This window comes from Jaculus jaculus, chromosome 15 (genome assembly GCF_020740685.1).
Source record: "Jaculus jaculus isolate mJacJac1 chromosome 15, mJacJac1.mat.Y.cur, whole genome shotgun sequence".
Classification (NCBI taxonomy): Eukaryota; Metazoa; Chordata; class Mammalia; order Rodentia; family Dipodidae; genus Jaculus; species Jaculus jaculus.
This window is the reverse complement of record NC_059116.1, coordinates 57,830,038-57,974,216: the sequence shown is the minus strand read 5'-3', so window position 1 is coordinate 57,974,216 and position 144,179 is coordinate 57,830,038. Positions and strand designations below refer to the sequence as shown.

The 144,179-nt window shown below is 43.2% G+C and overlaps 2 protein-coding genes and 2 pseudogenes across 3 annotated transcripts in view; 3 read left to right on the top strand and 1 right to left on the bottom strand.

The window, feature by feature from the left end:
• Nebl (nebulette) overlaps nucleotides 1–3,748 on the bottom strand; it is a 443,662-nt gene extending 439,914 nt beyond the window's left edge. Inside the window, exons 1-2 of one of the 2 annotated variants that reach the window (XM_045134970.1) lie at nucleotides 3,616–3,748; nucleotides 1,502–1,596 (exon numbers count right to left, since the gene is read on the bottom strand). In XM_045134970.1, the coding sequence (XP_044990905.1) occupies nucleotides 1,502–1,596; nucleotides 3,616–3,660 (140 nt within the window). In that variant the 5' untranslated portion in view covers nucleotides 3,661–3,748. Of the gene's footprint in view, nucleotides 1–1,501; nucleotides 1,597–2,824; nucleotides 2,953–3,615 lie in introns of those variants that run through there. The other variant, XM_045134969.1, reaches the window with a different exon arrangement.
• Nucleotides 3,749–34,884: 31,136 nt separating this feature from the next.
• On the top strand, nucleotides 34,885–37,377 carry LOC123455067 (adhesive plaque matrix protein-like). The gene has a single exon (XM_045134761.1). It carries the CDS (start codon nucleotides 34,885–34,887, stop codon nucleotides 37,375–37,377), a length of 2,493 nt encoding a protein of 830 aa, XP_044990696.1.
• A 10,039-nt stretch (nucleotides 37,378–47,416) lies between these two features.
• LOC123455066 lies at nucleotides 47,417–90,417 on the top strand (annotated as a pseudogene).
• Nucleotides 90,418–120,284: 29,867 nt separating this feature from the next.
• LOC101596956 lies at nucleotides 120,285–121,267 on the top strand (annotated as a pseudogene).
• Nucleotides 121,268–144,179: the final 22,912 nt, after the last annotated feature.

Here is a 144,179-nt window from a genome sequence, read left to right as displayed (position 1 = left end):
TTCTCCTCACTGCCCCTTTCAAACTCTCCAGGGCACCCAGAAGCCCTGTTGTCGCTGGGCTGCCTCCAGGCTGCAGAGTGGTAAAGAATGCTGATGTCACCCATAAATCTGAAACATAGACATGAAGACCAGTTCACTCTCCTTTAACCCAAGAACTGTGTTCCTTATGGGTGGTGGGCTCCTCCTCCTCTCCTTACAGCACCTGCCTTTGATCTGGAGCTATCATTTCTACCACTCCTTAAGGAAACAGGACAGCACACACTCAAGCTTCCCTTTTACTTCAGATTTTCCCAGTAAGAGATGGGGGTCTGAGAAGGTTGAAAACAACTTTGAGCAAAATCTGTGGACTTCACTTATCCCAGGAAGTCCTGAATTCTAGTCAAGCCCAAAAACTGTGATGTCTTGTCACATTTCTGGTCTTGTCTGTGTGCACTAAACTTGACCTACAAGAAGCACAGGGAGATAAGGAAAAGTTTGAATTCTCCACCAGACAACTTTTTTAAAGTTCTGCACAAAACAATCTGAGCACCTTGCATCTGTTTACCAAAACCCTGCTGTTTACCGAGAAGATAACCCAACCCTCAATCTCCCTACGACCCAAGCCACACTGCTTCAAACATGCTCAGGAGGAGGAACTTCTGACATTCTTCGGCCAAAAGGTCAGAGGTTCCTGCCACATCCACTGGGAAAGTGGGAAGAAGGCCCGGCAGTCTAGACCAGAGCCCACACTGAATCGGCTGCGTGGCACATGGACATTCATGGGCATGGAGAAGCACAGGCCCCCAAGGCAACAAAGCTAGACAGTGCCAGACAGAGCGTCCAGAAGTGATCCAACCACTATCCTGAGGTTTACACTCTCAATGCCTGTTTCTTTGTCGGATAAATGGGGTAATAAAGTGCTCTTCTCACTCACAGTCTTGGTAAAGATTTAAAAAGTCAGTGTGTATACAGTACTAAGAACATGACCTGACCACGTAAGCTATACAAATGCTAGCTATAGTAGGCTAGACCATGCCTGCCAGCGAAGGTTGATGTTTTCAATTCGCCACCCACTACAAGGCAGCTCCTGTCAATACGGAAGGTCTACAACAACAGCTCTAACACTAACCAGCCAGGATGCCTGATGTGGTCTCAGCCAAGACCAAGCAAATGAGGCTCCTTTCCCTTGTAACCAGGTTCAACTCTAAAACTGCAAGATGGAAACATCCTATGATTCAAATGGAAATTGGCATATTGACACATTCTTGGTGGTAAATTCTGCAGCTTCCAATAAATGTCCCTAACTCTGGTTATGCTATGAAGCTCAAAAGGGAACTTGGCAAAGAGTCAAACAAATTATCCTACACATCAGCAAGACATAAATGCAGTGAGCGTCAACAGAGTGTGCGGACCTGCACTGTGCGGCCACCTGCACACCTGGGTGACACTGAGTCAGTCCCCCCCGCCCCCCCCCCCCGCCCCGGCCGCGCCCTGCTGGCCACCGCAGACAGACAGTACTCACGCATTACAATAGGGCTTCTTCTCGTAGCCCTTGTAGTTGTTCATGTTGAGAGCCATCTTGCAGACCTCACAATGGAAGCATCCTTTATGCCAATACTGAAAAACAGGCAAAGATTTAACATTTTAGTACACTGCCAGTTCTGGGCAAGACGGATGAGAAAGCAGGTTTTGCAGTGCACCGTGGCCTCCCTTCCTGAAAGCCACAGCAATGAAATGATTGCGGGCAGCAGCACACGTGTTTATCTACTTTCAGGTCGGTGATAACGCAGACATCTATTAAAGCCGGGTTTTAAATTAATCCCCCCAGGCCTGCAGACTCCCCACAGAGCTGCCAAGCTCCATCCACACTGCACTTGCGGCCGAAATGTTTAAGCTACGAATTGTGTCACTTATTAACAAATCAGTCACCTACCACAGTGACTGACACATAGTAGGTAGTAATGAAACTAAGAATAAGACTAATGTACATATTAAAACTAGAATTAGGGAAAAGGAGCTCTGAGCTCTGCTAATGGAGAAATGGGGCCCATGAAAAGGTTTGAAAATGAAAAGCACTCTCCCTTTTAAGTGCCTAAACGCAGTGTTCCTAGGGTTTCCCCACACTTGTGCCTGACGGAGGGAAGTCAGGCAGCCCGGGGTGGCAGACGTGGACATGTGAGTCCCCCATCCTTGCCCAGTTTTCCCCAAATGCAGAACGCAGCCTCTGTCCGGGAAGGCAAATCCTTGCTCTACCCAAGCGTTTGTAACATCAGACGCGCATTTCGGTGGTAGGTAACGCGTACGGCTGGTTTCAGTTGACAGCCTCCCGGGCGGTTCAACTCTACCCACGCCAAGGAGCAGCAGGGACCCGACTGGGGCCACGTCCCCACCGGGGGAGTCGGCACTGGTGGGTCGCGGCGCGGCGCGGAGCCGGGTCTCTCCAGGGGATATTCTTAGCACTGCGGCAGCGGTCGCCCCACGGCAGAGTGACTGCTGCTCGCCTCCCCCGGGCCGCCATCACCTGAGCCGCCAGGGCCGGGGGAGAGGGGAGCCCGGGGAGGCCCGGCGGGGGGTGCAGGCTGGCCGCACGGCGCCCCGCGCCCGGCCCGAGCCCTCGTGCCCGGGCGGCGCGGGGCCCCCAAGGCTGCGGTGCGGACGTCGCGCAGCCCCGCAGGCAGACGAAAGCCGCTCCCCGTCCCAACAGCCTCGGCTCCCGGGCCGGGCCAGCCGCTCCGGCGGGGTCTCGGGACGCGCTCGCCCCTCGCCCGCCGAGACGCGCGAACACCGCGACCCATCCCGGGTGCCGAAACTTCTGGGCGCAGGTGCCGCCCGCGCCCCGGCTCACCTTGTCCAGGCAGTTGACTTTCTCCGTGGGATACACCACTTTCCCGCAGCGGGCGCACTGGGGGTTCATGGTCGCGGGTCCCGCGGGCGGCGGCGGCGGCGGCTGGGGCTCCGGGGAGCCGCTGGAACATCCCCGGGCAGGCGGCGGCTTCGGGCGCGGCCCGGGCGGGGCGGCTGCGCTCCGGGACTCGCGCGGCGCGGGCTCGGGCTCCGCGGGCTCTGCGTCCCCGCGCCGGGTACCCGTGACTCACCGACACTCGCGCCCGCCCCGCGCGCTCGCCCGGCCCCCGCCCCCGCCGCCGCCGCCCTGCAGGCAGAGCTCCCCGGCGCGCTGACCCGAGAGCGGGGAACGAGCACGTCTGGCACCGGGCGGGGCGGGACCGCGAGCGCCGCAGCCCGCCCCCGAGCGCGCGTGGGGAGCGAGCGCCGCGCGGCCGCCGCAGCCCCGGTCGCCCAGGTGGGCGGCGACGGCGGGGGCGCGACGAGGGAACGGGCTCCAGCCGCGCACTTGCCGCCGCCCTCCGCGGTCCTTGGGCCGCGGGGCCCTCGCGCTCGGCCCGGCGAAGTGCCTGGCCCCGCGAGGTCGTGAGGACGCGGGGCCAGCGAAGCGCCCACGCGCCCTCCCGCCCAGAGGACCAGCGCCCGGCCCCGCCAGCCACGGGCCTCCCTGCCGCCCGCTCTGGCCCGGGGACCACCGCGGCCGCGGGGCTCCTCCGCCCGGGCCGGGAGAGGCGTCACCGCGAGCCCGCGGGAGCCCTCGGTCAGTGCCCCCTGCGCGCCGCCCCTCTGCACCTGTCCTTGCGGAACGACCGGCTCTTCCAGGCCCCGGCCAAGCATCTCTGGAGAAGTAAACCGCGATGCACACACTACATTGTCTTCAGTCAAGCACCTCAGAGATTCGCGGAGTTCTTCCCCTGCGCTAGAACACTCACGGTCCAAACAGAAGGGCCAGAAAATCAAGCAGAAGAGTAGGCTGAATGCTTTCTGTTCTAAAGAGATGTCAGGTTACCCTGACTGTTTTATAAGAGGCAGCAAAATGGAGCTATACTCTCTATATTCAGCACCCGATCCTACTTTTCATTCGTTTTGTGGCCTTGTGCCAATGCTTAGCCTCTCTCTGCCTCAGTTTCCTCATAGGTAGAGTGGGGCTACCGAGACCTGGGGGTTGGGTCAGCAGTTAGCAAGTGTTTAGACCTCCCTGGCTGTAAATCAGCCAGGATTATCTAATATTTGTTGTAACAAAGAAGCGAACACATTCCATTGCTGGCAGGAGTTTATTAAGACGCAGGAATGCCACATAGCAACTTCTATGAAAAATATTTCTGACATTTCAAAAAAAAATCACAGCTGCATTTTTTCAGAGAAAATTATTGATTTCTGAACCCCTTGGACAAGCTGCACCATGAGCATATTTAGAGTAATACATGAATTACTGTTTAACTTTTTGAAGAAGAGAACTTCTTTAAAAGTCACCAAATCCGTGCTGGAGGGATGGCTTAGCGGTTAAGGCGCTTGCCTGCAAAGCCAAAGGACCCAGGTTTGATTCAGCAGGACCCATGTAAGCCAGACACACAAGGTAGTGCACGCATCTGAAGTTTGTTGGCAGTGGCTGGAGGCCCTGGTGGCTCATTCTCTCTTCCCCCCCACTCCCTTTTTCTCTGTCAAATAAATAAATAAATAATATATATATATATTTTTAAAGTCACCAAATTCAACAGCTCTGTGTTCACAAACCAACTTTCAAAGCAAAAAGAAAGATAATTTGCTGCCACTTTTAAACACACCTTAGCTCTCATTAAAAATCCCTGATCTCCTGAAAGGCAACAAATTTTTAAAAATTTATATTTTCATGATTGTAGATCATAAAGTATAGTTTAAAGATTTCATTTATTTTAAATAATAAGCATAGGATACGAGGTAGAATGGTAGTAGCATTTACAGCAGATTATATTCGATGTTTTCATTATAGATTGTATAATATCTTAAACCAGTACCTATTATAATGATTGATGCATAGTACTTATGAAATGTTGGCTAAAAGTATGAATAAAACAATGCACGTTTTAAATAATTATTCTTGTTTATTTTATTTGTTTGAGAGAGGAGGGAGGGAGAGTGGAAGAGGCAGAGAAAGAGAGAGAATGGGTGCATCAGGGCCTCTAGCCACTGCAAATGAACTACAGACGCTTGTGCCACCTTGTTCAGCTGGCTTATGTGGGTCCTAGGGAGTTGAACCTAGATCCTTTGACCTTGCCAGCAAGCGCCTTAACCACTAAGCCTTCTCTCCAGCCCAAAACAAATGCACATTTAAAACTAGAATTAATTGTGATGTGTTATCCTCTGAAAAATAAGCAATTAATACATCACACTGTATTTCCCTCTCATATCTGCTTCTCTTCATTTTCTTCATTGAGCAAACCTCTTGATTTCATAACGCCATTTTACTGCTGTAAGGGAATTTTAATACCATCTATCTTTAAAAGAACTTCTTTATTTCCAAAGTCAAAGTGCTATAAACAGAGCATGGGCAGGAACCTGTCCTCTGGCCCAGACCCCTTCAAGCAAATAAATGATTTAATTGTTCCACTAGGGAGACCTTTTGCCCTCACATGTCTTTTTCACTTGACCAGTCAAGAATTCTGCCTTATGTAACTATACTCCAAGATGTCCACTTTAATTTAAATTCATCTATTTAATATGTACTTGTTGGTAGCCAAGGGGTCAGGCACCATAGGCTGCCTGGAGATGTGTGTTCATAACAAAATAAAGTAAGCAGAGAATTTGCACTGCAGTGTTACCACTGCTGTTTTAAAAACTAAAAAAATTTTAAAAATAAAATAAAGGCTGCACTCTAGAAACAAAGGAAGAGCACTGAAAGTGGGGGAATCAAGAAGGGTTACCTCAAAGAAGTAGTCATTACAGCCCTCCTGAGTAAGAACTCCACGTTGCCCCCAAAACAGAAAGTGAAGCATTTCAAGTGATTACCCTATTTGCCCCTGCTTTGTGTATTATTCTGCTTTTACATACATTCTGATAATATAGTTACATGACTTTAATGTCCCCTCCCAACATAGTATAGCAACAAACATCAAATAATGCTGAAACATTTCTTGACAGAGGACAGCTCCAAATTCCCAAGTTATCAAAAACCTCTTTTTTTTCCTGGGTTTTTTTTTTTTTTTTTTTTTTTGTTTTTTGGGTTTTTTTTTTTTTTTTTTTTTTTTTTGCTATTTTTATTTATTTATTTGAGAGTGACAGACAGAGAGAGGAAGAGGCAGATAGAGACAGAGAGAATGGGCGCACCAGGGCTTCCAGCCACTGCAAACGAACTCCAGACGCGTGCGCCCCCTTGTGCATCTGGCTAACATGGGTCCTGGGGAATTGAGCCTCAAACCAGGGTCCTTAGGCTTCACAGGCAAGCACTTAACCGCTAAGCCATCTCTCCAGCCCTTTTTCTGGTTTTTTGAGGTAGGGTCTTACTCTAGCTCAAGCTCACCTGGAAATCACTATGTAGTGTCAGGGTGGCCTTGAACTCATGGCGATCCTCCTACCTCTGCCTCCCGAGTGCTGGGATTAAAGGCGTGCACCACCACGCCCAGCTATCTGAAGCATTTTTAATAATTGAATCATGATTTGACTCTCACTCAAAACCTTTCAGGCTCTGGAGAGAAAAGAAAGATGAATAGCAACCCCTCATTTTAGCCCTTCTAGAGTGGTGGCCCCTAGGGTGAAGAACAAGGAAGTCCCTCTACGGTAAACAAAATAACACCCACACACCCCCAAGAAAAATCCCCTCCTGACCTCCTGGGAATGCGTTACTTCACATGGTACTAGACATGAAATGTCTCCAAAAAGCCAGTAGGCTAAAGGCTTTGTCTCCAGCCTGTGTTCTACTGGGAAGAGGAACCCTGAAAAAGTATAGCCAAGTGCACTAACATAGAACCAAATATGAAAAGTAGTTGCCAAAGGCAAGATGCTTTGTTGCAAATCTCCCTTGATGTTTTCCTCTCCTGCATAGAGTATCCTCCTCTTTTCAACAAGAAACCTGAAAATTAACCCAAAGTTCTCTACTCCCATCCTTATCCCATTCTGTCCAGTTGCTAAATCTTGTCAAATCTCCAAAAGTGTCCTTGAATTCGTCTCCATGACTCTGCCTGAGAAACTTGCATCTTTTTTTTGTTTGTTTGTTTCAGAGGCAGGCTCTCACTCTGGCCCAGGCTGACCTGGAATTCACTATGTGGTCTCAGGGTAACCTCGAACTCATGGTGATCCTCCTACCTCTGCCTCCCAAGTGCTGGGATCAACTGTTATAGGGTGACTCTCTAAATGTCTTGTCTTCCCACAGGACACAGGAAGAAGTAAGATTTCAGTCTCCCAGGCCAGATGTAGATATGTTGCACATAAATAATCCCTAACTCCCAGCTGGGAAATCCTCCTAACACAATGTGATTTTCTTTAATTAAAGTATGTTTATATAAAGCACTAAACACAGCGCCTAATGCCCAGTAAGCACAATTCCACTCTCCATCATATCCCCTCCCCCTCTCAATCATCTTTCTTCCTCTTATGATGGTCTTGTGTAGGTAGTGTTAGGCACTAGGAGGTCATGGATATCCAGGCCATTTTGTGTCTGGAGGAGCACTTTGTAAGGAGTCCTACCCCTCCTTTGGCTCTTACATTCTTTCCACCTCCTCTTCCACAATGGACCCCAAGCCTTGGAAGATGTGGTAGAGATGTTTCAAGGCTGGGCACTCTGTCACTTCTCAGCACCATGGTGCCTTCTGAGTCATCCATGCATGGTCACTGCCACCTGAAAATAGAAGCTTCTCTAACTCAATATATTTTTATAACAAAAAATTGAGGTGTGTAAGGAATTATTAACCCAGCTGAGATCACTGCACAGAAACAGGAGTAAGCTAGGAGTTTCCAGCAACCACCCAGTCAGCTAGGATCAACACCCACCAGGTGGCCTTTGGACAGACCTTCTACTATCCCAGCCCTGCCTGAACCAGCAAGAGCAGAACTACAGGAAGGGAGTTTCTACTCATGTTGGCCTTGCAAAATCAAAAATCCCGAAGGAGGGCTGGAGAAATGGCTTAGTAGTTAAAGTTTCCTGAAAAAGCCAAAGAACCAAGGTTCAATTCCCCAGGACCCATGTAAGCGTGTAATGCACAAGGTGGTGCATGTGTCTGGAGTTCATTTGCAATGGCTGGAGGCCCTGTCTTACCCATTTTCTCCCTCTCCCTCGCTCTCTCTCTCTCTACCTCTTCTCTCCTTTATAAATAAAATAAAAATTCTGAAGGAGAAGACAGCAGAGTCCAGCTAACAGTTTGGAATTATGTATTCCTAGTTCTTAATGACAACTGCCAACCAAGACTACTATATGCAGCTAAGCTATCAGTCATAAGTGAAAGAGAAACAAGAACTTTCCATGATAAGACACAAGCTAAAGGAATACATGAAAATCAAGTCAGCTCTACAGAAAATCCTGGAAGGGATCATTCAGTCTGCAGAGACCTGAGACAAGAAAGAATAAACAATGCTCAAATAAAAGTTAATGCAAGAGAGTTAACAGTAAACAGAAAGCACTACAAAGTCAAGAAGAATGGCATGAATAAATATACACCTCTCAATAGTAATTCTTTTTTTAAATATTTTCTTTTATTTTTTTCTCAATGTTTATTAACATTTTCCATGCTTATAAAAAATATCCCATGGTAATACCCTCCCTTCCCCCACTTTCCCCTTTGAAATTCCATTCTCCATCATATCCCCTCCCCATCTCAATCAGTCTCTCTTTTATTTTGATGTCATGATCTTTTCCTCCTCTTACAATGGTCTTGTGTAGGTAGTTTCAGGCACTGTGAGGTCATGGATATCCAGGCCATTTTATGTCTGGAGGGAGCACGTTGTAAGGAGTCCTGCCCTTCCTTTGGCTCTTACATTCTTTCCATCACCTCTTCTGCATTAGACCCTGAGCCTTGGAAGGTGTGATTGAGGTGTTACTCAGTACTCCAGTCACTTCTTTCCAGCACTATAATACCTTCTGAGTCATCCCAAGGTCACTGCCATCTGAAAAGAGAAGATTCTCTACCCAAAATCAGAGTAGCATTAACTTAAGGGTATAAATATTAAGAGAAGTGCTTACTGGGCAGTTTGATAAGCATAGTATATACATTTAGTCAGACAGCAGCACACATTACACCCCTAGGGCTCATGACTACCCCTGTTTTAAGTTTTCAGTAACAGGGATGTATTCCCCACCATGGAGCGGGCCTCCAGTCCAATTGGAGGGCAGTTCGTTTCCACTATGACAGACCTGCCACTATTGCACCCGTTGGCTCATTTGACCTGGCTGGCCAATTATAAGGCTTGCAGTGTCCACTGTTGAGTATCTTCACTGGTGGTATCTCTTTCTTCCATTGAACTACATATAGAATGGCTTCTTCCAGCTTTCTGTCAGCTGGTCTACATGGAGGAGGTTATCAGCTCAGTACCACCAGGATTTCTCAGTGGCCTTGCAGCCCAAGTATGTGGAGTCTTCAGCAATAGGGTCTTACCATTTATTCCTGGTGGGAAACCAGGGGCTTTGGCAATGGCCTATAATGTTTGGGGGGCATCAGGGACCTCCCTGGTCAACAACTCACTGGAGGTATCCCATCCCTGGCACTGAAAACTCTCTAACAATGATCTATGACTCCTAAGTATTCCATTGTCCAAAACTGGAGGATTCCATATGATTTATTTGAATCCTCTTATGCCCCGGCCAGCGGGGAATCAAACAAAGAAGCAAGGTGAAAATCAACCTGAATGAAAGTAGGCAAACAGACACAAGAAGGAGACCATGCTAGACATTTGTCACGGCCTCGAGAGTTTATTCTTACATGTAGGTTTATATAGGGTTGTAGGGGGAAGGGGACGTGGTCAGGGCAAGGAGTTGTAGGGGGAAGGGGACGTGGCCAGGGCAAGGACTTGTCAGGAAACCTAGAGGGGTTGTAATTAGGTGTTCATCTAATCTTGCCCAACTGGCTTAACATCCTGACTGCACCAGGTTTCACATCCTGACCATAAACTGGCTTTTTGCAAAAGATAAGATTCTGTAAGTAGTCTGCTAACCAGTTCCAGAAGTACCTAGCAGAAAGCTGGATGGACCAGCTTTCTGAGTAATGAGTCAGTTTATGAGCAGGCCCAGGCAAAATGGAGAGGCTTTTGCTCTATGGCTCCCAACACTCTTAGATTTTGATTAGCCCTCCCTCCAACTTTCCTTTACTCAATCTCTTCCCCTGACCTCACTGGGCCTTTCATCTCCGTTAATCTATTCTTCTACTTTCATATATATAATACCAACTTATTAAGTACCCTCCTCCCTTCCTTTCTCTTCCCTCTATATCTCCTTTTTCACTTACTGGCCTCTGCTACTGAGTTTTTTCCTTATCACACAGAAACCCAATCATCTGTAGCTAGGATCCACATATGAGGGAGAGCATGCGGGGCTTGGCTTTCTGGGCCTGGGTTACCTCACTTAGTATAATCCTTTCCAGGTCCATCCATTTTTCTGCAAATTTCATGACTTCATTTTTCTTTACCACTGAGTAGAACTCCATTGTATAAATGTGCCAAATCTTCATTATCCACTCATCAGTTGAGGGACATCTAGGCTGGTTCCATTTCTTAGCTATTATGAATTGAGCAGCAATAAACACGATTGAGCATGTACTTCTAAGGAAATGAGATGAGTTCTTAGGATACATGCCTAGGAGTGCTATAGCTGGTCATATGGTAGATCAATTTTTAGCTGTCTTAGGAACCTCCACACTGATTTCCACAATGGCTGGACCAGATTGCATTCCCACCAACAGTGTAGAAGGGTTCCTCTTTTTCCACATCCCCGCCAGCATTTATGATCATTTGTTTTCATGATGGTAGCCAATCTGACAGAAGTGAGATGGAATCACTGGAATATGACAGGAGAGAGAGAAAAATCTATTTTCATCCTTCTACAGATATATATCCAGTTTTCCCAGCACCATTTGCTGAAGAGGCTGTCTTTTCTCCAGTGAGTAATTTTGGCATTTTTATCAAATATCAGGTGGCTTTAGCTACCTGGACTTATATCTGGGTCCTCTATTATTATTATTAATTAGAAACTGCTGTATGAACAAATCATGTGTTGGTCCCATTCCCCTCATATTATTAGCGTATTAAATCCACTCCTCCCCACCCCCACTCACTGAGGGTCCTTCTCCATGGGGTTACTAGTATTCACCATGGATTATTATTATGGGTTATGAATACAGCAGTCAGTCACTGTAGAGGCTGGGGAGGCAATGCTTCTAGATACTCCTTCCCACCCTGTGACTCTTAACATCTTTCAAGCCATCTGCAATGTTCCTTGAGCCATGGTGGGTGTGTTATAACTCCACTTCAGTGTTGAGCTATCAACAACTTTTGGATTTCTACTTTAATATATTTTGAGTGTGCTCAGTGTCTATTGGCATCTCCCTGGCCCAGGTTGTCAGGCTCGCTGTAAGAGCAACACTCATATTTAACTCACCATTTTCTCTGTGGTGTCACTTTGTCCCTGGCTGATATACAAAAGGTTTTCATCTTATGATAGGGAGTCATCTATCTTTTCTTGTCATGTCGATGGATTTTGGTTCTCTTTGGTTTTCACTGCCTTCTATAAAAAGGAAAACAGATCTCTAATAGAGAGTGAGAAAAGCATGGCTTAAAGGGGATACACATAGTTAATTAAGAGAGATTTTAATGGGTGTAGCCTCTCCTTTGGCCAAAGATACTAGTAGCTTTCCACTGTAATCCATGACCCTTGTCTCCATAGGAATCTGACCTGGCTCCCAGTACCAGTTCTGAGTTCCTTCGCTTTGAGCTGGTCTCTCATCCAATCAGAGAGCCATTGGTTATCTGCCTAGGCTGAGTGCCACTATTACATAGGAGTGTACATCTTGTCCAGCTGGTTGATTTCATCTCTAGCAGGATCCTCTGTTTGTTCACAATGTTGGTGGCGTTTTTCTTTCAGCAGCATATTAAAAAAACAAACTCTTGTGTAGCAAAGGACACTGTGAATAGAACAAAGAGGCAGCCTATACAATCGGAGAAAATCTTTGCCAGCTACATATCTAACAAAGTATTGATATCTAAGATTTACCAAAAAAAAAAAAAAATACAAAAAGCTAAAAAATAAAAAATATGATAACCAAAACAAAAAAAATGGCTATAGAACTAAATAGAGAGTTCTCAAAAGAATACAGACACATCTACACACACATTGTACTTGTTCTTCATCATAATTCAAGATATTGTAAATAATCACGACACACCTAAGTGCCAAGGAGAAGTGATGGCAAAGTGCTCAGCACTGAGTGGGACATCTCTATCATACCCTCCAAGTCCCAGGGACTACTGTGGAAGAGGTGGCAGACAGAATGTAAGAGCCAAAGGAAGAGAAGGGCTGCACAAGACAGAGCTACTGTTAGAAATGTTTGCGTCCTCGTCTTTAAAATATATTGTCCAGCCGGGCATGATGGCACCTGCCTTTAATCCCAGCACTTGGGAGATAGAGGTAGGAGGATCACCATGAATTTGAGGCCTCCCTGAGACTACAGGAAGTTCCAGGTCAGCCTGGGCTAGAGGGCAAGGCCTTACCTCAAAAAACACAAAAACGGCAGGCGTGGTGGCGCCCGCCTTTAATCCCAGCACTTGGGAGGCAGAGGTAGGAGGATCACGATGAGCTCGAGGCCACCCTGAGACTACATAGTTAATTCCAGGTCAGCCTTGACCAAAGTGAAACCCTACCTCAAAAAACCAAAAAAAAAAAAAAAAAAAATATGGGGTCCATGTTTCTAAGATGCAAAAGGAAATAAGAACAGGATATCATGACCTCAGAAAAAACTCCCCAGTTCTTTGTAAGTGGAAAACTGACAGTTCAGAAGTCTGCACACATGATGCCAGCAGATCCCGCCAGGGCTTCCTGTGGGCCACAGGTGTCATTCTCAGCCTTCCCAGAATGCTCACAGGGCACTATGGAAGCACCCCAAGCAGAGAGAGGGGACCCTGAACTTGAAGAGGCCTCTGCAAGAGCTTAACTCAAGATACAAAGGACAACAGCTGAAGTCAGCCAAGGCCCAGAAATGAATTTCATTTTTAAAGAAAAATGCCTAGACAAATCAATGGAGCCAAATCAAGGACAAATGTCAGTTTTGACATTTTATCATGACAAGAGTATGTTTTGTTTCATAGTAACAAATTAATTCAGTTGCTTAATCTACTGTTTGGGGTGGAGGTGCTAGGGATAGAACCTGGACCTTGAGCATGTCAAACTTGCTCTTTACAACTGAGGCCCACCGCCAGGCCTTTAAATATGCTTTTGAGCTCGATTTTAATGGGTTGAGTCCTAGGCGATAAGACCTGTTTGCACGATTCACATAAAGCAAAAACAATTGTTTGACAAGATTTATTTATTTAACATATTTTAAAATATTTATTTATTTATGAGAGAGGAGGTAGACGAGGTACGGATGAGCCACAACCTCCTGGCACTACAAAGGTACTCCAGATGCATGCAGCACTTTGTGCATCTTGCTTGACATAGGCACTGGGGAATTCAACCCAGGCTGTCAAGCTTTGCAAGCAAGCACCTTTAGCTGCTGAGTCATCTCTCTTAACACTATTTTTATTTATTTATTTATATTCAAATTTTTATTAACAACTTCCATGATTATAAAAAATATCCCCTGATAATACCCTCCCTCCCCCGACTTTCCCCTTTATTTTTTAAGATAGTATCTCAGGCTGACCTTGAACTCATGATGTTCTTGCTTTAGCCACCCAAAGTGCGGAGATTACAAATAGGTAAGGCAGGGACAAATTTTCTGTGGGCGAATTCAACAGTAAATCAGATTTCTAACTTGCCTGCCAAGGCTCGGGGAACATTTGGGAAGAGGTGGAAAGACTGTGACAGCGTCGCATGATGGGATTAGACCTTCATGATCCCGCAGTGAGTACCAGCAACCCCCGAGGAGGACCTCCGGAGAGACAGGGTATGAGACAGGCAGCATAAGAATGTAACCTTTTTTTAAATTTATTTATTTATTTATTTGACAGCGACAGACACAGAGAGAAAGACAGATAGAGGGAGAGAGAGGGAATGGGCGCGCCAGGGCTTCCAGCCTCTGCAAACGAACTCCAGACGCGTGCGCCCCCTTGTGCATCTGGCTAACGTGGGACCTGGGGAACCGAGCCTGGAACAGGGGTACTTAGGCTTCACAGGCAAGCGCTTAACCACTAAGCCATCTCTCCAGCCCGTTTTTTAAAATATAAATTAAAAAAAAATTTCTGTGGGTTAAGACAAGAGGACCAAAATGGAAACCAAGCTAATAGAGCAACATTTTCTTTTATTATTATTTTTTTCATAGTTCTCTCATCATACTTTTCAATGGACTATGGGTTCAAACTTTTCAAATGGTATTTTCCCATTTCAAATAGTGCAGGAAAAAAAATGTGTTTATGCAAAACATCAGAAACAGCCTATACTAGAGTAAGGGCCGTTCCTTATTACAAAGGGCTGAGATCACTGACAGACCTGGAAGGTGATTTTTCTGTTTGTTTGTTTTTCTTTTGTTCTTCTTTTTAAACTTGTTACTGACAACTCCCATAAGTAGACAATGCACCGTGGCCGTAACCTCCTCTCAGCAAGCCCTGTGTCACTCTCCCCATCCCCTCCTCACTGTCTCTCTTCTAGTTTGCTATCACCATTTTCCCTCCTATTATTGCAGGTCTTGTGTAGGTTGGAAGGTGACTTTCTTGCTCTGACAGTGATTCATCAAACAGGGGAAGTGCGGAGCCTGCTCTTTACCAACATGTTTCAAATGCATGCTGTACAGAATGTGCCCATTAGCAGCGGCTCCAGAACAAGGAAGTGTTTTTCAGCATGAGTAACAGGAATTAAGTGAGCTGAATGAAGCTGGCTTCACAAAGAGGGAGGGAAAAAGAGCCTTCATTATGCAAAAGGAAATCTGCACCCCTACTGCTGCCTTTACAGCCTTGACAGTGCTTCATCCAATAAAAACAGGTATCAACACTCAAATAAAACAGGAGATGTGAAGTAATAGTGTACTGCTTAAAACTTAAAGCCAAAAAGTAAAAACATGATGTTAAATAGTGTATAATGACATGAAAAAAAGGTTTCTGATATTTTCTAAGTCAAAGAGACATGCTATAATATTTGTTCAGTATAATCTCATTTTTTGTTCATGTCAACATGCAGAGAGAACATTGGACCGAAAGCAGCACAGTGTTAACAAAGGATGGAAGGAATGTGTGGTTTCCTTTCCGTCTACTCTTCCTCAGTTTCCTACAATAAACTTACTTATCTATTTATTTAAGGTGGGGTCTCACCATGTAGCCCATGAGAGCCTCAGACTTGATCTTTCGGCCTCAGCCTTTCAAGTGCTGGAATTACCACCACATCCAGCTCAATAAACATTGTTTTAACAAGCAAACTATTCTGTAAAACAAGAAGTCTTTGTTTTTGAGACTTCTATGTGACATTATCCGTCCTAGGAAGCTCTACCTGGCTGGATTGATTTTAAAACTGGCGGGCTGGCCTGCCTCCTGCTCCTTTAGTGAAAAGGGTGTGTTGTGGTTTAAATGTAAAATGTCCCCCACAGAGTCATGCATTTGAACACTTAATCCCCAGGATGTGGAGCCTTGCTAGAGGAAGTGGGCCAATGAGGGGGAGATCCTTGAGGTGGCACAGCCCAGCCTTGCTTCCTGTTCTCTCTCTGCTTCCTGACCGCTGGATGAAATGTGAACAGCTGGTCTCCTGCTCTCACCACCATGCCTCCCCACCATGATGGGTTCCCCTGAACTGAAAACCAGAATAAGCCCATTTCTTCCAGAAGCTGCTTCTTGTCAGATATTTGATCACAGCAAAGAGTAAAGTAACTAATACAGGGTGGGGCTAAAAGGAAGTAGTGGCCACTTTCGGACATATTTTAGGGTGGGGAGTTCTGCTTTGTTTTGTTCATATTTTAGGAATGTGCTTGGTAACACCCCAACTTTGCACACCATGCTGCTTTAATAAATGTGAAAGGACACAGAGAGGTCCTGTCCCTGGGCAAAGACACATGAGAAAGGTCCCACCCATTCCTGGGACTCCTGATAGCTAGGGAATATGGACAATGGTGTGGTTCCCCAAAACTCACCTCTCTCTTGGGGAGCAGTAACCACCAAGCTGAGCACACAGAATTTCAAGTTCCCTTTCTGGTCCCTTTTCCACAAACCCTGTTATGCGTACACACAGCCTTCATGAAGTTCTCACAATTTGTGTGAGAGATTTTGCCATTTGGAAAGTCCTTGTATGTGGCCTCTGTAGACCTTCCCTTTTGCTTTTCTTTGATGTTTCAGCATGACTGGAAATGGGGTTTTCAGTCGCATCACTCCAGCTGCTTGATTATGGCAAAGCTCACTAAAGGATCAGAGACCCTCGCTGTGGCTGTTTAATTCCCACTCACGTCTTTAAGTTCCTGTCATCTAATCAAGCAACATAGCCAAAAGTTACTTTGAAATTTTAAACCTTCAGCTAAAATTATTGCATACTTTGAAACATTTTAAAATATATCTATCTAGAAATCTTAGATTTATTGAGTATATCAGAACACATATGTAAATACAATATACACAATCACTCCTTTTAAAGGCATATATGTGTATACATGTTAAAATTCTCTACATTGTATGTACACATAACTGTACATACACATAACTGCACTAAAAGGTCTGAAAAAGTATTGATCAAGGTATTGACAGAAGTCATTGTTAAATGGTGGGAGTCAGTCATTTAGGCTATTATAAAAAATACCACAAACTGGTAAAAGAAAAAAACAACAATTTAATCTTTATATTCTGGAAGCTGGACACTCAAAATTCAGGCATATTCATTGTCTGGTAATGGCTCACTTTCTGGCTCACAGACAAGTTGCTGTGTCCTCACATGGTGGGAAGGAGGAGGCGTCATTTGAGTCCTTTTTATAGGGCAGTTCTCTCTCATACGGGTCCCCTCTCATGGTCTCATCACCTGTCTGAGGACTTGCCTTCTGAAACTGTCCTTTTAAGAGGTAGGATTTCAACACAAATATACAAGCATTCTGGAGTTCATTTGCAATGGCAGCAGCCCTAACATGCCTATTCTCCCTCTGTATCCCTCAAATAAATAAGTAAATATTTTGCCAGGCATGGTGGCACTTGCCTTTAATCCCAGCATTTGGAAGGCAGAGACAGGAGGATCACCATAAATTTGAAGCCAGCCTGGTACTATAAAGTAAGTTCCAGGCACCCCATCCCCTCAAAAACCCAAACACTATTGAAATTATCTGCACATCACTATAATATTACCTAAGACAAATAGGTACTTAATGACTATTTCTTCCATTTCTCTCAGATAATAATAGTAAGGAGCATTTACTGTATGTTTAGTCTGCACCACATGCTGTAGTAAATATTTTATGTTAATATATTATCCAATTTAAATCTTCAACAGACATCCCCCTTTAAAAGATGAGGAAATTAAGACAGACTAATGTGGGGGTACCTACAGGTAGATTAATTTGGCTGGACGAGGGCGGCCCTTAAAGGGAGGTGCCTTAGGACATCACACCCTCCAATGCCTATCTCACCTTGCCACTCACGGGATTTAGTGTTTGCCCAGCTCACCCAGTTAGATTTCTGTCAAGTGTGCATCCTGCCCAGGTATGGGTGGATTTCTCCTCCTCTAAGTCCAGGCCGATTGGCTGGGACACCTGGTGTAGGTATGCCCAGGTGGGGTGGTGCAAATCCTATATCCCCCTGGATCCACGGAGAGAGTGCGCCATTTTTCCTCTCTCTCTGGAGCTGGCAGCAACCTCTTTTGGGTCTTAAGATGGGAAGAGACATTTTATTACTTTTTTTTACTGTCTTCACTTTTGATCTTTCTTGGAAGCGCTTTTTTTTTGGGGGGGGGGTAGGGGGCTTCAAAGTAGGGTAGTAGTCTCAGGGTGGCCTTGACCTCATGATGATCCTCCTACCTCTGGCTAACAAGTACTGGGATCCAAGGCGTGTGTCACTATGCCCAGTTTGAAGCTATGTTTTTAAAAGCCTTCTCATTTTCTTTTTTTTTCTAAAATCCATGTTTGGTTACTTGGCCTCCTGAGCTCCACGTGCCCTATATGGTCTTTCAGGCTCCACGTGGTGTACTTCTCTTCTCCCCACTTTATCTTCCCTTGCCTCCCAGTTTTTTCCCTTCCCACTCCTTCCTAAGATCTGAATAAAATGTGGTATTTAAAAATCATTTTCTTAGCCGGGCGTGGTGGCGCATGCCTTTAATCCCAGCACTCAGGAGGCAGAGGTAGGAGGATCGCCGTGAGTTCGAGGCCACCCTGAGACTCCATGGTGAATTCCAGGTCAGCCTGGGCCAGAGTGAGACCCTATCTCGAAAAAAAAAAAAAATCATTTTCTTGAATCTGGAATTGCCAATTCTTTGATTAGTTTGCAAATAGGAGGACAGGGCTTGGGGTTCCAGAAAGCACTCCAGAACGCCAATCCCTCCCCAGGTTTAGTAAAAAGAAATAGGAGGACTGGCAGAGCCAGCAGAAACCAGAGCCCTCTAACAGGCAGCGCTGGCAGTCCTCACCCACTGGAAAAGTGGTGTGAGCAATTTCAAAACCAGACCTAAACTTCCTCAGAATTGAATTAACAGCTATCAGATTTATCACTATTTCCCATTCATTTCCTTTGTTCTCAATTTCTATTTGTCTTCCACTGTTTTTCCTTTTTTAAAACAATTTATATTATTTAATTTTGATTCTTCTCTATTGTATCAAGTACAGTTTTTCTTATTTTTAGTGGCTGCCCTTGAAGTCTTGCATTGTGTAACGAAAAGGAGTCCCACCATATCACTTTGGAATCACTGCAGCAGCCTGGAATATTCCCAACCATCTGTTGCAACACTGTCAACCCTCATTTTGCTTTCTGCATACAAACTACAAACTACTTTGTTACTGTTATTCTGAATAAACCGTTAACTGTTAGATCAGTGAAAAATACCAACTTTCTGACATAGGTGATTATCGTCATCCTGAAAAATTTAACAGTCCCTATACTGTCATCCATTGGCAATAAATTCCCTCTGTGAAAAGTTTTTATTTTGACTTCTCTTTTGAAGAATAATTGCACTGCATACAGAAAGGAGGGTTTTCTCTCTTCAACAGTTTAAATATTTTACTCCGTTCTTTCTTGCTTTCATGGTTTCTGAAGAGAAGTCCAGTTGATTTTTACCTTTGCTCCTGACTTGGTAAGGTGTATTTTTCTCTGGTTTCTTTCAAGTTTTTCTAAAGTTTGAGTCTGACATGCCCATGTATAGATTTCCTTTTTATCCTACTTACTTAGTGTTCACTGAGTTCTTCAAACCTGGGATTTGGTGTCAACCATTAATTTTAAGATATTCTTGGTCATGAATTCAAATTTTCTTCTGTTCCTTTTTCTCCTTTTCCTTTGGTATTCCCACCATGCATATGCTGCATCTTCTGCAATTGTTCTGCAGTACTTGGACATTCTGTTTTGGTTTTCTGAGGTAGGATCTCACTCTAGCTCAGGCTGGCCTAGAATTTACTATGTAGTCTCAGGGTGGCCTCGAACTCACAGCATTCCTCCTACCTCTGTCTCCTGACTACTATTAAAGGCGTGAACCACCACGCTTGGCTAGTACTTACATATTCTGTTTGTCTCTTTTTCTCTTTGAATTTTAATTCTGGAAGATTCTTTTGACATTTCTTGAAGCTCACTGATCCCTGCTGTGTCTAATCTCCTAATAAGCTCACCAAAGGCATTCCTCATTTCTGAAACACTGGTTTTGATTATGAGCTGTTGTAGTTTCTTTCTTGTTGGGGCAAAACACCCACCTAGAAGTTTATGGAAGGAAAGGGTTTATTTCAGCTTTCAGTTTCAAGGGGAAGTTTCATCATGGTGAGGGAAGCATGTCATGAGCAGACAGACAGCCAGGCATCAAATTTTCACAGCAGCAGCAAGACGTGTATATACTGGACTGGGAGCTGGGCTGTACTACCCAAAGCCCGTCCACAGTGATGCACCTCCTCCCTCAAGGCACTTCCTTGCTGGGGAGCAAGTAATGCCTTGAGGACCAAGTAGTCAGAGCACATGAGCCAGCATTTCATTCAAACTGCCACATTAGAACTTCCTTTTGATTCTTTCTTAGAGTTTCTCCCTTTCTGCACACATCAACCATCTGTTCTGACATGCTGTCCAGTTTTCCATTACACCTTCAGCATGTTAATTTATACTTGTTTTGAATATAGTTACTATAGTTGTTTTAAGTCTCCAGCTTGGTAACTCCAACATTTCTGTCATGTCTGGGTTTTGCTCCAATGCTTGTCCTGTTATTTATTTTTTTAGTACTCCTTGTGAGGTATATATATATATATATATATATATATATATATATATATATATATATATATATATATATTTTAAGTTGAACATGATGAACTGGGCAAAGAGACTTCATCTTGAGGTTTTGTTTGTTGATGTGGACAGGGTTACATTGTGTTTATCTTTGCAGCTACAATTGTCCTCGTTTTGTCTTTTCTATTACTTTGGGTCTCCCTAGGGACTTCCTGAAACTGAGTGTGAATGGTGCCGCTGCGTCAGTTGTTATTATCAGTTGTATTAGCACCTGGGCAGTAAGAAGAGCATTCCATTCGCCTGTCCCATTACAGGCTCTGTCTTTTAGTGAGCCTGTGGCTCTTGGCTGTGGCCTTCAGAAGTGCTTCTCAGGTCTCTCCCTGTCTTCTCATCAGATGAGACAAGAAGGAGGGTAGAGTTCGAAGTTTACCTTTTCCCCAGGAGGATCAGGCGCAGTAAAACACCATCTGTAAGTCTTTGATTAAAGCGCTCCTTTTTCACAATAGAATGTTCTGACTACTTCAAATGGTTCCATTGCTCCTCCCCTGCCAGAAGCATAGGGGATTTTTCTCAGGTCTTCACCTTGAGAGCCTGGTAAGTCTCCTGGAAGTACAAAGCATGGGTGGCTGTGAGACTAGATGCCCCTGGGGCCTTCTTCCTCTCAGATCTGTCCCTCTGTGCTTCGGAAGTCACCAGTTAAACTTAGTCTCTCCTGCCATGGCGCTGGGTGGCGGGCAGGCTTCTGCTTCCACACATCATGACTCGGTATCCACCCTTCTCTGCAACTGCGGCCATGGCTCACTGTGACTGACCTCCATTCGCTGACGGGGTCTGAGAAGAGCTGGTGACTCGAGTTTTTTCATTGTTGTGTGGATGGGAGTGGCAATCTAGTTAGGATCTTTCTTATACCAAATCAGAACCTAGAATTTTCTCTGGCATTCCTAATGTCTTCTCTCATCTTTCCCCACGATCTGATAGCACATATGTGATCTGGTACACTAACTGAACCACTATGCCACCACATCATTTTCACAAGTGTGCTACAGAAACAGTTGTCATTGCTAGCCAAGGTTGAGCATTTATATTCCTTATACTAGACTTAAATCTGATCTCTTTTGACTCAAAGTTTAACACACTATGACAGCAATATATACAAATGTAATAGTTTCAACGAGTGAAAATCCAAAATGAAATTAAAGCGCAATGATTGGTGAATATGGTCTAAATTCTTAATTATTCATACAAGGATAGGAGAGAAGTAACAAAACAGTTGACATTACTATTGTTTTAGGGGACATATTTTGGCACCTACATTTTCATACAGTATGTAAGATTTTCCTGAGGATATTTTAATGAAAATATTTAAAATATAATAAATAGGTATTATAAAGGATTATGGTGAACTAGATGGTACCCAGCCCCAAATTTATTTGTGTCCTAATCCTCAGTACCAATCAATGTTACCTTCCTGGGAACTGGGGAGTCTCATCAGGTATTATTAGGTTAAAAATTTTGAGATGAGGGACTGGAGAAATGGCTCAGTGGTTAAGGTGTTTGCCTGCAAAACCTAAGAACCTGAGTTCAGTTCCCCAGTACCCACTTAAAGTCAGATCACAAGGTGGTGAATGCTTCTGGAGTCCATTTGCAGTGGCTGGAAGCCCTGGTGTGCGCCCATTCTGTCTCTCTCTCATAAATAAATAAATTCTCAGAATCCCAGACCTTACACAGAATTGATGTTTTTGATCAGAGCAGAAAGAAAGCAATCTCCTTGCATAAATTATAAACTATGTGTATGATGTGCGGGTACATACCTGTGGAAACCTGTTGGATGTCTTCCTCAGTTGTTGGACATCTTTCTCAGTTGCTCCCCAACCTATTTACTTAGACAAGGTCTCTCACTTGAACCCAGGGCTCTCCAGTTCAGCTAGGCAGGCAGCTTGCCTCCAAGGATCCTTTGTCTCCAGCTCCCAAACTCAGGGATTAAAGGAGTGGGTGCTGGGAATCAGAATTCCAGGCCTCACATTTGTGTAGCAAGCACTTTATTCAATGAACCATCCCCCCAACCCCTAAAATTATGCATTTTTGACTGCTAGGATATCATACCCCTGACCATTTTAGATGTCCCTATTTGATTATTAACTGATGGAAGAGACAGCCTAACATTCTTGAAAGAGTAACACTCTTTGATTAGTTCATGAGAAATTGGCAAGAAGGATTATATGAAGCTAATTTAAAGTAGATGATTCAGTTGTTGAGTATTGGAGATGAATTGCACTACATAATTAATGTCTTAATGAATCTTGGGTGCTATAATGTGCTTGTACCAAACATTTCAAGAGCTTTGTGAACAAAAGATCTAAGGCTGTAAACCTATCTTGACATAGAAACATCCTCATAGAACACAGAATAAGCATTATGATGCTTATGGAACAAGACACAATGCTAAGGAAATCAATAAGTGATAAAGTTGTGTGGCAGGCGTGTCTTTTCTAGAAGCAGCTGCATTTCAGTGTCTCAAGAAAATGGCATCAGATGCTTCCAATTTGCTTTCTCAGAATTTAACTTTATGCTAAACTCAGAGGCACTGGGGAGGCTGAGACCAGAGGAAGCTGAGTTCAAGGCTATGGTTGTAGTGCACTGCTGAAATGCCTGTGCCAGACCGTGGGTTCTATTCCTGACACTGCATAAGAAAGGAAAGAGAATGGGGAGTGAGGCAGTAGGGTGACTGGTCCCCCAACAGAAAAGGCAGCAATGTCCTTAAGTCTTCCCTAGTAATCTCCACTTTGCTAGAGATGAGAGAAGCTGGCTTTACCCTGTCTCTTGACTAAAGGAGTTCCCTAGACCTGCTTTTCTACAAACGACCTGAGCCCCTCCTGGTAGGAAGATCCCCTTTCCTAGTATTGAAATCTAATAATGACATTGTGGTTGGTCAAGTTTAGCCCCCAGAGCTTGGTATCATGGCTGGCCTCTTCCTGAGCTAGTCTCTAGAGCTTTTTTTTAAGAGCAACAGAGAGACAGAAGGAGGCAGAGAGAGAGAGAGAGAGAGAGAGAGAGAGAGAGAGAGAGAGAGAGAGAGAGAGAGAGAGAGAATGGGCACACCAGGACCTCCAGCCACTGCAGACAAACTCCAGACATGTGCGCCCCCTTGTGCATCTGGCTAACATGGGTCCTGGGGAATTGAGCCTCAAACTGGGGTCCTTAGACTTCCCCACCAAGCCACCTCTCCAGCCCCTGAGCTAGCCTCTAACGCAGAGGGATCAGCTGTCTCTCATGCTCACCTAAGCCCCTAGCCTGAAGGTGAAGAATTTAACTTTTAGCTAAACTCAGGTTTATAACCACAGTAGATGTGTCCCAGAAACAAGCTCTCTGGGCTGGCTCCTGAACTTTGAGATTTTGGTTAGCTTCCCTCTTCTTACATGGGCTCCCTACAAAAATAAAAAAAAAAAGAAAGAAAAAAAAAGGAAATTTAATTTTCTCCTGTTTCTAAAGACTAAAAATAAATTTATTTATTTCCAAAAGAAGAGGCTATTTTCCATTTCATTTTTCCTTATAAGTAAACCTCTTTATAATGATAATGTTTGTAAGTATTGTCAAATTATGAAAGAAACTTTCAAAAAAAGCCCCTTAAAATAGGAGATGCAGTTTTAAATGTACTCAGCACTTGGTTCCCACTTAACCCCAGTCATGCTTAAATCTCCCATGGCACGAGTCAACACTTCAAGGCTGTTTATTATGTGCCAGGTACAGGCTTAAGCATGCTGGATACATTGACTAATTTACTCCTTGTTATGGTTAAGGTCTTGTCAACTTTATCTATTTAGGAATCCACAGATATTCCTGTTGGGTGGGTCTCTGAAGTTGCTTCCAAGAAGGATTGACTGAAGGAGGAAGTCCTTATCCCAGAGTGAGCCCTTCTCCAATAGTGGTGGCCCTCCCAGAGAGGGGCTTTATGAAAGGAAGCTCTGGGAGAAAAGAGCCTTTCTTCCCACCTGGCTGCCCTTGCTGCTTGTTGGTGAGTGCCTTCATTTATACACACATCTTTCCTATATGGCCATCCTTCCCGGCATTGCAACCAGATTTCCTAGCAGTGCTGGGTTGGGACTACTGAGGCATCTAGCCGTGTGGTCTGAGCACTTGACTCTCAGGTCTGCAGACTGCTATTGTTGGACTGTTGTAAGCTAAACTAATAAATTCCCTTTTAATGCAATTCATTCTATTGGTTCTGTTCCTCTAAAGAACCCTGATCAATACACTCCTCAAAATACCCTGACAGTAATACAATTAAACTCATTATACAGATGAGGAAAATGAGATACATGGAGGGTAAGTAACTTGCTATATAAGTTACTTCTTTCATTTCTGTGACAAAACGCCTTACAAAAGCAATTCAAGAACTGTTTTGGGAGCTGGAGAGATGGATTAGTGGTGAAGGTGTTTGCCTGCAAAGCTGAAGGACACAGGTTTGATCCCCCAGGACTCTGAGGTGGCACATGTATCTGGAGTTTGTTTGCAGTGGCTGGAGGCCCTCTCTCTGTCTCTGTCTAAATAAGTAAAAATAATAAAAATTTTAAACAATGAACTTGTTTTGGCTTATAATTTGAAGAGATACACTCCATCATGGTATGAAACATGACTGCAGAAGCATGAGGCAGCCGGCCATGCAGCCTCCGCAGTCAGGAAGCAGAGAGAGGAATGCTGGCTCTCAGCTCCCTTTCTCCTTTGTACCCAGCCCAGGATTCCAGCCTGCAGGAGGATGTCACCCAGACTTAGGGTGCCTCTTCCAACCGCAGTCAATCTAACTTAGTAACCCCCTCACAGTCATGTACAGATGTTTATTGCCATGGTTATTCCAAATCCTGTCAGGTTATTAACCATCACACTTGTCCTAGACCACACAACTAACAAAACAAGAACGCAACCTTAATCCAAGCCACTGAACTTTGGAGTTTGACTTCTCACCCACTGGTCAATCCTGAACTGTGCAGAAACTCCTTTACAGGACCTGAACACCCAGAGATGTCAGACCCAGGATCTTTCCCATCAATAACAGCTCTTATTTTACCTGTCCTGGTGCCAGAACAACACCCGAGCTTACTGATAATTTTGATGCTATCTTGGCATATTCAACAAGAAGTCTATTCAGCAAAGGAAGCATGAACTCCACATATATTGCTATGAATCCATTAGGTAATTATTTGACCACACCCAAAGCCTTTAACAATAGAAACATTTTTAAAATATTGTTGTTTTTACCCTAAGACATTCTACATGGTGAGTCAATTCATATTAAAATAACAAATCCCATTGGCTTTAAGATAATTTTCCCAGCCCTTCTTTCTGTGGGCCTAACATATTTTCCCATGGAACATTTGATGACAGAAAGATTTCCCAACTTGTAAAACTGGAAATGACACAGGAGTTCTGGGGCTGCAGGAGATGAAAGAGTGACGGCCAAAGGTCTACAAAGCCCAATCTAGCATTTTTCTTTCAGGGGTATAGTGGGAGCATTACCTGGAAGAGGGTTATCAATTGCTCTTCTCAAAGACACATCAAGCCCTTCATTTCTTTAATGACTTGCACAAATAGAAAGTGCATTTGTGAATCGCCTATCATTCCCAAGTCTCAAGAGACAGGTGAATTCTTCCACATAATACAATGTCTAGATGCTTCATTCATTCCTCCAATTTGACAACTTGTGCACCTGTCTTCAGTGGGATCTGAAGAGCCAAACATGGGTCCTTAGGCTTCCAACATGGATCCTTAGGCTTAGACTGCTAAGCCATTTCTCTAGCCCTAGAATTTTTTAAAATAGTAAACAACTTATTAAATTCAATATTGATTCCAAAAACAAGCTGTATAAATATTTTATAACAGGGCTTGAGGGATGGCTTAGCAGTTAAGCACTTGCCTCTGAATCCTAAGGACCCCGGTTTGAGGCTTAATTCCCCAGGACCCATGTTATCCAGATGCACAAGGGGGCACATGTGTCTGGAGTTTGTTTGCAGTGGCTAGAGGCCCTGGCGCACCCATTCTTTCTCTCTCTGCCTCTTTCTTTCTCTGTCACTGTCAAAATAAATAAATAAAAATAAAAAAAATTTAAAAAGTATTTTATAACAAATTATTAAGCTACAGATTTTGAGTATTTCAGAATAAGAGGGAAAGTAGACTCCTTGAGGAGAAGAGGGTTTTCAGGAGATTTTGACTTTTCAAACTAATTTGGAACTAATTACTAATTTTTTTATGTCAACAATTGATCTGGATAACTTTGCAGAACGGTTTTGTCATTGCAGCTAGTAGAGATATAAAGCATACTAAACTAAACACTATTTACTTAAGGAAAGCACTTTTTTTCCCCTAAGTTTCATGAAGCCATTATAGTTGGAGGTGAGTATCCATGAGTTCCACATCCATGGATTACACCAACCACAGATTTTAAGTGTTCTGAGAAAAAAAAAAAATGCATCTGTACTGAACACATACAGACCTTCTGTTCCTGTCATTATTCTCTGAACTATAACAACCATTTGTGTAGCACTTACATTGTATTAGGTTTCATAATAATCCCAAGATATTGACTGTGCACAGCAGGCTGTGTATAGGCTCTAGGCAAATGCTATGCCATTTTATGTAAGAGGCTGAGCATCTGCTACAGTCAGGTTCGCATTGCTGCTAGAAATCACCCAGCCAAGAGCAGCTTCTGGGAAAAAGAGGTTTATTTTGGCTTACAGGCTCAAGGGGAAGCTCCACAATGGCAGGGAAAACAATGGCATGAGCAGAGGGTGGACATCACCCCCTGGCCAACATAAGGTGGACACAGCAACAGGAGGGTGTGCCAAACACAAGCATGGGGATACCAGCTTTAATACCCATAAGCCCGCCCCCAACAATACACTCCCTCCAGAAGGCGTTAATTCCCAAATCTCCATCAGCTGGGAACTTAGCATTCAGAACACCTAAGTTTATGGGGGACACCTGAATCAAACCACCACAGCATCCAGGAATTTTGCCATCCAAGGGGGTCCTGAAGCCAATCACCCATGGCTACTGAGGGACAACTCTATGAGAGTCAATAGCAGCCCAGACGTGGAGCCAAGAAATGAAGAAATTAAGCCCCGTGTCTATCCTTTGGGTCCACATAAAGCCTTTCCCAACACAATCTGCCCTACACAACTAGTGGTGTTTATAAGCTCCTTTGGCTCAAGTGTTCAATCATGTGCTACAGAAAGAACCCTGTTACAAAGCAGCACAGTCAATGCAGGACTCACTTGAGAGAGGTCAGACAGAGAACTAATGACCGAGCCAGGGAGAGACTGAGCGAGATACTCTGCATGAGGCTGCCAGAGTGGATGGATTCCAGCAATGACCAACACTGGGCTGGGCAGGCAAGTCCAAGAAGCCAGCAAGACCTGGAAAGGAAGACAAAGGACACTGTAGTAAACTGACTTCTATTTCTGAACTCACGCTAGATCATACAGTCATAAATTGTTGGTAAAATTAGATATTTCCTAGGCCTGGTCCACCCTCCTTTCTCCTGTCAAGGTTGTTGTCAAATTAATCCAAACAGCCACCATGGAAATGTCCAATAGATAAAGCTCTCCTTATGAAAAAAAAGATTTCCACATCTTTGGAGAGATGTCATGTAGCAAAAGTAAACCACAGGGGGAAAAAAAAAAAGCTGACCCATAATAAATGAGGAAATCCACCTGGCCCAGGTTGAGTGACAGCCATAAAATTAACCCTATTTAGAATGTTTTCTAAAAACATAAATCTTTGAGTTGTCAGGGTGATGTTCAGCACAAAAGTCACAACATATCCAGATCTACAACACATTCTAGCAATTAAATTGACTGTCACCAGAAAGGACTTTTATTCTCTCAGATTCTATTCCATCCATGAACCTGACAAGCAGCCTCAAACATGAGACAGATGCTTTCAAAGACTAGCTAAATACTGGATGTCAGCCATTTAATTGCATAACTGCAATTCCAAGAGTTGAAAAACAAACTTATCTTTGCTGTTTTTTATCATGTGACCACATACCTCCTTCTAGACATCTCTAGAACTTAAAAATATGCAGGTTATTATCCAGTTATTTCTCAATAAATTCAAATGGCCAAAATATACTATGATCAAGAATAAAAAATATTAGTGATATTTTGACCCATATAAGAATATTGCAAGGTGTGTTTTATTAATTTCATAAGATCTATACACACAGCCAAAATTAAAGCAATCATTTGGAGTTTACCTATTTAAAACTCTCCAAGGTCTTTTGACTTTATCAAAAGTGTCATTGACTATTTTAACATTATTAAGACTGGGTTATGAATTTCTTTACTCTGTTGGTTTCAAGAACCCTTCTTAACTTATACTCTATGCTAAGACTCTCTCTCTCTCTCTCTCTCTCTCTCTTTCTCTCTCTCTCTCTCTGTGTGTGTGTGTGTGTGTGTGTGTGTGTGTGCGTAATTAAACTCACACATGCTAAGTACCTATGTCGCTACTGAACTACGCCTCCAGCTCCAGGTTTCTTCTTAACTCTTTTGACAAAAAAAGAAAAAAAAAAATCATGGATGTCACTTTGACCCATTCTGTGCCAACAGAACTGAGCATTCTTCAAAAAGCTCAAGATTTTGTTGAACATTTTTCTCTCTGTAATCCTGTATTCCCCTTGCTACCTGCCCAAGTTTACCACTATAGAAACACACTATGACATGTAATTTGCTAGTATGTTATTTCATTTTCTCACATTCCCAGTTAGCAGTTGTGATGGATCTCATACTTAAAAGCTAAAAGCATGAAGATGATACATTGGCCTAGATTCCTCTAAAAAATTATAACATTTAATTTTGCCCTACAGCTTGTAAGAAATGGTTATTACTCTTCTGATGCATTTTCTCCACTTGTTTTTTCTACAGCATGCTCACCTTGGCTGTACATCAGAATCCCTGCAAGGTTATTTAAACATGCAGATGCCCAAAGCCCTAGTGCCAGAAATTCTGAATCTGTAGCTGGCATTTGTATCTTTAAAATCTCCACAGGTAATATTAGGAAGCTGCCAGGATTGAGAAAATGCTGTTCTGCAATATGTCTACAAGTGTTTCTTCTCAGAAATGAAGTATAAAGATGAATCAATTCTTGAGTTTTGCAAGCAGCAATTAAATATTGACTTATATTGTTATGTCATGATTCAAATGGCAAAGGGGTTAGAAAAAAACATTCCTATGGTTTAACTATGAAACATTAAAACTGCTCAGGCTCATGTTTTGAATGTTTGGTTCCTGGCTGGTGGTGTTATTTTAGAAAGTGATGGAGACTTTGGAGATAGGGTATACCTAGAGGAAGTGGGTTGCTGAACGTGTGCCATAAAGGCTCTAGCAGGCAGTCAGCCTCTCTTCTTTCCCCAATTCCTGGCCACAGTGAAGTAAACCACCTCATCCACAATGCGCCTCCACCACTGTGATGTTTTCTGTCCAAGCAAACAAGAACTGAACTTGCTGAAACTGTGAGCCAAAATAAGTCTCCTCTTCTTGAAGTTGTCTCTGTCAGGCATTTGGCTATAGTGATAATGAAAGTAACTAGTAGAGATGGAGGGAAGTGGATAACAGCTTTGTTCCACTTTAAAGTCATTCGTTCTCTGAATACCAGCCTCACAGTTGTCTGTTGCCTGATGTGACCAAGCCCCTCACCCTGTTGGCTTGCCCTGTTCTCAGAGATGTTGGTACAATGGACTTCAGTCCCATTTCATTAACAATGTTAAACTCAAGGAGCTCTATTTTATCTTTCAGATACTCCGGAAGAAGGAACAGAAGTGGTAGTATCCTTTGTCTAAACTCTTCACTCTCCAATTTACAGCTTCTTTGGATTCTGCTCTATTGCTCTCTGCCTCATGGCTCCACAAGGCTTTGAGAGCCACACACCCCCGCCCTTTTTTTAAATTTATTTTTCGAGCTGGAGAGATTGCTTAGTGGTTAAGCGCTTGCCTGTGAAGCCTAAGGACCCCGGTTCGAGGCTCGGTTCTCCAGGTCCCACGTTAGCCAGATGCACAAGGGGATGCACGTGTCTGGAGTTCGTTTGCAGTGGCTGGAAGCCCTGGCACGCCCATTCTCTCTCTCCCTCTATCTGTCTTTCTCTCTGTGTCTGTCACTCTCAAATAAATAAATAAATAATGAACAAAAAATATTTTTTAAAAAAATTTATTTTTCATTTGTTTGGTTTTTCCAGGAAGAGTCTCCCTGTAGCTCAGGCTGACCTGGAATTCACTACGTAGCCTCAGGTTGGCCTTGAACTCATGGCGATCCTCCTACCTCTGCCCCCGAGTGCTGGGATAAAGGAGTGCACCCCCACCTCCAGCTGACAGCCACTCTCATTGCAATGCCACCATCACAATGGATACTAGCAACCTCAGTGTAGGCTTTGGTATAAATTGGTAGGTGACCCAGAGCACAAAAGAGCTAAAAATTCCAGGTTGAATATTAGGAATCTTTGTTCTAAGATTCCTTGGCCATATCTCCTCTAGAAAACTGTCCATCTTTCCCCACATGTGGCTCTACCTGTTGCTAGGTTGTGTGCCTGGTCTCCATCACACCCCTCCAGCTGCCAGTGCCTGCTGCTTTCTGTGCAGAGGAATCGTGTTAGTCAGCTTGAAATGTATGAGAAAACCAATCTGTAAAGAGGAAACATTTCTCCATTTTGGAGGTTTGGCCCAGGATCATTGAGCGTCCTTGCTTTGGGGCCTGTGCCAAGGCAGCAGCCATGGAGGGAAGATCTGTGACCTCAGCTGATGAGCATACTGCCTCCTCCTGACCAGAAAGAAAGGGCTTCAGCTCTAGACTCCTCTTCAAGGACACACCCCAGTGACCTGAGTCCTCCCTTGAGGCTCTACCATCTCCCAGTAGCATCACAGGTTGGGAAACAATTGACAGGCCTTTGAGAAATGTTACACACTCAAACTACAACAGTAATTTAAATCTTCTTTTGTCCAAAGTCTATTCCATAGCAGGGCTTTTCCTTACCATTCCCTGAAAGACCATCTAGGAAGTGACCATTTCCCACCTACTTGTAAACTTTTTTTCCCTGCACAGTAAACTGATCTCAACTGGCAGAGATAAAGCTGGATGGATGTTCCATTACTTTAAAATCTGTAAGATTCTTTGAACTCTTAAAACAATTTAATAAGTGGCCAGTTGTGGTGGTGGCACATGCCTTTAATCCCAGCACTCCCCAGCACTGGGGAGGCAGAGGTAGGAGGATTGCTGTGAGTTCGAGGCCACCCTGAAACTACATAGTGAATTCCAGGTCAGCCTGAGCAAGAATGAGACCCTGTCTCGAAAAACAAACAAAAAAAAAAAAGAGAGAGAGAGAGAGAGAGAGAGAAAATTAATCAGTAAGAGACTGAGAAGGCGTGGCTTAGCAGGTAAGGAAGCTTGCCCACAGCATGACAACTGAGGGGCCAGAACTTGACCCCTAGCACCCACATAAACAATGAGGTGTGGCCGCACATGCAACCCTAATCCTGTGGGGAGCAAAGATGGGAGAATGCTGGGGCTTGAATGAAACCAGCAGCTCTAGGTTGAGTGGTAGACCTCACCTTAAAGAAACAAAGTGGAACAGTGGTAAAGAAGACCACCACCGTCCTCCTCTGTCTTCGTGAATGTGCATGGGACACATGCATCTTTACACACGCGTGCATGTGCCACTTGTACTATGTGCAAAGAAAGAAGAAAGGAGGAAGGGAAAGAGGGAGGAATCTTGTTATAAACTGTTAGGAAAACTCCATAAACCTTTATCAACTGTGAGCTAGGATCTTTGAATGTGGCAGTTCTGAGTTCTTCCAATTCTTGTAGATGCCTCCATGAATATATAAATCAATCAGCTGACTGAAGCAAAGGTTGTAGACAGACATCTGAAGACACACAGACATGACCCAAGGATGATGCAGGGAAACAACTTTTGAACTGACCTGAAAAGAAACCAAGCTGTCTATGAGACAATGTCCAGGTAATCATCTGGATAATTCTCCTGGATGAGCCACTCAGCCCTCCAGCTTCTGGGGACATACTAGCTAGCTGACCATGGAGTTCTTCTCCATGTAGTACTTATGGTCAAAGAAAGCTTTGCGTCCCCAAGACTATGCTTTCTCACCATAAAATGCACAAATACACTCTGGCAACTGCATGCCGCATATGAGAGTATATACCTGAGGTGTAGCTTGCCAAGGTATCAAGTCTCCTACCAAAGCAGATCTTCCTGAATGTGGAGCAGAAAAAAGATGCCCATCATTCTCTTCACACCACTGGGATAGCCCCCATCAAATGCAGGAAGTTGGAGCTGAGCCCTCAGACAGCTCAGAGACGTGCCATCTTGGCATTCTTCACTGCGTTTCCCTAGCATTTGCAAGTTTTCCTTGACCCAGTCTTCCCCTGTGGCCTTGCAGATTCATCTCAACTTTTTGCTCAAAGGAAGACGGTCTCGGAGTCAGCTTCCAAGCAAACCTGACTGAGACAACTAGCTCCATTTCTTGGCTGTATTAGTCAAAATTGTTCATGTAATGTGATGGATCCCAAGGGGATTTTAAGATGGTTACAACTCCAGAGATGTTTGCAAGAGGGTAATTATGAAAATTATTAAATACCATGGTAGGATATGAACATCACATAATCTGAATAGAGGCTAGACTTGGTTGGCTAATGTTAGGTAGGAATGGTCTCCCAAGATGGAGTCACCAGGGACAGCAGAATGGTGACAGAGGCATAAGGAAGTGGATTATCCACATTCCTCAAGAAACCACCCAGCCGTCATCCCTTCCTTGCCTAACAATGCCCAGGTCATGATTTCCGTGCCCTTATCTCATAAATCCTAAATTGCCTGCTCACTGTTCTGGTTCACACCCTAGCTATTTTAAATGGCTAATGTAATGACCTCCCCTAAAGGAACTGTTTTTATTCAACTTAACAAGTTCTTTCTCCTTCCTAACCTTCCCCCAACTGAGCAAGCCCTATGAAGCCCACTGAAAACCTGAACACTCAGGTGGGCTGTGCTCCTCGCTTGTGAGTCAGTCCTGGCCACTTGTGCTTTTCCTGAGTAAAAGTTTTCATCTTTGCCTCAGAGTGGTTTGGGTGGTCTTGGTCACTCCCAAGCCTTACAGCCAACACACCTGCACCTAAGTGACCCAAGTGACAAATATGGAGATTGTGTAAGAAGTAGATTTCTGGGCTGGAGAGATGGCTCAGCTGGTAAGAGTGCTTTCTGTGCAGCCATGAGAGCCCGAGGACTTCAAAATGTCTGAGTTAGGTACTATAGCACCCACAAAAACAGTTGGGTGTCGCCATGCATGCCTGCAACCCCAGTTCTGAGGTTTGAAAAACTGCAGCTCTAGGACCAGAGACTCCATCTCAAGGAAACATGCAGATGAGCAACAGAGGAACACATCTAGTGTTCTCTGGCCTCCGCATGCACATGGGCATGCACACACACGTGCATACACCACACAACACACACACACATAATACACATGCACATGCAAAGACAAAAAGACTTTTGAGTGCTGGAGGGATGGTTTAGTTGTTAAGGCATTTGCCTGCAAAGCCAAAGGACCCAGGTTCAATTTCCCCAGGGCCCACCTTAGCCAGATGCACAAGGGGGCGCATGCATATGGAGTTCGTTAGCAGTGGCTGGAAGCCCTGGTGCCCCCATTGTCTCACTCTCTTTCTCTATCAAATAAATAAATAAAAAATTTTTAAAGAATTTTTAAAAAAGACTTTTGAGCAACATTCCAATTATTTCCTGCATAACTTTGTAGTATCAAAGGGACAAATGGTGCTGGGGTGATTTGAATGTAAATGTAATATAAATGTAAATGTCCCCCCATAGCCTCAAGATTTTGTGTTTAAGCTTCATACTCAGTTACCACCAAGGCAGGTGGGTCACTGCTGGGGGATGTGTGCTACTGAAGGCGGATCTTGAGTCTGGCCTACCGTGTGTCCAGAGCCAGCTTGCTATCCAGTCTCTGCTACAGATGTGTGATGAAGTGGGCCAGCTTCCTCTGCCAGGATGAAGCTGCTCAAAACTGTAAGCCTGAAACAAACCTTTTCCTTTCACAAGACAGGATGTTTGTCCAAAAGATGCTAACTGCTGCGGTGCTCCCTCACAGCTGATTTCTTCTGTGACTGTCCAAGAAGCATACAGTGACCATGTCTCTATGGGAGCGGCCTGGGCTGTGCTGGACTCTGTCTCTACTGGGCATGTGCAAACATAAGTAAATAAGAAATAAAAATATGCTGAACATGGTTGCCCATCCCTTTAATTCCAGGACTAAGGAAGCAGAGATAGGGGGATCACTGTGAGTTCAAGGCCATCCTGGGACTACGGAGTGAATTACAGGTCACCCTGGGCTACAAATGAGACCCTACCATAAGAAAGAAAAAAGAAAGAGAAAAAGGAAGGAAGAAAGAAAGAAAAATAAGGTTTTTTACATGGTAAGTAGATCCAAAAAGTTCCAACTTCACACATTTGGAAACAGAATTCCTAACTTAAACAGAAACAGAAGACCTTAACTTATAACAAAATATCCTAGGGGCGGAGCGCGGCCGGATGGACGCGCAGGAGCCCATCCTCACCACCCATCCTCACCGCCCATCCTCACCGCCCGTCCTCACCGCCCGTCCTCACCGCCCATCCTCACCGCCCATCCTCACCGCCCATGCTCACCGCCCGTCCTCACCGCCCATGCTCACCGCCCATCCTCACCGCCCGTCCTCACCGCCCATCCTCACCGCCCATGCTCACCGCCCGTCCTCACCGCCCGTCCTCACCGCCCGTCCTCACCGCCCGTCCTCACCGCCCATGCTCACCGCCCATGCTCACCGCCCGTTCTCACCGCCCGTCCTCACCGCCCATCCTCACCGCCCATGCTCACCGCCCATCCTCACCGCCCGTCCTCACCGCCCATCCTCACCGCCCATGCTCACCGCCCGTCCTCACCGCCCATGCTCACCGCCCGTATTCACCGCCCGTCCTCACCGCCCGTCCTCACCGCCCATCCTCACCGCCCATCCTCACCGCCCGTCCTCACCGCCCGTCCTCACCGCCCATGCTCACCGCCCATCCTCACCGCCCGTCCTCACCGCCCATCCTCACCGCCCATCCTCACCGCCCGTCCTCACCGCCCGTCCTCACCGCCCATGCTCACCGCCCGTCCTCACCGCCCATCCTCACCGCCCATGCTCACCGCCCGTCCTCACCGCCCGTCCTCACCGCCCATGCTCACCGCCCGTCCTCACCGCCCATGCTCACCGCCCATGCTCACCGCCCGTCCTCACCGCCCATGCTCACCGCCCGTCCTCACCGCCCGTCCTCACCGCCCGTCCTCACCGCCCGTCCTCACCGCCCATGCTCACCGCCCATGCTCACCGCCCGTTCTCACCGCCCGTCCTCACCGCCCATCCTCACCGCCCATGCTCACCGCCCATCCTCACCGCCCGTCCTCACCGCCCATCCTCACCGCCCATGCTCACCGCCCGTCCTCACCGCCCATGCTCACCGCCCGTCCTCACCGCCCATGCTCACCGCCCGTCCTCACCGCCCATGCTCACCGCCCGTCCTCACCGCCCGTCCTCACCGCCCATGCTCACCGCCCATGCTCACCGCCCATCCTCACCGCCCATCCTCACCGCCCATGCTCACCGCCCATGCTCACCGCCCATGCTCACCGCCCATCCTCACCGCCCATCCTCACCGCCCATCCTCACCGCCCATCCTCACCGCCCATGCTCACCGCCCATGCTCACCGCCCATGCTCACCGCCCATCCTCACCGCCCAGCCTCACCGCCCATGCTCACCGCCCATGCTCACCGCCCATCCTCACCGCCCATCCTCACCGCCCATGCTCACCGCCCGTCCTCACCGCCCATGCTCACCGCCCGTCCTCACCGCCCATCCTCACCGCCCATCCTCACTGCCCATGCTCACCGCCCATGCTCACCGCCCATCCTCACCGCCCGTCCTCACCGCCCATGCTCACCGCCCGTCCTCACCGCCCGTCCTCACCGCCCGTCCTCACCGCCCATGCTCACCGCCCGTCCTCACCGCCCATGCTCACCGCCCGTCCTCACCGCCCGTCCTCACCGCCCGTCCTCACCGCCCATGCTCACCGCCCGTCCTCACCGCCCATGCTCACCGCCCGTCCTCACCGCCCGTCCTCACCGCCCATGCTCACCGCCCGTCCTCACCGCCCGTCCTCACCGCCCATGCTCACCGCCCATCCTCACCGCCCATCCTCACCGCCCATCCTCACCGCCCATGCTCACCGCCCATCCTCACCGCCCATCCTCACCGCCCATCCTCACCGCCCATGCTCACCGCCCATCCTCACCGCCCATCCTCACCGCCCATGCTCACCGCCCATCCTCACCGCCCATGCTCACCGCCCATCCTCACCGCCCATGCTCACCGCCCATCCTCACCGCCCATCCTCACCGCCCATCCTCACCGCCCATGCTCACCGCCCATGCTCACCGCCCATCCTCACCGCCCATCCTCACCGCCCATGCTCACCGCCCGTCCTCACCGCCCATCCTCACCGCCCGTCCTCACCGCCCATCCTCACCGCCCGTCCTCACCGCCCATGCTCACCGCCCATGCTCACCGCCCATCCTCACCGCCCATGCTCACCGCCCATCCTCACCGCCCATGCTCACCGCCCATGCTCACCGCCCATCCTCACCGCCCATCCTCACCGCCCATGCTCACCGCCTATGCTCACCGCCAAGGAGCCAGGCCTCCAGCACCCGCTCGAGCTGGAGCGCAGCCAAGCGCCGCCCGGCGACAGGACGCAGGGGGCAGTGCCAATGAGCTGTACAGAGAGGGCCCCAGGCCCACTTCGAGGCCCATTCCTCCCTACCCCTAATAAAAAGAGATTGGGGTGTCTGCCTGGTTGGTTGCTGCCTCTTTCTGTGCCCTCCTTCCCAACTCCAGGCGTCAACCTGAGATGGGTCTACTCCGTCTCCCACCCCCTTCAGGCTCGTGCCAGATTGCCTGCCATGCTGCCAGCTGAAAACGTACCCCCAGAGCGCCACCCTCACTAGCCAGACGCAGTGACGGAGAACTAAAGGTCCCGAGCCCGCCGGTCTGCATCGGGATGAAAGCGCCACGCTAGCCCACCACGCCCAGGGGACGTCTTCCTGCTCCACGTCTGTCTGGATGTCAGAAAAGGCCATCTTTGCAAAACACGTTCTGTGAGACCCCAGAGGAATGAATGAGTCCACTTCGCAATTACTTGCAATTTGGGGACTTGTGATCACAATTAAAGTTAGTTCCCCATCTATTTCCGTATTTCCACACCTAAAAAAATAAAGTAAACAGATCCCCCCCCCCAAAAAAAATATCCCCTGGGAACACTAGAATTTATTGTGAAACATAATTGCCATTTTATTTTATTTTATTTTATTTTCTTGAGATAGGGTCTCACTCTAGTCCAGGCTGACCTGGAATTCACTATGTATTCTCAAGGTGGCCTTAAACTCCCTTTGATCCTCCTACCTCTGCCTACCAAGTGCTGGGATTAAAGGCATGGGCCATCAGGCCTGGCTAATTACCACACTTGTATTCATGGAAAAGAAGCAGGGGTAGATCCAGAGTTTGTGGGCTCTGAAGTAAATGCAAATTTGGAGCACTTATGTAAGAAAAAAAAATACAAAAATTATAAAGATAAATGACAGTGTGAAAATGAAATCTTTTTGGTGTTTTTGTTGTTTTGTTCTTTAAAAAATATTTTTACTTATTTATTTGCAAGCAGAAAGAGACAGAGAGAAGAGAGACAGAGAGAATGGGCATGCCAGGGCCTCCTGCTGCTGTAAACAGACTCCAGACCTAAGGGGCACTTTATGCATCTGGCTTTGTAGGCACTGGGGAATCAAATTTGGGTCATTAGGCTTTGCAGGCAAATTCCTTATCCACTGATCCATCTCTCCAGCCCCTACTTGTTTGTTTTTAAAAAATATTTCACTCTGTACCTAAGCTGACTTTAAACTCACAGAAATTCACCTGTCTCAATTTCCCAAATGCTGAGATTATAGGTGTGAGCCACCACATCAGGCTTCTTTTTTTGGTGTTTTTTTTTTTATTTTTATTAACATTTTCCATGATTATAAAATATATCCCATGGTAATTCCCTCCCTCCTCACTCTGTTTGTTTTGTTTTGTTTCATTTTGTTTTATTTTATTTTGAGACAGGTGCACAGCTGGCCTTAAACTTCCCATGTACCCTAGGTGGGCTTTGAATTTTCAGCAATTCTCTTGCTTCAACCTCTAGAATGTTGGGGATACAGCTATGTGCCACTTTGCCTGACTCTAAATATTTCTAGTAAAATGGACGACAGTGGATTACAAAGTGACAGCGCTGCAGGCAGGCACAATCTGGAAACCGACGAGCATTCTGAGTGTCTGACATACTCTGTGATACTTTTTTGTAACAATAATTTTTGGTTTCAAATGCCTTGATAGGATCCATCTTGTAATATTTTCATGGAGAGACTATCAGACAAAATTCACTCTTTCCTTTTGTGTGAGTCATCAAAATTTGTTATTGTGAATATTTTGGGAAAATCATATTAGCTTCACAAATTATTATTGGTAATATGTAAAATTTTAAGGACAGCTATCAAATTTGGGAAAAGAAGTCTAATGGAATTTTCATAGCGATTTGAAAGAATCTGCTACTGAGTAGCTGCAGCTTTATGCATTTCAAGATTTGTCTCCTTTTGCCTGTATTTTTCCTGTATCAGGACTTGACCTCCTGTTCCTTATCATGGTAAAAATATCTATTGCCACATTATTATTTCATAACACCAATTAATTGACAATATTAATGGTAAAAGTATGTTCAGGTGAGATTGAGAGACTAGAATCTGCCCTAACAACCTCAAAGGTTGGTTTTTTTTTGGGGGGTCAGAATAGATGTGGATAGTACTTTCTTTACAAGTGGTAGCAATTATAAAAATTAATAGTCATTGTGTCTAAAATTACACACATTCATGTATGTGTACGTGTGCATGCACTATGTTCTGGTATTGTAAGACTAACATCTGCCCTACTGGGTTTCAGACTTGCCTGGGGCCTGTCTGAGTCTTCCTTTCTCCTGCTTCTTTCTAACAAAATGGAAATGTTTGCCCTATGCCTGTGACTTGGAAGTAAATCACACATGTTTTACTTCATAGTCTCTTGGATTGCAGATTTAGCTCAGTAGATGGGAGCTTGCCTAGCAAACAGAAGACCCTGGGTTTGGTCCTCAGCACCAAAAACCAAAAAAAAAAAAAAAAAAAAAAAAGTTACAAAAGGACCCCCCCCCCCCCAAAAAAAAAAAAATCAAAAAACCAAAAAAAAAAAAAAAAAAAAAGACAAGAGAACTAGCAGTTTAATTTCACAACTGGATAGAACATGTCTTGGGCCCCAGAAGAGATTTTAGACCCTGGATTTGTGATGATGGAGCAGGTTGTCTGTGGAGATTGTTGGGATAAAGTAATTGTGTTTTGAATTGTGCAAAGGCTGGGAGTCTTGGGGGCTATATCAGAATGATATAGTTTGTATGTCCACACAAAAATTCATGCTGGGGCTGGAGAGATGGCTTAGTGGTTAAGCGCTTGTCTGTGAAGCCTAAGGACCCCGATTCGAGGCTCAATTCCCCAGGACCCACGTTAGCCAGATGCACAAGGGGCGCACGCATCTGGAGTTCGTCTTCAGTGACTGGAGGCCCTGGCATGCCCATTCTCTCTCTCTCTCTCTCTCTCTCTCTCTCTCTCTCTTTCTCTCTCTCTCCATATATATATATATATATATATATATATATATATATATATATATATATATATATATGTCTCTTTCTCTCTCTGTCACTCTCAAATAAATAAAAATAATAAAAAAATTCATGCTGAAATTGCATCCCAATTCTGAAGAATTAGGAAGTGGGACCAGGCAGGTCTTTAAAGATCTCTTAGGGGACGAGAGGAGTGGCTCATGCATGCAATCCCAGCATTCTGGGTGAAAGCAGGAGGGTCATAAATTGGAGGCCAGATTAAGCTACAGTGAGACACTGTCTCAAAAAACAAAACCTAAATAAATAGTTAATAGAAGCAATTAGGTCGTAAGGCCTCTATCCTACTGAATGGATTAATATGAGTGCATAGAACTCCCAGGATAATTTTGTGAGTGATATTTGCACCCTTCTGGCAATGTGATGATGCCCTGAACCACCCCAGGCCTCTGTGGTGTCCCTGCAGGAAGGTCTTCCCCACAAAGTCTGCTGCTTTTGTCATTGTTATCATATTTATTAGATATAAGATAGCCTGGGAGTTTCTATTGCATCATCATCTATCCTCCTTTTCCACCCATATGCATTCTAGAAATATACATAACAAAATAATTGGCATCAGCTTGGACAGGATGGAGTTGAATTAACTTCTAATTTTTCTTTCAGCTTTGTAAAGTATATATTAAAATATTGAGAATACTTTAATAAGTAATAGCACTACTGGTAAATGTATGCCTGAGGCAGTTCATCTGGCTTCCTAGAACTAAAAAAAACTCCCTGTAGATGAGAAATGGCATTATTTAAGTTCTGAGTTTGGAGAGGCTTTCATTTAAAACTCATTTGCATGTTTATTTAAAATAATTAAATGCTGTAACCAAGGACATTGGTGTGTTCTATGATCCCAGTACCTCAGGAGGCTGAGGAGGGAAGGTTGTGCACTGAGGTGAGCTTGTACAGCACAGGAAGAGAAGCTGATTCAAAGGGAAAGAAAGAAAGAGAGAAGGAAGGGGAAAAAAAGAAAGAAAATGCTGCAGGACTGGGTATAGATTCTTTGGAATTGAGTGCCAGGATTTTTGAGATTCCTGAATCAACTCATTACTGTGGACACTTTTAAAATCAACTGCTATTCTGCTGCTCCCAGAATTCTCAATGATACACACTCTCATTACCAGCAAGCAAGATCTGTCTCTGAGGGCATTCTCTGTAATATCAATCATTAGGCAAGCCCAGGTGGCCACAGTGCCCACATCAGAACTTCAGGAGCCCTCAGCTTAAGTATTTCTCCCTAGGAAATCCACGATCCTCCAGATAAAGTGATGTAAAAAAGACTGAGAAATTATATATATATGGTTAGGGCACTTGCCTGCAAGGCTTAAGGACTGAGTTTCGATTACCCAGTACCCATGTAAGCCAGATGCACAAAGTGGCACATGCGTCTGGAGTTCATCTGCAGTAGCTAGAGGCCCTGGCATGCCCATTCTCTCTCTCTCTTAAATAAATAAATATGTTTAAAAAAAGTTTTTCCACCCTGTTGACTGGAACCAGTGGCTGTTAATCTAGGTGGGAAAATTTCTTACTTACCTGTCTCTCCCCTAACAGTGACCAGTATATAACTTTCTTTTTTTATTTTTTTGTTGTCTGGGTGTTTCCACCCTGGCAGAGCAAAAGGTGGCCATGTCGAAGCTAGGAGGAGAGACAGCATCAGAACTCTTGGTCTTGGATGTCCTGCCTCCAGAGCCTTTCTGTTGCTTGAGCTGCCTGCGGTATTTTGTTATGGCAGCCAATGATAGTTACCTTTTTTAATTTTTGGGTTTTTTTTGTTCATTTTTATTTATTTATTTGAGAGCAACGGACAGAGAGAGAAAGAGGTAGAGAGAGAGAGAGAAAGAATGGGCACTCCAGGGCCTCCAGCCATTGCAGACGAACTCCAGACGTGTGCGCCCCCTTGTGCATCTGGCTAACTTGGGTCCTGAGGCTTCACAGGCAAGCGCTTAACCGCTAAGCCATCTTTTCAGCCCAGATGTTAGTTACCTTTCTTACCACTACGATCAAGTGCCTGACAAAAATCAGTTTAAGGCAGGAAGGATTTATTTCAGCTTACAGTTCAAGGTTGCAGTCCTTCATGATAGGAAAAGAGTGGGAGCAGGAACTTAAGGCAGGTGGTCACATTCAGTCCACAGTAAGGAAACAGAGAGCAATGAATGCTGGTACCACCCATGAAGGCCCGTGGTGCCTTCCTCAGCGGCAGTGTCTGTAAGCTCTCAGGACTGTCCATCTGCCAGCCGCCTCTGACTCCTCGCCCAAGGGGAGTAAGCTGGGAGTCACAGATTGGTAATGACCTCAGGGCAAAAGAGAATTGAAAGCTATACTTATCCCAGGCTGTGTAATGCTTAACCTCAAATTGTCAGTTTGGCAGAATTTAGAATCATGTGAGAGCTAATCCGTGCGCATGGCTGTGAGGGATTTCCTAGATTAGGTGATTTGAGCTGTTCCCTAGGTTAGGGGTCTTGAACTGTGTAAGAAAGAGAGAGCTAGTGGAGAACACACATCGAGTGCTCTCTACAACACTCGGAGGAACAGCTTTCACCAGCCTGGCCTTGCTCCTGGCTCTGGTTCTGCCCTCCACAAATCAGAGGTGCCTTCTTACCAAGCACTCTCTGCTTCAGCCAGGGGCCGATCCTGCTGCTTGCAGCAAGAACACTCATCATGCACTCCAAGCCAAATGGAGAGAGCAGAACAAGAATTAATCAGTGTCATTTGTATCTTTGAACCAAAGCAGTAACAGCAAAGACATCTGTTTCATCTAAAGACAAATTTATTGATGACCCTGAATGCATAGATTTTGTAAAACAAGATTAGTTTCACAGAACATTGTAATAACAACAAAAAAATTATAAACAAAACCAAGGTCCAAAATCATGGAAGTGTGTAAATTAATTACAATACATCTGCAGTGATAGAAGTCACATTGCGGCCTAGGCATGGGGATGCGTGACTTTAATCCCAGCACTCGAGAGGCAGAGGTAGGAGGATCACTGTGAGTTAGAGGCGAGTCTGGAACTATAGAGTGAGTTCCAGGTCAGCGTGGGCTAGAATGAGACTACCTTGGGAAAAAAAATGAGGGCATTGTGAGAACTGGGAAGATGGCTAAACTAGCAAAAGCATGAGAATCTAAGATGGCATGAGATGGATTTCTCAGCACCCGTGTAAACAGGTGGGCATAGGCACACATGTCTATAAGCCCAGTCTTGCTGAAGGTGAAGACCAGAGAAGCACTGGTGCTTGAAAAACATGGCAGCTCTCCATTCAGAGACAGCCTCCATCTCAAGGAAGCACACAGACGAGCGAGGGACAGAAGAGGATGCCCTTGTTCTCCTCTGACCTTATGTATGTACAGGGCTCACGCATAACGACACACACACCACACAGACTGCAACACTCATGTATGTACAGGGCACATGCATAACCACACACACCACACATACTGGAACACTCATGTATGTACAGGGCACATGCATAAACTACACACACCACACATACTGCAACACTCTCTTATGTATGGGGTAGATACATAAACCACACACATGCATACACACATGCGCGTGCTCACACACACACCACATACTGCAAACACTCGTGTATGTACAGGGTACATGCCTAAATCACACACATACCACATACTGTAATATGTGTGTATGTACAGGTTACATGCATGTGGTGGTTTGATTCAGGTGTCCCCCATAAACCTAGGTGTTCTGAATGCTAGGTTCCCAGCTGGTGGCAAGTTAAGAATTATAGTTTCCTGGAAGCAGTGTATTGTTGAGGGCAGGCTTGTGGCTGTTATAGCTAGCTTCCCCTGCCAGTGTTTGGCACACTCTCCTGTTGCTGTCCATCTGATGTTGGCCAGGAGGTGATGTCCACCCTCTGCTTATGCCATCATTTTTCCCTGCCATCGGAGGACTTCCCCTTGAGTCTGTAAGCCAAAATAAGCCTTTTTCTCCCACAAGCTACTCTTGTTGGGTGATTGCAAACCTGACTGCAACAATGCATAAAACACACAACCATATATAGCCTATGCACACCCCCCCACACATAATGCAACACTTGTGTATGTGGGGGTACGTGCATAACCCCCACACGCCACATACTACATACACTTGCAAAAACGTGACAATGCACCCGTTGACTTTCAAAATGAAAACAATGATGTAGGTGAGAAAACAAAGTGCAGAACAATATATTCAGTGGAACTCCATGTTTGTAAGAATTAAAAGCAAACTGGGAGTGGCTATCACTGCTGTAATCCCAGTACTCGGGAGTCTGAGGAAGAAGAAGGATCACAAGCTGGAGTCCAGCAAGACATCCTCTCCAAAGACCCAAAACACTGTTAAAGCCCTGCATGGTGTTGCACATCGATAATCACAGCCCTCAGAAGGCAGAGGTAGGAGGATCGCTGGGAGTCAAGGCCAGCAGACTAGTTAACAGAGTGAGCTCCAGTTCAGCCTGGGCTTGAATGAAATCCTGCCTCAAAAATTAAAAAAAAGAAAAGAAAAGAAAGAATATATGATAGGATTGGAGAAAAGGCTTAGCAGTTAAGGCACTTGCCTGCAAATCATAAGGACCCACGTTTGATTCAGCAGTACCCACGTATGCCAGATACACAAGGTGGTACATGCATTTGGAGTTTGTTTGCAGTGCCTAGAGGCCCCGGTGTGCCCATCTTCTCTCTGTATCTCTCTCTCTCTTTCTCTCTCAAAATAAGTAAATAAATATACAAAATATGTAAAAAATAATATATAAGATACAGAGAACTTGAGAAAGAATGTATGCCAATATATCCCTGAAAGTTAAACTTGAAGAGTTTAATAGATACTTTTTATTGCCTTATGTTTAGAAAAGTTTATGAATATTAATAATAGGCATGTTACTTTCTAAATTTTTACATAATAATAATGACACATGCTATACATCACTTACAAAGATACTCTAATATAGAAAATAATGGTTGTCATGAAAATTCTATGAACATGTAGTCAAAGAAAGCATCCACAGGGGGAAGTTCTGAAATCTCTAGGACATTTAACATGTAATTTCAAAAGGCACTACTATGACTGCTATGATTAACACCAGCAGTTCAAAATTGTGAACATTATTCAAAACTAGCTAGCCAGCAAGTGTGAATAAATAAGGAAATTCACTCAGTGCTCAAAATATAAACCTAGGGCTGTCTTCAGCATCAGCTACATCAAGGTGCTCTGGACTCAAACCAATTATAAGAGATCAAGTAGGCCTGGCCAATAAAAGTTACTGGATTATGTTAAAACACTACTGAGGCAGCGGTGTTACAGATAGCATAATTGTTGTTAACGGAACATCTTCAAATCCTAAGGAGGCAGGAATAAATAAGTAGCTCTGGTAGAAGAATTAAAGGGTGCAAAAAGTTCTGTTGTCCTAGCAATTCCAATTCTTTGATAAATAAGTAATTTGACATCCTATACAATTTGGAATTTACGATGTTAGTAAAAATTCTGAAGCCATTCCTTCTATGAATATTTTACATGGTCCAAAGATTTGCTAATTTATAGTTTATATTTACCTTTTGAAGTGACTAAGGAGATGGAAATTATAAATTACTCCCTACCATCCTTTGCTTTCCTCCACCATCATGACAGAACTCAGATTTGGTCTGGGTATAGATTCCTGTGCACCAGCCTGCACTCTCCTCTTTTCTCTTCTTGTTTGGCCCCAGAAACCTGGCCTTCATGTACTAACTCATGTGCTCTCATGACTTTGAGCTTCCAGCTGGGTATGGCCAATGGAGAGCCTGTGCAGAAGATGGGAGGGCAGGAGAAGGATAAGGGTAGGTGTTTTCTTGACACTGAACCTGAGTCACCCCAAAAGTGTTAACAAAGGATTTTCCATAAGATGTGCCCTAAAACATCTGATGGGCTGGTTAAAATTCCCAATAGAAAAGCAATAAATATGGGGCAAGGGATGAGAGCATGATTGGGGAAACTTTCTGGCAAAGTAACAAACGACAGCAAAAGAAAGATGCCTACCTAGGGGTATTCTACAAAGTGAAAGACAACTACCTATGGGTACCCTACAAAGAGAAACACTGTCTACCTAGGGGTATCCTACTGTAGTTTGGTTTGAATGAATATATTTAGGAGTTCATTGAAATTTATAATTTAGATCTGCAGCCACCTGGCTGAAGGAGGTGTCGCCATGGGCACATTCTACAGTCCAGCCCTAAGGTGTGGGTGTAGGTTTGAAATTCCAGATTAAAGATATGTAAAGTGTTTGTGCTCTACCTGGAGTTCTTGAAGTGTGTTTTTTTGTGGTACTAGTATTGGCTTGGGATTTTTCTCTGTGTTTAGACCTGTGAAAAATGGGTCAGTTTCTTTTTGTCATTATAGAACTTTCCCTGGATCTGTAAGCTTCAATAAATTTCCCTTCTTCCATAACTGTGTCTGGTTTAAAAGTTCATGTCAATGATGTGAGGCTATCCACTACAGAATTGGTACCAGAAGTGGGGTAACATAATTCTGACCCTGTGGATTTTGGTCTTTTGAAACTTTTATCGTGGAAAAATGGGCATAGACTTGGTACTTGCAACTAAAAATGACTTCTGGAGTGGTAAGCCAAGTATTATGGACTATTATAATCAGAGTTTAAAAATTCTAAATACAGAGAAAAATTATTCTTGGAGGCTTGACTTATAAACTTCCTAAGGGGGAAAAAAAGACTACCGGGGACTTTGTTAAAACTGGGCTACTGGCATAAGGGCTGGCTGAGTTCCACTGCCCTGACCCAGAGAGTTAATCAACATTAAACTTGTAATATCAATGTACTTGTATAGGAGACTGAGAAATTTAAGATTTAAGATTAAAAAGACTCAAACAAGTTAAAATTACAGCCACTAATGCTGGTTTTAGGTTGCTAAAGATGCCATTGTCAAACACATTAGCAATCTCAAGAAAGATGGCCCAACTGCTTTACATTAAAACAATAAATAGGATGCCTGAAAAAAGAGTATGAGAGCAATACAAATTATTTTAAAAAGAGTTGACTAGAGGGGGCGCGGCGGGCTGCGCTGTGGGGGCCGCGGTGTGGGCGTCAGCTCGCGCGCTCGCTCGCCTTCCCGCTTCGCCACGCCCGGGTGTCCGCGCTCCGGTGCGGGGGTGCGGCGGCGAGCGCGCCTCGGTCACCATGCCTACCCGAGTGTGTTGCTGCTGTTCTGCTCTGCGTCCTCGCTACAAGCGCCTGGTGGACAACATATTCCCTGAAGACCCAAAAGATGGTCTGTTAAAGCTGATATGGAGAAGCTGACATTTTATGCAGTATCTGCTCCAGAGAAGTTGGATCGAATAGGTGCCTACCTGGCAGAAAGGTTGACCAGGGATGTCGTCAGACATCGTTCTGGGTACGTTCTAATTGCCATGGAGGCATTGGACCAGCTTCTCATGGCCCGCCATTCTCAGAGCATCAAGCCGTTTGTGGAGAGCTTCCTTCACATGGTGGCAAAGCTCCTAGAATCAGGGGAACCAAAGCTTCAAGTTCTTGGAACAAATTCTGGTAGGGTCTTGCTGTAGCGAAGGAAGGCTGACCTGGAATTCACTATGTAGTCTCAGAGTGGCCTTGAACTCACAGTGCTCCTCCTACTTCTGCCTCCCTAGTGCTGGGATTAAAGGTGTGTGCCACCATGTCCAACTTGCTATCGTGTTTAAGAAACCGTTGTCTCATGGAAGATCATCAAGACTTAGTCCTGCCTGTGATTTCCTGTAAGAGTTGTATAGTTCATTCTGTTATTTGTTCAGTTGTATTGTGTGGTTGAAGTCAAGACTTCAGTTTCATGTATATAGTGCATGTGGACTGTCAAGTGTCCGAATGTACTGCTTGTTGACAGACTGCTCTTTCTTCCTCCCCCAGCACTTGGTCTGGGCAGAAGCATTTGTGTCTTCACTCCTCCTTAAATGACTTCTAAATTGTTCTAGCTAACTGCACTCATTTTCTTCTGTCCTGAACCATGCATAGTTTTCAAAGAAGGAATGGAAATGTTATTGCAAAGGAAAATAAAATACAGTGATGGCTTTTTCTTTAGCTTCAAAAAAAAAAAAAAAAGAGTTGACTAGAGAAAGAATGTGATTTTCAAGGTTATGATTTATTTTGTCCCTAAATTAATACATACCTGGTATTGATTTTAAAAACATAAAAAGTGCATGGAGTGGTAATGAAGTACACATGGTCCCAAGAGCTGCTGCTGAGATGTGACATAAAGACAGGTTGTAATGACCTTGAGAGAGAGGCTGACAGAGCCATTAAAAGATGGACCGTGGTTTGCATAGAAACCCAAGGATGCTTACATATATCAGGACTGTGCAAGGGCACTCAAACTAAACAAAACCACATGCCATCCACTTGGAACTGCTTGTGTCCAGTGGCCATTTTGATGTCAGAGGGCCTGTATTAGTCAGGGTTCTCTAGAGGAACAGAGCTGGTAGTACTAAAAGGGAAAGTGTTGGATTATCTTATGGCAGTCCAACAATGGCAGTTTGCAGGCCTGAGAGTCAAGGAACTCAGAAGCCGCTCAGTCCACGAGGCTGCACGCTCGGCAGTCCCAGTCCAGCGCTGAAGGCCTGGAGGCTTCCTGGAGAGACACTGCTCTTCAGTCCATGCTGGTCTTCAGCCCACGCTGGAAGGCAGCAAGCAGCACAGCCAGCCGGGTGGGGAGCTTCCTTAAATAAAGCCCTCCCCCACCCACATAGGGGCAGCCCACTCTGGAGGAAGGGCTCACCCTGGGGGAAGGATTCCTCCTTCAGTTAATCCTTCTTGGAAGCAATCTTAGAGACCTACTCAAGAGGAATATGTGTGGTTTCCTAAACAGATCAAGTTGGCACAAAACTTAACCATCACAAGTCTACCCCTTGTCAACTTGACACCAAAACATATGTCCTTACATCCTACTTAATTTTCAAATGAGAACAGTAACAACATCATAATTCCACCTAACATGATGTAACTATCCCACATCTAACTGGAAACTCACAATCTTCCCCCCAACACAAAGCAAGGTTCCTTGAGGAATGCTTAGTCTCTAATATAATATATCAAATATAAGTTCAACAGCAGTTAACTAGCAATATGATCTTGGTCAGTATTATTTACCAAATAGAGGAAGAACAAAAGAATCTTAATATTGGTGTAGATATGTACAAACACTCTTGGCAAGGTAGGACAGAAACACTCATGGCAATTACAGTCTACGTTTTTGTAACTGGTCATGTGGCCTTAGCTAGTATTTCTAACAACTTTTCTCTACTGGCCATTCTGTATTTCCTCCACCTTCAGCAAACACCTCAGCAGGTCTTGGTTCTTTACCTGGGGGCGTGACCCACACCTTCATTCCTGAGGGATCTGGGCTGTTCATCACATTACCTCCGTTGTGTTGTTGCAGGTGTTCATTGACTTAGATGACAGAGTATAGTAACATTCAAAGACTCCCGAAAGGATCTCCTGCACTCCAGACATACTCCTTCTTATCTTCAATGTGGAGAAGTAGTCCAGCTTGCCCTGGTAGTCTGGATTAATCACCCCTGCTATCACTGTAACTCCTTTCTCAGCCTGTTCACTCAAGGGCATCAGGAGCCCAAAGTGGCCAGAGGGAAGTCTCAGCTTCCAGTTCAATGGAATGTTCTTTGTGCCTCCTCCTGGCAAAAGGACTACCCCCTTTGAAACCAAGACCTCTAGGCCAGCAGAGCCTAAGTTTGCAGGATCATGGAACAAAAATTTGGTTAATGGGTCACTTGGGGTGCTGGTAAGTGGTACCATTCCCATTTCCACTCCTTGATTCCTGGACCCTTGATCTTGACTTCAGAGAAGTTAAAGCATTTTCTGAACATGCATTGTGGGAACAGCTGTGAAGTTGGATTATGCATGTACATCCCCTTCTCTCTCACCCACACATATATTACTTCATGTTTCCTAACATCTCCTGATGTCTCAGACCACCCTGCTCTTTAACCTATTAAAACCCCATCCCCGAGTCTTGCTCTCCAATCTCCACACACAAGGCCATGTCGTGATTAAATTGTCTCTTTTACAAAACTTGTGTCAGTGCCCCATCTAACAGATGCCCTATGCTTCAGGGAAGTCAGAGGGAAGGATACCAGACAAAATATAAATTTCAGATAAACAAGCAACTTTTTTCTTGTAAGGATGGTCTGTTGTTGCTAAATCTGGACAGTCTAGCCTAGAGAGCTGCGTACATTACATGGATACATTGCCCCTCTGAAACAAAGTCAATATTCTGTAAATTCAAAAGAAGTTAAAATGGACATTAGACAGACTTTGGGAACCAAGTGACATAATGTTTCCCAAAGCTTATACGCAGAAGTCTGATGGGTGTGGTTTCCAGGAAACTCCATCTTCTTCCTGGTACAGGAGGACAGACTTGACGTTTCCCTGAACTGGAAATGTGGCACAGAAGGCTCAGCAGCCACCGTGAGCCCAGCATGTGACAGCGTGAGGGCAACGGTGAGCACAGTCAGGATGGGGAGCAGAAAGACGCTGGGCTGGTGAGAAAGCTCAGCAGTTAAAGGTGCGTGTTTGCAAAACCTGCCAGCCTGGGTTCAATTCCCCAGTTCCCACATAAAGCCATGCATCTGGAATTTATTTGCAGTAGTAAGAGGCCTTTTTGTGCCCATTCTCTCTCTCCTTCCTCACAAATAAATAAATAAACATATTTTTAAAAATACAAAAGTAAAAGGGATTGTTGTACTATTGGGGACATCCTGAATGGCCTGTCCAGTTCACAGTTTTTATTTTGCTTTTTTTGAGATAAGATCTCACTATTCGGTCCAGGCTGGCTTCCAACCCAACAGTCTTCAGCCTCAGTCTTCTGAGTGCTAGAATTACAGGCAGGCTCCGTCCCACTCACCTCCAACACAGACTCCCTAAGGCACGCCACAAACCGCCGCTCCTTTAAGCAGTCCTACCTGGGTTATATTACTTACTTCTTTCTCTATTTGTCCCTTTCTCTCCTCCCCTCATTTTTTTTCTTAGATTCATGAGAACACAGCCTTGGCTGTCTTGCCATTCATGGGTGTGGCTGTGAAGCCAAGAACAAACTTTGGGCCTCTTTGTCACAGTGACCAAAGTAGCTTGATAATTAGCTCAGAAGAAAAGGGGAAGAACAGCTGATGAGATTTTCCCAGACAAAGCCACAGGCTAAGTGGCCCCAAAGCCCACTGAGCCCCTAGTGCCATGAACGGACAAGCATCTTTACTGCTTAATGCCATTGGAAGCAGACTTTCTGGTCCTCATACAGAAAACACCCAAACTAATAAAACGAGATTCTTTCTTTTGCCTATCACATACATTTCTAGTGGATTTGACAATATTTATCTCATTATATAAATTAACATGAGGCTTTCTGACATGGCAGACATTTTAAGTAGGAACACATACATTTCTGAAAAAAAAACTAAGTGGAATAACACGAGAAAATGTCTCTGTTGAACATCATTTCCCCTTTTACTCTAGGTGTCTTGTAAGGCCTCTTAATAGATTACAATTCTTAATATTAATTATTCCCACTAGTTTTGCAGTCATGTGCTAAAATGCTGCATTCTTAAATTTCAGTAATTGGACTCCTGAGACTCACAGAGAAGAACATACGTTAGATGCCACATTCCTTCCTTAACACATGCCTGTCATCTTCCAACTTAATAATGCTGAGGAACATACAAGCTATGCGCCAGCTACTGTCAATAGCTTGACATTTATAGTTATTCCAGCCAGCCAGAGTTCATTTCAGCTGGGTTGCACTTGCAGTTTCATATATGACGCTCAGGCTCTTTGAAAACACTACAGAATATTATGGTGCAAGAACACACACACACACACACACACACACACACACACACACACACACACAAATCCATACCTACAGTCAGGTTCTTTTTGGCAGGAGTTAAGTGTTAAGAATAGAGACCACAAAGTGAAAAGACAATTGAGTACGTCTCAAGTTAATGTCTATGCAAAGTGATTTGATCATTGCAATCAATGCCACGCAGGGAAGGAACGAAAACTGGTTAAAGAGATTATTTTCCAGAGCTGATGTATCCATGCAGTCAAACCCCTTTTTCCAAAAGCAACAACAAATGCTGGTAAGGATGCAAGGAAAAAAGAACCCTTATTCACTTCAGCTGTGAGGGTAAACTTGTGGTGGTTCCTCAAAAAACTGAAACTAGAACAGCCATATGAGCCAGCTGTACCCTGCTGGGGGTATGGGAGTCTAAGTTGGCACATCACAGAGATGCTTGCCCATCCATGGTCAATGCTGTGCTATTCACAATATCCAAGTTATAGACTCAGCCAAGATGTCCATCAACAGATGAATGGATAAAGAAAATGTAGTACACATACGTGCAAAAGAATCTTATTCAGCCATGGAGAATGAAATTATGCTATTTACAAGAAAATGGATGGAACTGGAGATCATCATGGTGAGAGAAAAATATCTCAGAAAAAATATCACGTTTTGTATTATACTGGATATGTATGTATGTATATATGCACATGTGTATGTATGTATGTGTGTGTGTATAAATACATATGTACATACATATCATAAAAGTAGGAGGACTGCTTAGGAAGAAGGGGAGCAAAAGAGGGGACTTGGGGACCAGAAAGGATGGTGATGAGAAAATATGATCAAAGTACATTATGTGCAGACATAAAAATGTCACGATGAAATCTGTCATCTTGTACAATTAATATGCATGAATAAAAACAATAAAACTTTGGAAACGTGCCGGGCGTGGTGGTGCAAACCTTTAATCCCAGCACTTGGAAGGCAGAGGTAGGAGGATCACCGTGAGTTCAAGGCCACCCTGAGACTACATAGTGAAGTCCAGGTCAGCCTGGACTAGAGTGATACCCTACCTCAAAAAAAAAAAAAAAAAAATCTTTGGAAACTTTGCCCAGTCTTCTCTGGACTGGCCCTAGAAAAGGCGCGTGACCCTGACAGGCAAAGACGGCGCCCTGCCCCTCCTGTACGGACACCCACGCCAGCACAGCAGCTGCAAAACCTCTCTGGGTCCTTTTTCTCCAATAAATATTTTACTAATTTATTTATTTGAGAGAGACAGAGGTAGACAGAGGGGGGCAGGGAGAGGGAGAGAATGGGCACACCAGGGCCTGTAGCCAATTGCAAACAAACTCCAAACACATGTGCCACCTTGTGCATCTGGCATATGTGGGTCCTGGGTAAACAAACCAGAGTCCTTAGACTTCTCAGACAAGTGCCTAATCTGCTAAGCCATCGCTCTAGCCCCTATGAGTCCTTTTGTGGAGGGAAATTTGTTATGTCAGGTTGGCGATTGTAGAAGGAGATCTTTTTGTTTTGTTTTGTTTTGTTTTTTGAGGTAGAGACATGCTCTAGTCCAGGCTGACTTGGAATTCACTCTGCAGCGTCAGGGTGGCCTTGAATTCATGGTAATCCTTCTACCTCTGCCTCCCACGTGCTGGGATTAAAGGCGTGCGCCATCATGGCCAGCTGAGATCTTTTTGTTAATGTGAGATCCTCTACCTACCATGATGAAACTGATTTGTAGCCCGGGTATTTTGGGAAGCACAGAATCTTTCATTGATACTGAGGTCAGAAATCTAGACATGACATGCCAAGTTACCATCAAGTCTATTTGCTCTAATGTAAGGTTGTTTACACTAATAAACACATTTCAAGGTTTAAGATTACTCAGTTGTCTCTAACTCTCTCTATATATGTGTACATACATGCATATATATATATGCATATATATATGCATATATATATATATAGTGCATACTGTATGTTACACACGTTATATGTATAATTTATACTTCATCATGCAGAGTACGTTTAGTATTATCTCTATACAATACTATGTACATCATATATGTACCAGAAAGGTACAAAGAGTATACATAATATAACTGTGTAACAACTTGTATATATGTGCCAATAATGTGAAACTTTTTTTAAATTTTTAAGAAGTTCATTGAATACAAAACTGATGTTCAGATGTTCCCCAATTAGTGCGACCATCACCCCAGCTTTCTGTGCAGGGTCCCACCACTTAGCACGCCATCTGATAGCCCTGCCTATCCCTCAGAGGTCAGGGAAAAGGAGAAGAGTGGGGGAAAGATAGGAGACTAGGATGGGAAAGGGAAGGAGAAGAAGGAAGGACGGAAAGAGGGAAAGGAGGAGAGAGGGAAGAAGAGCCCACAGAAGCTAAAGGTGAGAAGACTAAACCATTACTATCATTCCTGGGGAACTAGAGAAATCTTCCACGTCTACTTCCTTCAGGTGGACACGTCAGCACTTGGGGAAAGGGCAGAAGTTGCACACTTCTCCCACTTGGCGTTGCCTATTGCATGATCCAGGATCACTTCCATTTCTTACTTCCCTGTCCACAGCAGATGTGCCACAATGGTTGCCAACTTCTTTTTTTTTTTTTTTTTTTTATAAATTTATTTATTTGAGAGCGACAGACACAGAGAGAAAGACAGAGAGAGGGAGAGAGAGAGAATGGGCGCACCAGAGCTTCCAGCCTCTGCAAACGAACTCCAGACGCGTGCGCCCCCTTGTGCATCTGGCTAATGTGGGATCTGGGGAACCGAGCCTCGAACCGGGGTCCTTGGCTTCACAGGCAAGCGCTTAACCACTAAGCCATCTCTCCAGCCCGGTTGCCAACTTCCTAAGCGTCTAGTTTTGTTTATTTCTCAAGCACTTGCCATTTCCCGTCGTACCAGGAGCTGGCTTGACTACTGTCCTCTCTTTTAGCTGTTGTGTGAAGACTTCAGAACACTCAGCTAATTCAGTCAAGAATTGCCACAAACCGGGCGTGCTGGCACCCTCATTTAATCACAGCACTCAGGAGGCAGAGGTAGGAGGATCGCTGTGAGTTAAAAGCCACCCCTAAACTACATAGTGAATTCCAGGTCAGCCTGGGCAAGACTGAAATGCTACCTCAGGAAAAAAAAAAAAAAAAAAAAAAAAAAGGATTGTCACAATGTTTAGCATCATGTTGGCACAAGCAATGACATTGGAAGAATATGGCTCTCTGAAATCTTGCTGATGTTTTCTGGGGTAGCAGGATGCGCTTTGGTAGCCATAAATGCAACCAGACCACTGGGACACACGGAAGGAAATGAACGTGTGTCAGAGTGCCAAGCACCATGTTAAAATTTATCTACATTTGCTATCATGAAATCTCACAATGGCCTAAATTCTATATGTAGGCCAGTACTGGAAATTGGATTAAAATAATACTTTAGGAGGAGATAGTTTACTCATTAAACCTCGAAGGATGCAGACTAGGATAGATTGATAGCCAAGTTTCACTTGATGGCTTATTTCCTTGAACTCTGTTTGGTTTGTTCCAAACTAGTATGGTTGCTTTAAGTTGGAATATATGGTGTGTGGTCATAATGTATCATTTGTCCAAACAAAGTACAAAGTTAGAGAGGATTAGAAACTAGTTTGGGTGCTAAGGATGCCCAGCATGAGAGAGGGTCTGGGTTCCCCAACACTATAGAAGGGAAAAGAAAAGTATGAAAGGGAAAAGGAAGAAATAGGTAGGGAAGTGATGTTCGTTGAGGGAAAAGAAGAAAAGGAGAGCTACAGACTATAAAGACAGAATCTCTCTGTAGGCAATTACGGTCTGACCAAAGGATTTTAGGGGACCGACAAGATACCTTGCTAATGAGTAGCTAGGGAGTGTTAACGAGGCATTTAGTGAAGGCGCCTTAGGACTCATGAGTAAGAATGTCCCCAGGCGCAGAGCCAGGGCTGAAGAAGGCCCGGGGCTGCCTGGGACTCAGAGAACAGACAGAGAAACAGGTCCACAGCAGCCCTTAGCTGTGATATAAATAGAGCTCTCATTTTAAATGAAATATTCTATTTTTAACTTTTTATTGATAACCTCCATATATATATATGCATATATATGCATATATATATATATATGCATATATATATATGCATATATATGCAAAATATACCATCCTCCCTTTCTGACCCCCCTAATTCCCTCCACTGAATCCCTTCTTGTTTCCAACTAGCTCTTGTTCTATTTTGATGTAAATATGCTATTTTCACCTTATACATCTGTCTTAAAAGAACTAATGAATATCTATATCTATGTCTCTGTTCCTCTGATCAGTGAGGCTCCAGTTGTGGGGCCCTACTGACCACTTGTGAGGTCAAGAGGAGGTAAGGAGCCATCCTTAAAACCAGTAAACTGCCTCTTAGGCTTCCAGAAATATCCAACTCAGTTAGGGAATTGTCACAGACAGAATACATTTTCTCCACAATTACAAAACTCAGCAGTTTCATGTCTTGAATAACAATAATATAGACAGATAATTAGATCCTAATTTCTGCCTTAGTATCCAGTTCTCTCCAACTTACTGGCAATTTACTGGCAAGTTTCCATTTTGCATACATCTCAAGTATGCACACATAAAAGGCAAGATAAATAAAATTCCCAGCTTATGTTTTTCCCAGTTAAAAGTTCTATATATTACCTAGACAAGGTGGAGTATACCTGTAATTCCAGAACTTCAGAGGAAAGGCAGAATTAAGAGTTCAAAGCTAGTCTCATCTATACAGTGTGTTCCAGGCCAACTTGAACAACATAGTGAGACCCTATGTCAAAGGAAGGGAGGGAGGGAGGGAGGCAGGGAGGGCAAGAGAGGGATGGAGGGAGAGAAAGAAAGAAGGAAGAGAACGAAAGGGAGGAAGAGAGAGAAAGCTGTATCTGGGGATGGATTTCAAGGGAGTTACCTTCTCCCCTTCCTTCTCCTTCCCTTCCTCCCTCTCACAGAAACTCTGCTCAGACCAGGTTTGGAATTCTGGAACGACCTATGTTATGGGAATTGAGCAGGCCCTGCTGGATGGGAGTGAGAGGAGCGCTGCTTCTCCCCGCAGCCTCCTCTGCCCCTCGCGCCCACACGGCCCCCCCTCCCACACAGGGCAGTAGTCTCCCTTCCCTCCCCCAAACCTTTAAAACCTGCACTCTTCCCCATTTCTTGGGCCCAAGAAACAGTTCCTCTCTGGACCTTTATATCTCAAACCTGAGCCTAACATCTTGCATACCTTTGTTTTGGTGGCAGAATCTCACTCTAGCCCATGCTAACCTGGAACTCACTCTGTAGCTCAGGCTGGACTTGAACCCACAGCAATCCTCCTATCTTAGCCTCCCAAGAGCTGGAAGGTGTTAAGACAGTCTATGCTTGGCTTTTGCTCACATTTTTTTCTGAGGTAGGGTCTCACTCTGGCCCAGGCTGACCTGGAACTCACTCTGTAGGTCCAGGCTGGCTCAAACTCACAACAATCCTTTTACCTCTGCCTCCCAAGTACTGAGATTAAAGGCATGTATTACCATTCCCAACCATATTTTTTCATTTTCTTAAAAAAAAATATTCACTTAAGAGAGAGAGAAGAGAGAAAGAGAGAGAATGAATGTGCATGTCAGGGCCTCTTGCTGCTGCAAACAAACCCAAGATGCATGTGAAACTTTGTGCATCTGGGTACTGGGGAATCAAACCTAGGCCAGCAGGCTTTACAAGCAAGCACCTTTAACACTGCCCCATCTCTACAGTCCCTTAACTTACTGACTTTCTTTCTTTCTTTTATTCGAGGTAGGGTCTCAGGCTGATCTGGAATTCACTATGGAATCTCAGGGTAGCCTTGAACTCATGGCAATCCTCCTACCTCTGCCTCCCAAGTGTTGGGATTAAAGGCATGCGCCAGCACACCCAGCCCCTTAACTTTCTTAGTGACAATTTTCATGCATGTAATTTGATCACAATCTCCTCCCATTACTTTCTTATGTCACCTTTCCTTGTCCTCCTTCCACTGAATCCATTCTTCCTTTCAACTAATCCCTCTTCTGTTTTGATGTGCTTTTTTCCCCCTTCTCCATCATCCAGCATGAAATGTTCATGGATCCAGTGTTATGTAGGCTTTGTACAGTCTCTGTGAGGTCATAAATGCAACAAGTCACTTTATGTCTAGCAGACAGCACACCACAGCACTCCTCCCCATCATCTAGCTCTTAGATTCCCTCTGCTCCCTCTTCAATGTTCCCCAAGTGCTGAGATTAAAAGTGTGAGGCACCACATCCAGCTTAGTTATTAATATGTAAAATGCATGTCTGTGATGGGCTGCTTTCTAAGTATTTCATGGGGCTTATAAATTCATGTTTGGGGATTTTCTAGAGCACTCACCCCAGAAAAGGATTTTCACTAAATTTAAGGTATAGGCCATATTGATGTAGCCTGAAGCTTATACAACTCAGAGAATGGAGTTCTTCAAGAGACAGAAGGCAGGGTTGGGATATAGCTCCATGGTAGCGCCCTTGCCTAGCATACATGAGGCCCTGGGCTTTGTCCCAGCACTGCAAAGGGGATAAAGAGGAAAGAAAAACAAAGTAAACCACAAAATTATAAATGAAAGATGTACCACAAAAGTATTCAGAATGAGGGATGAATTTACAACAAATAGCACATCTTTAAAAGCTGCTAAATACCACAAAAGCCACCAATGCAAAAAAAACCACACAATCAATTTATTAGCCAGCTGACCCACTGCTACAATATCTTTATACAGACTTGCTCCCGGCTGCCTCTCTCCTCCCTACCCCTTGCAGCCTCAAAGCCATGTAACAGGTTCGCATGGCCGTTCAGCCTCTGCCCTGTGTTATCACTTCACAATACCAGGGAAAGGGGCTGCAACCCTGAGCAGCCAGCAATCGTCTGTCTACAGAGTCACTTGAGAACACAGGAATGTCCCACTAACCCCCCCCCCCCCCGCAACTCCCCCTTGATCGTATCTTAAAAGCCTGTTGTCCCTGCACTGCCACCTAACTCAAGGAGACATATACAAGGAGAACTCAGAGGGTGAGGGGCCATTCCTAGCCACCTACAATTAAGATATACTGCTGCTGTCTTCACTAAAACTGCTACCATGGATACACAAGGCCAAGGAAAGGGGTCTACATGCAGGGACCCTGATGTTAAGTCTCATTAGTTTCTTTTCCAAAGCTCTGGTTCCATGGTGTAGTCACAATTGTTGAGGAATGCTTTGTTCAAAACCCAAAGAAGCTAAGGAACGGAGTGGTGCTTATAGAGTTTGCATGAGAGGTTCTGGAAACAGGAGTGGGAAGCCAGCCACAGCAGGCCAGAGTAGAGAAAAACAAACCGAACATGAGCTAGCTACATGAAAAGCTCACCAGCTTAGATTTGCAGAGAAGCAGCTTCTTGCAGGGTAACTCTGTCTGGCTTTGCCCAGAGGGCGGAGAGGCAACTGCTGATTTATTTAAGGGGCCAAACACTGCCAGAAAGTCAGTGAGTTCTAAGTACAAACAGCCTCTTGACAACCTTAAAGTTGACAGTGTCCCACTAACAGAGAAAATCGGTACAGGGCATCACACAGACTGTGCATTCAAAGCCAAGCCTGGCAGGTACCGGCTGTATGACCCCAGGTAAGGCACTCATCTGCTCAGACAGATGCTTCTGTTTTGTCTGCTCGCAGTGCTGGGAATTGAACCTAGGGCCTCACATGTAGTACACAAGGGCTCTACCACTGAGCTAGATCCCCAGCTTGGATACTTAACTACTTGAAACCACAATTTCATCATTTGTAAATGGGTTTAATAATGTTCAATCCACAAGATTGAATTTTATATGTTAATTTTCTACCCTCAGCTTTACTGAATTCATTTATTGTGTAGCAGTTTATGTTTGGCTTAGAAAATAGACATATGGGATTAAGAACACAGTTCAATGGTAGAGCACTTGCTTACTTACCTTTGTACATGGTCCCGAGTTTTAGCACTGAAAGCGAGAGAGAGAGGATAAAGAAAAAGCCCAGAAGGAAATGTGCACACTGAATTTTTTATTTTTGAGGCACGGTCTTGCTCTAGTCTGGGCTCACCTGCAGCTACAGGCTGGCCTCCAACCTAGACCTCACCCTCTTCAGAGCTGGGATGATAGGCGTGAGCCAGTGTTGTACCTACTTCCCACTGCTGGCACAAAACACTCCAGCAGAAGCAGCTGATGGGAAGAAAGTGTTTATTTTAGCTAACAGACTCAAGGGGAAGCTCCACGATAGCAGAGGAAAGGTGGCAGAGCAGAGGCTGGACGTCACCTGTGCCACAGCAGGTGGAAAGTATCAACAGGAGAGTGAGCCAAACTCTAACAAAGGGGAACTGGCTATAACATCCCAAAGCTTGCCCTGAACAATCCATCTCCTCTGACAAGGATCCACCTCCAAAATTGCCATTATCTGGGAACTAAGCATTCAAAATGCATGAGTTTGTGGGGAACACCTAATTCAGACCACCACATTCCACCCCTGGCCCCCATAAACTGACTACCCATGATGTAAAATGAAATGCATTTCAGTACAATTTTTAAAGTCCCCATAGTTTTTTTTTTTTTAATCAATACCAACATTGTTGAAATATCCCCATAATCCAAGGTCTCTTAATTATGAACTATAAAACCAAAAACACATAATGGCAGAGTAAACATTCACACTACAAAAGATAACATTGCAAGGAAACATTGAAACAAGGCAAGATCTAAAAACAAACAGGGCAAACATCAGCTTCTGCAGCTCCAAGTACATCTCTAACCACGTAAGCTGAACCAAAAAGTAGCAGGAAGGTGTTGGTGTGCAGCAGTATGAGACCCTGGCACGCCCCAAACAAGCCCCCTCGCGCATGGATGAATGAATGTGAATAAATAAATATTACAGAAAGAAGTCTTATCATTTGATAAAACCAGGGTAATGGGTGGAAAAGATGGCTCAGCAAGTAAAAGCACTTCCTGCACAAGCATGAGGCCTGAGGAGGCTGCGGGCAGGCTTCCCCCAGCGCTGGCGAACACCTCCCGCATGTTCACGCCAACAGGATGTATGCTAGGACCGTAGCTGAACGTTCATGTTTTCTACTGTGCCGTGTCCAACATTAGGAAGCGCATTCAAGAACTTAAAGTATTTAAAACCAAGTTTTTTTCATTCTTGGCATTTTTATATACTAGAGAATAATAGTTCATTCAAATGAAGAGGTTTTTTTTTTTGTTATTACTTTGCAAGTCTGATTTTCTCCTAAGGATCTTCCATGTTGTTTTGTGGCTGCTGCTTTTGTTGATATGGTTAAAGAAAACTATTTTTTGCTGCTAATACTTATTGTTGCTAAACTTAACATATCTAGCAGTGCATATTACTACTGTTTCCATAAAATATTTCATTTCTGTCTTCCAGGACCACACAGATAAAATTCATCCAGTTTAATTTTTCATGTATTTCCTTATAAAAGATGCAGAAATCTCAAATAAGTAGTAATGTTTTGCTATTTATTCATAGCCAGGTATGATAATTTTTAAAATATTATATTTTTATTTATTGATGAGAAAGAGAGAGAGAGAAAATATGGGCATGCCAGGGCCTCTACCCCCTGCAAATGAACTCCAGATGCATGCTCCACCACGTGCATCCTTTTTTTTTTTTTTTTTTTTTTGAGGTAGGGTCTCACTCTAGCCCAGGCTGACCTGAAATTCACTATGTATTCTCAGGGTGGCTTTGAACTGCCAGGAATCCTCCTACCTCTGCCTCCCAAGTGCTGGGATTAAAGGTGTGCACCACCATGCTTGATTTCTTAAGATTTATTTCATTTATTTACTAGAGACAGAGGAAGAGAGAAAGAGAGAGAATTGATGCACCAGTGTCTCCAGCTACTGTGATTGAACTCCAGACATGTATTCCACCTTGTGCATATGTGCAACCTTGTGCATTTGTCACCTTGTGCATTTGGCTTACATGGGATCTGGCTACTTGAACATGGGTCCTTAGTCTTCACAGGCAAGTACCTTAACCACTAAGCCATCTCTCCAGTCCCTAAATTCTTTCTTAATACATCATATGACATATTTGTGATTTAGAGATGAACTATGTTGGAAGCATTGATTCCTCTAGGATCATGGGAAGAGGTTCTTTTGGAAATGTTTGACTTTCCACTCTCCCTGGGACAGACCATCTCCCCGTGCCAGTGTCACTGGCTTTGCCAAGAAGTGCTGCACTGTACACAGTATCATTAAGGTTTGCCTGAAGCCATGTGGTTTGAGAATGTTTGGATTTTTCTTTCTTTCTCTTCTTCTTTCTTTTCTGTTTGTTCTTTGGAGGCAAGGTCTCACTAGAACCCACTCTGTAGCCCAGGCTGGTCTCACACTCACACTCACAGAAAACCTACTTCAAGTACTAGAATTAAAAATGTAAGCCACCGGGGCTGAAGAGATGAAGTAGAAATTAAAAGCTCTTGCTTGTAAAGTCTGACAGCCTGAGTTCAAATCCCCAGTTCCCATGTAACACCAAGTGGCATATGCATCTGGGATTTGTTTGCTGTGACAGTCCCATTTTCCCCCTCTCTCTTTCTCTCCCTCTCTCTCCTTCTCTTTTCTTCTCTCTGTCTCTCCTTACCAATAAATAAATAAATAAATAAATAAATAAATATATTTTCAATAATGAAAACCCTGGCTGGGCTTTTTGTTTTGTTTGTTTGGTTTTGGTTTTTGGTTGGTAAGTTAGTTTAAATGCTTAGCATCAGGACACTTTGAGAGATCTAGTAAAAATGCCAATGTTGAAAAAAGAAGGAATAAAGAAAAGATATGAAAAGAAAAGAAAGGACAGTGGTAACTTGGATGATTTTATGATAAGCCTAGGCTGGTCTCAAACTTGTTTCCATCCTCTTGCCTCAGCTTCCCAACTGTTGAGATCATAGGCATGCATCATCATGGCCTACACTGCACTTTCAAGGAAGCTGTAGAAGGTGCGGGTATTGAGAACCACAGGGTATTTAGATATACTCAATGTAGTTGAAATTTGAGGAGCTAGTCATTCGGTTTGTAATGCTGGTTCCTTTGATGGACCTGAGGCCAATCAGGAGGCTTGCTGATGGTACCTCTATCTTATACTTGGGCTACTACTCTCTAAACACAGATTCAAAGCACTTTTTTATGATTCAGATTTAAGAAAAAGTAAAATGGATTTTTAAAAATCATTTTTAAAAAAACTAATGAAAGCCGGGCATGGTGGCACATGCCTTTAATCCAGAAGGCAGAGGTAGGAGGATCACCATGAGTTTGAGGCCACTCTGAGACTACATAGTAAATTCTAGGTCAGCCTGGGATAGAGTGAGACCCTACCTTGAAAATAAACAAGCAAACAAACAAAACTAATGAAAGATTAACATGTAAAAATTAAATATGGGCTGGAGAGATGGCTTAGTGATTAAGGCGCTTACCTGCAAAGCTGAAGGACCCAGGTTCAATTCCCCAGACCCATGTAAGCTAGATGCACAAAGTGGTGCATGCATCTGGAGTTCATTTGCAGCAGCTGAAGGTCCTGGCATGCCCATTCTCTCCCCCCCCAATCTCTGTGCCTCTTTCTCTCAAATAAATAAAAATATTAAAATTAAATATAATTTTCTCATATTTAACCTGAATCTCATCTTAAATTATTTTTCATAAATATAATTTCTAAAATATAACCATAACATGATAATTTACCATAATGGCATTCTAGTGAAGAAACATAATTCATCCCATGAAAACTTAATCCTACCTGCAGGCTTATAATAAGCATCCACTTTGCTCACAGATTGTCTATTAGAAATCTTCACTTTGACCTTACTGCCCATATGTTTTGGAGTTAAGAGTGGCTCATGAGAAAGAAAGTGGACATAAAGTATGAGAGCCTCCAAACCTTTTCTTTCTACCACAGCCTACATCTTAGAGTGAGGACAGCAATGACCCCACCCACCAACAGTGGACATACCGTATGAATGAGAATAATGTTCTTGTTGTTTTGGCACTAATGTTTTGGACCATTTGTTTCTTCTGTGTAGAATAATGTATCCAACTGCTCTAAGTTCTGTGTCATAAGAAATTTGTTTAATTTTTTTTTTCAAGGTAAGGTTTCGCTCTAGCCCAGGCTGACCTGGAATGCACTATGTAGTCTCAGGGTGGCCTTGAACTCACAAGAATCCTCCTACCTCTGCCTCCCAAGTGCTGGGATTAAAGGTGTGCACCACCATGCCCAACTTGTTTAATTTTTAATTGTAAGATGCTTTGATAAGTTTTTACTTTGGAATAATGTTTTTAAAGCCAAAATCGGGCTGAAGAGATGGCTTAGTGGTTAAGGTGCTTGCCTGCAAAGCCTAAGGACCCAAATTCAATTCCCCAGTATCCATGTTAGCCAAATGCACAAGGTGGCACATATGCCTGGAGTTTGTTTGCAGTGCCTAGAGGCCCTGGTGCCCCCATTCTCTCTCTCTCTCCCTCTCTCTCTTATAAATAAATAAATAAAATATTAAAAAATAATAGAATAAAAACCAAAATAAATGTAAATTCTCTGCAATTTTTTTAAAAGCACATTCCCCTTGATTGTTGCCTATAATGTCCACTTCACCTGATTTTTCCATTTACTGCTACTTTTTCACCTCTCTTTAACTACAACTAAAGTGGTGACATTTCTAATGGTTTTATTCTAGTAGTTTCACTTCTATTCTGTCTCTGAAATAGGACAGAGGGAATATATTCAAGTGGGCAAGAGTACTGACAGAAACAGATGGACCTGGCTTTCTGTCGCATCTGTGTATAAAACCAGCTGGGAACCTTGACCATATCTACTTCAATACACTAAATGGAAGAATGTGAAAGCACAGAGGTGGGTGCATGGTGAAGACTAACCAGCAAATGATAAAACTCATACAGTGGTCTGTCATTACTAGAAATTATGTGGAACAAGAGTCTTTCCTTTGACATTACATCCACATTGCATGACTCTGTGCCCAGCCAGGGGTAGCCACTCCAATAATGCAGTTGGCAGATAATAATCTTCAAAAATGAATCAACTCTTCTCTTTGCTCCAATTCATGGTTCATCAAATAACTTCATCTCTTGGGTTAGAGATCCCTGCTGTGGTGTTTTTAGATGCAAAGATCCAATTTCATTTTTAAATGAAAAAATCTTGATAGCCCATAAAAATAACTCAAGTATACCTAGGAAATTCTCCCTTTAGTTTCCCCCCTGGGGGTCAATTTAAGGAATCATGAAGAATGTAAGTTGGGGAGTGAGTCAAGCCAAAGGTCAAATTCAGCCCTTAAGTGGCCTATGATAAGCATGTAAATTCTCTAGTGTTTAACTTCTGCATCTCTAGAGTGGTTGGTAGTAAGACCTACCCACGGCATGAGATGAGCTGAACATACATTACAACAATCCCATTACCTAGAATACAGGAACCATTCATTTAAAAAAATGAAAGGAAAATGTTAGGCTGCTTCCAATGTTATGCTTTAGAATTTCTGACATGGTTTATTAAAATTTAAATTACTGTGAAGACAGTGACAGTTTCCGGGCTAAATGTATCAACAATCTCACTCTCAGAATTTCTTCTATTCCCGTCAGTATTGAGAAAAGCACATCAATTCCATTTGAACTTTAAGCTTAAAACCATCTGCAAACGGCAAGCCAATACTTAGCTGGTGTGAAGAAACAAGAAGCAGCCTCTATATGTGTTAGTTTCTTCTTACTCACCCAGTTAAACTGAGATGTATTAAAAATTTGCTTTATGTTTCCTGTCCAAAGGAGGCAGGATCAGTTGAGTAAAAGAAACTCAGGGGACGCAATGATAATTATGTCAGTTACTTTTTCATTGCTGGGACAAAATACCTGACCAGAAGCAGCTTATGCAGGAAAAGGGTTTAATTCAGCTCACGTTCCAGAGGGGAGTTCTTTATGGTGGGAAGGCACGGCAGGAGCAGCTCCAGTTGCACACATGGTCATATCCACAGGAAGGAAGCAGAGAGACCAGCACATGGATCCAGTCATCAGAACACAAGGCCCATCCCCAGTGGCACAGTTTCTTCAGCAAGGCTCCACTTCCTAACAGTTCTACTTCCTGCCAGAGCAGTGCTAGCTGGGGATTAAATATTTAAATATGTCAGTCTATGGAGTGGTGGTTTGACTCAGGTGTCCCCCATAAGCTTAGGTGTTCTGAATGTAAGTTTCCCAGCTGATGGAGATTTGGGAATTAATGCCACCTGAAGGCAGTGTATTTTTAAGGCGGGGTGTTATAGCCAGTGTCCCCTTGTCAGTGTTTGGCACACTCTCCTACTGTTGTTGTCCACCTGATGTTGGCCAAGAGGTGGCTCATGCCATCGTTTTCCCTGCCATCATGGAGCTTCTCCTTCAAGCCTGTAAATCAAAATAAACTTCTTTTTTCCACAAGCTGCTTTTGCTTGGGTGACTTCTACCAGCAATGCAACAATGGGGGACCTTTTATACTCAAATCACCACAATAACACATTGCTAGAGGTGAAAGGACACATGTGATGTATTCATTCATCAATTCTTTTGAGTATTTCTTGGCAGGACAGATGAAATAGACAAGCAAGGAAGACAGGAACTGCTTTCATGGAACTTACATGAAAGTGGAGGTGACATAAACACATTTGATTTAATGAAAGATAAAAAGAAGTGAACAATAGCATGATAGAGGGTGCAATTTGAGTTTGAATTAGAACATCAGAGTCAATTAAGTGGGATCTAGAAAAGATGCATAGCTGGGAAAGGAACAAGGCAGGGAAGGACCTGAGGAGACAAAAATCTAAGATAACCAGTGTGGTTAGCAGGAAGAGGCAAGGCTAAGAATGATAGAAAACAAGGTTGTAGAACAAAGTAGAAATCAGCCTCTGCAACCCACAATATAGAATTCAGACTTGAATCTGAGCATTCAGGAGGACTTGAAAGCTTTTTGAGCAGGAAAGTGACATAATCTGACATGCATCTTCTAGTAATCACTTCAAGTTTTACTGAACTCCACAAAGCCAGTCCCTGGAGCTCTTTCTAGACCATGCTGAGTGATAGGCATCTCAGGACAACTAGCAGAAGCACTGCAAAATCAGGGCAGGAAAAAGCCCCACCACAAGAAGCAGAAGTAGGAGCTGGGACATCCTTCTGCCAACACTAAGACTGGCCCACGCTGCATACACAGAGAACTGACCCAATCACAGAAAGACAATTATCTCATGGTCTCACTCATCTGCTGCTCCTAACCTGGATCTGCCCATGATGCTGACATACCTAATCTGCATGTTGAGGACCACACAATAGGGAGGGTAGGGCTTGAGGGGGTAATAAGAGTGGGGGGGGGGACAAACCTGAACCCAAATGGAACTGGTACCATAAAATCCTATATCCTGGAAGAAAAATTAACCCTCATCAGGACTTTAAAGGAAACATCTGAATCAAAGGGCCCTGGAGATCCAGGCATGGTGGCGCACGCCTTTAATCCCAGCACTCGGGAGGCAGAGGTAGGAGGATCACCGTGAGTTCGAGGCCACCCTGAGACTACATAGTGAATTCCAGGTCAGCCTGAGCCAGAGTGAGACCCTACCTCGAAAAACCAAAAAAAAAAAGGGCCCTGGAGTAGATGAGAGGAAGCCTAACCTTAATTTTTTCCTGCTTCTTTTTCTTTCTTTCTTTTTTTATATTTTCTTTCTCTTTCTTCTTTCTTTTCCTTTGGAGCCAACCTGTAACTCCCAGTACCAGGATGTGGTTAACACCCACAATGAGCTATTGATCAGAGAGACCTACATGGTTTCCCAAAACAAGACAGGCTTCTGTCAGAGCACTTGATTACCCACCACAGGTTAATGGTAAGACCCTATTGCTGAAGACACCATATGCTATCAGTACAGAATATAGAGAGAGGCTGGAATCTTGAAGACAGCCAGACCCCAGACAATTAGCCTGTTTAGTGCTAGAAGGTGCTACATGAGCGACTGGGGGAAAGTGGTCAACATCTGTCCAAACAACTCAAAGTCTAAGCTACTCAGACGCAACCTGACATGATGCTCACACAAGTGCAATAGTGGCACACAGCCATGGTGGGTAACCAACTGCTCTTAGATTGGCTAACAGATCTTCTCAGTGGAAAGGAACCCATATATGGAACTGGGAAACAAGTCAGAATCATATCTAGATAATGAGTTTACTCTCCAGTATCAAGACCTACCAATCTTGGGGTATAAGAGGGCCTATACCCATTAAATTCTCTCTAAACTAACAATGGTTATCTCATTTAACCTGTGCTGACCTCATTCTCTATTGGAGAATCTGCTTCTCTTTTTCAGATGCAGGACCTAAAGAAAGAAACACCCCATCGCACTTCAGTCTTGCCCTAGCTGAAACCATAGAGGAACTGGGGAAATGAGCAAGAGCACTGCTTTCTCTGTGAACCTGATATTGGCACAAGGGTGAAGGAGATAGACACTGAGAACATTCAACTCCTGTGAAACCAGAAAATAAACCATATTAAATACTAGTTAATACAAGAGAGAGCAAAGGTAAAACTGAAAGAACTATAGAAAAGGAAGATGGCAAAAATAATACACACCTTTCAATAATGACCGTTAGATTAACAGCCTCAATGCCGCAACCAAGACTGTGTTGCAAAGCAGGATCCTTCAGTGTTTTTCCTCCAATAAACTCACCATTCCACAAAAGATGGACACTATCTTAGGGTAAAAGGTTGGAAAATGGTGTTACAAGCAAATGGGCCTAGAAAACAAGCAGGTGTCACTATCCTAATATCTAACAGGATAGACTTCAGACCAGCATGACTTAGGGAAGATAAGGTAGGCCACTTTATATTGATTAAAGGAACACTCCAACAGGAGGACATTACAATCATAAATACATATACACCTAAGAAGGGGGGCTCTTAATTTCATCAAGCAAACACTATTAGAACTAAGGTCACAGAAAGCACCAACCACAGTTGTAGTGGGGGACTTCAACACCCTTCTGGCATCAATTGACAGACCATCCTGGCAAAAAAATAAACAGAGGTACATTGGGATTAGATGAGGTTATAGAACAAATGGACCTAACAGACATCTACAAACCATTTCATGCAAATGCTGCAGAATACATTCTCTTCAGCAGCACAAAGAACATTCTCTAAAATAGACCTTCTATTAGGACACAAACTGAATCTAACAAATACAAGAAAATTGAAATAATTATTTGCACTCTGTCTGATCACTGTGAAACTAAACTACAAATAAATAGCAAGAAAAGCTATAGATCAGGCACAAAATCATGGAAAGTGAACAACACACTACTAAATGCTGAAGGGGTCAATAAAGAAATCAAGAAGGAAATAAAAAAAATGCATAGAATCAAATGATAATAAGAACACAACATACCAAAAGCTCTGGGACACAATGAAGGCAGTCCTAGGAAGGAAATTTATAGCTTTAAGTGCACAGACTATCATAATAGGAAGAAAAGATCATGACATCAAAATAAAGAGAGACTGATTGAGAGGGGAAGGGGATATGATAGAGAATGGAGTTTCAAAGGTGAAAGTTGGGGGAGGGAGGGAATTACCATAGGATATTGTTTACAGTTATGGAAGTTTGTTGGGCTCTGAAAGGCCCAGGCATGAAGCCTAGTGGAACTTCCTGAGCCTAGCTAAAGTTTGGCGACCTGTCTCTGGCCAGCTATGACTCAGCAAGATACCAAATGGCTTCTGGCCTGCTACCTCCGTGCGGCAATTGTAATTACCATTTCAATAGTTACACTTTACTATTGGCCCTTGCCTATTCCCCCATCCTAAAATCTCTGCCTTCGTCCTCAACATGATATAGGCAACTGCTCAAAGTAATAAAGCGAGTTGTTTCTGCGAGTTCCTGCATTGAAAAGGCTCCCGACTCAGTGTGATTTTTCTCTGGTGGCCAGGAGAGGTTTCTGAGTTGTCGACATTCATCATCCCCTCAACCCCTAGGGAGGAACCAGCAGGCCTGGTCCTTCCCTCGGCACTACCTGACCGGGAAGGAGCCCCGCAAAAGATGTCAATAAAAAAAAAAAATGAGAAAAAAAAAGAAATTAGAAAAGTCACAAGTAAACAACTTAATGCTTTACCTTAAGGCCTTGGAAAAGGAGGAACAAGGCAAACCAAAAATCAGTAGATGTGAAGAAATAATAAAGGTTAGGGCAGAAATTAATGAAATAGAAACCAAAAAAATACAAAGAATCAATGAAACAAAGAGTTGGTTCTTTGAAAGGATAAACAAGATTGATAAACCCTTAGCAAATCCAACCAAAAGAAAGAGAGAAGAGACACAAATTAATAAAATTAGAAATAAATAGGCACATCACAATAGATACCAGAGTAATTAAAAAAAAAATCCTAGGGATATACTGTAAGAACATATACTCCACTAAGTTTGAAAATCTGAAACAAATGAATGATTTCCTTGATTTCTATGACCTACCTAATTAAATCAAGATGAGATTACCCACTTAAATAGACCTATAGCAAGTATGGAGATCCAAGCAGTTATAAAGTCTCCCAAGTGAACAAAGTCCAGGCCCAGATGGACTCACAGGTGAATTTTACCAGACCTTCATGAAAGAACTAACACCAGTGCTTCTCAGACTTTTCCATAAAATAGAAAAGGAAGGAACCCTACCAAACTCCTTCTATGAAGCCAGCATCACCCTTATACCAAAACCAGGCAAAGACAGAACAAAAAAAGAAAACTACAGATCAATCTCCCTCTTGAACATAGATGCATATATACTAATGGCTTATCTCACTACCTCAGAGATACTTGCTCAACCATGTTTATTGTCACTCTATTAAAAATAGCTAGAAAATGGAACCAGCCTAGATGTCCCTCAACTCATGAGTACATGATGAAGATGTGGCACATTTATACAATGGAATTCTACTTGTCAGTAAAGAAAAATGAAATCATGAAATTTGTAGGGAAATGGAAGGATCCAGAAAGGATTATACTTAGTGAGGTAACCCAGACCCAGAAAGCCAAACGTCACATGTTCTCTCTTATATGTGGATCCTAGCTACAAATGGCTGGACTTCTATGTGAGCTGGAATAAAACTGAGTTGCAGTAGCCAGAAAGATAGAAAGAGGATATAAAGGGAATAGAAAGGGAGGGAGGGGGACCTAATAGGATGGTATTGTACATATGTAAGTAGAAGGACAGATTAATGGGGGTGAAAGGCCTGAGTGAGGTCAGGAGATAAGATGGAGTAAAGGAAAGGTGGAGGCAGGGCTAATCAAAATCTAACAGGATATGAATAAGTCATATGGAAACCTATTTTTTTCAACAATAGTATACCAGAAGCCATAGATTGTTACTAGAAATTTTTCAGTGCCAGGGATGGGACACCTTCCAGTGAGTTGTTGACCAAGGAGTTCCCAGATGTCCCCAAAACATTACAGGCCATTTCCAAGGCTCTTGATTTCCAGCCAGAAATAGATAGTAAGACCTTATTACTGAAAACTCTACATACTTAGGCTGCAAGGTCACTGAGAAATTAAGCTGGTGCTGAGCTGAAAACCTCTCCCCTGTAGACCCACTGACAGAAAAGCTATGCTGCATGCACCCATCTGGGAGAGAGAAGTCATCAGCAATAAAAACAGTGGACACTGTAAGCCTTAAGTTTGGCCAGCCAGACCAAATGACCAAAAGGGTACAATAGTGGCATGTCTGTTACAGGAGAAACCAACTGCTCTCTAATTGGACTGGAGGCCCTCTCCATGGGAGGAAATACATCCCTGATACTGAAAACCTATGACAGAGGCAGTCATGAACCCTATCTGCTGATATCTGGTTAAATGTATATACTATGCTCACCAAACTGTCCAGTAAGCACTTCTCTTAATGTTCATACCCATATGTTGATGCTACTCTCACTTTTGGTTAGAGAACCTTCTCTTTTTAAATGGCAGTGACCTTGGGATGACTTAAAGGCACCATGGTGCTGAGAAGTGACAGAGGAATGCTCAGCACTGAAATATCTCTATCACCCCTTCCAGGGCTCAGGGTCCATTGTGAAAGAGGTGGCAGAAAGAATGTAAGAGCCAAAGGAAGGGTAGGACTCCTTGCAACATATTTCTCCATACACAAAATGGCCTGGATATCCATGAATGACCTCATAGGGCCCAACACTACCTACACAAGACCATCATAATAGGAAGAAAAGATGATGACATCAAAATAAAAGAGAGACTGGTTGAGAGGGGGAGGGGGTATGATGGAGAGTGGTGTTGCAAAGGGGAAAGTGGGAGGGGGGAGGGAATTACCATGGGTTATTGTCTATAATTATGGAAGTTATCAATAAAAACTAAATTAAATTATTTTAAAGGAAAGCATCTATAATTGTTGAAGATATTGGCACCATTGAGGAGAAACTGGGCATATCATACAAGGACAATACAAAAGGTGCCTAAAAGACAATACCCCATCTATCAAAGTGTTCTTACTGTAAAACCAAAAACACACTTGTGCTACTTTTCTTTAAAAAGAGAGAGCTAAAGGTGTGCCCTGTCAGCAGAGCCCCAGGGAAGTCTTTTTACAGAGAAGCAGGCACTCAGAGGCTGCTGCAGCCACAGCCCAAACAGGTCCAGCTACTGTTTGAGCATAATGGGGTATGATCCACATGGTGTTGGGTTTTCAGGCATGTAGGTTAGAAGCCTTTGAGACCATGGGTAGTAGGTCAGATTCCCTGTCAAAGGCCCTGAGTGGGCTATGCATGAAGTTTTGAGGGCAAAGCCTAAGTTGCAATGGAGACCCCACAATGTTGGAAATGCCAGCAACGTTAGATATCTCCAAAGGAAAGTGCAAATGCCAAGTGGAGCCAGCCTAAGAAAGAGATCTTAAATGCAGAGACTATAAAAAAAGGCTACTCTTGCTGGCTGTAGTTCATACCATGCCACAGTATGCCCTGGATGCCACACATGGAATTACTACAACATGTGGTGTTTGTCTGTTGGCTTTGGTTTTGCTTTTGTCCAACCTTTACTTGCTCTCCTTCTTTTGGAATGGTAATGTTTATTCGCTACAATTGTATGTTGAAAGTATATAACTTCTCTTGGACTTTACAGTAGCTTACAGCTAACAATTTTCCTTGCATCTCAGACAAGACATTGACCTACTTTGGACAGTGTTAAAGTGTTAAGACTGTGAAAATTGTTGTGCAATGTTCATTATGAAATGGACATGACAATTGCATGGGACAGTGGTGGAATATTATGATTTGAATCTAAATTGGCCATCATAGCGTCATCTTTCAGTGCTTGTTCCCTATCTAGCGGCACTGATTTGGGAGGCTGTGGAGCCTTTATGAGGGAGCAGGTCCCAAGGGCAAGCCTTTGAAGGTTGTAGTTTGTGCTTTGGCTACAGGACTGTCTATGCTTCCTAGTATATTATAATGTGAGGGAACCTGCCATGAATTCCACCATGCCTTCCCCACCATGATGGTCTAAAACCATTACCCAAAATATATCTTTCTTAAGTTGTTTCTGTGAGGTGTTTTGGTCATAATGATGGAAAAGTCACTAATGTAGCAGTTGTGGCTTGGGGCACCATTTGCTGAGAAAGGCAACACTGGGTGGTATGCAGATGTGCTGAGAAAGCAGTGATTCTATCTTAGGCACATTAAGTTTGAAATGCTTATAGGACAGCCAAGAGCTGGTGAGGAGGCAGTGGGATAGATAGGTGTATAGTTCACAGGAAGGATTTGCCAGTTGGAAACAAATTTGAGATCCACCAGCATTTGGAAGTTAATAATGCTATGGGGCCAGAAAAGAGCTTTCAGGACTAGGGATGTAGCTCAGGTGGTACAGTGTCTGCCATGCAAAAGGCCTGGGTTCAGTCAAACCCCAGAACCCCATAAGCCAAATATGCTGGCACACTCTTGCAATCCTAGAACTTGGGAAGTGGAAGCAGGAGGACCAGGAGGTCAAGGTCATCATTGGTTACAAGCCTGGGATATGTGGGACCCTATCTATATAAACAAATATCTATATAAACAAAATAAGACCCCGGGCAAACAGTCTTGGGGACTGCACTCAGGCCAGGTGAGGAAGTGCTCATCATGAGCAGCCCATGTTTGGGGCCACGCTTGGGCCTGGAGAGGAAGTTCTCATTGTCTGGTGGTCTTGGGGCTGCATTTGGACTAGGTAAGTAAGTGTTCATCATGGGTGGGCAGTCATGGGGCCTGCACTCTGACCAGGACAGGAAATCCTCATTTATAGCTGCCTGTCTTGCCCCCCCCGCCCCACACACATGCACTCTGACCAGAAGATGAAGTGCTCAGGGCAGATGGTCTTAGGGCCCCACACTCAGGCTGGGTGAAGAAATGCTCATTATTAGTAGCCTTGGAGGCCCCTACTCAGGATGGTTGAGGAAGCCCTTACAATAGGCAGGAGGTGTTGGGGCACACACTCAAGCCAGGAGAGGATGTGCTGATGGGGGTGGGCCGTGCCCAAAGCTGTGCCCAGGGAGGAACCAAAAACTTCTCCAAGCTTGGAGACAGCAAATTAGACTGGAATATCCACATTGCCACGCTCCTGGCTGCAGTCCTAGTATATACATGGTCTTGTGGCTGAGTACACAGCAAAGGCCAACTGGGTGGCAAGATGGTAAAGTCATCCCCAGGTGAGAGTGCTCCCCTGCAGACCTATTCACAGGCAGAAGTTCAGAGCATCCTGCCTGCCAGGCATGGGGTGTCAGCCCTGCACCCATGACCAGATGGCACGCCAAAATCCTTAGGCATGAAATAACATGGGGAGGAAAGAGTGCTGCCTGGACAGCAAGCAAGGCCGGGCCACAGCATGACCCCCATGGAGGCAGCGCACGCACACAAGGAGCACTCCGCTTAGAACCTAGCTCACTCAGATCAAGCAAGTGGGTAAATGACTTCACCACACTCCCCCTTAACCAAAGCTGACCTGGTGATGCAACTCAGGGATCACAAATGGAACAAGTATATCTCTCTCTCAACAAATCAAGAGGGCAAAATAAAGATGGATAAACCTTACAGTAAAACAATCAATACAAGACATCAAGTCAACAGATCCCCACCAAGAATGACTTGGAAGCCTCCAGTAAAAACACAGAGGTTATTCCAGACACCCAATTCTATAGTGAACACATGCTAAACATAATAAACAAAATCAATGAGACCATGACCAAACAGATGTCATAATTGGAAGAAAATCATCAAAGAAACAAGAATTGCATACATGAAATGCAAGGAGGCCATGAACAATGCACATAGCTCAGAAAGAACTCAATAGACAGATAAATGACTTGGAGGTGAGTCTACAAATACATGATGTTCACAATCAGTGGTTAAGCTTAATGAGAAATAATTAAATGTAGGTATGAATTCCAAGAAATAACAAAAAAAACAAACCAGGACCTGAAAATGCAACTCAATAAAGGAATAGAAATGATGCAGAAAAATACAACAAATTCACATCTTCAACAAAATTATTAAAGAAAATTTTCCCAACCTTGTAAAAGAGAGACAAATCCAAATACAAGAAGATCAAAGAACACCAACTCGACAGGACCTAGGAAGAAACTCTCCAGGACACATTACACTTAAAATGCTAAACAGTGAAAACAAAGAGAGTGTGAAAAGCAGCAAGAGAAAATATATCATTACATAGAAAACTAACCCCATCAGAATTAGCTCTGATTTTTCAATAGAAACTCTAAAAGCCAGAAGGACTTGGAATGGAGCACTCCAAACTATTGAGAGAATTGGGCTGCCAACCTAAACTACTATACCCAGAATAAGTATTCCTCATAATAGAAGGTGAAAGGAAAGTTTTACATGATAAAAGCTAGCTTTATGAATACATGGGCACAAAGCCATCCCCATAGAGAATACTTCAGGGAATACTCCACTCAAAAGAGTCTAACAACCAACCTCAAGACCCTACAACAGGGAAAAACAATAGCGAAAACTCAAACAATTATGAAAATATATAAAGCAACACAACACCAAAATCCACAAAGCCTTCATATGACAGGGGTGAAATCTAACATCACAGTTATAACTCTAAACATCAAGGGTCTCAGTTCCCCAATCAAAAGACACAGGTTTTCTCTCCCCCCCACCCCCCGCAAAAAAGACACAGGTTAACTGGCTGGATCAGAAAAATGGATCCACCTATCTTTTATCTGCTGTCTACAAGAAACCTACCTTACTCCCAAAGATAGATACCTCCTCAGGGTAAAAGGATGGAAAACAATCTTCAAACAAAATAGAAATAAAACAAAGCAGGTGTGGCTATACTAACATCTGACAAAATAGATTTCAAAACAAAAGTAATCAAAAGAAACAAAGAAGGCCAGTATTTATTCATCAAGGGAACAATCCAACAAGAGGATATCACAATCATAAACTTACATATACCAAACACAGCTGCATCACATTTTATAAAGCAAAATCTACTTGATAACAAATCAGAAATAAATCCTAATACCATCATAGTAGGAGACCTTAACACCCTATCATCAACAAACAGATCATAGATAATCAGCAGGAAAAATAATGAGCTTAACAAGACCTTAGACCAATGAGACCTAACAGACATCTATAGAATATTCTACCCTAATTCTATAGAATACACATTCTTCTCCACAGCTCATGGAACCTTCTCTAAAATAGATCATATATTTGAGCATAAAGCATGTGTCCATCAATTCAAGAAAAATTGATATTACTCCCTGTACTATATATAACCACAATGCATTAAAGCTAGAAATCAACAAGAGAAACAACAGGAAACACAGAAGCTCCTGGAGATGGAAAAACACACTACTAAACTATGAATGAGTCATGGAAGAAATTAAAATGGAAATGATAAGATTTCTAGAATTGAATGATAATGTAAACATACCATACTAGAACACACAGTAAAGGCAGTACTAAAGGGAAAATTCATAGCACTAAATGCCTTCATATTAAAGACAGAGAGAGTCCAAATTAATAACTTAAACATCCATCTAAGGGCATTGGAACATTCCAACCACAAGAGCTCCAGACAGAAAGAAATAATCAAGGTCAGAGCATAAATCAATGAATGGCAAATTAATAAAACAATTTAAAAGATTGATAAAATGAAGAGCCAGTTCTTCAAAAAAAAAAAGTAAATAAACAAGATTTATTTCTCTGGCCAATTTGACCAAAAGAAATAAAGGAAAGTCTCAAATTAATAAGATCAGAGATGAAAACACGAGAGGTCACAACTGATATCAATGAAATTAGAAGAATCATCAGGACATATTTCCAAAACCTGTATTCCAATAAATTGGATAATCTGGAAGAAATGGATATTCCTAAACCATTACCACCTACCAAAACAAAACCCAGAACATATAAACTTCCTAAACAAGCCTATTACATCTGGTATTAAAGATGTAATTAAAGATTTCTCAACCAAAAAGAGTCCATGGACTGATGGATTCTTAGCTGAATTCTATCAAACCTTCATCAAAGAACTAAAACCACTTTTTCTCAAGTTATTTCACACCGTTAGTAAAGAGGGAATACTCCCAAACTCCTTCTACAAAGCCAGCATTACTCTGATACCAAAACCAGACAGAGACACAATAAAAGAAAATTATAGACCAACATCCCTGATGAACCTAGACACAAAAATTCTCAATAAAATTCTTGCAAACCAAACTCAAGAACACATCAAAATCAATCTACCTTGATCAAGTAAGCTTCATTCCAGAGCTGCATGGATGGTTAAACATACAGACATCCATAAATGTAATATACTACATAAATAAACTGAAACACAAGAACCATATGATCATTTCACTAGATGCAAAGAAAGCCTTTGACAAATTATAGCATCACTTCATGATCAAAACACTGGAGACACTAGGGGTTGAAGGACCATATCTCAACATAATAAAGGCTATATATAAAATACACAAGGCCCAAATCATAGTGAATGGGGAAAAACTCAAAGAGTTCCCACTAAGATTGGGAATACAAGAGGGTGGCCTCTCTCACCACTGTGCTTTAACATAGTGCTAGAAGTCATAGTCCAAGCAACAAGCAGAAAGAAAGAAAGAAAGAAAGAAAGAAAGAAAGAAAGAAAGAAAGAAAGAAAGAAAGAAAGAAAGAAAGAAAGAGGGAAGGAGGGAGGGAGGGAGGGAGGGAGGGAGGAAGGAAGAAAGGGGATTAAAATTGGAAAGGAGGAAGTCAAGCTACCCCTATTTGCTGATGACATGATTTTATATATGTGACCCAAAAGACTCTACCAAAAAAACTTCTAAAGGTGACAAATTCTTTCAGCAAAGTGGCAGGATACAAAATCAACACACAAAAATCAGTAGCCCTTCTGATACACTAAAGACAAACATATGTAGAAAGATCAGAGAGGCTATTCCATTTTCATTAGCCACACACACACAAAAAATTAAATATCTGGGAATTTCACTAACCAAGGAAGTAAAAGACTTATAGAAAACATGAAAGCACTGAAGAAAGAAATCAAAATAGATAAGAGAAGATGGAAAGAGCTCCCATGCTCATGGATTGGAAGAATCAACATTGTAAGAGTGACCATTCTACCAAAATCAATTTACAAATTCAATGCAATATCTAATAAAATTCCAGCAACTTTTCCTACAGTGATAGAAAAAATAATCTCAAAATTTATATGGAATTATATAGAAGGCTTCAGATATCCAAAACTATCTTCAGCAAAAGAAACACTTCAAGAGATATCACCATGCCTGTCTTCAAATTATACTAGAAATCTATGTAAGTAAAAAGAACCTGGTACTGGCACAAAAGAGACATATAGATCAATGGAACAGAATGAAAGATTCAGGCGTTAGTTTGTGCAACAACAGCTGCCTGATCCTTGACAAAGGAGCCAACAATGCACACTGGAGAAAAGAGCATTTTCAACAAATAGGGCTAGAGAAATTGTACAACCACATGTTGAAAAATGAAGCTAGACCTACAACTCTCACCATTCACAAAAATCAACTCCAAATGAATTAAGAACCTCAATACAAGAATGGAAACTCTAAAATGATTGGGAGAGGACTTCTGAATAGAACCCCAGTAGCTCAGTAAGTTAAATAAACAATCAGTGAGATCTCATGAAGCTAAAAAGCTTTTGTACAGAAAAGTTTACCATAAACAGAGTCAACAAGCAACCCACAGAATGGGATAAAACCTTCACCACCAATACCTTTAACAGACGCCTAATATCTAGAACCTACAAAGAACTAAGCAATAAAACATCAAACAACCCACTCAAAAAATGGGGCAGACAACTGAACAGAGAATCTCAAAGGAGAAAACAGAAATGGCCAATACTTATTTAAAGGAATGTTCAAGGCTAGGTGTTGTGGTGCACGCTTTTAATCCCAGCACTCCAGAGGCAGAGGTAGGAGGATTTCCATGAGTTCAAGGCCACCCTGAGACTACATAGTGGATCCCAAGTCAGCATCAGCCTGGGCTAAAGTGAAACCCTACCTTAAAAAACTAAAAGAAGAAGGAGGAGGAGGAGGGGGAGGGGGAGGGGGGAGGGGAAGGGGAGGAGGAGGAGGAGGAGTAAAAGGAGAAGGAGAAGGAGAAGAAGGAGAAAAAGAAGGAGGAGGAGGAGGAAGAAGGAGGAAGAAGGAGGAGAAGGAGAAGAAGGAGAAGGAGAAGAAGAGGAGGAGGAGGAGGAGGAGAAGGAGAAGGAGAAGGAGAAGAAGGAGAAGGAGAAGGAGAAGGAGGAGAAGGAGAAGGAGAAGGAGGAAGAAGGAGGAGAAGGAGAAGAAGGAGAAGGAGAAGAAGAAGAGGAGGAGGAGGAGGAGAAAAAGAAGAAGAAGGAGGAGAAGGAGAAGAAGGAGAAGGAGAAGAAGAAGAGGAGGAGGAGGAGGAGAAGAAGAAGAAGAAGAAGAAGAAGGAGAAGAAGGAGAAGGAGAAGGAGAAGAAGGAGAAGGAGAAGGAGGAGAAGGAGAAGGAGGAAGAAGGAGGAAGAAGGAGAAGAAGGAGAAGAAGAGGAGGAGGAGGAGGAAGAAGAAGAAGAAGAAGAAGAAGAGGAAGAAGAAGGGGAAGAAATGTTCACCATCTCCAGTCATCAGGAAAATACAAATTATAACAACTCTGAGATTGCATCTTGCCGCAGTCAAGATGGCAGTCATGAAACGACAACAGATGTTGATGAGGCTGTGGAGAGAGGAGCTCTATTCACTGCTGGTGGGGATGCAAATTGGTGAAACCACTATGAAAAGCATCATGGAGACTCCTGAAAAAGATGAAAATTTATTTACCATCTAACCCAGCTATTCCACTCCTCGGCATCTAGCCTAAAGATTCCACTCTCTACCTCAGAGATATTTGCTCAACCATGTTTATTCCTGCTCTATTCACAATAGCTAGGAACTGGAATCAACCCAGATGCCCATCAGTGGATGAATGGGTAATGAAGATGTGGTTCATTTATACAATGAAATTCTATTCAGCCGTAACAAAAAATGAAATAATAAAATTCACAGGAAGATGGATGGTATTATTCTAAGTGAGGTCACACAGACTAAGAAAAACAAACATCACGTTTTCTCTCATATGAGGCTCCTAAACTGGACCAGTGGAATAGGGCTGTAAAAGAGAATGATCATTAGGACTGTGGACATATAACTAGAATGAGACCAGGAAAAAGAGGAACTGGGGAGGGAGGAGAGAAAAGGCTACCAGACAAACTAGTAGAGGGAAGGAATAATGGGTTGGGATGGTGGGGGTAAGAGATCATGGAAAAGCAGAGTGGGTAAGGGATCTACACAAAACCAAAGACTAAAGCAGTCAGCACACTATGAATCTTCTTCCTGGAACCAGTTTACAAGATAAAACTCCCTATTAAAGGTGGTGGATGGACCAGACTGAACTATCCAATAGATGATAGAGGAACCTTAATCTTTAAACCATGGGCTCTGGCTTGTGGACCCCTGGGCCAGATCTGGGTCAAACTACACAGCAAGCAGTTGGCCTTGGTGATCCACAAGAATCCCCCAAACAATGGAAGACTTTTCCAAGCACTTGGCTACCTGACACAGCTAAAAGGGAGGACCCTGTTGCTGAAGACACCACAGACTGCCATCTCAGAATGCCAAGAGACAATGTAGGAAATGAAAAGAAAACCAGTTCTCATCTGGCAAACCCTCATGGGGCTAGAAAGTGTTATAGGAGCTACTGGGTAGCAATGGTCACCAACAGCTTCAATAAGCAGGAGACCCTGCAAGCCATACAATTCACCAGCTGGACAAGAAGTACACACTGTGCAACAGTGGCCCATAGGCTATGTGGGTAACCAACTATCATCTGATTGGACATGAGGCCTGCTCAGTGGGACAGAACTCATAACTGGTACAGGGAACCAAGTCAGCAGTTCATGGTCAGGAAGATCACAATACTCAGAGAGAAGCACCCAGTGTTCCCTGTAAAAGTCAAGTGGGTAGCTTCATTAAATGTCTCTCAAGTACCTAGGACTGTGCCCTTTAATTAAAACTGCTCTCACCTTTGGTCAGAGAATCTGTTCTATTTTACTGTTGGCAGAGAGCACTGGGGAGATCCAAGATCAAATAACACAAGAAAAGAGAGAGTCAAATTCTTTTTTTCTTTTACTTTTTTTTTTTTTTTTTTTTTTTGGTTTTTCGAGGGAGGGTCTCACTCTAGCCCAGGTTGACCTGGAATTCACTCTGTAATCTCAGGGTGGCCTCGAACTCTCAGCAATCCTCTTACCTCTGCCTCCTGAGCGCTGGGATTAAAGGCGTGTGCCACCATGCCTGGCCGAGAGTCAAATTCTTTCAAGGAGATGAACCACCTCTATAACATCTTCTGGGGTCCAGAAGAAATTGCAGAGTTAGCAGCAATACAACTATTTCTCTCGTTGATAGCCTGACATCCACACCCAGAAAAATAGTAATAAATAAATAGTAATAAATAGTTCACTATGGTGAACTGAAACATTTCATAACAGAAATACAGAGGTTATAGGGAACTCAACACTTATGATCACATATCCACTAAGGCTAGTGGGCTGTTAAGGAAGAGGGGGCAGGTAGATTATATGAGCCACAAGGCAGACAGAAATACCCTGAGACAAAGCTCCCCCACCAAAGACAAAGGCGGCCCTAATTACCACACGGTGAACACCAATAAACCTGCTGGAGAGCCAGAAGGAAAATGGGGGTAGGGGAAGGGTTCATATTATAACTTACATTAAAAAATTAACTAATAAGAGACTACTTAAAAGTAAATAATTTTTATAAAGCATCCAGAAAGAGGATATAGGATGAAAAGAATAGAGGACTAAAGAATAAGTGCTTACCCTTAAGAAATAAGGAAGACTTGGAAGAACCTTCCAATTTCTTAGAAAGCTGGCGTGGGAAGAAGAACCCAGAAGGGCAATAGGTCGTAAAGTTCCCCTTTGAAAAAAAAATAAAGAAAAATACAACAGTATTTAAAGAGCTTGGTCTGCCAAGTAGAGTAGAAAATTTGAAAGTTAACATAGGATGAAAGCAAGGTTGAGAGACTACACAAGAAAGTGGTTTTCCTGATGGTAAATCTAAACTTGACAAGAAGTAAGGAGGCAGGCGGGCTGGGGATGATTAATGATTAAAGTGCTGGAATCAGTGACCCAAGGCACAGAAGAAACAAACCAAGGGAAGGCTTACAAAAGTCACCTACTTGCAGCAATCTCACGTATGGGCATGTATACTCAAAAAACTGTGACCATGCAAAGACTTAAAAAGCCATGTGTACACACCTGTGTTCATATCACCATTATTAACATTAGCCAAAATGCAGAAGTAACCTAAGTATCTACCAGTGGACAAATGTATAAACAAAGTGTACACGCATCAGCCTTAGAAGAAATTTCTGGCACATGCTATAAACCTTGAGGACATGCTAAGTGAATAGAGTCACAAAATGATAAGTACTATGTGATTTATTTATATGAGTTACCTAGAGGAGTCAAATTACAGAGTTACAAAGTAGAGGAGTATATTTAATCGTATCAACTTGAATAGATTTTTTTTTTGAGGTAAGGTCTCACTCTAGCTCAGGCTGACCTGGAATTCACTATATAGTCTCAGGGTGGCCTCAAAAAAGGTGGTGATCCTCCTGCCTCTGCCTCCCCAGTGCTGGGATTAAAGGTGTGCACTTACCACACCCAGCTTAGATATTTTATGCATAGGAGAGTAGAGATCTGCGTGTGTGTGTGAGGCCATCTCCAGCGACGGCAGGTTCATGAGGACTCTGAAGTAATGAATGGATTACTCCCTCGATGGATTAGTAACAAGATGACATTCCTGGAAAGTATTAAAAAAGAGGCGGGCCTAGTTGGAAGAAAGTCACTGAGATTGTACCTCTGCAGGCCACATTTTGCCTATTCTTCCTGTGTGACCTTCTCTCCACTTCATGCTGTGAGAAGCATTTGTGCCACATGTTCTCCCCACCATGATGTTCTGTCTCATAATGGGCCTAAAAATAAGGAATCAAGTGACCGTGGACTGAGACCTCAAACGTCCCTACATTGTTTCTGTTAAGTATTTTTATAAATCTTCCCACCCTTAGGTTGTTTCTCTGAGGGTTTTTTTTTTTTTTTTTTTTTTTGTTTCTTTGTTTTTTAATCACAGAAAGGAAAGCGATAACTAACGTAGTGAGCACCAGGGCTGGGAAAGTGGGGAATGGACAGTTACTGCTCAGTGTGTAGAGCCTCCGCATGGGATGGAAGTTCTGGAGACGGCTGAGTGATCATACAATAAAACCATGAAACTAAACACTTAAAATTGTTAAGGTAGCAAGTCTTATATGTATTTTATTACAATAAAAATTCGAAGAGACTCTAGTCTCAGTAATCAGGAAGGTCTCAAGTTCAAGGTCAGCATTAGTTATATAATATGACTCAAAAAAATTATTCCAGGTTGAGTAAAGGAAAGGTGGAGGGAGGGCTAATCAAAATCTAAGAGGAAATAAATTAATCAGATGGAATGCTAATTTTTTTGGACAATGGAATACTCAGGAGCCATAGATTGTTGCCACAAAATTTTCAGTGCCAGAGATGGGATACCTTCCAGTGAGTTGTTGGCCAGGGAGGTCCCTGATCCCCCCTAAAACATTATAGGCCATTGCTGAGGCCCTTGGTTTCCCACCAGGAATAGATGGTAAGACCCTATTGCTGAAGACTCCACATACTTGGGCTGCAAGGCCACTGAGAAATCTCACTGGAACCGAGTTGATAACCTCCTCCGTGTAGACCAGCTAACAGAAAGCTGGAAGAAGCCATTCTGCATGCAGTTCAATGGGAGAAAGAGAAATCACCAGTGAAGATACTCAACAGTGGACACTGCAAGCCTTATAATTGGCCAGCCAGGCCAAATGAGCCAACGGGTGCAATAGTGGCACGTCTGTCATTGAGGAAACCAACTACCCTCTAATTGGACTGGAGGCCCGCTCCATGGGAGGGAATACATCCCTAATACTGAAAACTTAAAACAGGGGTAGTCATGAGCCCTAGGGGTGTAACATGTGCTGCTGTCTGACTAAATGTATATACTATGCTTACCAAACTGCCCAGTAAGCACTTCTGTTAATGTTAATACCCTTATATTAATGCTACTCTCATTTTTGGTATGGAATCTTCTCTTTTCAGATGGAAGTGACCTTGGGACAACTCAGAAGGCATCATGGTGCTAGAAAGAAATGACCGGAGTGCTCAGTACTGTAATACCTCTATCATACCTTCCAAGGCTCAGAGTCTAATGCGGAAGAGGTGGCGGAAAGAACGTAAGAGCCAAAGGAAAGGTAGGACTCCTTACAATGTGCTCCCCCCAGACACAAAATGGCCTGAATATCCATGACCTCACAGTGCCCGACACTACCTACACAAGACCATCATAAGAGGAAAAAAAGATCATTACATCAAAATAAAAGAGAGACTGATTGAGATGGGGAGGGCCTATAATGGAGAATGGAGTTTCAAAAGGGAAAGTGGGGGTAGGGAAGGTATTACCATGGGATATTACTTATAATCATGGAAGTTGTTAACAAAAATTTGAAAAGCAAAGTTCTTCCATCTACCTGGGTGGTGGCCCATCTACCTAAGGACATAAAACTCCTCTGAGTTTTTCCACCAATGATAATATGCACTTTCCTGTGACCACATTTTGAAATTTGCTCAGAACTAAGATGCACTTTCCAGAATTTTAAATGTGTTGGGTTGGTCCTCCTATCTCCATAGCTTATAATTTAAAAACAAAAACGCAGCTGGGCGTGGTGGTGCACGCCTTTAATCACAGCACTCAGGCGGCAGAGGTAGGAGGATCGCCATGAGTTTGAGGCCACCCTGAGACTCCATAGGGAATTCCAGGTCAGCCTGGGCTAGAGTGAGACCCTGCCTCAAAAAACCAAAGGGGGAAAAATAAAACATTCAAACACACACCTAGCATGCCCTAAGGAAGCTTCCAAATCTGGGTAAGAATTATTTTTAGAGTTGAAAATATTAAGAAACAGCCACCAGTTTTAAGGGGCCTTTCCTATGTCTCAGAGCATGGGGAGTCAGAAAAATTGGGTTTGTCCTTCCCATTAATTTGTGGGCTTTTTGTTTTTGTTTTACCTTTTGAACTAGGGACTTGCTATGTAGCTTTGGCTGCCCAGAAATCCATAATACCCCTGTTTCAGCTTCCTGAGTGCTGGGATTGTAGGCTTGTCACCTTGCCTAGTCCCCATTAAATACTAAAATGCTCTTAATCCTCCTCTCTCTTTAACCCACATTGTTGTTTCTTTCTGTAAAGAACCTCAGCCAATTGGAATCACTAATGAGACTAGATCAGCTTTAGTAGGTGCTGAGAGGCCAACTGAATCCCCAGAACCAATTCCAATAAACATCATCCAGCTGAACTCTGGCCTGAAACTTCAGAACACTTGGGAGTCATGCCCCATCTGGAGGCAAGTGACATGGAACAGCTGGCTTCCTCCAGATCAGGTCAGAACAGGGATTAGCTGTGAGATATGGCCAGCACCAGAGGCCTCCATTACCCAGAGGAGTCAGAGGGCCTATGGAGATCAAAGGCCAAGTGCTACACAGCAGTCACAAAAATATATCCAAAGGTCAAAAGAGCTGGAAACATGAATGCCTTTAGAGCTCAAGAATTGTTTTCCCCAAAGTGAATATGAACTGATTCAAGGAAGATTAGCTTCTACAGACTGAGAATGGTCAGTAAAACCATTTTGGATCAATACAATTCTTACAATATACCTATTGTCACCTATAATTGGAGATCAGAGATATGTTGAGATAAAGTGTTTTCCTATATCACATATTGATTTATAACATACCTACATCATCTGAGATATGGAGATCATTTGAGCTTCCTGAAATACAGGACATCAGTCAAATTTCCCAGAACATAGTACAAAATGGAAAATAAATAACTTCTTTAAAATGATGTATTCTATATAGTCTTGTAAGTGCTATGGTTGGGAAGGTTTCAAGGCTACCAGCTTTGACATTCATAACCCCCAGAGTTCCTATTTATATGGCAAAACAGAAGGTGTTCCTCTCCAAATTGGTTTTCTCTTTACTGTTCAATATTAGCATTCAGCCGGGCGTGGTGGCACACTCCTTTAATCCCAGCACTTGGGACACAGAGGTAGAAGGATTGCCATGAGTTCTAGGCCACCCTGAGACACCATAGTGAATTCCAGGTCAGCTTGGGCAAAGAGTGAGACTTTTCCTCGAAAACACACACACACACACACACACAAAATTAGCATTCAGCAATTCTTTCTAAAGGTATTTAGTACGATATCAATTTGCTCACAGTTTCAGTCATGTGAGGGAAAATTTGAGCTATGGGAAAATCACACCAAGACTCTGACAACTAAATTTAAAAATATTATTTCGTCATGTTGTGTGGTTCTTTTATGCACTCATGTGGAAGACACAGCATAGTCTGTGAGGTTCATGTAAGAGAAATGGAGGTCTAGGAAGAGGCTGGAGCAGAGCCACACAAGAGGAAGATAGAATCTCGGAGATTACGTCGGGAGGTCAGAAGAAACATGTGCTCGTGTGGAAGGCACAGCATCTGCCCTGAGTCTCCCCATGGAAGAACGTTAACAGAGCAAGTGGTGACGGCTTAAGACTGGCAGAGGGAAAGTACCAAAGCAGAGACCAGGAAAGTCAGATGGGAGATGGGCAGTAAAGAGAGTTATGCCCATGGTTAACCCAAGTTTAGAGAAATTTCATGGGTAGCCGGCCCAGAGTTTCAAGGAAATACCCATGTGGTAGATCTAGAGTGTAAAGGAAATATACACATGGTAGGCAGACTCAGAGATTAGAGAAAGATCGCAAATGTAATTAAAATGAGATGGTACCCAAGAGCATAAAGTAGATAGAAGACAAGCAGAAACCCAGGCATAGTGGCACACGCCTTTAATCCCAGCACTCTGGGGGGGAGGGGGGGTAAAGGTAGGAGGATCAGCATGAGTTCAAGGCCACCCTGAGACTACATAGTGAATTCCAGGTCAGCCTGGGCTAGAGTGAGACCCTACCTCAAAACAACAAACAAAGGCTGGAGAGGTTGCTTAGTGGTTAAGGCTCTAACTTGCAAAGCCTAAGGATCCAGGTTCTATTCCCATGTAAACCATGTAAACCAGATGCACAAAGTGATGCATGCATCTAGAGTTTATTTTCAGTGGCTGAAGGCCCTGACATGCCCATTCTCTCACTCTCTTTCTTTCTTTCTTTCTTTCTCTCTCTCTCTCTCTCCCTCTTGCTCTTGCTTTCTCTCTCAAATAAAAAATAAAATAAAATAAAATAAAATATATTTTTTTTAAAAAGAGAGAAGACAAGCAGAAAAATACCCAGACTAAGAAACAATGCTCTCCTTACCCAGCCTGGCTGGGTAGGGGAAAGACAGACTTACATGTGCCCAGACAGAGATCACAGGGCAGAGGATGATGGGAACAGCACAGTCTTTATAGTCAACTAAAAAATGAATTCTTTCAGGTATGTAAGGAGGAAGACCTGATTGGTTTGCAGAGTCAAGGGGCTGACCCCAAAGGCCAGCCCACCTAGGCAGTGTGCTAGGTAGTGTGCAGCAGGGGGCGCTGAAGCTCTTGTGCATGAAATTGGATCAGACACAAGTTCCATTCATTCCTGCCAAGGCAGGGTGGCATCTTCTAGATCTCTCTTTCAGCTTCTGACCCCAAGTGAAACTGCCTTAAAGAAGCTAGCTTTCTCCTGTCTCCTTCATTCCCCCAAACTGAAAAGAAACTCTGACTGCTGTTAGAGGACATGGGGCACAGACCACTCAGTAACTTCTTCAAGCTGAATGGGATCGCAGGGTATAGCAATTAGCGTCTCTCCCAGAGGACTATCTAGAAACCCAAGAGAGAAACCTGTGAGCCAGACTGGTGTCCCTTTGCCATCTGCATGTAGGTCTTTTTCTTTTGGCCCTGAGAAAACATTTAGAATGGCTCCAGGCAGTAGTAAATGGTTTTTGTCCCACTGGAACAAGGCAGAAGTTTAAGCTTGGCAAAGAATATCAGAATCAATGTTTATTGGAAAACTAATCTGTGTGCTTGCAAAGGAAGTTTAAGTTTTTTATAGGTTCTGTCACATAAGAAGCCTCTTGATAGGAGTCTACATCTTTAAGAAGACCCTGTGCAGGTTTGGTTGTCTTAGCTCAACTGAGTCTTCCCTCAGCAGCTCAGACGTTAGGATCAATATTTACTTCCATTATAGGTAAGCATAACAGCTTGGGCCATGAGAATGAATTTTTTTTCCTTTTTGGTTTTTTCTTTATTTATTTGTTTGAGAGAGAGAGGTGTGGAGAGAGAAAGAGAGAGAGAATGGGCACACCAGGACCTCCATCCCCTGCAAACAAACTCCAGACACATGTGCCACCCTGTGCATCTGGCTTATGTGGGTCCTGGGGAATTGAACCAAGGTCCTTTGGCTTTGCAGGCAAGCATCTCAACCACTAAGCCATCTCTCCATCCCAGAGAATGAAACAAGTTTTAATATTTTTATTTATTTACAAGCAGAGAGAGATAGAATGAGCATACCAGGGCCTCTAGCTGCTGCAAATGAACTCCAGAAACACGTGCCACTTTGTGCATCTGGCTTTACTTGGGTACTGGGGAACTGAACTCTGGTCATTAGGCTTTTCAGACAAGTTTCTTAATTACCGAGCAATCTCTTCTGCCCACCTCCCTGAAGGTTTTTAGGAGGTTTCACCCTAATTGCAGGGAACAAGTGGGCTGCATATCCCTGCAAGAGCTGAGGGATGGGACCTTCCCACAATGTCCCTTGTGTGGCAGCAACATCAGCCCCATCTCCAAGGCTGGATCTGCTGTGAGGGTAACCCCTCTATACCATCAACACCAAGAACTCCACCAGAGCCCTCGATACAGAAGACAGACCAACAGATATCCGATATCACCATGAGATGAAGTCTTTGAAGGCATCATATTCTGCAGGAGGCATATTAAAGTCCTCATTGCTTTTGGGCCACCACAACCACAACCACAATGTTCTTTGCTCCAGGACCCAGCTGGTGGTCAGCCACGCCACTAGGTTCATCTTCATTCCAGTCAGTGGTTCCTATGACCCTCCTGGCAGGGTGCCAGCATGCAGTCAGTCCAGCCCAAGTGCATTGGGCAGCAGCAGTTTGGTATTGTACTGTTGCTGGAAACTCCTTAACATCCTGTGGAACAGAAATATCCAACAGCAGTCTCTTATCCCAAAGTAGCACAGTTGGGTGTATCTTCGCACAGAAGACTAGCTCTGTAAAAACAGTAATCTCAACTGGATCAAGCCCGCAGACCCTGTGAGAAATAGTGGAACCATGGAGCAGTGCAGACCTCTCAGCCCCCTCGCCTGCTCGGAGGAGCCCTTTGCCATTGGCCAGACAGGAAACACTAGAGCATGGAGAGCAAGGCCTGCTGAAGTACACAAAGGATCAAGGCCAGAAAATGGTCAACTCTTAAATGGTAGCAGGAGACAAGTAGTTTCGGGGGCTCCTTCATTTCCAAGGAGAAGGTGTAGGGATCATGAAGGAGCCAGGCAGGGGGAGATTTGGTATTCGGCCAGATGCATAATTTAACAAGGAGAAGATGTACAATTTTATATTAAACCTAGTAGATGAACTTGACAAACAAGAGAAGCCTATATGTGGTGATGAGAAAGGAGACTTAAGAACTGAAGCCCAAAACAGTGAAGGAGATACTGATGAGGAAGATCCACTGGGACCTAGTTACTATTATGACAAAACTCAGTCTTTCTTTGATTATATTTCTTGTGATAAAAGAGACCAACCTAGGCTGAAGAAAAAGGTTAAATAATGAGCTATTTAGAATCCTACTTCGTCCAAACCATGTCTATAGTGTTGTAGGGTAACATCCTGTGAAACAGAAGCATCTGTGGAAGAGATGAGGTTTTGGTTTCCTAGGCTCCACTCCATCCAAACCATCACATGCGGCGACAGGAGCAAAGGATGACTTGGCTTCCTTGGTGGCAGAGGCCTGGGGTGGATTCAGAAGGTGTGGGGCAGGGACTTACTTTGCAGCTTTTGAATATAGGAAAGACAGTGGCAGGGCAGCAGCGCAAACTTTTAATCCCAACCACTTGGGAAGCTGAGGTAGGAGGAACACCATGGATTTGAGGCTAGCCTGAGCTACATAGTGAGAACCTGCTTCAAAAACAGAATCCAAAGGCAATAACGTTAGAATGGAGACCACTCCTGGTAGAGCACTTGCCAAGCACACGTGAGGCTCTGGGTTCTACCCCTGGCCCTATTCTTCAGAAAGGAACAAGGAGAAACCGATTATTTCTTTTTGAATATTCAGTGCCCTCAAAATCGTATACTTAGCGGCAGGTGGCTGACTAGCTAATGTACCAGGTATCTCTGATGTTGGCTTGGAAGGTTCAAGTTACCAAGAAACAGGAAGGCTCTAGTTTCCTTGGCAACACAGAATACTTGGGGCTACATGTTTGACTCTAAATTCCCTTCCAAAGTCTTAGATTCAGTACTGTTTTATCAGAACCATATGCCCACCTTGCTTCTGTGATAGATTAAACCTACACTAGAAGCATTTCTCAGGATATCTTTTGTTTCCTAGATAATGTTACACAGCTTTAATAATTCTGATAAGCCGAGTCTCCCATCTTGAATTGCCTGGGTTGGTTATCTCCATTCCCCAAAGTCCTTTAATCATAGCTCTGGTTCCATTTCAATGTGTGCAGGTGAAATGCCAAACATTATACATCCTACACTTGTTTATAAACAAAACTGTGATAACTAACTGAGACGACAAGTAACGCATTTACACTTGCTCATAAACAAGTGTGTGATAACTAACTGGCCTACTGGGAAGATGATGAATATTTTAGTCTTCATTAAGAATTTCTTTAAATGCCAAGAAATAATCATTTGAAGAGATCAAATTCTTTCCTCTGGGATCTATTCCCTCGCTGTTGCTGATGCCAGGAGAAACAGTTACCCCTGAAATTCTGTTCCACCCCCAACCCCATGTCCTAGCCACTCTCCTTTTTGCAGGCTCACTGGAAGGATCTTTCTTTAAGACCCCTAAATCCTAAACCTGGAGCAATGCTTCCCTTAATGCTAGGAGATGCCCTCTAATACTGTCCTCATTACACTCCCACCTTCCAGATGTCTTAGAGCCTCAGCCCACGGCCCTTGGGACTGCTGGTGGAAATGTAATCTTGGCTAGCCAAATCCACTCTCAGAACAAACTTTCTGTTAAAAACATTTTCTAAGGGCTAAGGCTGTAGAGGAGTGGTAGAGTGTTTGCCTAGCATGCCCAAGGCCTTGGGTTCAGTACCCTGCAGGCAAGGAGGAGGTGGGGAGGAGAAGAAAGGAAGGGATGGAGGGAGGGAAGAGAGAAAGTAATTACTGCCTTTACTATCACTCCAACAGAAACACTTTATAAGTCCAAATCAGCTAAGTTATAAATTTGGGAATAGGCAAAGAAAATTATCATCTGTTTTGGGTAGAAGATTATTGAGTTTGATGAACTAAATGTAAAAATAACATTTTATACCATCACAAGTTCATTCTCAGTTTGTTTTGTTTTTTTTTTTTTCAAGGCAGGTTCTCACTTTAGTCCAGGCTGAGCTGTAACTCACTGTGTAGTCTCAGGCTGGCCTCAGACTCACAGTATCCTCCCTACCTCTGCCTCCCAAGTGCTGGGATTAAAGGCGTGCGCCACCATGCTCACCCTCAGTTTGTTTTTTAACTTTTTAAATTTATAAAAAATAATATCAGCCGGGCATGGTGGCGCACGCCTTTAATCCCAGCACTTGGGAGGCAGAGGTAGGAGGATTGCCATGAGTTCAAGGCCACCCTGAGAATACACAGTTAATTCCAGGTCAGCCTGAGCTAGAGTGAGATCCTACCTTGAAAAGCCAAAAAATAAAAATAAAAATAAAATAATAATATCATAGGCTCAAAATATAAAATATAGTTTCTTCCTTTTTTGGTTTATGATAAATAGGCAAAAATGTTAGTTTAAAAGAAAGCATGTATGACATATTTTCTGCAAAAAAGGAGAGAGACATTTCTTTTCAGAAAGAGAAAATACTGTCAAAATATGTACAACTTTTGATATACTGAGTTTTTTTTTTTAGTGAGCCCCATTTTCAAGGTTTTCACTATCATACTTTTTTGCTTCTTCTGTTACTTTATTTTTATCGACTCCACAGATTTGTGAAAAGTTCTCTTTGTGTTTCTTCCTTGGCCTGCCTGCATTCAAGTGCATTTCCCAATTTTAGGTTAGTGACTCTTAAAGATGGAATGAGCTCCTCGTTCAGAGAGTTCTGGAGCAGAGAATTGTGAAGTCAGTGCTGTGCATAGTCAGAGAAGCAGGAGGTGAACAGCCTGAGAAGGCCTCCAGGCTGCCAGCAATGTGGATTCGTTCAGCTGTGCCTCTGAGACAGTTCTGCAGTTCTGCAGTGCATTCAACTCCACAGCTCAGTCGTGGCTGGCATTTCTGCCTGCATGCTGGAAAAATGCTCTCCGTGTTGTGACAAGACAAAATTGCAACAAATTTCATTTAAAATCTTAACTGGTTTTCTCTACAATTCTAAACTTAGGCAACATAATGTATACCATAGAATGAATGAATTAATGAATGAATGGAGAAGAGTTTGGCTTAATGAGAGAAAAGGGCCAAGGAAAATGGAGAACATAATGCACATTGGTTTCCAAGTTAACAATCCTTGCAAGGCAGGAACAAGAGAAACAGAGCAATCGAAAGTTGATTGGCTAAAAGTTGAGTTGCCTTTCTGGAAGGCTTAAGACAGGAATCGTACCACAGTGACTGAAACTGGTCTGTTTGGAGTTGGCTGCTACTCTCTATTCTCTTGACCTCTCATGTTTGGTTGCAGTCTGTTGACAAGGAAATTTAGCATAAGTGATTTCATTTTGGTTTGGCCTGGTTGGTCCAGTGCAAAAGCTCAAACCAAAGTAATAGACTCCTGACTGTACAATAGTGTACGCATGTGCTTCCTAGTCATGTTTGGAATGAGGTTTGAGAGGTTCAAGAAGAAATTTTGAGCTCCAAACCCTGGTTTCTTGCTTTGTTAAAAAAAAAAAAGTGAAATTAAAAGACTTAGGATAGATTATAAGCTATTGCATTCAGTCAGGGAAGTTCAGAGGAGTGAATCAAGGGAGGGAGCTGGATACTTCCACTCAGCTGACAACCCATGAAGAAAGCTGAGCATAGGCATGGAGGGACATGTGAACGCGGGGGTTTTTGTTTGTTTGTTTTGTTCCAGGGAAATTTTAAAAGACCAGAGCTTAATAATAATAATAATAATAATAATAATTCACTTGGGAGACAGAGATAGGAGGATCACCATGAGTTTGAGGCCACTCTGAAACTACATAGTGAATTCCAGGTTAGCCTGAGCTACAGTGAAACCCTACCTCAAATAAATAAATAAATAAATAAAGGTAATAAAATAATAGAGAAAAAAATATCTCTTCCCACTTTGGCAACCAAACTGCATTCTCTCTACTTCCTTCCAGCTGCTATGGAGATGTGACACCCTGCTCTCTGCTTCTGTTGTTTTCCTCATCAGGGTGAAGCTTCCCCTTGAAACTGTAAGCAGGAGATAAACCTTTTCCTTCCATAATTTGCTTCTGATTGGGTGTTTTGTTCCTACAGCAAGAAGGAATCATATAGAGGAGGAATACCAATAAGTCAACCAACAAGAACATCACCTAACAACATCATAGAAAACAGCAAATCCCTCTCAGTAATAACCTTAAATATTAATGACTTCAATCCACCAATGAAAACAATGCTAGGGAGCTGGCTCAGCCATTAAAGGCACTTGTCCAATTCCCCAGCAACCACAAAGTGGCACATGCATCTGGCATTCATCTGCAGCAACAAGAGATCCTGGCAAGCCTATACATATGCCAATGTGCATGCATGTTTGCATGCAAGTAAATAGTTTTTAAAATACAGACTGAATTATAAAACAAAAATCTAACTACCTATTATCTCCAAGAAACACACTGAGCTAGCAAAGATGCCCAAAACTGAGTGTCAAAGGATGAAATTCCCTAACAACAAAAAAAAAAAAAAAAGGAAGCTGTGAACAAGCAGACATAGTGGATAGAGTTCAAACCAAAATGTCAGAAGAGACGAAAAAGGGCCACTTTTACACTTTAATAAAGGGAAAATTCATCAAGAAGCTATCCCAATTATGAATATTTATACACCAAATTTTGGGGCTCCCATTTCATAAAACAAACACTAAAAGACATAAGATGTCATATAAGGTCTGACATACTAATAGTAGGACACTTCAGTACCGAACAATTATATGTATGTATGCCTCCCAAACTAAAAATCAGCAAAGAAATTTCATACCATAGATCAATTGAAATTAACATATCTACAGAATATTCAATCCAACAGATAGGGAAAATATAATCTCGGGGTTCATAGAATATTCTCTAGAATACATATCACAGGCCACAAAGCAAGTTTTGACAATAAAAAGAGAGAGTTCCTTGAATCTTACCAGGTTGCAGTGGAATCAAAACAGAATCACTAGCAAGAGAAACTTCAAAAAGTACACAAGTACTTAGAGACTGAATGACACACTGTTTCATGACTACAACAGAACAGAATAATGGGTCATTGAAGAAATCAAGAAGACTTCTTTTAATTCCTAGAAATAAAATGATAACACAATTTAATAAAAACAATACCCAGAACTTACTAAAAAGAAATTACTAGTCTGCCAACCTGTAGGACCAAAAAGACCTGGCTAGCCCCTTTCTCAGCAGGCTCTCCTGAGTAATTTGTCATCAATATTATTATTAAATATCAATATGCCTTGGGTCTTTACAACAGGCCAACAATGCCTCATGTGTATTCTCTCCTTAAATGTTCACAGCAGCTGGGCGAAGTCAGCACTATCGCTTATATCTCCGTGGGGCAGAGCACTTGCAGAGCTCCATGTCAGCTCTCTTTCCCCATCTTGCCCCACTGCATCCCCCCCTTACCTGGGTCTAGCAGCAATGAGGGCATACAACCCCCTCCTGTGCATAAGGATAGTACAGGGAAATACTCTGTGCATGCCTAGAATCCTAGAAAAGCAGGAGGCTGAGACAGAAGGATTGTGAGTTTGAGGCCAGCCTGGGCAACATACATACAGGTATATGAGAATAGAATGGATTGAGAATAGTCTCAAGTCTAAAGACACTTTTGGAACTCAAAGAAAATCATTTGAAGGATGTTATAGTTTGACACTCAAATGTCTCCCATAGGCTCATATCTTCAGCATGTGGTCTTCAGGTGGTCATGTTATTTTGGAGACTGTGGACCCTTTTGGAGATGAGACCTGTTTAGCAGAGCTGGGGACAAGGGTAGACTTTTGAAGGTTACTACCTGGCCCCTGTGCTGACACTTTCTGTGACAGAAGGCGCCTCAGCCATGAGCCCCCACCATGATGAATGCCATCACGCCTCTTCACCATGATGGACAGAAGTCCTTTGAAACCGAGCCAAAATAAACCTATCCTCTCTAAATTGTTTGTGTCTGCTCTTTTGGTATAAGCAACATGCAAGTAACCAATATAAGAGGGGGAAAGTGGTTAGTGTTTTTTTAAGATGTGATTTGGGGGGCTGGAGAGATTGCTTAGTGGTTAAGGCTCTTGCCTGCAAAGCCAAAGGACCCAGGTTCAATTCCCAAGACCCACGTAAGCCAGATGCACAAGGGGGTGCATGCAGCTGGGACTCATTTGCATTGGCTAGAGACCCTGGTGCACACATTCTCTCTTGCACATGTCTCTTCTCTATATCTTTCTCTGCTTGCCAAAAAATAACTTTTTTAAAAAAGATGTGACTTTCTTACAAAATCAATTGAGGTCTCTTATTGCAACATTAAAATATCATAAATTCATAAATTAATCTTACAATACAGGATTTTGTTTCTGGAGCTGGTCTTGTTCATCAACCTGCTAGGATGTTCCTTCTTCAGTGTCATCTTCATCTTCACATTTTCTAACATCCTTGGTCTTTTAAGTTGATTTATTTATTTGCAAGCAAATAGAAACGGGGGGGGGGGTTAAAATGGGCACACTGGGCCTCCAGCCACTGCAAATGAACTTCAGACACAAACCCCACTTTGTGCATCTGCCTTTACGTGGGTACTGGGGAATTGAACCTGAGCCATTACGCTTTGCAGGCAAGTGCCTTAACCAGTGAGCTCTCTCTCTAGCCCCCATCCTTGTTTTTAATTGTTGGTAAATCGACACTGCTGACTGATAGTAATGCATGTCTTATGCAAAACAAAAATATGAAGAGGAGAAAAAGATCATGACATCAAAATAAAAGAGAGTCTGATTGAGATGGGGAGGGGATATTATGGAGAATGGAATTTCAAAGGGGAAAGTGAGAGGGGATTACCATGGGATATTTTTATAATCATGGAAAATGTTAATAAAAATTGAGGAATAAAAAAGAAAAATAAATAAATAAACATACGATACTAGTTGCTTTCAAGTACTTCTGGCATTGTATTACATTTTTGAGGAAATTGTTACTGGACTTAAATATTTGACTCCAATCATGTTTATGTGAAGTCTAAATGAACCAATTCAAAACATTTTTAATGATTTTTTAACATTTTATTTATTTGGGAGAAAGAGAGAGATGCAGATACACAGAGAGAGAATGGCTTTCCAGGGCTTCCAGCCACTGTAAATGAAATCCACACACATGCACTACCTTGTGCATCTGGTTTGAGTGGGCACTGGAGAATCAAACCTGGGTCCTTAGGCTTTGCAGACAAGTACCTTATACCCACTAATCCATCATTCCAGCCCCCCAGTTTTTTAAAACAGCTGAATTAAACAAGTTCAATGTCATTTCCTTTAAGGATTAATTTATCTTTCTTGGTGTGAGATACTAAACAAACAATGACTGGCCACATATGAACCCTGTGGATTATTTTTCACACCAAGAATTTTCCCAATTAGGGCCCAAAACCCATTCTCCAGCACAATAATGTTAGATGGGAGTTGGGAAGGTCAGCATCAGTTCCAGTTAAAAAGAGCTTGCCATCAACAAGCATAATGACCTGAATTTGGATTTCCCCAGATCGTAGGTAAACCCCAGGCACAGAGATATGTGCCTGTAATCAAGTGTGGGGAGCAGAGGACATGGGAATGTCTGGGGCCCCCCGCCTTGCTAGCCACCTACTTAGCCCAGGTAAGGTTAGCTTCGGGTTCAGTGAGAGACCCTGATTAGCAGAAAGTAAAGTGGAGAGTGATTGTGAAGAGCACCATGGTCACCTCGTGACCTACACACATGCACATGTACATGCACATGCACAAGCGTGCCCCCACACACACACACACACACACACACATGAGGGAAAGAGAAACATGAAAGAGAGTGTTATGAGCATGTAAGGACCAGCATATGGTCCAGGGACAGTTTAGATAAATAAGTTTGTTTTTCTTTGTGTGTGAGAGTAAAATTGCAAAGTCAACCTTTGTAAGCAAAAATCTAAGAAAAAAACTGAGTACAATGACATAGTAAGAGATTACCAGAAGGTGTGTGTGCAACCCTAGATAAGTAGTGGAAAATACAAAAAACCCAGCTGCTTAGCAGCCGTTGTCCCAGTCCTCCCGACACTATGACTGACTGAACGGCTGCTCAGCGGTCCGGACTGAGACCTCCGCGAGAGGCATCGCTGATCCGAATTCATCTGCCCGACACGCTGTCCGAACGACCGAGACGACTGAGACTCGCCTTGAAACACCGCGAACCGAGAGAAAGTCGGAGCACGGACCCCGCGTCACCAGGTTGTGACGTCAGAAATCTCACAGACCGAGTCTCGCGTTGAGCCCAAGTCTCACGATATCAGGTTGTATACATTTTAGACTCACTAAAAATATTGTGTTAGTAGTGATGAATATAATTTGGATATATATTATATTAGCTATAATATTAGTTGTGATAGTTTGGACTTGCTTGTGTGTGACTTTCATCCCAGTAAACTCCTTTGCGAGTACACCAGCGTCTGAGTATTATTGACCTTCATGGGCGGAATCCTCTCAACCAATCACCTTTGAGAGTGCTCGCGACAGCGAGTCACAGAGAGGGAGAGAGAGAATGAAATATGTTGGTTGGTACAAGCAGGATGCACAGACCTTACCTGTGATGGAAGCCTAGGACAACACCCTTGATCAGGTGCTACACAGGATTAGAGGCAGTGGGAATGACAGCTGGTTTCTCTCTCCCTCCCAGCATTGGTCAACATAGAGCTTCTTGTTTTTCTTCCCAAAGAAAAGTTCCACAGTGATGTGATTGGGGACCCTCCACAGACTCCCTGTGGCTCTTCTGTCACTGTGAGTTCCTGCAAAGTGACAACAATGATTTTCTGGAATGTTGATTACTAAGAATAGTCATTATCTCAGGGAAAAAAAAAAAGGAAAGGGGGGATGTGCCTTTAATTTTTGGGGTTTCCAAGGTAAGGTCTCACTCTAGCTCAGGCTGACCTGGAATTCACTATGTAGTCTCAGGGTGGCCTCGAACTCTCGGAGATCCTCCTACCTCTGCCTCCCGAGTGCTGGAATTAAAGGTATGCACCACCACGCCTTGCTTATGATTTTAGTTTTTAACTAAAGTAATTATTATAAAAATCAACAACCAGCCAGGCATGCTAGCGCTAGAAAGGCAGAGGCAGCAGGATTGCTGCACGTGCGAGGCCCGCCAGGGCTAGATGGCAAGACTGTTTCAGAAAAACAACCAATAATTTTGTGCCCTCTGCACTGCCTTCTTCAACCCTTTCCCACACAAGTCTTTAATCTCACAAATTTCAACTACTTAATCTTCTTCGTATGCTTATTTTCTTATTCTTGTTATGCCCTTCTGCTATTATATATTTATTCCTCAGTATTTAAAATTGTCTATCGGGGCTGGAGATATGGCTTAGTGGTTAAAGCTGTTGCCTGTGAAGCCTAAGGATCCAGGTTTGATTCCCTAGGACCCACATAAGCCAGATGCACAAGGTGGCACATGTGTCTAGAGTTTGTTTGCAGTGGCTGGAGGCCCTGGGACACCCATTCTATCTCTATCTGCCTCTCTCTCTCTCTCTCTCTCTCTCTCTTTTTCTCAAAACAAGTGAATAAATAAGATACTTAAAATTGTCTATTGTCTTCTTGCAATGATCTATAAAATGTGGCTTTTACATATTACCATTTCCACTTTCCCATTCCCCTACCATCCCTATAATTCTATCATGAGTTTTAGTAAAATCAATATTTTATACTTTTATGTTTTATTTATTTTGACAGCCCTTGGGTGGTTTAAATGTATGGTCCCAAGCATGCCACACAATCTCACTCTACCACCGAGCTGTCCTCAGACCTTTACTTATTATTATTGTTGTTATTATTATTATGCTTTTGCTTATGTGTGTGTGTGTATGTGTGAGGGTACATGTATATGAAGGCCAGAGGACATCCTTGGATGCTGTCCTCAGAATGTCATCTACCACATTTTGAACAGATTCTCTTATTGGCCTGGAGCTCACCAATTAGTCTAGACTGACTGGCAGTGTGTCCCAGGGATCTACCCGTCTCTCCCTTCCTAGAGCTGGATTACAGGCACATGCCACCACACTTGGAATTCTTTACATGGCTATTGGGAATCAAACACATGTCATTATGCAGGTGAGGCCAGCATCTTACCAGCTGAGTTAATTTCCCAGCACCACCACCCCTGCCATTTTTACTTTATTTTGAGAATGAGTCTCATATTTACCCAAGATGTCCTTGAAACTCACTCTTCATCCCGGCCTTGAACTTCCAATCCTCTTACCCAACCTTCCAAGTAGCTAGGATTCCAGTCCTGGGCCATGAGACCTAGCTACATTTGTACTCTTTGAATATGGAGATGCTGTTTTGTTTGATAACCAGGCAGTGTCCTATGACTATATTTCCTTTTATGAATAACTAACTATTCATCTCTATCCATTAAGATTAGGTTTTATTTTCCACCCAATAAAATGTGGTCTCAATATAGCAATAAAAATTAGTTACCAAAGAAAGGAAGTTAATCTTGGCATTCTTGGGTTTGTTGCCTGAAAGTTCATATCTACTATATCTATTATAGAGATTTTAAAAATTGAGAGAATAAATGCTTTAGAGAATAAATATTTGCCTGAATTCACACAGCTGTTAATTGGTAGGTCTCAGATTAGAGTTTAATTGCCTTTAGTGCTATGTACAACTGCTTTTCCCATGGAGATCAGGCCAACACCCAGGCTAGAATTTTATAAGGAGCCAATCTTAGGCTGTAGAATCTGGATGCCTTTAAAACAGGGGTTCTCAAATTGTAGCGTGCGCAAGAATGACCTGAAGTTTGTTAAGACAGTTTCTTGGGCCCTAGCCCTAGATATTCCAATTCAGCAGGTTATAATATAGACTCAAAAAAAAAAAAAAAAAGAAAAGACAGAGGGCTAGAGAGATGGCTTGGAGGCTAAGATGCTTGCTTGCAAAACCTAATGATATGGGTTCAATTCTCTAGTCCCCACATAAAGCCAGATGCATGATGGCACATGTGTGTGGAACTCATTTGTAATGGCTAGAGGCCCTGACCTACCCATTCTCTCTCTCTCGATCTCTCTCTCTCTCTGTGTGTGTGTGTGTGTGTGTGTGTGTGTGTGTGTGTGTGCCTTCTATCACTCTTTTTGAAAAATAGTAAATAAAATTTAAAAGAAACTAAGAAAGCAAAGACCCTAATCAACAAGATTAGGGATGAAAATTACAACAGATACCACCTGGCTGGTTAGCTCAGATACCAATGAAATTGAAAGAATCATAAGGACATATTTCAAAAAGCTTTATTTTGCCAAACTGGAAAATCAAGAAATGGGTGAATTTCTTGACACATTTAATTGAACAAAGTCAAACCCATAAAGGATAATCTAAATATAGTTATAACATCTAACAAAATTTAAGCAGTAATTTTAAAAAGTCTCCCAACTAAAAATAATTCCAACTCAGACAGATTCTTTACTGGATTCTACTAGACCTTTGTAGAAGAACTGAAACAATCGCATCCCAAGTTATTTCATAAAGATGAAAAGGAAAGAATGCTCCTTGACTTCTTCTATGAAACTAGAATTACACTAATACCAAAACCAGATACAGAAAGACAGACAGACAGAGAGGAAGAGAGAGAGAGAGTGGAAGAGAGAGAGAAGGAAAATTATAGACCTGATGAACTTAGACAAAAAAAATTCTCAATAATCTCCTTGCAAACTGCATTCAAGAACACATTAGAAATATCAAAAAATCAAGTGACAGCATATGCTACAAGGGTGTGGGGTTCTCTCTTCTATTTTTGCTGGAAGTATAAAATTGTACATCTACTATGGAAATCAGTATAGATCTTTCTTTTTTGTGTTTTTGGTTGTTGTTATTGTTTTTCGAGCTACGGTCTTGCTCTAGCCCAGGCTGACCTGGAATTCACTTGGTAGTCTCAGGGTGGCCTCAAACTCCCGGCAATCCTCCTACCTCTGCCTCCGAATGCTGGGATTAAAGGTGTGTCCCACCACACCCAGCTGAATCTTTCTTAAAAATCTAAAAACAAGGGCTGGAAACATGGCTTAGCAGTTAAGATGCATGCCTGCAAAGCCTCAGGACCCAGGTTCAATTCTCCAGGTTCCACATAAGCCAGATGCACATGATGGCACATGCATTTGGAGCTTGTTTGCAGTGATATGCCCATTCTCACTCTGTCTCTCTCCCTATTCCTGTCTCTAACAAATAAATAAGTAAATAAAAACTTTTTTAAAAAAAATCTAAAAATAAGACTTTTGGTTATGATGGCAGCATAGGAACCAATGCCAAAGCAGCCTAGGGAAGAAAAAGCAAAATAGACTCTTCTAGTAAAAAGTGAAGGTGTATAAGAAATTATCAACCATAGCAGAGAAGTAGGAGAGCTCCAGAATGTCTAGAGACTACAGAAGCAGCCAGAAGTGGCTCCAGCAGAGGAGAAACCAGGTCCGCATGGCCACAGTTGCCAGAGTCACAAGTAAAGCTACTCACACCAGCCTCCTTGCAAACTCAAGGAAGGTGAAGTGGAGGATGGCAGGAACCAGTGGAGCGGCTTGAGAGGAAGAGGATCCCGAGGACCAGCAGTACAACTTCAGCCACCATCCACAGCCTCCCCCAACTCCCACCAGTGCAAGCAGCAGCAAGCACCAGAGACCTGGGGAAGGGAACTCACCTACACAGCACCCAGCACAAGCTATCAGAGCAGTGACCCAGCCAGCCTACCTGAGCCCACAGCGCAGCAGAGAGGGACCCAAGCAGGCACAGCATAACTGAGACCAAAGCCATCCCAAAAGGTAACTGGGATTACACCAGGTCAGTGCCTGTGAAAATGCCTGGTAATAGGCTAATTGCACCTTCCACATCAGGGTAAATAATGTGTTAAATCTGATGGATGGCCAGATTGGCATTTTTAAATAAGCTATATTTTGGTCTTGTCATTTATTGCTTCCTGCTTTATAGTGCCTTTGTCTCCTCTTCTGTCATTCGTTGGGGCAGGGTCTCACTCAGTCACAACTTGACCTTGGAACCCTCTACAGACCAGAAATCTCAGCCTCCCAATTGACAGGATTAAGGATGTAGGGCAATGCACATCATTAGGGACTTTTGTTAGAGGATCTGTTTGTCTTAATACCTATACTTGCGTAAACACTCTGTGCAGGTTTGCATTGAATGTGTGTATTGTTCAGTTAAATTTTAGAATTTGTCTGCATTTTGTTCTACCCATCCTACTAGAATATTCTCATAGCAGGTAAATCCACCACCTAGGGTCACTATTGTGGTTATTCTTAGCCACACCAAACACCTTAAGCTCCTACCCTGAAGATGTATAACATCAGATTGATTGGTACATCTAAGAATACTGCAGATAATTAGAAAACCCAAGCATCAAATTAAACCAAGATGCAAAAATCTCAACATTATAATACAAGAAGCACAAAGTCAAGACAATATAATTCCACCAAAAATGATAAATGCATCAGAAATGACCTCCAATGAGACTGATTTAGAGGAAATGCCAGAGAAAGATTTCAAGAGAATAATTATAAATATACTCAAGGAAATAAAAGTAATAAAAAAAAAGACACAGGAAATCAATTTATTGAAATAAGGAAGTCAATAAAAGACATGAATAAAGAAATAGGAGTAATAAAGAAAAACCAGTCAGAAATGCTAGCAATGAAGTACATAGTAAGTCAAATAAAATCTCTGTGGAAAGTCCCACCAGTAGAATGGATGAAGGAGAGAACAAAGTATCTAAACTAGAAGTCCAGGTGGCAGACCTAATACGGTCCAACAAAGAGAAAAGCAAGCTAATAGGATGGTATGAATGGAAATTTCATGATATTTGGGACACTATGAAAAGATAAGACATAAGAGTTCAGGGTATAATAGAAAGAGAATTTCACTCTAAATGCATAGTAGGCATTTTAAACAAAATCACGGAAGAAAATTTTCTCCAAATTGGGAAAAAGACGCCAATGCAGGGAGAGGAATCCTTTAGAAAACCAAACAGACTTCTGGTTAAGATGGTGGCTTAGGTACCATGCCAAAGCGGCCTAGGGGGAAAAAAGACCAAAAAAACTCAGCAAAATACACACTTTTACTAAAAAGTGAGGAAATTGAAATGGCAACAGAGAAGTAGGAGAGATCCAGAACATCCAGAGCCTGCACAGGTCAGCAAAAGCAGCCGCAGCAGGTCTGCCAACCACAGCGGCGGCAGCACACCAGAAGCCAGGCTCGGCTCGAGCCATAGGAGAAGCCAGGTGAGGGGAGCTTCCACTCACACCGGCGCTCTCTGCAACTCAAGAAACGTGAAGGGAGAGCGGCAGTGAACAATGGAGGAACAGACCACAAGGTAGAAGAACACATGGAACAGTGAGAGAACTAGAGCAGCTGTGGTTCCCTCCCCTCTCCCACCACCTGGTCCCTGCTCCAGCAAACAGAGCAGCTGTCCCAGGACCCGGCCATGCCAACTTGAGCCAACAGCGGGACCCAAGCAGGAGCAGAGTCTGGCAGCAACATCAGCCACTCCGCCACTGGCAACAGAGGCCCCAGAAGCAGTGGATCCAGTAGTGGCAGCTTCAGCAGCAACAGCGACAGATCCAGCAGCAGCAGCTTCAGAGGCAGCAGCAGCAGATCCAGCAGCAGCAGCTTCAGCAGAAGCAGCGGCGGCTCCAGCAGTGGCATCTACAACAACAGCAGCAGTGGCAGCAGCAGCAGTAGATCAGCAGCAGCAGCTTCAGCAGCAATGGTGACAGACCCAGCAGTGGCAGCTTTAGCAAAGCGGTGACAGATCCAGCAGCAGCAGCTTCAGCAGCAGCAGTAGCAGTTCCAGCAGCGGGGGTGCCGATCTGCAGGACCACAGTTTCCAGGCTTGGTTTGCCCCGCACAAAAAGCCAGTGCCCAGCTCCAGAAATCAGAACAGCAGCCCAATGACCCAGCCAGCAACTTGACTGAGACCAAAATAATCCAAGGTAACTGGGACTGCACCAGGGAAGGGTCTCACTTGGTTACAAGCTGACTTGGATCCCTCAACAGACCACAAATCTTAACCTTTGTTGATAGAGGATCTGGTTGTTATAATAAGTACTCTTGCATAAATACTCAGTGCTGTTTTTGATTGAATGTATACAGTGCTTGGTTAAATTTTAGAATCTACCTGTATTTTATCCCACTCAGCCTACTTGAATACTCCCATAGCAGGGAAACTCAACCCCTAGGAACACCTTTGTAGATAATCTGAGAGTCTTAAGAGCCACACCTAACAACTTAAGCTCCTACCCTGAAGATATATAACATCAAATCAATTGATACAGCTAAGAATACACAGCTATCTAGAAAATCCAAGCATTAACTTAATCCAAGATGCAAAAATATATACATTATAACACAAGAAAAACTAAAAAGCAAGACAATATAAATCTACCTAAAAGCATTAATGCATCAGAAATGACCTTCAGTGAGAACAAGTTAGAGGAAAAGCCTGAGAAAGATTTCAAAAGAATGATTGTAAATATGTTAAAAGAAGTCAAAGAACAAATCAAAGGAGTCAAAGAGGAAATCAAAGGAATCAAAGAAGACGCAAGACACCAATTTCATGAAATAAAAAGGGCAATACAAGACATAAATAAGGAAATAGATATAATAAAGAAAAACAAGTCAGAATTACTAGCAATAAAGAACACAGTCAATGAAATTAAAAACTCTGTAGAAAATCTCACCAGTAGAATGGATGAAGGAGAGGACAGGATATCTAAGCTAGAAGACCAGGTGGCAGATCTAATACAGTCCAACAAAGAGAAAGGCAAACTAATAGAAAAGTATGAATGGGAATTTCAAGATATTCAGGACACTATGAAAAGATCAAATGTAAGAATTCAGGGCATACTAGAAGGAGGAGAATTCCACTCCAAAGGCATAGTAGGCGTCTTCAACAAAATCATAGAAGAAAACTTCCCCCAAATTGGGAAAGAGGTGCCAATGCAGATACAGGAAGCCTTTAGAACCCCAGCCAGACAAAACCTGGAAAGAACCTCTACTCGCCATATTATAATCAAACTTCCAAACACACAAACCAAAGAAAAAATATTGAAAGCAGTTAGAGAGAAAAATCAAGTTACCTACAAAGGCAAGGCCTTCAGGATTACAGCAGATTATTCAACACAAACTTTAAAAGCCAGAAGGGCTTGGAGTGATGTGTTCCAAGTTCTGAAAGATAACAACTGTCAACCAAGGTTACTTTAGCCTGCAAAGCTATCTATTCAAATAGACAGAGAAATAAGGACATTCCATGAAAAAAAGCAGGTTAAAGGAGTATTTGAAGACAAAACCAGTTCTACAGAAAATACTTGATAGAATCCTCCATGCTAAAGAAAAGGAAAAGCACCTATATAAGGAACCTAGAGAAAACAAGCAATACTCAAATACTAGTTAACACAAGAGAGCAATGGTAGAACCGGAACCACAGGAAAAAAAAAAAAAAAAAGGCAAAATGGCAAACATAAATACACACCTTTCAATAATATCTCTTAATATAAACGGCCTCAATGCCCCAACCAAAAGACATAGGTTTGCAGACTAGGTTAAAAAACAGGATCCTACAATTTGTTGTCTCCAAGAAACTCACCTTTCTACAAAGGATGGACATTATCTTATGGTGAAAGGTTGGAAAAAGGTGTTTCAATCAAATGGGCCTAGAAAACAAGCAGGGGTTGCTATCCTAATATCTGGCAAGGTAGTCCAACATTAGTCAAGAAAGATAAGGAAGGTCACTTTATATTGATTAAGGGCACACTCCAACAGGAGGACATTACAATACTAAACATATATGCACCTAACATGGGGGCTCCCAAATTCATCATACAAACACTATTAGAACTAAGGTCACAGATAACACCAAACAAAGTGGTGGTGGGTGACTTTAACACCCCACTCTCATCAATTGACAGGTCATCCCGGGAAAAAATAAACAGAGAAGCATCTGGACTAAATGAGGTCATAGAAGGAATGGACCTAACAGATATATACAGGACACTTCATCCAAAGGCTGCAGAATATACATTCTTTTCAGCAGCACATGGAACATTCTCTAAAATAGACCGTATATTAGGACAAAAAGCAAATCTTAACAAATTCAGGAAAATTGAAATAATTCCTTGCATTCTATCTGACCACAATGGAATTAAACTACAAATCAGTAGCAAGAAAGGCTATAGAGCATACACAAAATCATGGAAACTAAACAATACACTACTAAATGATGAATGGGTCATTGAAGAAATCAAGAAGGAAATCAAAAAATTTATACAGTCAGACAAACGATAATGAGAATACAACTTATCAAAATCTCTGGGACACAATGAAGTCAGTTCTAAGAGGTAAATTTATAGCCTTGAGTGCCTATATTAAGAAATTAGAAAGGTCGCAAGTAAATGACCTAATGCTTCACATTAAAACCTTGGAAAAAGAAGAACAAGGCAAACCAAAAATCAGTAGATGGGAAGAAATAATAAAGATTAGGGCAGAAATTAATGAAATAGAAATAAAGATAATCCAAAGAATTAATGAAACAAAGAGTTGGTTCTTTGAAAGGATAAACAAGATTGATAAACCCTTAGCAAATCTGACCAAAAGAAAGAGAGAAGAGACACAAATTAATAAAATCAGAGATGAAAGAGGTAACATAACAAGCAATTCCAGAGAAATTCAAAAAATCATAGGGACATACTATACAAGCATATACTCTACAAAGTATGATAATCTGAAAGAAATGGATGATTTCCTTGATTTATATGACCTACCTAAATTAAATCAAGATGAGATTAATCACTTAAATAGACCTTTAACAAGCATGGAGATCCGAACAGTTATCAATAATCTCCCAACTAAAAACAGCCCAGGCCCAGATGGATTCACTGCTGAATTTTACCAGACCTTCAAGGAAGAGCTAACATCATTGCTTCTTAAGCTTTTCCAGGAAATAGAAAAAGAAGGAATTCTACCAAACTCCTTCTATGAAGCCAGCATCACCCTGATACCAAAACCAGGTAAAGATAGAACAAAAAAAAGAGAATTACAGACCAATCTCCCTCATGAACATAGATGCAAAAATTCTCAACAAAATATTGGCAAACAGAATCCAAGAGTATATCAAAAAGATCATTCACCCTGGCCAAGTAGGCTTTATCCCAGAGATGCAGGGATGGTTCAATATATGCAAATCTATAAATGTAATACATTATATAAATGGGTTGAAGGACAAAAATCACATTATCATCTCATTGGACGCAGAGAAAGCATTCGACAAAATCCAACATCCCTTCATGATAAAAGTCCTACAGAGACTGGGAATAGAAGCAACATATCTCAATATAATAAAAGCTATTTATGCCCCAACATACCTCAAAAGGGGCCCGACTGAAACTAAGGACAACTGGCGAAATAAGCAAGGATGATGTTTTCCTGTGAACCGGATACCAGCACAAAGGGGAAGGAGATCAACGCAGAGAAAAATCAACTCCTACCAAATCAGAGAGCCAAAGCCTCAGAGGCCCCCAACACCTCAGCACTGAAGCAGACCAAAAATGAACCCAACATGCTCAGGGAAATCTTGCGGAAGAGGGGGCAGAAAGAATGTCAGAGTTACATGTTGGGTCATGATTTGCAGAGACATTTATCATACTAATAACTGGGGCTAACTCCACAATGCACGACCCATTTTCATTAACAAGGAGGGTCTAATGCGAGGGGGTAGTTCACAGATGAGCCTAAATAATGGTACCAAACTGCCTGTATTCACTGAAATGAAAACTAATAAATTAAATTTAAAAAAAAAAAAAGCTATTTATGACAAGCCTACAGCCAACATATTACTAAATGGGGAAAAACTGGAAGCTTTTCCACTAAAATCAGGAAGAAGACAAGGGTGTCCACTGTCCCCACTTTTATTTAATATAGTACTGGAAGTCTTAGCCATAGTAATAATGCAAGAGACACACATAAAATGGATACAAATTGGAAAGGAAGAGATCAAGTTATCATTATTTTCAGATGATATGATTCTATACATAAAGGACCCTAAAGACTCTACTAGCAAACTGTTAGAGCTGATCAAAACCTACAGCCATGTAGCAGGTACAAAATAAATACACAGAAATCAGTAGCCTTCATATATGCTAACAACAAACACACAGAGGTTGAAATCACTCCCATTCACAATTGCATCAAAAAAAAAAAATAAATAAAGTACCTTAGAATACCAAACAGACAAAACCTGGAAAGAACCCCTCGTCACCACATTATAATCTACCAAACACACAAACCAAAGAAAATATATTGAAGGCAGTTAGAGAGAAAAAGCAAGCTCACTTATAAAGGCAAGTCTATCAGGATAACAGATTACTCAACACAAACTTTAAAAGCCAGAAGGGCTAGGAATGATGTATTCCAAGTTCTGAACGATAACAACTGTCAACCAAGATTACTTTACCCAGCAAAGCTATCTATCCAAATTGATGGAGAAATAAGTACATTTCAGGGCAAAAACAGGCTAAATGAATAGATGACCACTAAGCCAGCTCTACAGAAAATGATTGAAGGGATCCTCCACACTGAAGAGAAGGAAAGCATACATATGTGGTAACAGAGGGAAATAACCATACTTTAAAATCACTTAATACAAGATAGTAAAAGGAAGCACTACAAAACAAGAAGAATGGCAAGTACAAATACACACCTTTCAACAATAACTCAATCAATGGTCTCAGTACCCTAATCAAAAGACACAGATTTGAAGATGTGATTAAAATGCAGGATCCTGTTTGTTGCCTCCAAGAAACTCATCTCTCCATAAAAGACAGGCAGTATCTTAGAGTGAAAGGATGGAAAACAGTATTCCAAGCAAATGGGCCTACGAAACAAGCAGGTGTTGTTATCTTAACATCTGACAGGATAGACTTCAAACCAACATTAATGAAGAAAGATAAAGAAGGTCACTTTATATTGATTAAAGAAGCAATTCAAGGGCTGGAGAGATGGCTTAGCGGTTAAGCGCTTGCCTGTGAAGCCTAAGGACCCCGGTTCAAGGCTTGGTTCCCCAGATCCCACATTAGCCAGATGCACAAGGGGACGCACGCGTCTGGAGTTCGTTTGCAGAGGCTGGAAGCCCTGGCGTGCCCATTCTCTCTCTCTCCCTCTCTCTGTCTTTCTCTCTGTGTCTGTCGCTCTCAAATAAATAAATAAATAAATAAAAAGAAGCAATTCAACAGGAAAACATTACAATTCTAAATGTATATGCACCTAACATGGTGCTTCCAGTTTCATCAAACAAACACTATTAGATGTAAGGTCACAGATAACACCAAACACAAATGTAGTGGGTGACTTCAATACCCCACTTTCATCTATTGACAGAACATCCTGACAAAAATAAACATAGAGACATCTGGATTAAATGATGACCTAGAACAAATGGACCTAACAGATATCTACAGAACATTCCACCCAAATGCTACAGAATACATATATATCACATGTGTATCTCAGCAGCACATGAAACATTCTCTAAAATAGACCATATGTTAGGGCACAAAGTAAATCTTTAAAAATACAAGAAAATTGAAATAATCCCTTATAATCTGTCTGATCACAGTGGAATTAAACTTCAAATCAGCAATAAGAAACTACATAACTTATACTAAATCATGGAGACTAAATAGTACACTACTGAATGATGACTGGATCATTGAAGAAATCAAACAAGGTATCAAAAAATTCGTAGAATGAAATGATAATGAGAACACAACATACCAATACTTTTGATACATAATCAAGACAGTCTGAAGAGGAAAATTATAACTTTAAATGCCTATATCAAGAAATTAGAAAGGTTGGGCTGGAGAGATGGCTTAGCGGTTAAGCACTTGCCTGTGAAGCCTAAGGACCCCGGTTTGAGGCTCAGTACCCCAGGTCCCACGTTAGCCAGATGCACAAGGGGCGCACGCATCTGGAGTTCGTTTGCAGAGGCTGGAAGCCCTGGTGTGCCCATTCTCTCTCTCTCCCTCTATCTGTCTTTCTCTCTGTGTCTGTCGCTCTCAAATAAATAAATAAATAAAAATAATTTAAAAAAAAAGAAATTAGAAAGGTAACAGGTAAACAATTTAATTCTTCACCTTAGGGCCTTGGAAAAAGAAGAACAAGGCAAACCAAAAGTCAGTAGACAGAAAGAAACACTAAAGATTAGGGAAGAAATGAATGAAATAGAAACCAAGAAAGAAAAAAACAAAGAATCAATGAAACAAAGAGTTGGTTCTTTGAAAAGATAAACAAGATTGTTAAGCCCTTAGCAAATCTGACCAAAAGAGAGAAGAGCCAGGCATGGTGGCACACACCTTTAATCCCAGCACTTGGGAGGCAGAGATAGGAGGATCTCTGTGAGTTCAGGGCCACCCTGAGAGTACATAGTGAATTCCAGGTCAGCCTGGACTAGAGTGAGAATCTGCCTCAAAAAACAAACAAAAGAAAGAAATAAAAAAAAGAAGGAGAAAAGAGACACAAATTAATAAAATTAGGGATAAAAAGGATACCACTAAAACAGATACCAAAGAAATTCAGAAAATCATAAGGACATACTTAAAAACATATACCCTACTAAGTTAGATAATCTAAAAGAAATATAGATGATTTCCTGTATTTATATGACCTACCAAAATTAAATCAAGATGAGATAAACCATTTAAATAGACCTATAACAAGTACAGAGATCCAGGCAATTACAAAAAATCTCCCAACTAAAAACAGTCTAAGCCCAGATGGATTCACTGGTGAATTTTACAAGACCTTCTTGGAAGAGCTAACACCAATGCTTCTCAAACTTTTCCATAAAATAGAAAAGGAAAGCATACTACCAAACTCCTTCTATAAAGCCAGCATAACCCTGGTACCAAAACTAGACAAAGACGGAACAAAACAAAAAGAAATTATAGACCAATCTCCCTCATGCAAAATTTCTGAACAAAATCTTGGCAAACAAAATACAAGAATATGTCAAAAGATCATTCAATCCCAACCAAGTAGGCTTTAACCCAGAGATGCAGGGATGGCTTAAAATATGCAAATCAATAAATATAATACACTATATAAATAAAATGAAGGACAAAAATCACATGATCATCTCAATAGATGCAGAAAAGGCCTTTAACAAAATCCAACATCCCTTTATGGTATAAGTTCTACAGAAACAAGGAATATATGGAACATATCTCAACATAAGGCTATTAATGACAAACCTGCAGCCAACATAATACTAAACAGGGAAAAACTTGAAGTTTTTCCACTAAATTCAGGAACAAGTCAAGGGTGTCTACTGTCCCCACTTTTATTTAATATAGTTCTAGAAGTTTTAACTATTGCAATAAGACAAGAGACACTTATAAAAGGAATACTAATTGGGAAGGAAGAGATCAAATTATCATTATTTGCAGATGATATGATTCTATCCATAAGGTACCCTAAAGACTCTACCAGCAAACTGATAGAGTGAATAAACACTTTAAGCAATGCAGGATACAAAATAAACACACATAAATCAGTAGCTTTTCTATTTACTTACAACAAACATGCAGAGGATGAAATCAGGGAATATCTCCCATTCACAATTGCCTCAAAAAAATTAAGTACCTTGGAATAAACCTAACCAAGGAAGTGAAGGATCTCTACAATGAAAACTTTAAAAAACCAAAGCGAGAACTGGCAGAAGACGCTAGGAAATGGAAAGACATCCTTTGTTCTTGGATTGGAAGAATTGATATTATAAAAATGTCAATCTTACCAAAAGCAATCTACATGTTTAATGCAATACTCATTAAAATTCCAATGGCATTCTTCATGGAAATAGAAAAAACAATTGTAAAATTCATTTGGAAGTACAAAAATACTTTGAATAGCCAAAACAATTTTGAGAAACAAAAATAAGGCTGGTGGTATCACTATACCTGATTTTAAGCTATATTACAAAGACATAGTAACAAAAACAGCATGGTACAGGCACAGAAACAAACATGTAGATAAATGGAACAGAATAGAGGACCCAGATGTTAATCCAGGCAGCTACAGCCATCTGATTTTCCACAAAAATGCCAAAAATATTCACTGGAGAAAAGACAGCCTCTCCAACAAGTGATGCTGGGGAAACTGGATATCCACATGTAGAAGGATAACAATAGATCCTTGACTGTCTCCCTGCACAAGAATCAAGTCCAAATGGATCAAGGACCTTAATATTAGACCTGTTGTTAAGGGAACCTTTGCTGGATGCCTGCCTGCATGGAGACCCCATGGGAACATGAGGATGAATCATGGCAGCAGAGACCCAGTGGAGATGCTATGACTATGAGATGGCTGCCAAGGAGAGCTGCCAGCCCTGGATGAAGTTTTCCAGGATGCCCAGTGAGTAGTCTAGCTGAAGGGGTGAAATTGAAACTCCAGAGACTTGTTGCTGGTTAGAATTATGGGACTTGAGGGGGACTTGTCACTGGCTAGAGTTGTTGGACTTGGAGCTACAGAGTTTGATGTTTGCCCTGTTTAAATCATTTATTGCTTGAGTATTTCTTTGTTATGCCCAAGGCCATTTTTTGCAGTATGAATGTTTATTCCATGCCAGTATAGCTTTTTGAGGTTATTTTTTGGTATTATGGCTCAGTTTCTTGGATTGTGGAAATGTTTGAACACCATTAGGATTGATAAAAACTATGGGTACTTTTAAAGATGAACTGAATGCATTGCATTTTATAACATAGATGGTTATCAGTTTATGGGGGCCAGAGGCGGAATGTGGTGGTTTGATTCAGGTGTCCCCCATAAACTTAGGTGTTTTCAAATGCTAGGTTCCCAGCTGATGGAAATTTGGGAACTAACGCCTCCTGGAGGCAGTGTATTGTTGGGGTGTGCTTATGGGTATTATAGCCAGTGTCCCCTTGCCTGTGTTTGGCACACTCTACTGTTGCTATTATTTAACTTATGTTGGCCATGGCGTGATGTCCAACCTCGGCTCATGTCATCATTTTCTCTTGCCATCATGGAGCTTCCCCTTGAGTTTGTAAGCCAAAATAACCCCTTTTTTTCCCCCCAAAATCCACTCTTGGTCAGGTGATTCCTGCCAGCAATAAAAACCTGACTGCAAAAGCATATAAACATTTTAAAAATTGTTCTACATCCTTAGCCATCAAGGAAATGAAAATTAAAACTATTTTGAGATTCCATCTCACTCCTGCCAGAATGGCTATCAACAAGAAAACAAATGACAATAAATGTTGGCAAGGATGTGGAAAAAAGGGAACCTTTCTACACTGTTGGTGGGAATGTAGTGTGGTGCAGCCATTGTGGAAATCAGTGTGGAGGTTCTTGGGACAGCTAAAAATAGATGTACCTATGACCCTGCTGTAGCACTCCTAGTCATATATCCTAAGGACTCATCACTACCTTAGAGATACTGGCACAACCATGTTTATTGCTGCTCTATTCACAATAGCTAGGAAATGGAACCAGCCTAGATGTCCCTCAGCAGATGAATGTATAATAAAGATGAGGTACATTTACACAATGGAGTTCTACTTAGCAGTAAAGAAAAAAATGAAATTTGTAGGAAGATTGATGGATCTTGAATGGATTATACTAAGTGAGGTAACCCCCAGCCCAGAAAGCCAAACATCACATGTTCTTTCTCATATGTGGATGCTAACTACAAATGTTTAGACTTGTATGTGAGCTGGAACCAAAAATCAGGAGCAGAGGCCAGTAAGGTAGACAAAGGCTATAAGAGAGGGAAGGACTTAAGGGGATGGTATTATATATATATATATATATATATATATATATATATATATATATATGTAGAAGAACAGATTACAGGGAGTCAAATGGCCTATACAAGGCCAGGGGAAGAGATTGAGTAAAAATGGGTGGGAGGAGGGTAAATCAAAATTCACTATATTCTGAATAAGACATATGAAAGCCTTCTTTTTTAGATAATGGCACATCCAGAATCCATAGATTGTTACTAGAAAATTTTCAGTGTCTGGGATAGGATACCTTCCAGTGAGTTGTTGGCCAGGGAGGTCCCTGTTGCCTCCAAAACATTACAGGCTACTGCCAAGGCCCTTGGTTTCCCATCAGAAACAGATGGTAAGACCATATTCCTAAAGACTACACATGCCTGGGTGCCAAGGTCACTGAGAAAACAAGCTGGGGCTGAGGTGAAAACCTTCTCCCTGTAGACCAGCTGACTGAAAGCTGGGGGAAGCTGCATTGCATGCAGCCCTATGGAAGACAGAAGTCACAGTGGTGAAATTAGTGGGCACTGGAAGCCTCACGTTTGGCCAGACAGGCCAAATGACTGAACAGGTGCAATAGTGGCATGTTTGCTCTGAGGAAAACTAACTGCTCTCTAATTGGACTGAAGGCCCTACCAAGGAGAAGGAATACATGCCCAGTACTAAAAGCCTATTGCAGGTGAGGTCATGAGCCTTAGGAATATAAAGCCTGCTCTTGTTTGGATAAATGAATATATTATGTTCACAAAACTGCCCTGAAAGCACTACACTGAATGTTCATATTCATATATTAATACTACTCTCACTTTTGATTAGAGAAGCATCTCTTTTCAGAGGGCAGTGATCACTGGGATGACCCAAAAGGTGATATAGTGCTGAGAAGAAGTGACAGAGGAGTGTCCAGCACTGAAATATCTCTATCATACTCTCCAAGGCTCAGGGTCCATTGTGGAAGAGGTGACAGAAAGAATGTAAGAGCCAAAGGAAAAGTACCAACCTTACAATGTAACTGTCCAGACAGAAATTGGCCTCAATATCCATGAACTCACAGTGTCAAGCACAACCTTCACAAGACCCTCATAATAGGAGAAAAAGATGATGACATCAAAATAAAGGACAGACTAATGGAGAGAGGGAAGGGATATGAAGGAGAGTAGAGTTGTGAATGGGAAAGTGGGGGAGAGGAGGGAGTTATCATGGTTTATTTATTGTCTGTAAGTACAGAAGTCAATAAAAAATACATTAAATGAAATAAAAAAGTAAATCTATCATGTGACCCACCTCTATCGCTCCTGAGCAAACACACTAAAGAGTCTACAGTTTACTATAGAGCTACTTACTCATTTATGAAATGGAATCAGCCCAGATGCCCATCCACTGATGAATAGATAGAAGATGTGGTACATATACACAATAAAATTGTATTCAGCTCTAAAGAAAAAATGAAATTATAAAATTAACAGAAAAGGTAGATGGTTCTGGAACAAATTATACTAAGTGAAGTAACATAGGCTCAAAAATTCAAATGCCACACATTCTTTTTCATATGTGGATCCTAATGTGAAATAGTTTGATTTGTTTATAAATTGTAGAAAGCATCAGTAGCATTAGTAAGTGTTGCAGTTACCTTCTCGTTGGTGGGATAAAGCACCCAACCAAAAGCAGCTGATGGGAAAGGTTTTATTTTGGCTTATTTATTTTGTGGGAGCTTCATGATGACGGGGGAAAACATGGCATGAGCAGAGGCTGGACATCACTTCTGTCACAGCAGGTGGAGAAGAGCAACAGGAGCTCTGGAAAAGGGGGACTTGTTATAACACCCCTAAACTCAACCTTAACAACACACCTCCCCCAGCAAGGCCCCCCTTCCCAAATTCCCTATCAGCTGGGGACTAAGCATTCAGAACACTGATGTTTATGGAGGATGTCTGATTCAGACCTTCACAGCAAGGAAGCTAGAACGAAGCTTGGAGAGAGGAGAAGCAGGGAGAAGTGGGAGGAGGAGATACTTGACAGGCAAGTGGAGGGGGAGTGTTGCAGTAAGAAAGGGAGGGAAGAGGGAAGGTCTAACGATGGCATGAATCGGTACCATAGAAACTCTCCTCTTCATTCGCTAATTAAAAGATACAGCTCTATTGATGCGAGACAAAGGAGGGATAGTTGTGGTGGAAGCACCTGGAGGGTGGAGAAAGCTTTATTCTACCATAAGCAATTATTGCTATAAACCCCAGTGCCAGAATTGGGTTGTCTCCTGCACTGAGCTGTTAGTCAAGGGGGACCATGAGGTGTTCATAACAACATAGACTACTGCCAAAGCACTTGGCTATCCAACAGATAAAAATGGTAAGGACCCCATTGCTGACGACCCTACAGGCCGCACACTGGAAGACCATGCTGGAACTGAGATGACCTGGCTAGTTCCCACAGCGGTGGAAAGAGCTGTGCAAGCTGCTGGCGAACAGAGGAATGCACACACAACTCGTCACCAACAGTGTAAACAAGGAGCGGATCCTGCAGGTTACAAAATCGCCAGCCAGGTGAGATGTACTCACCTGTGCAATAGCAGCACTCAGCCTATGAGGGGAATCAACTGCTTTCTCACTGGATATGAGACCCACTTAGTGAGAGGAAATCCGTGCCTGCTACTGAGAACCAAGTCAGAAGCCTATGGTTTAGAAGGTCATAAACCCTAGAGCGAGGCTTATGCTGTTGGATAAAAGGAGAGGTTAGGCCCATCAAAGAGTCTTCTCCATGTCTATGTTTCTCCCCTTTGATCCATGCTGCTTTTGCTCTTAGCTAGAGAATCGGCTTTTTACAGATGTCATTGACTACTGAGGAGACCCAAGACCCATCAAAATGACAAGATATGAAGTTGACTGCCTATCACAAGATGAGTCAACTTTACCACACCTGCCAGGGCCCAGGAAACATTAAAGAGGAAAGGGTAGACTAAACATAATTGCTACTCTCGATGCCAGCTTGAGAACCTGCTCCAGGGAGATGGCGGTAAGACTAGGAAGACTTCAACTCACCATGGCAGAAAGTCAGAGCCCGTGGAGGGCCCCACACTAAAGGATGCTCACAACATTCCCTCCAAGGCTCAGGGAGCACCACAGAAGAGGGGCCAAAGGAATGTAAGAGCCACAGGCTCCCCACCTCAGGTACTGACTGGTGCATTCATGACCCCTCAATGAATACCGATACTCCCATGGAGGCCCTCGGTGGAATAGGTGAGCAAGAAGGAGAATATGAGTATAACCGAATGGCAATATGGCCAATATGCAATATGTTCATACAATAAAGTTCTCAGTTTGAAAATATGCTCTTGAGACATTGTTTGTAAGGGTGATTTCGCAGGAAGTGCCCAAAACCGATTGACTGGAAGACTTTTATGTCTCCTATAACTGATAATTTTGAGGAGAAACTTTGCTTCCGGTTATGCTTTCTATTGACATATATCTAAACCGGAGTGTCACATCCGCCTTGACCAGCAAGGAAGACACAACCACCAGTTCTTCTTACAGCAGTTTATTCAGGCAACTTCAAGCTTCATCTCCCCTGAGCCTCGGGCGGGGCTTCCTTATAAGCGCACTCACTCCGCCCAATCACCCCAGGCAACGCATCCTCTCCAATAAACAAGCATCAGAAGCCAATGAGCAGCAGTGAGGGCGAGCTCCTCCAAATATGGACTTGTTTGTCCCAAGCATAGAACTTTCCGTCAGGCGCCATCTTTAGGGCTTGGCCCGAGGGGCTCTCCACACCGGAGTATTGCATTTTTATAAAAGGCCACAAGATAAACCATGGCAGAGAATTAAAAGAAAAGAATAGAGTGAAACGCGAAAGAGGAATACACCATCTTCAACCTCTGGCCTTCATGCATGTGCACATGGGTACAAAAGAACACACATATACACATGCAAAAAAATAAAAGAAAAAAGAAAAGAATTGTTTGCACATGTGTAAATGTAGCATGTGGCATGTGTACATACATAGATGATGCTACATGTGTGTGATGCATGCACTTGCAAGTGCAGATGCACACACGCATGTGCAGAGGCCACCGGGCGACATCGGCTATCTTCCTCCTGAACCTGGAGCTGCTGGTTTCAGTCATGCTATCGGATGATTACTGTCCCCAGCAATTCTCCAGTCTCCACTTCCCATAGCACTGTTGTCACAGGCATGCGTGGCCACACCCAGCTGTTCACGTGCTGCCGGGGATTTGAATCCAAGGTGAGTCAGGCCCTCTCAGACCTTCACGCTTGCCTTGTGCTGCAATTGCTCCTAACCACTGAACCATCTCCCCGGACCTATTCAAGTTTTAAACATTAAAAAGCCTAGCCAGGCGTGATGGCATGTGCCATTACTCCCCCACTTGGGAGGCCAAAAAAAAAAAAAAAAACTAAGACACCAAAGGTTCCAGGAGCAATGCAGAAGCGGGGATGGAAAGAATATGAGCCACAGAATGAGGAGGACTTTGGAATGTCTTCTGGGCATGATGTGGCTGTACATTCATGACCCAACAGTGACTGTCATTACCTGAACAAGACCTACAAAATATTAGGCCCATCAATATTCTGTCATGAATGATGGAGAAGGGCATGAGGCCCCCAATCCTCCCTGAGGAGTTATAGGAAGGTGGGGTGGGAGATATTTCTACAGGGGTATAGCCATTGGCAGGATCCGAATGCTCTAGTAAATAATTCCCCACCCATGCTCATTTAGACATTCCTAACTAAACTCAGTGGACCACACTCTCATAAGGAAAAGAAGATATCAAAGCAGAAGAGGGACTAGTTGGGAAGCCATTCAATAGAAGGGAGATGGGAAGGGGGAGTCAACAGAAGGTAATGGAAGGTGATTATGCTCAAAGTATATTCTATATTATGTATATTATATATAAAATTGTCAATAAAAATAAATTCAGTGAGGTGTGATGGATCATACCTTTAATCTGGGCACTTCAGGTAGGAAGATGGCTGTGAGTTCAAGGTCAGCCTTGGTTAGAATGACACTCTGATTCTAAGTAAAGAAATAAGTAAATAAATTTCTTAAGTTAGAAAAATTAGGCCACGCCCATCCCGATGGCTGGAGGCATCTGCGGGTGGCACGGGCAGCGGCCAAGACCGGAGCAGCCACGACCATCTGGACGGCGGCGTGGGCACCAGGCCGACAGTGCGCGAGATAGACTTACGCGCGTGGGGGGCCAGACCAGTACCACCTGGTTAAGATCGTGGGTTCTGAGGGGTGTTGGGCGCTGAGACCTGAAGATGAGTGAGCTTGGCCAGCTGCGGCAGGAGGCCGCGCAACCGAAGAAGTGAGTGAGATGCTCGCAGAGCAGGCGCAGATACAGCTCTCAGACCACTACAATGTCCCCAGAGCGAAGAACCCAGATGTGCACCGGACCTGAGGGGCAGCTGGCCAAGACCTATGCCATGCACTGGGGCACAGACTCCAGGCTCCTTATCAACACCTCCAGCAAGGAAGATTCATCATCCAGGATGGCGATACCACAAACAGGGTCCGTGGCCTCCCTCTGCGCGCATACTGGGTCATGACTTGTGCCTAGGCTCAATCTGGGAATTATGTGGCCTGCGGTGGCCTGGATAACATTTGCTCCATTTACTGGTGAAGAGCATGTACGTGTGAGTCCTGAGCTGGCGGGACGCACAGGTTCCTTGTCTTGCTGCCGGTTCCTGGATGACAATCAGATCGTCACCAGCTCTGGAGATGCCACATGTCCCCTGTAGGACATAGAGACCGGCCAGCAAACGACCACATTTACTGAACACACTGGAGATGTCATGAGCCCGTCTCTTGCTCCTGACACCAGACTGTTTGCCTGTGATGCTTCGGCCAAGCTCTGGGACGTCGGAGAAGGGATGTGCCGGCAGACTTTCACAGGCCATGAGTCTGTCATCAATGCCATCTGTTTCTTTCCCAATGGCAATGCCTTTGCCACTGGCTCAGATGATGCTACATGCGCTGTTCGACCTCCCTGCAGATCAGGAGCTCATGACCTATTCCCATGACAACATCATGGGCGGGAGCACCTCTGGCTCCTTCTCTAAGAGTGGGCGTCTCCTCCTAGCTGGGTTCACGACTTCAACTGCAACGTCTGGGACGCACTCAGAGCTGACAGGGCAGGTGTCTTGGCTGCACATGACAACCTTGTCAGCTGCTGGGGGTGACTGATGATGGCATGGTTGTGGCAACAGGGTCCTGGGACAGCTTCCTCAAGATCTGGAACTAAGGCCAGCAGTACAAATGGATGCCACAAGGACTGGACGACCACTCCGACCTTGAAGCTTAGCAATAGCATATCCCATCCTACTGTACTAATGTGGGCACCCACACCTCCCCTCAGAACTTCAAAAGGGCAAGATCTTTTTTCTTTCACTTATTGCTGAAATCAAGAGCACAATTCCCATTAAAAGAAGGATCTCTGTGCTGTAAACTAAAGCAAACTGTGCATTCCTTCTGGGGACATTGTCTTTGTTTGAATTTTAAAAGGAAAAACTACAATAAAAATGTTAACCAGAAGATAAAAAAATTAAAATTAATCACTGGATCACTCCTTCTTAAGGCTGAATAATATTCATCAATAGGCATACCACATATATGTATCCACTCATCCACTGACGGAAACCTGAAGAAATTCGGTGGAGAGAAAAATACTTTATGATGAATTGCAATTAATGCCTCTTAAGGCTAGTTTTTTCATAGGATCATTTTTCCTTTTCTTTCTTCATTCTATATAGTCCCTCAAACTGTATTATTTTGGCTTGTGATACTTTGCCTTGTGCTGATTGGGTAGTATCTATTTCTATTTCCTTTTGGAATAGTCGACAGATTTACCATACTGAGACACTTTTAACCTCAGCTCTACTCAGATGAAAAAATTTAAATGTAACTTGTTCATTTTCTATAGCAATTATGTATCTTCATGGGCCTCTATTTCTTTTGGTAGCTGTGGCCAGGTTGAGGAAGACTATTTAAACTTGACAGTTGCCGAGTTGTTGGAAGAGGGCTTGCATGCTGAAGGCCTGGGCAAAATTGCCAACCCTGAACACAAACAAGCTTGCCAGTTACTTGGTATCTCAGGCTCATCAAGGTGAAATAGTCCACTTCAGTTAGGTCAGTCTCTTTTGAATGCATGTTCTCTGTTTAATATTTCCTTCACTAGATCACTTAAGTAGAAAGTTGAATCAAATCTCTTCCAAATCCTACCTGGGACCTGTGAATGTAGTCTTAGTTTTAGAATGGGTTCTTTGCAAGGTCAATGGGAACTTGCTGTAGTCTGAATGTTTGTACACACACAGACACACACATGTTAAATCTTAATATCAATGGATGGTTGATGTCTGCAATCTTTGCAACAAGATTGGGTTATGGGGATGGAGCCTTCCTGAATGGCGTTACTGCCCTTACAAAAAGGGTACCCAGGGAGCTTCCTTTGCTTCCTCTGCTGTGTGAGGGCACAGAGAAATGAAGGTCACAGAGAGCCTGGGAGGAGTCTGCTGATACCTTGACAGTGGGTCTCTTGGCCTCTAGAACCATGAGAAATGCATTTCTGTTGTTTATATTCATGTAACTTATGGCATTTTGCCATAACAGCCCTTGCAAACTGAGATAGACCTCAAAACAGCCTCCTCAGCTTTGAGCGGTCTTCTTTCCCACACTATCCCCACACACCAGGAGGCTGGCCCAGGAGTCATGGCTTCCCAGCTTCCCCTCCTTCATTCTGCATCCAGGATTGAAACCTTGCTCTTTCCCACTCCATGTGTATTTCACAGTCTTAGCTTAGGGAAAAATCTCCAGCCTTTGATGCACTAAATGGAACTTAAGAACCTAGGAAACACATGCTCTGTTTCAAAGTCTGGCTTTCCATTTCAAACATCCTATTTTGGATATCCAACATTTAATATTGATTCTTCTTTTTGCATTTCCATGCAACGATCCTAATCCTCCCCAAGGCAATTAAACGCCCCAGGCAGAATTTGTGAGAAATCACATAAGTGCTAAAGGAAGACAAGAAGAGCAATAGCACATGGATGGGTGAGTTAAATAGATGACACATAGGTAAATAATCAATAATAAATAGACAAACTGATAGATGATAGATAGAGGGGGTAGAAGACAGAGAAACAGAAAAGCTTCCTTGTAATTTTTTTTCTTTTTTTCCCTTTTGGCTTCTTTTTTGTTTTGTTTTGTTTTGTTTTGTTTCTTGAGGTAGAGTCTTGCTGTAAGCCAGCCTGACCTGGAATTCACTATGTAGTCTCAGGGTGACCTCAAACTCATGATGATCCTCCTACCTCTGGGTCCCAAGTGCTAGGATTAAAGGAGTGTGCCACCCTGCCTGACTGCCTGTTAACTTCTTATTGAGAACCTCCATGCATATACATAATGTACCCTGATCATAATCCCCTCCCACTAGGCTCCTTTGTCCCCTCTCCCTTATACCACCTCCACTAAAACCCTGCCTCTTTCTAACTGGTCCCACTTTTATGCTAATTTTTTTTCCCCTGTCTTCATATTATGTAGGTCTTGTGCAGGAAGTGACAGCTACTGTGAGGTTATCAATGCAGCTGCTATTTTGTGTCTGGAAGACAGCATTCCAAAGCACTCCTCCCCATCCTTTGGATTTTAGATTTCTTTTGCCCCTCGTCTGCAATAATCCCTGAGCCTTGGAGGGTGTGGTAGAGATGTCTCACCCAGTACTGAGTACGCATCTGTCACCTCTTCACAGCACTTTGATGAGTCTTGAGTATCCCCAGTGGTCACCTCCATCTGAAAAGACAAGCTTCTCTAGATGAACTGTGCTGCCCTTGTGCTCACCTCGCTGTAGGTCAGCCAGCCCTTCAGCTTAGCTGGTCTGCTTGCCGTGTTGGGGAGGGAGGCCGGGAACCTTTGGCACCCTACAGTCTCCAGTGGTGTTCCTAGTGCTGGCGTGTGGATGAGGGGAGGTTCTGGAATGCTGTCTGCAAGGTGTTCAGGAGCTGCTGAGCAGATCCTCCTTCAGGTTGTTTTAATTTTGCACGGCTGGTGTGGGTGGGGAGAATCCCTTCTCAGTAGTTTCCAGTGCTCTTGCTGGCTCAGACAGGGCAGGGGAAGGGGAAGTGGCAGCTGTCTAGGGCCTGGGCCACTCGGTTTAGCAGCAGCTCACTCCTGCTTCTCCCCAGGGGTCTCACCTGGCTTAATAAGGCCCTTACAGGTCGTGACTTTTGCCAAAATCAATGTAGTATGTGTTATCTTGACTTTTTCTTTTTTCTCCCAGGTTTCTTTTTTTTTTAAATTTTATTTGACAGAAATATATATATATATATATATATATATATATATATATATATATATTTTGAGAGAGAGAGAGAGAGGCAGAGAGAGAGAAAAAGAGAATGAACGCACCATGGCTTCCAGCCACTGCAAGCGAACTCCAGACACGTGCAGCCCCTTGTGCATCTGGCTAACATGGGTCCTCGGGAATGGAGCCTCGAACTGGGGTCCTGAGGCTTCACAGGCAAGTGCTTCACCCCCAAGCCTTCTCTCCAGCCCTCTCCCAGGTTTCTTTGGCAAGACTCCTGTCATCTTAGCCAGAAGTCTGGGTCTTATAATTCTTGTTGAGAGTTTCTAATGAATTCAGTTACCTAAAAGTGACAAATCCACACTTTCAAAATGCACCAACCAAGGAATGGGTACTTATTAAATATTTATCAGAAAAAAAATTACTTTTTATTTTGAGGCAGGGTCTCACTGTAGCCCAGGTGACCTGGAATGCACTATGTAGTCTCAGACTGGCCCCAAACTCACAGCAATCTTCTTCTGCCTCCCAACTGCTGGGATTAAAGGTGTGTACCATCATGCCTGGCAAAAAATATTGTCTTTAAAAACTTTTTTATTGACAAGTTTATACATGTACATAATGTATTTTGATCATAATACTTTCCCGTTCCCTTCTTCTGTCTCCTTTCCCCATTTCCCTTCCACTGAACCCAAACCCCTTCTTTTCTAATTAGTCCCTCTTCTATTTTGGTGGGGTACTTCCCTTCCTCCATCAGCCATGTCAAAATGTTGCTCTGGCCAACACTGTGTGGGTCTTGTGTCGAGAATGACAAGCTCTGTAAGGTCATGAACGTAACGGCCACTTCACGTCCAAAAGCCAACGCTCCACAGCACTCTTCCCTGTCCTCTGGCTCTAACATTCTTTCTGCCCTCCCCTCTGTGATGTCCCCTCAGCCTTGGAGGGCATGATATAGGTGCCTCACTTAGTGCTGAGCACTCAACACTTGCTTCTCAGCACTTCAGTGAGTTTTGAGTTTTCCCGGTGCTCACTGCCAACTGCAAAAAGAAGCCCCTCTGACCAAAGGTAAGAGCAGCACTAATTTATGGGCATAAATGTAAACATTTAGAGGGAAATTTGATAAGCACCACTTCTAAAACTTAGATAATTATAATAAGAGAGACAAAAGGCTAATTCTTAAAGAATATATTAAATATGAATTTGCACTGGGCATGGTGGCGCACGCCTTTAATCCCAGCACTTGGGAGGCAGAGGTAGGAGGATCACCATGAGTTTAAGGCCACCCTGAGACTACATAGTGAATTTCAGGTCAGCCTGGGCTAGAGTGAGACCCTACCTCGAAAAACCAAAACATAAATAAATAAAAATACGAATTTGTATAAATTTTCAAATAAAATCATTGCAAATTTTTAATGAAAAACTTTAAATTATTCCCAAAAATATAACCTTTTTAGAACAAATTTATGCTAATGAAGACAAAAATGTCTATTTCTTTTGGTTTATTGAGAGAGGATCTGTAGCTCAGGATAGTCTCAGAGTTGTGATCATCTGCCTCAGCCTCCCAAGCGCATGCATCACCACAGCTGGCTACACAATGCCGATTACTTAAGGATAGTTTCTTCAAATTCTTAGAAATCATCATCAACAAGACACCTCTTAAATAAGAACGTTTTATCAGATATTTGTTTGTTTTCAAAGGTCTCACTCTAGCACGGGCTGACCTGGAGCACACTCTGTAGCCTAGGCTGGCCTTGAACTCATGGCAATTCTCCTACCTCAACCTCCCAAGTGCTGTGATTAAAAATATGAGCCACCACATCTGTCCCTCATTAGTTTCAAATGAAGAAATGTTGTGTGACTATTCATTAGTAAACTTGAAAGACATTTTATATCCATCTGAACTATATAACAGTTGAAATGTTTAAAGACTATGACTTACTCATATTCTTTACTGATAAATATAATACTCAAGACTCTTGTGACAATATGCATGGAATCTTAAGCCAATTGGAGTTTTTCATGTGCAAAATTTCAAAAGAATAATAGAAGCTTTTATCCACAGAACTTGTATGTTCTGTTGACAATTAACCTGAAACTAGTTTAAACATTACTACAGAGACAGTGCAACCACAAGCGGTCAGAAGTATTTGATCTCTGTGGGGTAGATTAGGGACCACCTTGAGGCTGCACCCACTAGGAGACCATGGCTGGACTTCACATGCCCCAGCTGGGATGTGCACACCCTATTCCTAACTGCCCAGCCCTTCCTGGGGATCTGTAACCTGAACTGATACACCAAGGCTACTTGTCAGCAATAGCTAATGGTCCACTTTGTGGCTGTCCCAGATGGTGGAGGGTTTCATTTGCTGTCCATAGGGTAGTCTACGGGACTGCTACAGCCCCAACCAATCCTAAGTCTAAAATTGACTCGCCCAAGAGCTCCAGTTCCACCAGCCCCTGCCCGGCCACCCTAAGAATCCAGAAAGGTTAATAGCTCATAGACACATGTGTGACCCACAAGTGACACAAATGGGAAGTAGAGCGAGAACATTGTGTCCAAAGGCTAGATATCACCATCAGCTGACTATGTCAGGAATGGGGGGAAAAAGACCAGTGGAGCTGGGTGGAGAAACCACAACTGAGAGGCGGAGGAGGAGATAAAAAGGGACAGGTTAAGACATCCTGAACTGGGTTGCGCAAGCTGAGCTGACACATTTGAATACAGAGACCTACTGTTGCAGTCAGGTTCACATTGATGGTAGAAATTACCCAACCAAGAGCAGCTTGTGGGAAAAAGAGGTTTATTTTGGCTTACAGGCTTGAGGAAAGCTCCACAATGGCAGGGGAAAATGATGGCATGAACAGAGGGTGGACATCACCCCCAGGCCAACATCAGATGGATCACAGCAACAGGAGAGTGTACCAAACACTGGCATGGGGAAACTGGCTATAATCCCCACAAGCCTGCCCCCAACAATACACGTCCTCCAGGAGACATTAATTCCCAAATCTCCATCACCTAGGAACCTAGCATTCAGGACACCTACGTTTATGGGGACAACTGAATCAAACCACCACATTCCACCCCTGACCTCCATAAGGTGATAACCATACATGATGTAAAAATGCAGTGCATTCATCCAACTTTAAAAGTCCCCATAGCTTTTACCAATTCCAATGATGTGCAAACATCTCCATAGTCCAAGGTCTTTTAACTGAGCCATAATACTAAAAAAAATCCCCACAAAACCCATAATGGCACAGAAATAACATTCACACTGCAAAAGATGGCATTGGGCATAGCAAAGAAACATTCAAATAATACAAGATTTAAACAGGGCAAACATCAAACTCTGTAATTCCAAGTCCAACAACTCTAGCCAGTGACAAATCTCCAAGTCCAATAATTCTGACCAGTAGCAACAAGCCTCTCGAACCCCAATTCCACCCCACCAGCTAGGCTACTCACAGTCCTGGGAAACTTCATCGGGGCCAGCAGCTCCTTGGCAGCCATCTCATGGTCCTGGCATCTCCACTGGGTCTCCACTGTAATCCACAGTTCATCCTCATGGCCCTTTAGGGTCTCGATGCAGGCATCAAGCAAACCTGCTTCACACTGCCCACAGCCATTTCCAGAACACATGACCATGTTACAAACTCAATGACCCCCTCTTCCTGCATTTCTTATACTCCATAATTCCAGGTAGGGTGCCAATTTGTTAATACAGGGGGGAATAAAGCAGACTTTGAAGAACAGAACACTTCTTGAGCATGCAGGCCCCTCCAAAAGAGTCTATGCAGGTCAAATGGCCCAATATTAATAGTTGTTATCTCTCAAACAACTTGCAGGTGAATGGGCAGCAGTTTAGGCCCAAACATTTCATTTTGTCTGTGCCATATCCCTCTGCTCACACCAGTTCATTTCTATGCAAAGCAACCCTGCACAACTTCTCAGGACATGGGCATAACAGCAAGCTTCCCACACAAACTACTAGCACAGTCCAGGCAAAGTTCTTTCTCACCCTCATAAGTCATACCTCACAGTCCATACTTCTTACTGCATTCAGGCCTTTCAACTCTGTCCAGAATAGTCCATCAAGCTGTACTTACAGCACTGCAAGGCATCTCTTAGGCCAAGGTTTCAAATCCTTCCACATTCCTTTTAAAAATCAGCTCCAAAAGGCCAAAGCCACACAGTCAGGTAGCTAGCAGCAACCCCATTCCTCGTACCACTTTACTGTTGCAGTCAGGTTCACATTGCTGGTAGAAATCATCCAGCCAAGAGCAGCTTGTGGGAAAAAAAGAGGTTTATTTTGGCTTACAAGCTCGAGGGGAAGCTCCACAATGGCAGGGAAAATTGATGGCATGAGCAGAGGGTGGACATCACCCCCTGGCCAACATAAGGTAGACAATAGCAACAGGAGAGTATGCCAAACACTGGCAAGAGAAACTGGCTATAACACCCATAAGCCCGCCCCCAATAATATACTCCCTCCAGGAGGCATTAATTCCCAGGTCTCCATCAGCTGAGAACCTAGCATTCAGAACACCTAAGTTTATGGGGGACCCTGAATCAAACCACCATAGCTACTAAAAAGTATTGGCAAAGGAGAAGCTGTGCTGTTCCGTGTAGCTGGCTCTCACAGCACACTCCAGTGTGTCTGTAAAGGTACTTCCAGAGAGGATTAGCTAAGAGGAGAAGATTCACCTGAATGGGAGCAGCACCATCCTAAAGGTTCAGACCCTGGATGGAATGAAAGGGGAAGAAGGAGAAAACACACAGTGCAGGTCTTCATCAAATGTTCTCACTCTTGTGGTGAGTGCCACCCTGAAGGCAGTTGGAAGCCACCTTAAAACAAAAAGAGAAGCCAGCCTTCTCTCAGAGGCAGAGCAGGAAGAGAGACAACAGGCTGTCCTTGCTGATATTGAGCCACTGAGTCAAGCCAGCCCTGCCTTGCTTTATTTCTGGGAAGCTGTGATGGTTTGAAATAGATGCCCCTATAAACTCATGTTTCCAGATGGTTGATCCCCAGCTGTCAGCAATTTGGGAGGTGGGTGTTTGCTGGAGGAGGTGTGTTGCTGGGGAAGGACCTTGATGCTATGAGCCCCTAGCTTGTTAGTGTTAGTCAGCTCATTCTCCCACTGCTGTTTCCATGTGCTGTGGCAGAGGTGATGTCCAGCCTCTGCTCATGCCATCTTTTTCCTGCCATAATGTAGTTTCCCCTTGAGATTGTTAGCCAAAATAAACCCTTTCCTTCCATCAGCTATTTTTGGTCTACTGTTTGGTTCCAGCAGCAGGAAGGTAACCACACAGAAGCAAACCAAGATGCCTCCTGGTTGCTTGAGTTGATTTATCCTGGGCTATGTTGGAACAGAAGCAGTCCTCGATGGTCAAGGCCCAGAGGAAGCCCTAGACCTAAACAACCCCATCCAAGAATCCAGTCCAGACTTCCACAGCCTCCAGCCCTGGGAAGACAGTGCCAGCCAAGAGTGGGTCATCCAAGCCCATCTGTGGGGCTATTTCTCAAAGGCACAGAGGGCTGTGAAGAGTGCTCAGGACCCTTAGTGTGCCAACCTCACCGACAGGACCTGCTTATTCCAAACAGGCTTGTGAGGTCATTTATTCTATTATGTTGTGTTTTATTTGCTTGTTTGCAATCACAAGCATTTACTTTTAATTTGTATATCCTCCCTCTGCTTCTTTTACTGGCCTTAAAATAGATGTATTATAGAGTGATGTCTGTTTTAAAAACTGCCCAGGATTTTTGTTCTCATTGGTGCAAGTATTCAGTATATTTGCAGCCAAGAAGCCGCAGGCTCTGGACTACTATGTCCTTCTTTTTTCCCTTTTCAAGGCTTCTGTCTAAAAAAACTCTGGTGAAACCAGGCAAACAGAGCTTGCTGGCATTCTTCTGGAGGACTAGCCCTCTGCTTCTACCCCAGCACAGTTCCTGTGCTGAACCTGCCTAGTCACATACCACACAGCAAATCCATCAGCTCAGAGCACTTCTTGTATAGCACCTTCCTAAAAGTTCTGTAACAATAACCAAGGAACTGTGACAGACAGAGGTGCCCTAGGTGTAAAGTCTTCCAGGAGGTGGACAGAGCCTGGTGCAGACAGAGGCACTCCATGCAGGTGTAGTCAATGGTGATGAATTTGTTGATTCCCTTATCGGATTTCTTTCAGTAATTCTGTTTGTTGGGAGAATCGTTCACTTGGATCACTAATACTTTTTGCAGGCCCTGGCTTATATCTCTTCGACTAAACACACCCTGGGGAACTTGTAGCTAACCCCAGGCTGCGCATCAGAAACCTCCAAACAGTAGGAACTGACAGAGGTCCAGGCTTCCCCAATTAATGTCACTGACATGAGGTTTCCAGAAGATTCTTGAAAAACAAAGCAATGTAATTTCACTTCCAACCTTTGGAAAATATGCTGAAAATCACAATGGATTTGTTTTCATCCCCATCACCTTATCTTGGAAATAAAGAGGTGTGTCAGTCATCTTGGACACACACCCCTGCTCCCCAGGCAGTTCTGGCGCCCAGCTCAGTGTCACATCCTCCCAGCTGTTGCCATGATTCAGGCTGAAGAGCCGTGGCTGAGAGGCTGTGGGAATGGAGAGCACACGGGGTCTGTCTCCAATTCCACCTAGGATAGCGAGCAAAGGTCTAGGTCGGTAATTTGAAAGCAAAAGACCCTCTCTTTTGCAAGGCTGCCCCCAACTGAAAGGAGACAAAAAAGGGAAGGCCAAAATAGAACAGACCTTGTCTTATTAACCTGGTGCACACGCCTGGTGATCAGTGGCTTAGCTGGCAAATTGCAAGGACCTGATGGGAGATTCACAAATGCAACAAGTATCTGTCACTATGGTAACGGCTCAAATGAACCCCAAGAATGGACTTCAGCCTGAGAAAAATGCTGGAGGGTGGGAGTAGATGTTGCTTTGAATACAGAAGCCAGTGGGGAAGAGGTTCAAATGACCGAGCTAACAGCACACTCAAATCCACACAAGAAGTTTATGCTCAGACAATGCCCTCGGCCCCTCCGCTTGGAGCTCTCAAGCTGCACGAGTCTCTGCGAGCTCCAGGGAGCAGCTGGCCCCAGGCCTGCTGTCCACGGGGCATCAGAAAAGTGTCAAGCCAGCGAAAGCCCCTGGCACCAGGACGAGAAACCTTGAGTGAAACTGAAAGGAAGCCACATCCGTCTGTCTGGCTTTAGCTAACTCACAGCTTGGGCAGTTTGGGATAGGGCTGGAGCTCCTCTCAAGAACAGATCAAATTCAAGGTCACAGTTTTAAAATAAATTTCTTCCCAGAGAAGCCATTTTCCAGAGGTCAGGCTCTGTCTGAACACACTGGGTGAGTTTAGGGTCCTACCCTGAGGCTAGGGCTGGGGACAGAGCTAGCCTTAATGACATCTGTCATCCCTTCCAGACCTGTGATTCTGTGATAATTGGCTAGTAGGTATAGTGATTTTCCAGTACTCTCGTGATTACAAGGCACTCTTTAATGCACCGTGTAGGCATTCTAAATAGTACGGTTGCAAACAATGACCCAGTCAGGAGATTATATAAATGTGACAGCTGACGCAGGGGCAGGGTCCTCTCAGCATCAGGGAACCAATAAGGCTCTCAGCATCATCCACTTTTGTTTTTTGTTGAGTCACAAATGGAGTTCCATCCTCAGTGCCATCAGTCATGGTGACAGAAGCAGACAGCAAACACTGCTGAGCAGTAGTTTAAGCATGGGTTGGGCATCCCTCATGCAAAAATCTAAAATGCTCCAAAATCTGAATTTTGTTACGTGTGTGATGCCACAGGTCTGATGGTTTGGGGGACATGCTCAAATTACTAAATATTGTATTTAAATTATCTTTGGGCTATTATATAAGGTGCATATGAAATACTAAATAGTTTTGTATCATGAATCCCAGTTCCAAGATACATCATTATCCCTATGTAAATATTTCAAAATTTTTTTTTAAAAATTCTCAAGTCTGAAACATTTCTGGTCCTACACGTTTGAGAGAAGAGATATTCAACATGGAAATGTTCATGTGTGTGAGTTCGCTGTTATGAGATAGTCTCATTTCCCAGAATCTACTGTTAAGTCAGCTTCCCAGCCGAGGTAATCCTCTAGTGAGTGGTCTGGTGTGGGGAGAGGCTGGGGGGATGCAGTGCTGATGCACACAGGCAGCTGTCATCTACCCCACAGCGCACGCCACTGTAGCCCAGAAGCACACGGCAGGTCTGGAGAAGAGGCCTGCGCTGGTGCCCAGTGCTGGGGACGGGTGGGGTGGACCACTGCACCCCACAAGAGCAGTGGCAAGGGGACCAGCTGACTCTCAGCTCTCCTTTTCATTCGCACAAAGCCATAGCACATGAGTTTTTCAAGAGAGGAAGTCATAGGAGAAAAAGAGGGGTGCTGGATGATGTAAAGATACCAGGCTGCTTACAGACTTCTGTTTCTCCAGCAGTCATGCCTCCTCAGTTCAGTCCCTTCCTGTTACAGTGATCAGACACTGTATACTGGGTTATTTACTAACTTGAGAAAATTATTGTTGGGTTTGTCTTTGTTTTGTGGTTTTGGTTTTGTTGATTTGGGTTTTCTGGGTTTATTATTGGTTTGGCTTGGTTCGGGGCTTTTGAGTTTTGGGCACTGTTGGGATAAAACCCGGACCTTTTGCGTGCCAAGCCAACTGTTTACCACTAAGCTACATTCTCAGCCTTTGGTTTTTGGAAAGAAAATCTCCTTCTAGGTAGCTCTCCAAATTCACAATCCTCCAAATGAAGTCTAGCTGTGCACACAGGTGCAGAGGCCAGTGGACCGCGCCCCTCAAGTGAATCCCAAGTTCAAGTACGGGAGGAAGTTGTTTTGATAGCAGACCCAAGCTGCTCCCAGGCGTGACCCTGCAGCAGGTGTCTCTTCTCGAATAGGCCAGGACTGTGAGGGAACACTCTCTTCTCTTGTTAACATCACTCACGCTTAACAAAGGAGAAGATGCTGGGCCCAGTTGTCAACTGATGAAGTTTGGGGAATCTTTTGAACACCCAAGAGGGATCTTTGGACCCTTAGAGGGAGCCAAGAGAAAATGACACAGCATGAGAAGGCAAGGAAGCTCTGAGGTCATGCCCCTTCTAAGGAGGAGAAAGGTGAGCAGTGGAGAACCCGTCTGGTCAATACCACCTTTGCCCACTCCACGTGCAGCCCTGGACTGAACTGCTGGGATTGTCGCAAATGTCTGGGTCCCCTTTATTGCTGCCACCTCTTTTTCTCTCCCCTCCCATCCCGTCGTCTAGAGGAGGAGGTCTCCCTGCAGGCTTAGTATTTTCTTTCTTTCTTTTTTTTTTTTTTCTAGAGTGACAGACACAGAGAGAAAGACAGATAGAGGGAGAGAGAGAATGGGCGCGCCAGGGCTTCCAGCCTCTGCAAAGGAACTCCAGACGCGTGCGCCCCCTTGTGCATCTGGCTAACGTGGGACCTAGGGAACCGAGCCTCGAACCGGGGTCCTTAGGCTTCACAGGCAAGCGCTTAACCGCTAAGCCATCTCCCCAGCCCCAGGCTTAGTATTTTCTAGATCCTAGATGAGGAACTTTTATTATAACCTTCAAGTGGGAAGGGGACTTGCTTACAGACAAGGAGGAGCAGTAGCCAGTGCTTTTCAGCCCCACCTCCCCCAGGCATGCTCTCAGCAGCGGGAAGGAGGACACAGCATCCGCACACCTCACATCCTACCCACAGGTGCCTACAAAGCCCAGAAGCCAAAGCATGTCCTGTGTGAGCAACTTCTCAGGCACAAAGGCAACCGCTGTGTGATGTTGTCAAAGAAATACTTTGTCTTCACCTCCATTTCTTAACACACTACTAGTTCCTAAAACCTCAGGATCTCTGGAGGAAGGAGTGCCTTTTGTATATTAATGGTTAGTGGCTAGAATCCCCTGAGGGCCCCAGGATGAAGGGTGTTGGCCAGAAAACCTAGAATGCATTTTCCAGGTAGGAACCGTCAGCCTCACACAGCAACCTCAGGAGAGGGGACAGAGCTAAAGGCCAAAGTTGATCACCAATGGCCAATGATCTAACCAACCATGCCAATGTAATGAAGCCTTCAAAAGAACCCCACAAGGACTAAGTTCAGAGAGCTTCCAGATAACAGGATAGAGAGCCCAGAGAGCAAGAGCGCTTCACCCTCCCCTGTGCTATTCCACATGCAGCCCTTCCATCCACACTCCCCATGTCTTTTGCCATATTCCATGAAACGAATAAGTGACCATACAAAAACAGTGCCTGTGTTCTGAGTCATTCTAGCAAATTAATCACACCTGGTGAAGGGGATATGGGTCCTAACTGATAGTCAGAAGCACAGGTCACAACATAGGGCTTTTCACTGACACTTGAAGTGAGGACAGCATTATAGCACTGAATCCTCAACTTGGGGGCGCTGACGCTGTCTCCAGTCAGGTAGTGCCAGAGCTGAGGCAGAGGACACCTAGCTGGGAGAGTCTGCAGAATTGATCTGCTGTTTGGGGACGCAATCCTCACATCTTTTGTTGGCAAAATGCTGAGTGGAGTACAAATATAAAAGAGCTTGGGTTTGTTAGTGTCCACATCTTAGAACATACCAAAGCAGGACCTTACATCTCAGGAACTAAAATGAAAGGAAATACATTGCTTGTGAGAGTGGGACATTGACTGTCTATTGAAAGACAGCACAGTCTAAACTTAAGAGTCAAATACACTTTACTGACTCAAATCTGCCATGGGCCTGCTTCATGCTGTGAATGAATTGGTCAAACCTCTGAACCTCCATTATCCTTTTTTTTTTTAATTTCTTGTTTATTTTTATTTATTTATTTGAAATCAACAGAGAAAGAAAGAGGCAGACAGAGAGAGAATGGGTGCGCCAGGGCCTCCAGCCACTGCAAACGACTCCAAACATGTGCCACCCCCCTCTGTGCATCTGGCTAATGTGGGTCCTGTGGAATCAAGCCTTGAACTGGGGTCCTCAGGTTTCACAGACAAACGCTTAACTGCTAAGCCATCTCTCTAGCCCATGAACCTCCATTATCTTATAGCTTACAAAACTGATCAATGAAGTAGCTTCCACAACCCATTAGGTTGCTTGGCATGGCAAAAAATAGAAAACCCCAAATTTAATGGCTAAAGAAATAGCTGGATTCTTTTCTCACGTGATAAGAAGTCATAAAGCAAAACTCAGCTAGCCGAGCTCTGAGCTGCTCTTCCTCTTCCTCCCTGTGTGTTACCACCACCACCACTGCGGCCACTGTAGTAGCAACATGCAACGGAAGAGACGGCAGTGGGGAACAACTCTTTCTTTTGGTGGTTTTTATGTGAATTAGGGGGGGAAAAAACTGTTTCCAGAAGCCCTCTCCTCCTGGCTCACTCTCCAAATGTGAACCCCTTCATGGCTACTGTTGAGCTGCACCTCATCTTTGTGCCCACTGGACTCATGTTTCTCACACAAGACATGCCCTTGGGGACCCCAGCTGTTTGACACTGGTTAACTCCTGTGTGTTCTCGGTGGAAGATGCTGATGTGGCTTTATGTTTAGAAATGCAAGTTCAAGATGGAGGCCATTAGCCACATGATTATTTTCCTTTAATTTTAAATTACTTAAACAAAATTTAAAATTCAGTTATTTAACCACATTATTCACATTCCAAGTGACCAGTAGCTTTCTGTGGCCAATAACAACTGTAATAGAAAGAATATGTCCATCATTACAGAAAAGTTATGGGACAGAACTACTCTACAATTCAGAAAAAAAAAAAAAAAACAGAAGTTTTTTTGTCTGAACACTTTCCTAAGGTAGCATCTAACTAAGAATGAATGGTGTCCCCTTATACCTATGATGGCCCTGACCACATGCTCATTGCTAGCCAATTGTTGATAAGAGGTAACAGATTCCTAGGACTGGCTGGCTTTAGATCAATTACAATTCAGCACTGATATTTGACATGTACCCTCCCACAGCTTGTAGCCACTCAGAAGAGAGTAGAACTATGCTACAACATCAAGATAATGCCAACAATGGGATGGGGAAATTTGGAGTCAGTGTATAACTCATAAGATAATAGTAAAGTTAAAATAATGTATACAGGGAGCTGGGGAGATGGCTTAGTGTTAAGGCACTTGCCTGTGAAGCCTAAGGACCCAGGTTTGATTCCCCAGTGCCCACATAAGCCAGGTGCACAAGTGGTGCATATGTCTGGAGTTTATTTGTAGTGGCTGGAGATCCTGCCATGCCCATTCTCTGTCTGCCTCTCTCTCTCTCTCTTAAAATTTTTTAAAAAAATAATTCATAACCATTTGCATGATGCCTAGAATATCATGACTATTCAGTGGGTTTCAGCTAGCATAATCTGATTGATCAATAATTATATCTTGGATATATATTTGTTATATATATACATATATATATATATACACACACATACATATATATATTACATATATATATACATATATATATATATATATATATATACACACACACATATATATGTGTGTGTGTGTGTGTGTATGTGTATACACATACATACACATGAATGAAACACTTGCTTGCCTAGCATGGCCCAGGCCCTGAGCTCAATCCACACACAGAAAGTAATAATAATGATAATTATATATTGCCAGGTGTGGTGGCCTAGTAACATACATCTGGAAATCTGACTGTTCATAAAGGTGAGGCAAGAAAATTACCTCAGCCTAGAACATAAAAGTCAATATAGTGATTCTCCACCTCAAAATAATAATAGTAATAGTAATGATGGCACTGATAATGTCATTAAAATTCATTTTGATCACCATCAGAACTGAGCATGTCATATACATGTTCATACAAACATGTAGTCCCTCCAGGGAACAACAGAGAAATGAGGATGCTTGTCACATCTTCTACAGACCTGGCTTTTCATGAGGGCATTCCTAATAAGGGTCTCAGCCCTCTGATTGGTACTAAGTTGCCTTTTAATCCTCTGAGCGGGGTTGTCTGGCTGTGTGGAACCAGAGTGTGGCACAGAACTTCAACAGCTGGATCAGGCAGCCCTCCTCTCCTCCTCCCCCAGAGGACACAAATGAGCATGCTGTCACAGCTGCCTCGGACAGGGATAAAGGTAGGTTCACAGAGACGCGATCTCCCCAGTAAAACCTTGCAAGAGCTTTGGGGTTCTTGGGAAATACTCAGTAAGCACAATGGATGTAACTGCTTTCATCCTCTAAAGAGTGGGTGTTTAATCTTCCAAATCAGGCCAATTTGCCAAACAAAATAATGACTGCTCATGGTTAGAAATACCCAGCTACACCAGAGCATTTCAGCTTCAAAGGCTAGATTCTTCATTATCAAAAATTACTAAATATCAACACTTTAGGATGGAGCCCACAGCTCATTAATGCCAAATATAACTGCATCAAGCCGTCCATCCTGGCTTCTCCACTGGGCTAAGTCTGTTGTTTATCAAGACTTGCTGTAGGGAATATGTTTGCCTGTGCAGTGAGAGTAAATGCCTGATAGAGTAAAGTTTCCCTCCAAAGTTGTGGTCTTCTCTTCCGGCCTCGGTCTCCATGCATAGATCCACGTGTGCGCCAGTTTTTATTAATCTCACAACGACTTGCCTTGCTCAGAGCAAATACTGCAGGGAATGAGACCCCGCTTAGGAAAATGAGTCAACACACAGAATTTACTTAAGAGAAATTTGAGTAGTTCTTTGTTTTCAGGCTCCCTATAGCTAATACACATGATGAACTCTACATAAAATCACAGTAAGAATATTATTGTCTGAAATAGATTAAAATGTCTTTTAGCCATTATCTCAAACTTAACAATTAGGCTTGTATCCCTGAAGCAAAACACTAGAATTTCACTGAATAGTGGCGTCATCTGGTGGGCATGAGCAATACTGCAACTCCCCTTCAGTCTTCTGTCATCTGCCCCAGAAACACTCGTTTCTTAAATGTGCTAAATTGCTTAGAAATTTTGTAATTTTGTAATAGCCTTTGTTAAGAATCATTAATGAATATTCACATCTACAAATGAGTATAGCACTTATAGACTGCTATAAAATTTTATCAGCAGCCAGGCGTGGTGGCGCATGCCTTTAATCCCAGCCTTCGGGAGGCAGAGGTAGGAGAATCATGGTGAGTTCAAGGCAACCCTGAGACCACATAGTGAATTCTAGGTCAGCCTGGGCTAGAATGAAACCCTACCTTGAAAAACCAAAAAAAAAAAAAAATATATCAGCTGATTAGCTTGAATGTTTTCCAGACATTTCTAAATGTTTAATGTATAGATTTCATCTCACTTCAGAAGGTATGAACTCCTTGAGAGCAAGTCTTCCCACTTTTTACTTTATTCTTCCTGTTATATTAGTGGTTCTCAGGAAGAACTGTCAAGAGCTGCACAACATATGAGTAAATATATAAAAGGAGAGGATATGAAGTTAAAAGTTTCAGAATTTGGAAGCCAAATACCAGGATTCTCTTTGCTCACTGTTGGGGCATTATAAATTGGTACAGCTGGGATGGAGAGATGGTTCAGTGGTTAAAATGATTAAAGGTGTTTTCTTACAAAGCCTGACAGCCTGGGTGCAATCCCCCAGTCCCCATGTAAGCCAGATGCACAAAGTGGCACATACATCGGGAGTTCGTTTGCAGTGGTTGGAGGTCCTGGGGCACCAATTTCCTTTCTCACATTATCATTTTTTTTACTCTCAATCCATAACGCTCTGATTGCAAATAAATAAATAAAATAGTTTTAAAGTAAATAAATTGGGGACTGGAGAGATGGCTTAGCTGTTAAGGCACTTGCCTGCAAAGCCAAAGAGCCTAGGTTTGACTCCCCAGGACCCATATAAAGCCAGATGCACAAGGTGGCACATGCGTCTGGAGTTTGTTTGCAGTGGTTGGAGCACTGACTCTATATATGTATCTGTCTCTTTCTCTCTCTTGCTAATAAATAAGCAAATAAAAATTAAAAATAAAGTAAATGAATTGGTCCAGCCATTATGAAGAAAATGTTAATGATCCCTCAAAGCCTAAAGTTAAGACTGACATCCAACCCAAAAATAAGACTTCTGGGTCTATGTCCAAAGAAAATGCTATTGGCATTTTAAAGAAATATCTGCACTCCATGTTCATTGCAGTATTATTCACAATAGTCAACATGTGGAAATTATCAAAAGGCTCTCTGATAAATAAAATGTGACCTATATGTCTCCAAAGTGATATTACCCAGGCACAACAACAACAAAAAGGAGAGTTGAGCTGGGCGTGGTGGCTCACACCCCTCATCCCAGAACTTATGAGGCAGAAGTTGGAGGATCACTGTGAGTTTGAGGCCAGCCTAGGGCTACCAAGTGAGTTCCAGGTCAACCTCAGCCTGGGCTACAGTAAGACCCTACCACTAAATATAAATAAATTAATTAATAAATAAATATTCTGATATTTGCAAAAATGTTGGAGGAAACTGGAACATAATATGTACGGTAAGTGAAATTGTTGTGCCACGACCCCTGACCAGGAGCCAAGACCCCCGGTCACCAGGAGTCACCTAGAGGACCGCCACAGAAGCCGAGACACTCGAATGTAAAAGCAACAGGTTTCTTTTAATGTCAAGCTTAAGCAGGGACTCAATCCACACAGACGGACGCAGCGGGAGTGGGAGAGAGCCTCGACCTTCTAAAAGTAGGGGTTTATAAAGGAAAAGAGTGGGAAGGGGGCAAAAGGGTTACATCACATAGCATCTTTTAAAATGTTTGGTTCCAAGAAGGCACGCGTGGGAACATTTCTAGTTGCTCATCTCTGGTCAGCAGACTGCTTGCAGATCCTATCTTTTGCAAGGGGCTGGAGGCCCCAAGAGCTAAGTATTTCTGGAATGTCCTGTTGAGCAAGCGAGCATGAGTTTCAGAAGCAAAGGTCGGCACTTTAATCAGTTAGTTCCTTATCTGAGCCGAGCCAGGATCCTCCTTTGTTCACAATGGTTTGTCCTACAATGGCAGTGTCATTGTTTAATTAGTTATGTGTTATTTCTTTCTGGTCTCTCAAAATAAGCCAAATAAAAAAAAATTGCACAATTTCATTGTATTACTCAGCTTTTTCATTGTGTTACAAAATATCTGAATGAAATAACTTAATGGAAAACAGATTTATTTTGGCTTCAGTTTCAGAGATTTCCATTCATGAGGGGAGGGAGTGTATGATAGTGTGCAGCAGCTCACTTTGTGGCAGCCAGGAAGCAGAGAGGGGGACTGCACACTTCAGCCTTCTGTCCCATCAAGGCTGCCAGTCCAAGGGATGACGCTTTCACAACTGAGCTTTCAGATGGCATGCCTACCTCTGCTGCCACCTCAGTGGAGACCCTGATGTAACTGTGGCATGCCAATGTTTGATTCACAGAGACTCTGAAATGATAAATTCATGTTGTTCAAAGCCACTTTCAGCTTTTATGAGCACTCTACATCTCTCTGCCTGAGGGCATGCTCTGTCTCAGAGGCAGGTTTGGCTCCAGCAGGCAATGCTACCAGGGAACAAAGCTAACCTTTGGATTTGGGTATGTGCCCCCGACCTGCGGGGCCAATGTTACGCGGGGTGGTCGAGGAGGGCTGCAACCTGAAAGAACGGGCGGGAAAGAAAAAGGAGACCAAGCAGAGGTTTTGTCAAGGTCTCGTCTAATGTTGGATTTTTTAGCTCTTTTATAATCAACCAGCAGGTAGGGCAATAAGGGGGGGGGGGAAGGGGGAGGGGGTACAAGGAAGGAGGAAGTAGGGCCACCTGGCCGTAATCTTCTGGAGCATCTTCTCGGAATCTCTCTTGTGATGTCTCCCAGAGCAGCTGTTTGTTCTCTGAGGGGGGGGGGGGAAGGGGCTGCATGAGGGCTGCTAGTTCTCTTTTGTCCTCAGGGCAGTGAGGGGCCATATGAAGGCTGTTAGTTCTTCTTTTGTCCTAGGGTGGTCAGGTCATGGTCTCTGACAGGTATGTTTCTCCAGCTTGCAGACCAAATGGAGTCATTCCATGGGTTCTTAGCAGATTGAAACCTAGCAAGGTCTAGCTTTCATAGGGAGGTACACCCCTCATTAAATCACCTTTCCTCATTTTCCTCCCTCTCCTCTTTCACAGTTTCCTGAAATAGCCTCTGAGAAAACATGTACCATTTGCTCTTTTGCTTTTGAAGAACTTAAACTAAGATATCTACTACCTGTTTGGTGATAAGGTAAAAACCTAGAGCAGGGTTGGAGAGATGGCTTAGTGGATAAGGCACTTGCCTTAAGTCTAAGGACCCAAGTTCAATTCCCCAGTATCCATATAAGCCAGATGCACATGGTGATGCATGCATCTTTAGTTTGTTTGCAATGACTAGAGGCCCTGGTGTGCCCATTCTCTCTACATATATATCTGCACCTCCCTCTCGCTCTCTCAAATAAATAAATAAAAAACAAACTAGCCTGGGCATGGTGGCACACACCTTTAATCCCAGAAGTTGGAAGTAGAAGGATTGCTAACAGTTGGAGGCCACCCTGAGACTACATAGTGAATTCCAGGTCAGCCTCAGCTACAGCAAGACTCTACTTTGAAGAAAGAAAAAAAAAAACAAAAAAACCCTACAGCAGGGGTGAAGAGATTGTTCAGTGGTTCAAGGCACTTGCTTGCAAAGCCTGCCAGCAAGGGTTCAATTCCCCACTATTCACATAAATCCAGATGCAAAAAAATAAAATGTGGTACAAACATCTGACAGTCATTTGCAGTGGCAAGACACCCTGGCACATCCATAAACACCACACACATGCAAATAAATAAAAATAACCCAGAGCAGAACATTGTGGAATAGGGGTGAAGGAACCCCAGGAGGGGGACCCCACACTCTGCCCGGATATGGCGACACCCCAAATCACTCACAAGAAGCGGTCTTGATGCAAATTGCAAGAGGATTTTATTCCAAGCGCGCTGGGGCCCACAGTCGTACACCTCACAGGGGTAGAGGACTGCAGAGCCCCAAATGCAGGAACGGGACAGTTTTTATAGGGTATCTAACAAAGCCTGTGCATTAGACCAATCATTTTTTTAATATCAGGAGCCCACAGGGTGCAAGCCAGTCAGTTTGTGCCACCCCATAGTTTCTAAGCCAATTAGTTTAATTTGTTCAAGCCCCTCATGGACCAATCATTCTCTTATGACCTTGGTGGTCAGCATTTGCGCAGGTCCTTGGGTGGGAGTAGCAGAGTGTGGTATCAGTCTCCTATGACCTTGGAGGTCAGCATTTGCGCAGGTCCTTAGGTGGCGGTAGCAGAGTATGGTATCAGCCTCCTATGACCTTGGTGGTCTGAGGCAGGCTGCTACAGCTTATGGTGCGAACTACTAAGGCTTACAGTGTGGGCTATTAAGTCTTATGGTGCAGGCTATTTACAGAAACCAAATAAGTGGTTCACTTCATTACTCATTTCCCATCCTTGAGGGCTATCTCATGCCCTTTTTACCTAGTTTTATATTAGGAGCGGGCTCTGATATAATGAGAAGAGGGATTCTTTACTTGCTTCCAACAGAGAGTAAAGCCCGGAGTTTGAAGTATGCAAGAGCCCGCTTAAGCTCCCTTTGGAGCGTGATAGTATTTCTGGGCTTCTGAATTCTTGGGCCTTTCATTTCCCACTTTTTCTCTTGTTAATAGTTCTAATCCTAGAATTTGGAAGGACTAAATGTAATCTTCCTCTCTGCCCTGAAGGCCCTTATATTGTTGTCTAAGTATCATGATCTGGACTGCACTCACTCGTTCTCTAACAAAAGTAAAAATCTTATTAAGTATGCAAGGCCCAACTGAAAGCATCAGGAGCAAAACCATTAAGGGTCCCATCAGGGTGGAAAGCAGAGTAGTCATCCAGGGGGACTTGTTGAACCATCCCTCAAACCATCCTTGGTCAGTTTCCCTCTCCCTTCGATGCTTTTCTAATCTTTCCCTGAGTTTGCTCATGGAGTCTCTGATAGCTCCTGAGTGATCTACATAAAAGCAACATTCTTCCTTTAAGGCTGCACATAATCCGCCTTCTTTTAGGAACAGTAGGTCTAATCCCCTCTGGTTTTGTAAGACCACTTCAGATAAGGAGGTCAGGGACTCCTCTAGATTACTAACAGATTTCTCTAAAGCTAGGAGATCCTCATTTATGACAGCATGTAGTTCACCAAGCCCTCTTTCTAATTGTTGTGGTCCCGTGACCAGGGCTGTGGTCCCCGTCCCCACACCGGCAGCTATCCCTAAGCCAAGTATGACTGCTAGGGTAAGGGTTACAGGCTCCCTTTTGGATAGGGTGGGATGATAGTCATATTCATCAATGACTACTTCCTCAGGATGGTAGTAAGCCCGGGGGACAAGCTGGACCATTATACAGAAATTTTTGGATGGGTTAAAAACTGAAGTAGAAACACAGGGAGTCAGCCCAGTATCATATGCCCACCACCTGTTATACCCTGGCACTAGATATTGGTTGTCTAAGGTCTGACTATAGGTCAGAGTAACATTACAAAGGTGTTGGTGGGACGGGGGGGGGGAGGGGCCTTTCCTATACATGCCCCCCTTCCTGAGACCTCAGGGAGAGTCAACTTGTTTTTGGTCCCCCATGAACACCGGCTATTATGTTCTTTAGTTATATTAAACTCTCCCATAGTTGCCATCCCCTCATAGTAGGGTGGTCCTGAGGATAAACAAAGCCAGCAGGCAGAGGTAATGTTGGGGTTGGTGGCATTTATGGCGAGGAAGGCCCCTTGGACTAGGTTAAAGAGCCTCTGTCCTGTCCCGTGTGGGGCTTCTGAGAGTGGGCTAGTCAAGGGTGTTCTAGCAGTCGTTATGTGATGGGTCTTGGCTGCC

Excerpts from the sequence above, each read along its gene's own strand:
- LOC123455067 (XM_045134761.1), top strand. The coding sequence starts at position 34,885 with ATGGACGCGCAGGAGCCCATCCTCACCACCCATCCTCACCGCCCATCC.